The 144,179-nt window shown below is 39.5% G+C and overlaps 1 protein-coding gene across 1 annotated transcript; it reads left to right on the top strand.

The window, feature by feature from the left end:
- Positions 1-68,491: 68,491 nt before the first annotated feature.
- RPAC43 (RNA polymerase I subunit 43) lies at positions 68,492-130,516 on the top strand. The gene is made up of 9 exons (XM_089460673.1): positions 68,492-68,840; positions 69,060-69,245; positions 69,552-69,681; positions 69,844-69,933; positions 70,107-70,294; positions 129,445-129,540; positions 129,680-129,773; positions 129,919-130,035; positions 130,179-130,516. The coding sequence occupies exons 1-9, from the start codon at positions 68,727-68,729 to the stop codon at positions 130,280-130,282; spliced, it is 1,119 nt and encodes a 372-aa protein (XP_089316799.1). The 5' UTR covers positions 68,492-68,726; the 3' UTR covers positions 130,283-130,516.
- Positions 130,517-144,179: the final 13,663 nt, after the last annotated feature.

The raw sequence follows: 144,179 nt of genomic DNA, 5'->3' as shown, positions 1-144,179 counted from the left end.
AATCACGGGTTGAGGTTTGAGGTGGTTTGGCCTCTGGAAGCCCTAGATAGTTTTGATTGATGTGTTTTATGATATCCCACATTCATGCTTGGAATATGACATGAGGGTGATTGGCTAAAAGAAAGATTTGGTTCAGGCTAGTCTACAGTCGAGTGGTTCGTGGAAGTCCCATACCTGGTCGCCCTATGCAAACATCAATAAGAGCTCTCTTTCTCCTTGGTATGTTATGATTATTATACTGGTTTATATGTGGATTATATGGTTGTTGTTTCCTTGGTATTTTTGTTGTTATTATGTTTTTTATAAACATGTATTATGACAGTGGCCTTGTATGGATATCATCATGTTTTTACTTGTAAATTAATGAACAATGTATTTATGGCCTAACAGATGAAATTGTAGCTAATGTGTTGAGGCCTCAAGGCTTCTTATCGATTCTCAGATAAATATGAGACCCCTATGCTCAGCTTTGTTGTTAAGACCTGTAGCTTTCATGTCTGTGTCATGTTTGACGAAATGTCTGTCATGGATAGTAGGGGTCCGGTCTAGTGCTTGTTGATGTTTTTGCAAATATATCTTTGTTATGCTATGAAATTTCATTTCTGAAGGTGTCATTGAGTTCTGGGCAGTGACCTAGGCTAGAAAAAGTGACACAAATTTTGGAGTCGCAGGCAAAACACTAGGGAAAAAAATTCTCAGACACATGGATACCCATGTTGTGGGAGTACCTGGAGCCTCCTAGATGCACCCTTGTCCATATCAAGGGAGCGTCCAGGGGTTTGATGCACTAAAACATTAGTCGGTCTCAAGGGTTGGTTACCTGAGTGGTTGGGATGGCTCCTAGGAGTATTGTTGTTGATGTGGAAGGTCTGTGTGATGTGTTCCTCCGGTTCCACTTCCTTAAATTACATATAGGGATTTGAATCATATCATAGTAACTTCTCGTCACATGTTTACCCTGATTGGCCAGTTACTTGGGTAGATGTGAGCGGAGGGTGTTACAAATAACCTTCCAATAGATTTAGCCATTTATCTACAACTTCTACATCTATTTTACATTCGAATATAAGGATATTGAAGTTAACTGGTACCTTGAAGGGGGTGGTGCCTTCTGTTGAGAAATGGAAACAAGAAATTCCAGTTTAAATCGTCCTTGAATTAAATTGATAATTAAAATCGAATTCTATTTTCGTAGCAACTTGTAAATATTTAATTATGTTTAATTAACTTAATTAGCTTAGGAATTTTGAGTTGGAAGTCTTTCTGAAGTCATGTATATGCTCTCCCAAAGTTTTAGGTGTCCAGTATGAGTTTAAGTTGAGTTGGAAATTAGGTCACTCAGTTTACTAAGTTGAGTCCTATTAAACTAGTTCCAAACTATTTAACGAACTACTAGAGAGTTAACAGTCAATTGGTTCACTAGTGCATCCAAGCATTTTCGATAAGCATCGTCGTCACCATTTTCCTTGCAAGTGTCGCATGTTTTCCATTCACATTTTTCACAATTTCCATTCATAGAGACATTCAACTCGCTTACATGTTGATTTTTCCTTTTGCTTTACGTTTTCTTGTTTACCCTCTTGTTATTTTCCTTTCCATTAAATAAACCTTGATCCGCTGCAAAATTTTCCATCCATAGTCCTTCAAAAATCATTATTCCATACTCACGTTAGATGATGGGGGATTCATAATGCCTCCCTTCTAACAAGTCTTGGCCTATCGACATCAGCACATTATCTAGGTTCAAGGATAGAGTCTTTATTAGTACCTTGAGGCTTGTATGCATCAATGACAAGTTCTCTCACTGACAATCGTGGGAATACATCAATGTCCCTTGATCGTTAGATCTTGCAAGTGGCTCGACATCAACTCATCTATTCGCACTTTGCAAGATGTACTTAGGTACCTTGGCACTCGTTGAAATTAATGGAGAGTTTGCCTCGCATTGGTTAATGACATTCATCAATGGTCGATAATCCAATGACTTCTCTTCATGCTCGACAACAACACATTCATTTGCATGACTAGAATTGTACCATCGGGTTTTGTGGTAGGTGAAGACTATACAATTTCAACATTTTGTAGCAGATACAATAGATTTAGCAGCAAAAATAAAAAAAATCCACTTTCACCACCTCATGCACTATTTATTCAACCAAGAAGCAGATGAAATTCTACATTCTATTCCATGATCCAACAGCAACTATAACTTGTCTACATATCCACAGTTTTTCCACTTCCTAGGTAAGTAAAGGTATCTTCTTTTCTAGCTTTTAATCATAGAATTCCTTGAATACTGAAATTATAATTTTTGGAAAATTCTTCACCATATTTCCTTTCTCATTTGAAAAAAAATTGTAAACACCTTTAGTTGGGGGGGGGATGGACACCCATTTATTATCACATCCATATCATTTCATTCCATTTCACTTCATTTCATCTAACATACTTGTCCTAATCGTTATAATTGCATTATGGTTCAAAAGTTATATGCTTTGAAAATAATGCCTAAATGATGAGCATATTATATGGTTGATTCAAATATGCATTCTCAAATATGTTCAATGAATCTTACTGCAACAAGAAGGAACAAGGTATTGAAACACAAGAACCAATACCAATTAAAATTTGGTTATCACACAAGAACCAACCAAACATGTTGCAATTCAATTTATGATAAGAAATACTTTGCGAAAAGAAATGAAATTGTCAAATGCAAAGTTTAAGGACAATTGATATAAGCCAAGCTCATTTAAAAGCAAATCATGATTAAGAAATGCAGTAGATTCCATGAGGACATGCAATAACGTCAGTTGGGGGGTATGTAGAGCCTTCAAAATGTATTCAAAATATCATCCACTTTCACCTTTATCGCAACCATTTCACTCACATGTCACAACTCCATCACCATATAACCTTTCATTAGCATCCATTTTCATAATTATATGGGTTACCTTTGTGTTTTCCAAAAGCTAACAATTTCTAGTATTATAAGTGAATTAAATGGTTAAAACTGAGAAAAATGACATATATTTGCTAATACTTAAACGTGGCTTGACTTTCATGACATGTGTAGGTCATTTGGAAGCTTCCAAGGCACCCTTATGTGGCCTCCAGTGCTCAAATTCGAATTCCCTTGAAGATATGGAAGAAGATTTGGATAAAGGTCAAAGAGGATATGTGTCTCATCGTTACCTATTTGAGTTGTAACTCTATGAGATTTTCAAGGGATCTAGGGAGAAAATAATGGACCTCCATTAATGAGATAGCTTGTTATGTTTTTGTATAAATAGGAGAGCCTTCTCCTTTTAAAGGCATGTGTAAAGTTGGGGAAATAATCATGTTTTGAATATAGAATTTAGATTTGGCACCATGCTCATGAGTGATGTTCACTTTGATTTGGTTATGCTTGAATTTGGAACCTCTCAACTTTCCATCTCTCATGCTTTTGGATTGGCCACCTACAATGTGTGAGATTTATTGTTTTTTTTAGATTTATTGCTTTCATAGATTAAGATTTATTTCTTTCATATCTTTTCCTGTGTGAGAGGTTAAGAGTGATTGTTTTTATTTTCTTTCTACCTAGAGGTTAAGAGCGATTTTTTTAATTTTCTTTCCTATCTAGAAGTTAAGAGCAATTGTTTTTATTTGTTTTCATATCTTTTCCTGTGTGAGAGGTTAAGAGTGATTGTTTTTATTTGCTTTCTACCTAGAGGTTAAGAGCGATTGTTTTTATTTGCTTTCCTATCTAGAAGTTAAGAGCAATTGTTTTTATTTGCTTTCATATCTTTTCCTGTGTGAGAGGTTAAGAATGATTGTTTTTGTTTTCATTTCATTTCATGTGGTTTTGATTATTCATTTCATAGGATCTTGATTTGATAATGCTTACATGATCCCTTAGAGTAGATTTCATTTTGTCAGACCAGGCAGTAACTCCATAGGGCAAAAATGATTCGACTGATTTATTCCATCAGGTAGGTGTCTGTTATATACATGAGGGAGAGACTGTTCAGTTCATCTCCCGATGACTGTTCATATTTCTAATTTATTTATTTACATAAATTCACCCAATCACAAGGATTAGGTATCAACATTCCCCCCCCTTAATCTGAAGGGATGTTGGTGAGTCCAAGGATCATTCTGAATCGTTCAAGCTTTTCTCTTCCAAGCGCTTTGGTAAAGATGTATGCAATTTGCTCATTTGTGGAACAATGACGAAGATGGATTGTTTTGGCCCAACATGATGTCGAATTAGATGATATTTAGTATTGATGTGCTTCGTTCGATCATGGAATTTTGGGTTCTTGGCCAACTTTATTGCAGAGGTATTGTCAATCATGAGTGGAGTTGAGTGTACTTGTTTTACCTGCAAATCTTCAAGAATTTTCCTGAGCCACACAATTTCTTTTGTTGCTTCAGCTGCTGCCACGTATTCTGCTTCTGTTGTGGAATCTGCTGGTACTGATTGTTTGCATGATCTCCAAGAGACAACTCCTGATCCAAGACTCATAACATATCCTGAAGTTGATACCCCGGTTTCTTTGTCTCCATCGAAGTCTGAATCAGAGTATCCAATCAAGCTGAAGTCATCCACCTATGTATATTTGATTCCAAAGTCTTGAGTTCCCTTCAAGTACCTTAGAACTCTTTTTGCAGCAGACCAATTTCCCTCACAAAGCTTTTGCATAAGCCTGGAGAGGATTCTAACAACAAAAGAAATGTCTAGTCTGGTAGTAGTTAGGTAGTTGAGACTTCCTACAAGCTGTCTATACTTTGTTGCATCCTCAAATTCTTTTCCTTCAATAGATGTGAGCTTTAAGTTTTGTTCCATTGGAGTAGTAAGAGGATTGTACTCTGTCATGCCAAACCCGTTCAACAGATCTCCAATGTATTTCTTTTGAGAAAGAAATATGGACTTTGGATGTTGGGTTACTTCAATGCCAAGATAGTAATGAACATAGCCCAAATCAGTCATTTCAAGACTTTTCCCTAATTCCTTCTTTATGGGTGCAATGTAGCTTTCATTGTTCCCTGTCATCAAAAGATCATCTACATAAACCACAAGATATACAACTGTTTTGCCAACTTTCTTGACAAATAAAGTTGCATCATCAAGATCAAAATGTTTGAAATTGAGTTTCAAAAGATGCTCAGTCAGTTTTTCATACCAGGCTCGCGGTGCTTGTTTGAGGCCATACAAGGACTTCACAAGTTTGCATACTTTATGTTCATGTCCTTTCACAGCAAATCCTTCAGGCTGGGACATAAAAACATTCTCTTTTAGATCTCCATTCAAGAAAGCAGTTTTTATATCCATTTGATGGACTTTCCAACCGTTTTGGGCTGCTAGTGCAAAGAGTGTCCAAATGGTAGCCCATTTTGCTATGGGGACAAAAGTCTCCTCATAATCGACCCCTTCCTTTTGTGAAAAACCTTTTGCCACAAGCCTAGCTTTGTGCTTGTCAAGTGCGCCATCAACTTTATACTTTTTCTTGTAGACCCACTTGCAGCCACTTGGTTTGGTTCCTAATGGAGGATCAACCAGCTTCCAAGTGCCATTCTTTATGAGGGCATCATACTCCTTTTGCAACGCTTCTTTCCATTCATCATGAGAAGCAGCTTCTTTGAAGGAATTTGGTTCAAAATCTGTAGACAAGTTCAATTCACAATCATAAGAAACATCCATATCAACATGTGAATTAGAGTCATCTACATCACCTCCATTTTGCCAGTTTGAATTTCTGGTTCCTGTCTTTCCAACTTCATCAGGATGAACACTTTCAAGTGTCTTTGCCACCCACTTTGGGGGACCTTTCTGAGATGGTCCAGGCTGCTACGTTGATTGAGTTGGGACTGAATCAAGATTGAGTCTCCCAATTCTATCAATTACATCACTTAAAGCATCATCCGTTGTTGGAGTTTCATGTGGGGGAGAGTGTTCTTCAGAAGAAGATTCCACATGTTGATCTAGTATAGGAATCCCCTTCAAGATGTGGAATCCGATTATCAAATTCTTGAAATGATTTTGCTTTTGCAAATCTATCCAAGCGATCAAGTTGCTGCTCAACAACATTGTCAGTTTTGGATGATTCAAGAAAAATTACATCTCTAGATACAACAAACTTTTTATTTACTTCATCGTAGAGACGATATGCTTTGGAGGTGTTTGAATACCCCAGGAAGATACACTTGCGACTTCTAGCACCAAGTTTGTTTCTATGTACTTTTGGTATCAAGGCATAACAGGTGGAACCAAAGACCCTGAGATGCTTTACCGAAGGAACATGTCCATACCACATTTCATATGGAGTCTTGTTTCTTATAGCATTAGATGGACATCTATTCTTTATATATGCAGCACATAGAGCAGCATCAGCCCAAAACATTATCTTTACTTTTTTGAAGAAGAGCATGGATTGTACCATATTTAAGATTGTCCTATTCATTCTTTCAGCTACACCATTTTGTTGGGGATTATAAGGCACAATGGTTTGATGTTTGATCCCATGTTGGCGAAGATAGTTTTCAAATTCATTTGATGTGTATTCTTTTCCATTATCAGTGCGAATAGACCCAATATGAGATTGTGCATCATTTTCAATCCATTTATGAAAATTCTTGAATGTTTGAAAAGCATCAGATTTGTTCTTCAATAAATAAACCCAACACATTCTGGTGTAGTCATCAATAAATGTCATGATATATTTATTTCCATTTGCAGAAGGAACAGGCATTGGACCACATAAATCTGAATGAATGAGTTCAAGTTTTCTATGTGCTCTTGAATGTGAATCATGAAAAGACTGTTTTCTATGCTTTCCTAGAATGCAAGCATCACATTGCTTAAGTTTCCTAGGGATTGTAGGCAAACTAGCAACACCATTTTTCTTTAATAAGCGGAGACTGTCATAGTTCAAATGTCCAAATCTAGCATGCCATAATAAACTTGATGGAAGTGTACCTTCTTCATGATGAGAATTGTATGAGAAATGTTGTGCATGAGCAAAGGTTCCTTACAGCTTGATAAGCCTTTCTTCTTCTATTCCCCTCATGACAAGTGAGTGGTCAGATGCTTTTCTTACCTCAAGCTTGCCATCAAACATATGAATGGAGTGACCTTGCTAACGGATGTGGACCAAGGACAGCAAGTTTCTCTTGAGCTATGGGAGATATAGAACATGATGCAGAAGAAAGTCTGGAAGACCAGGCAATTTAAGCCTGATTGTACCAAGCCCTGATGGTTTGATTTTTGATTGATCTACAATGTATACTGCTCCATCAACATTGTCAGTGAAATCTTCAAAAAAATATTTTCTATGAGTCATGTGGCAAGTTGCTCCTGAATCAAGCAACCAATCATTTTTCCATGAAGCAAGTGAAGCATTAAACAAATCTTCATTTACTCCAATGTTACATTGTGCCACAACATAGTGAGCGGATTCAGGTGCTTTACCTTTGTCTGTATCATCAGTTTTACCTTTCTGTTGGTTTCTTTTCTGCTCAATTTTGTCCCATGGTAGCTTGCATGTAGAGGCATCATGTGATCCATTTCTTTTGCAGCGAATGCAGTGCAAACCTGCCATTTCTCCTTGAGAGTCTCTGCCCCCCCCCCCCCCCGCCTCTGAAATCTCTTCCACCTCTTCCTCTGGAAGAATCTTGAGCAAGATTATTTTCTCTGTGTGCAAGAAGAGTTGTCTTCTTTTCCAAACCCTTCACTTTTTCAACAAACTTCTCCATCATAAAAATTTGAACTGAGCCCAAAAATAATTACAATATTCGTAGCAAAAAAAAAAAAAAAATTTGCTATGACTTTCCAAAAAATGAAATCAACTGCAATCATGCCATATATATTTCACATAACTCAGACTGGGCAGCGTTCAAGATTGTAGTACACCAAGACTGTAATGCAGCTTAAATACAACAGACCTTTTAATATATATATAGCCAGCATCCAAAACAGTCAACACATGGAGCAGCGTACAGTTCATCGCATGTATTAAAATGATGTATATACCAGCAGCGTATCACAAAATCACGCAGCAGCGTACCAAATTAGGCAGAGACCAGCTTGAATATAATGCTAAAAACTTCAGTACATACACAAAGTGGGGCAGCGTTCAATATATGTAGAAATTTCTCATTTCCCACCCCGGTTTTCAGTTTCTCCTTATTTCTCCCATATAGTTAAATGCCCTTTCCCATAACCATACATTTAACAAGCTGAAAAAAATAAATTTGTTGAAAACACAAATTCTGGAAATTTTACAGAATGCTGGAAATTGCAGAAATAAAAATCAGCAGTAATAAACAGCCATTAAAACACATTTAAACACTGAAATTTTTGGTCAATGTGACCCTGGAAAAACCCCCTACAACTCTTGGGGAAAACCAGTTTGAGAACTCTTCTTTATTTCTGGAAAATGCCTTTTTACAATAAGAGAAATGTTCAACAAAAAATCAGCAAACAGAATTTTACAACTTATCTCAGCCTTGCTGAAACTCAGCCTTGCTGATACTCCGTCGCGGTTACTCCACTGCTGTTACACCGCTGCTGATACTCCGCTGCTGTTACACCGCTGTTGATACGCCGTTGTTGTTACACCGCTGCTGATACTCCGTTGCTGTTACACCGCTGCTGATACACAGCTGCTGATACTCCGCTGCCGATACACCGCTGCTAATACTCCACTGCTGTTACACTGCCGAGAAATCTCCCTTGCTCTCTTGCTCTCTTTCTCTCAATCTGCTCATGAAAGAATTGAATCGAATGTGATCTTTTCCTCCTTTTCCTCCCTTAATATAACTCCAAGTGACTTTTGGGTGATCCAATTGACTTTTGTGTGATCTCTAAATCCAATGGCTGAAATAGATTTAGATCAATGGCTAAGATTAAATGCTCATTTAAATCTCACTTTTTATTTTTTAATTCACCCCACTTTAATAAAGACCCACTTAGTCATTTATTTCCAAAGTCACTTTTCCTTTCTAATTTTTCATTGACTTTATAAAAGTCACTTTAAAATTAGACTTAGTAACTTTATCACTTAAAGTCACTTTTAAATTAGATTTAACTTTATAAAATTATAAAGTCACTTTAGGAGAAAAAATAAATTCTTTTGGACACTTTTCCCTAGGCCAAAGATCAAAGCATAAGGGAACCACCTGTCCTCTGGTACCAAATTTCAACACTCCCTCTTACCGAGGAAGGTGTTCCTCACCACACCCATCTTGTCTCTGAAGTAGACATGCTTGCCCCGTGGTAAGGCTTTGGTAAGAATATCTGCAACCTGCTCATCAGTGGAAATATACTCAAGCTTCACAGCTCCCTTCTGAACATAGTCTCTGATGAAATGATATCTGATCCCGATATGCTTTGACCTGTCATGAAATACTGGATTCTCCATGAGTTTAATGCAACTCTGATTATCACAGTAAATCACTGAAGGTCTCAACGGCTGACCAAATAAGCCAAACAACATCTTGCGAAGCCAGATAGCCTCACAACTAGCTAGACTGGCTGCCATATACTCTGCTTCCACTGAACTCAGTGCTACTGACTGCTGCTTCCGGCTGAACCATGACACTACTGCTGAGCCCAACCCAAAACAGCACCATGAAGTGCTCTTCCTATCAGAAGCACAACCTGCCCAATCAGAATCAGTGTATCCTGCCAATCTCACTCCATCTCCCTGCCTGTGTTCCAGACCATAATCCACTGTCCCCTGCAAGTACCGCAAAATGTGTTTTGCAGCCACCCAATGAACCTTCCTAGGCCCACACATAAACTGACTCATCGTGTTGACTGCAAAACAGATATCTGGTCTAGTGTTGACCAAATAATCAAGGAACCAATCAGCTGCCTGTACAATGTGGGATCCACCAACTCGGAATCCGAAGCATGAAGCTTCTTCCAGTTGGTGATCATCGATGTCGACATGGGTCTACAATCCTCCATGTGGAATCTGCTGAGGATGTCCACAATATACTTCCCCTGCCCCAGGAAGAAATGCCCCTCCTCCTGCCACACCTCCAAACCCAAAAAGTAATGCATCAAGCCGATGTCCTTCATCTCAAACTCCATCGCAAGATCTCCCTTGCAGTGCTCTATGAGTCTCTCTGCACCTGTAATGATCAAGTCATCCACATACAACACCAGAATGAGAGGCTCCTCACCAATCACAATAAAGTAAAGGTTCGGATCTGCGTCACTCTTTGTGAAACCCATCCCCTGCAAATATGTATCTATCCTGGAGTACCAAGCTCTAGGAGCTTGCTTCAGGCCATAAAGGGCCTTCTTCAGTCTGCACACATGGGACTCCTTCCCATGCACCTCAAAGCCCTGTGGCTGCTCAATGTACACCTCCTCCTGTATGAAGCCATTGAGAAATGCGGTCTTCACATCCGGTGGATCTTCCAACCCATCTCTACTGCTATCGATATAATGGAGCGGATCAAAGTATATCGAGCCACGGGAGCGAAGGTCTCCTCGTAATCAACTCCCTCTACTTGGGAGAACCCTCTAGCCACAAACCTCGCTTTGAATTTCTCAATGCTGCCATCTGCAGCATGCTTTACCTTGTAAAGCCATCTGGAAGTAACCACAGATTTGCCCTCAGGCCTCGGCACCACCTCCCAAACATCATTCTTCATGATAGAAGAATACTCCTCCTGCATGGCCTCTCTCCAGACCTACTGGCTAGCTGCCTCCTCATAGCTAGAAGGCTCATAGTCAAGGATGCTGGTAACCATCGCCATATAGCTACAAAACCTCTCAGGTGGTCTACTCTCTCTGACCGGCCTCTTCGGCTCAGCAACAGATGTGGCATCTCTCAAGGTGTCCTGAAGCCACTTGGGCTTTCTCTTCCCTGAGCATGCTTCTCCCATAGGAGAATGAAACTCCTCCTCCTCATCACCATCAGTAGCCTGAACTCCTGACTGTCTGTCTGTTGTCCTCCTCCCTGCACCTGAACCTGTAGAAGCTGAGGCACCGTGTGAACTGTCCATCAATGGACTCCCTAGTGAACTGCTCTGCATGCTGCCCGGAGCACCACCCCTCTGGCTCGGCGAGCCACTGCTCACTGATGGACCTGACATCCTCATAGATGTACCTCCGGATCCTCCTGATCCCTGCCCACTGGATCCCTGCGACTGACTCAACTGCTGCTAAGGGTCTGGCTGATCCAGATACTCTAACTCCCGTGACCTCCTAAAGGCCCTGTGCTCCTCGAACTTCACATCCCGTCTGACAATAACTCTCCTCTGTGCAGGAATGTAAATCCGAAAGGCCTTTGAGGTCTCACTGTAGCCCACAAAGATACCCTTCTCTACGGTGGGCTCTAGTTTGGTCCTCTTCCCCTTGAGTATATAGGAGTATGTAATGCATCCAAAGATATGAAGATGACCAATATCAGGCTTCTTCCCAGAGAAAGCCTCCTCCGGAGTCATGTGCCCCAAGGCACGATGCGGACTCATGTTCTGCAAGTAAACCGCTGTGTTGCAGGCCTCTGCCCACAAGAACAATGGCAACCCCTAATCATGTGACATGGCCTTGGCAGCCCCTATGATGGATCTGTTCTTCCTCTCCGCAACACCGTTCTGCTGGGGGTTGTAAGGAACAGTGAACTCCCTCTTAATGCCTGCCTCCGCACAATAGCCAACAAACTCTCCAAGGGTGTACTCTCCTCCATTGTCCGACCTCAAGGACTTGATCTTTAGACCTGTCTGAGTCTCCACAAGAGTTCTGAACTCCTGAAACCGCTTGAAGACCTCACTCTTGGTCTTCAAAAAGTAAATCCAGGTCCTCCTGGAGTGATCATCGATGAATAAAACATAGTACTCATATCCACTCAAGGAAACATGAGACATCCGACCGCTCACATCGGAATGAATCAAATCAAGTATCCTCGTCGCTCTGCTGTCACTGCTAGGAAAAAGGGATTTGGCAAACTTGCCCATCACACAACCTCTGCAAGTATCAAAGTGATCAGTACTGAAGTCTGGCACACCTGTAGTGATCTCCCGCAATGTCCTCAAGGCTCCATGATACATATGTCCCATCCTGCGGTGCCAAATCTCACACAGCTCAGAACTGCTAGCTCTGCTGTCGGTACTACTGCTCAATGCCAAAAGGGGCTGGAATGCAAACTTGTACACCTTTGCATGGCGTACACCTATCACTCTAGCTGAATCAGCTGGAGTGCCCCTGGGATACATCAATACCTGTCCTCCCCTGAACAGTACCTCATATCCTCTGTCCTCCAAAGCTGAGACGGATATGAGGTTCTTCCTCATCCCTGGCACATAAAGAACCTCTGACACCTTCAAGGGAGGTTTGGACTCCCTCTGAAATGTCACTGTCCCCACCCCGACTGCTCTAACAACTTTGTCATCACCGAGTACTACCTCAATATCAGTGCCACTCTCTGAAAGCTCTGAGAAGTACTCACGGACTCCTGTCATATAACGTGAAGCCCCACTGTCCACATACCAGATACCTGAAGATGCTCTGCTAATCGAGGGAAAAGCATGCTCCCTCTGAACCTGTGTGGCAGGTGATCCTGCACTAGAGGACTCACACGTAGTGAACGCAAACTCTCGGTCAAAATGACCAGCAAAGTCCTCAATCTCTGCTGAAGCTGCCACGTCCTGGTTCTTCCCCTTCTTCTTCTTCTTCTCCGGACACACAACTGCATAGTGTCCCATCTTTTGACAATTCCAACACTTCACCTTGGAATAGTCCTTCTGTGTGTTCCCCTGTTTACCTTTACCTTTGCCTTTGCCCCCACCGCTGCTTGTGGAAGCTTGCTTCTTCCCTTTGCCTTTCTTGCCTCCTACCACCAGTGCTACATCCTCATCCTGCTCAACTGGCTTGGCTGCCCCAAGCTGACCTTTCCTGATCTCTGTCTGAATGCAATCATCCCAAAACCTCTCCCATGTGGGAAGGGTCTCACGTGCACAAACCCCATCAGCAAAGTTCAACCATGAACGGGGGAGGCCATTCACTGCAATCCGCACCAACTCAGTGGGTGGAATGGCCTCTCCAATTGCTGCCAACTCATCTCTCACATTAGTAATCTTTGTGAGATATCCAGCTACACTATCATTACCCATCTTAATGTTCTTCAGCTTCTCCTTCAGGACCATCTTCCGGTTCTCATTGGTACTCTGGTAGAGATTGGACAATGCTGTCCACATCTCATGGGCATTGCTCTTTCCTCTCACATGAGGAATGCAATGGTCTTTGATTCCGTCTAGAATCAGCCTCTTACCCTTGTTGTTCTTTTTATTATAAGCTGTCAACTGAGTAGCATCAGTAGACACAACAACAGGGTTTTGTGTGGTATGCACCATGATATCCCAGACTTCTGCCTCCTCAAAGATACTCTGCATTCTCTCCTTCCAAACGCTGTAATTTATATGCCCATCCAGCCTATCCTCCACCCTCAATCCCAATGACATCCTGCTGTCCTAAAACTGAAAAATAGCACTGATATAGTAAAGGTAAAACTGTTGTTTATGAAAAAAATCAGCTTGCTGGAATTTTCTGAGTGAAAAATCAGCAATTGTAATTTTTCCTTTTGCTGTCCCAAACTGCCCTTCAGCACTCAAGCTCTAATACCATGTAGAAATTTCTCATTTCCCACCCCGGTTTTCAGTTTCTCCTTATTTCTCCCATAAAGTTAAATGCCCTTTCCCATAACCATACATTTAACAAGCTGAAAAAAATAAATTTGCTGAAAACACAAATTCTGGAAATTTTACAGAATGCTGGAAATTGCAGAAATAAAAATCAGCAGTAATAAACAGCCATTAAAACACATTTAAACACTGAGATTTTTGGTCAATGTGACCCTGGAAAAACCCCCTACAACTCTTGGGGAAAACCAGTTTGAGAGCTCTTCTTTAATTCTAGAAAATGTCTTTTTACAGTAAGAGAAATGTTCAGCAAAATATCAGCAAACAGACTTTTACAACTTATCTCAGCCTTGTTGAAACTCAGCCTTGTTGATACTCCGCTGCGGTTACTCTGCTGCTGTTACACCGCTACTGATACTCCACTGCTGTTACACCGCTGCTGATACTCCGCTGCTGTTACACCGCTGCTGATACTCCACTGCTGTTACACCGCTGCTGATACACCACTGCTGATACTCCGCTGCTGTTACACCGATGCTGATACACGCTGTTGATATTCTGTTGCTGTTACACCGCCCAGAAATCTCCATTGCTCTCCTTTTCTCAATCTGCTCATGAAAGAATTGAATGAAATGTGATCTTTTCCTCATTTTCCTCCCTTAATATAACTCCAAGTGACTTTTGGGTGATCCAAGCGACTTTTGGGTGATCTCTTAATCCAATGGCTGAAATAGATTTAGATCAATGGTTGAGATTAAATGCTCATTTAAATCTCACTTTTTATTTTTTAATTCACCCCACTTTAATAAAGACCCACTTAGTCATTTATTTCCAAAGTCACTTTTCCTTTCTAATTTTTCATTGACTTTATAAAAGTCACTTTAAAATTAGACTTAGTAACTTTATCACTTAAAGTCACATTTAAATTAGATTTAACTTTATAAAATTATAAAGTCACTTTAGGAGAAAAATTAAATTCTTTTGGACACTTTCCCTAGGCCAAAGATCGAAGCCTAAGGGAACCACCTGTCCTCCGGTACCAAATTTCAATAATATATATATGCAGCTTTCAAATGTATCAGTGTTGCTTTCAACTATTTGAAAGAATATTAGAACGGGCCAGCGTTTAAATGTCAGCTTTCAAATGTATCGGTGTTGCTTTCAACTATTTGAAAGAATATTAGAACAGGCCAGCGTTCAACTATTTGAAGGAATATACCATGTGACAGCGTTTAAATACACAAACGATTTCTAACAATGCATACTCCAGCAAAACAAACGCCCCGGGAGGCGCAAACGAGCCCAAGAAATAAGCAACCTGATAAATGCAGATTTGAGAATCACCGTCAGGATTTGCTCCGATACTATGAGACCATGGCTGTGCTGAGACCTGATGTCTCAGAAGAGGAGCACCTCGCCCTAACTCAGAGATACGAGGAGATAATTGTTGCTGGTGGTGGCATGGGTGTTGAGGTATTCAATCGAGGTATGATTCCACTAGCATATGCTATAAAGAAAAAATATGTCAGGTAAATCAAACACATATTTGGACGGGATCTACCTGCTATTCACATACTTCACCAAGCCAGAGTCCATACCAGAACTTGAAAAGAAGCTCAGAACAGATGACGACGTTATCCGTTCATAAACTTTCAAGGTGAACGAAAGGAAATATTAGTTTCTCTTTGTATATGTTTCATGCGGCTTCTATCGTGGCACCAATGAGGAGTGCAACAGTGTTAAGCTTTAACAGCGATGCTGTTAGAAGCTCATCACCTCGTCCTCAGCAGAAAAGGAGGCAACCGTTCGAATGCCAACTCTCACGGTAGGAACAACCGCTGGCAATGGTCATTGGAGCAATACGCATATTATCTCTGACCGAATAGAGCGCAGGTAAAGGAATATGGCAGACAGAGCGCAGGTAATGTCAGACAGAGAGCGCAGGTAAAGGAATATGGCAGGCAAAGCGCAGGCAATATCAAAGAGGCGTATAGGCACTCAGTCACTGAATTATATGGAGAGCAGAGGAGCAGACTAGGGAGTTATGGGTGTTGAGGTATTCAATTTTGCGCGCTGTAAGATAAATGTACTATAATTTCTTTGGAATTGAGTGTTGAATTAGAATAGGTGAATTTGGTTTGTCATTATTTGGTTTCGTAGCTAGATTGATCTAAATTGGAAGTTAATTTCTAGCATATACAGTGACCATGCCTTATAGATTAAGGCGAAGAAGGGGAAAGGGAAATCTTCCCATTCCAAATCAGATTCTTATCATGGAGATAAGAAGAAAGACATGAAAAAAGTTAAGTGCTTTCATTGTCATGAGCTGGACCATTTTGCTACAAATTGTCCATTCAAGGAGTCCAAGAAGAAGTCCTCAAGAGGAGCAGTGGGTGAGGCTTTGGCCTCTCAATTCGAATTGGGCTTTTCCCTCATTGTATGCTTGGTGTCATCAATGATGAGAAGTGTATGGTACTTAGACAGTGGAGCTTCATTCCACATGATTGGCGACAAATAGTTATTTAGTGACCCGGAGGAGAAATATCTCTAGATGCATATCGAGATGGGTGACGATAGGAAGTATAGTGTTACTGGATTGGGCACGATTACTTTTCAAAGGGAGCATGGCACTCCACTCACCTTGAAGAATGTTATAACTTATGTATGTGCCCGGGTTGAAGAAGAACTTGGTATCCATTGCCATGCTTGCGGATAGAGGCTATTATGTGATCTTCTCAAAAGGAAAGGCATTTCTTCAACACATAGCCACGGGTTAAGTAAAGAAGATAGGGATTCGAGTGAAGAATCTCTAGAAGCTAGAGGTAGAGGAGTGTGCTACTTTAAGCACGAAAGCAAAAAGGGTGCAGAGTTGAGACGTTGGCGAGTTGTGGCACTAGCGATTGGGCTACTTACATCATGGGGCTTTGAAGATATTGAAGCGTATCTCCACCGGTCTTCCCAAAGGTATGCTTTGTAGAAATTCTCACTGTAGATTAAACTAATTATGCAATGTACTAAAGCAAAATACTTAATCTACTTCTACAATCAAACTTGTGGAAGCTTAATCGATTTTGAGCAAGATCAAACAGAACACATATAACAGAGAAGAAGATTCAATCACACATGAAACACAGAAGAATACTCTAGGAAAGCCTCAGCTAAAAACCCCGATATCTGTATTATCATACAAGTGGAAATATCTCAGGATTACACAAAGCTTTAGCTCTCAAGCTATCCAGCTCTCAGTACAATCCCTCACTACTGCTCATAGATAGAATAGACAACACATATGCCTTCTCCTCTGTCCTCCAAGCCTCCTATTTCCTTGCGTTGTTTCTCCTGGGTGATCCAGTTGTAACCTGTGTGATTCTCACCTCACACACTGCTTTGACCTCTGTAGAAACTACACAATCCTCAAGGAATGAATTCGTTCTGCATGCAAGAGATTTCCTCATGGAAATATTCTTGCAACTGACAGTACATTGTCCCTACCTTTAATCTCAATTGGGTCTTTGTTTGAACTGACATGCATGAGTTATTTATGAGAGAATATTCAGTGATCTAGAGAACACTAGTTGCATGCATGCATGCATTAACTGACTAAACTCACAATTAGTTCCACAAACTATTTGGAACTAATTTAACTGGACTTAACTCAGTTAACTGAGCTAACTAATTACAACTCAAATACAACTCATCATTACCTCCTTAATTAAGGGATAACTTCCTCAATCAAAGGGATAATTGTTGCATGACTTCACAAAGACTTCATGTTTGAATTTCTTCAACTAATTAACTCAAGATGAATTAATTAATTATTTTTCAAACAACTGATGAGACTAAATTCGAATTTTAATTCAAAGACAAATTAAAATTGGAATATATCCTGAAATGTTGTAGTATACCTAGGGGGTAATATGGGGTACAAAGGGAGGTACCCAAGGGAATAATGTAATAATGGGATGGGCCATAGTAATAAATAAGGTGGTTAACCCATATCATGTAAGGGACCACAAGTAGTTAGCAATAATGTAATAAGTCCATGGTATTAGATAGATGGTATTGAGGGAACCATGGTAATGACCCATGGTATGTATGTATGAGGCCTATATAAAGGCTAGAGACTCCCCATTGAGAGATGTCAAGGAATATTGTATGAACAGGCATATGGCTTGTGGAGTGTTCTCCTTCCTTAAAGAGTGAATGTATGGTGTTGCCCTACCTTAAGGGTTTGATCAATAAAGAAGCATTTCTATCTATTTCTATCTTATTATTTCTGAGTATATTTGTATTATCATATATTTCTGGGTTAGATCTATAACAAGTGGTATCAAAGCTCCTTCCTTAAGGAGTGAATGTATGTTGTTGCCCTACCTTAAGGGTTTGATATCAATAAAAAAGCATTTCTATATATTTCTATCTTCTTAGTTCTGGGTATATTTATATTATCATATATTTTCATATCAGGTCTATAACAAATGGTAACAAAGCACTTTCTTGGGCAAAGTAGAGATTTTTTTTTTTTGCAGGAATTTTTTGGGCGGCGAGTTTACAAATCAGATCTATGTGTTTTGATGCAAAATCTGCAGATCTAAGTTTGGGCAAAAAAATCCCCAATTTGAAAAAAAAAATCAGCCGAATCGGAGTCCGGATGAGGGAGATATTGTTGATTTAAAAATCACTTAGGTTACAGACATTTTGCGGGGCGGCGAGTTTGTGGAGCAGATCTGTACGTTCTGGTGCAAAATCGGCAGAATCTAATTGCAGATCTGGATTTTTTGTGAGAAAGTACCCAAGTTCAAAAACAAAATCAGTCAAATTAGAGTTCGTATGAGGGAGATATCACTGATTTAAAATTAGCTCTTTTTTCAGGATTTTTTTATGACGGCGGGACAATTGCAGCACGGATCTGAAATTCCAGTGCCTAGATCGATATTTCTACCACATGGGAAGATGCAAAATGGTTGTTCCATTTCCGAAAATAGGTCATAATAGGGATTCTGAGCAATATTGATGGAATTGTGGCCATTTCAAATTTTCACCAAGTAAGCGCTTTGTTTTCAAAACCCTCTTCATGGCAGTTCTATGTTTTACAGGAAAAGATAATGGTCCTACTATTGAAGAATTCATAAAAAATCAAAAGTCAGTATGGGGAAAAAATTGGAAATTTTGGGTAGTGGACCAATTTAAAGATGAGGCGGCCACATGGTGGGAATTACTTAACAAAAAGAAGTTGTACAACCTTTCAGATGAAGAATTTGAAAAATTACTTTTAGACAGATGGTCTCATGCCAGAAAACAAGATAATGAGAAACATGTGGGGTTATTTCCTACTGGTATCTCCTTATTGCAGGTTCATGGATTGCTTTAGAAGGAGAAGATCATTGTGTCTATAAATCCTAGTTGCAAGCAGAATCTTATAAATGTCAATTTGGCAAAAAAATTACAAGTCCCAGCAAAACAAATGGAGCAACACAGGTTAATAATGAGGAGGTGCAAGTTTATAAAGATTTGAAGATTTCTATGGACAAGTATGTATTGCATTCTATTTTTTATGCTTCAGATATGGCTAATGTGGATGTTGTTTTGGGATACCCTTGGATGGAAGTGGTGGGTACTATCAATATTAATGTGCAGAAGAAATTCCTGAAGCTCTGGTATAAAAAGAAGAAAATTACATTACAGAATATTTCCATCAATAAACAGGTAGAGTCCACGGAGGCTGAAGCGGAAGATGTTCCAAGGACTGACATATCAAATGATGAGCCACTGATGGTCGACAACCAAACACAACGTCAAACCAGGTACCAGAAAAACAGGTAGATTCCAAGGAGGCTGAAGCAGAACATGTTACATCAGATGAGGAGTAAGTGGTTGAAGTAATATTGGAAGATAAGAAACAACAGCATGCACCACAACATGTACCAGATACCAATCAAGCTCCATTAGGTGGTAAATTAAAGAAAGATACGCTGTTGGTCAAAACTTCAGCATATCAGCACCCACATCACCTAGCAAGAAAACAACCCACAAGATGGCAACAAATTAACTACAAGGACAACAGCCCCCGCATGGCATATAGAGAGGGGCGATGATCCACCTACTATACATCAACACAGAAGAGCTACAAGGATCAACTTCCATCTCAAGCGAGCGAGGCACCAGTTAGATCGAGAGTTCACCTTTCTCTTGGATGGCTAGATGCATGTGCATGGTACCAGTGGACTACTCTTTTGAGTAGATCTTATTATTTGTGTTTTTCCCATGTTTTGGGGACGAAACATGTTAAGGGGGTGGAATGTAATATACCTAGGTGGGTAATATGGGGTACGAAGGGAGGTACCCAAGGGAATAATGTAATAATGGGATGGGCCATAGTAATAAATAGGGTGGTTAATCTGTATCATGTAAGGGACCACAAGTAGTTAGCAATAATGTAATAATCCCATGGTATTAGATAGATGGTATTGAGGGAACCATGATAATGACCCATGGTATTGTATGTATGAGGCCTATATAGAGGCTATAGACTCCCCATTGAGAGATGTCAAGCATTATTGTATGAACATGTGTATGGCTTGTGGAGTGTTCTCCTTCCTTAAGGAGTGAATATATGGTGTTGCCCTACCTTAAGGGTTTCATATCAATAAAGAAGCATTTCTATCTTCTTATTTCTGGGTATATTTCTATTATCATATATTTTCATATCAGATCTATAACAAATGCTATCTATAGCAATGCTATTTTTAGCATTTCTTGTTGCTATTTTCAACACGCTTGAGCAAGTTGATACATGCAAAGGGGTGTACTTTGGGAAAATACACCAAGCCTTCCTTTCACAACAGAGACATTAGAGTAGAGGCTATTCTAGAGTGATTCCATTCAAATATGTTTGGAGCATTCTCGACAGCATCCATGACTAAACATAGGTATTTTGTTATATTTGTTGATGACTATTCTCATAAATGCTGGATATTTTTCATGCAGAAAAAGGATCAAACTTTCACAATGTTTTGTGAGTTTAAAGCATTGGTGGAGAAAGATTCAGGCAAGAAGGTTAAAGCTCTACAGAGTGATAACGGTGGTGAATATGTCTCAAATGAGTTTAAGACCTTATGTGCAGCGGAAGGGATTAAACGAGAGTTGACGGCACCCCATAACCCTCAGCGGAATGGGATGGCCGAGAGGAAGAACAGAAGCATAGTAGAGGTAGCGAGGGAGATGTTGCATGATCAGGGCCTACCACTACACTTGTGGGCTGAGGCATGCACTACAACAGTTTATGTTTAGAACGATAGCCCACATAGGATACTTGAGATGACAACACCAGACGAGGCTTATTCCGATAAGAGGCCAGGTGTTGGGCACTTTAGGATTTTTGGGTCATTAGTATATTGCCATGTGACCAAAGATGCGTGGAAGAAGCTTGAGATGACAATAGAGTTGGGAATATTTGTGGGGTACACTGATACACCTCACAACTATCAAGTGTACTTGCCAACCATCAGGATGATAGTGGTTCGCAGAGACATCAAATTCGATGAGGAGAAGGCCATGTGAGTTTCCCTTAAGAGGGAGCTTGAGATACATGCAGATGAGCATATTTTAGCTCCTAAGGTTAAGAAGCCTCAGATTTATGTGGAGCAGCCACATGTAGAGCATTCGGGAGTGGAGACATCCACTTAGGCAAAGTCTTCCAGAGAAGGAAGAAAGCACACTAGAGAAGTTGACAAATTGTTGGGTGATGCATGGGAGAATGTGGGAGCACCCAGTTCTCAACGCAGGCAGAGGATGTCACGTGAGAGGTACACTAGATACATGGCTCTTATGTGCGAATGTGTTGTGACAGAGCCATTTTCCTTTAAGGAAGCAGTGCAGCAGATGATTTTGGTTGATGCCATGGTGGAGGAGAATGACACCATAGTTCATAACAGTGTTTGGGATGTGGTCCCAAGACCGGAGGAAAAATCAGTGGCGAGCTCCCGTTGGCTTTACAAAGTAAATAAAGTTGTAGATGATAGTGTGGAGAAGCATAAGGCTAGATTTGCGGCTCGTGGCTTTTCACAGGTAGAGGGGATTGATTATGATGAGACATTTTCTCTTGTTGCAAGGTACTCATCAATCGGATCTATATTGGCGCCATCAACACCGATGGGTTCAAAGATACATCAGATGGATGTAAAGACAACCATCCTTAATGGCATGATTGAGGAAGAGGTGTACATAAAGTAGCCTGAAGGTTTTGAAACCTTCGACCATGAGTCACATGTGCATCGTCTCAAGAGAGCGTTGTATGGGCTGAAGCAAGCACCTCGTGTTTGGTACACCATGATAGATAGCTACTTCACTAGGTTGGGCTTCACAAAGAGTGAAGCGAATGCAAACCTATACCGCATAATGGTGGAAGGTAAATTGTTGATCACTGTACTTTATGCTGATGATCTCATACTAAGTGGTGATGATCAACTGATCAAAACTTGCAAGGAGGACCTTGCAAGAGAGATTGAGATGAAGGACGTGGGGCTCATGCATTACTTTCTTGACATGGAGGAATGGCAGGGAGATGGGGAGTTGTCTGCGTCTCAGGGCAAGTATGCCAATGAGATACTCAAGAGATTTTGCGTGGAGAGCAGCAAACCCATGGAGACTTCCTCTAGTGGGTAACTGGAGGAAGGAGGATGCTACTTCAGGGGAAATAGTGGACACTACTATTTACATGCAGCTTGTGGGTTCACTCATGTACTTGGTGAACGCGTGACTGGATATGTGTTATGCAGTTAACCAGCTTAGTCAAGAGACGGTTAGGCCTACCAAGCTGTATTGGAAGGCGACAAAGCATGTGTTAAGATACCTCAAGGGCACTTCTCAGTATGGATTTTGGTACAGACAGATAGAGGGAGTGAAGCTTCAAGGCTTCATCGATGCAGATTGAGTAGGGAGTCCATCTAACCGGAAGAGCACATCAGGAGGGATCTTTAGTATTGGGTTAGCAGTAGTGTCTTGGTACAACAGGAAACAGATCGGTTGCACTCAGTTCGGTAGAGGCAGAGTACATGGATGTGAGTCAGGAAGCATGTGAGGCCATCTCGATGAGGAAGATCCTGGTTGGGTTGTTTGGTTAGCAGATGGATCCAATTTTGATTTACTTCGATAATGAGAGTTGTATCAAACTCTTTGAAAATTCAGTTTTTCATGATCGGTCCAAGCATATTGATATCTGATATCAACATTTCAGAGATTGTGTATTGAGGTAGATTATGTTGTTAGAGTACATGCTGACATTTTGACAAAGGCATTGTCAAGATGTAAATTCAAGTTTCATTAAGACATGATCGTGGTTGTTGATAATCCCTTTATTGTTGAGAGGGAGTGTTGAGAAATGGCAACAAGAAATTATAGTTTACTTTGTCCTTGAATTAAACTGAGAATTAAAATTGAATTATATTCTCATAGAAACTTATAAATAACTAATTAAGTTTAATTAGCTTAATTAGCGTAGGAATTTCGAGTTGGAAGTCTTTCTGAAGTCATGTATATGTTCTCCCTTAGTTTTAGGGGTCTAGTACAAGTTTAAATTGAGTTGGAGATTAGGTCACTCGGTTTACTGAGTTAATTTCAATTAAATTAGTTCCAAATGGTTTTAGGAACTAATAGAGAGTTAACAGTCAGATGGTGCACTAGTGCATCCACAAGTGTCACTCTAGTTAACTGAAGATTCCCTCATCAAAAACTCATGCATGTTAGTTCATAGAAAGACCTAGTTGAGACTAGAGTGCAAGGACATTGTACTATCAGTTGTATTATTTACTGGAGTGTAAATATCATGCATGCATCAGAGATTGATCCTATGTTTGGATTGCGCAGTTTTGGAAGCATGAATTCCCTTTAAATACAGGTTATTCATCCTAGGAATTACGCAAGAGATTAGGGGCTTGGAGAGCTACAGAATTGGCTAAGTGTTGGCCAAGAGCTAGCTTGTGAGCTGAGAGAGTTGAGCATACTTGTGCGGAATTGTTCTAGTGAGAACAAGCTTTGTATCTTCACTCATATTTCTAATATATGCAATACAGATAACAGGGTTTTGAGCAGTGGCTTTCCCCAGATACATCTTGTGTTATGTGCCATTGATTTATCTTCTTCTTGTTCTTATTGTTTTCATCGATCTATTGGCTTCCGCTAGTTGAAAGTAGAAGTAGATTCTTGTCCTGTGCTTTAGTACATTGCATGAGCTTGTGAATCTACAAGATTTTCTACACTTAAGTGACTGTTGGAGGAATATGCATCGTTGGTTGGCATCCACAGAAGGATCTGGACAAAGTTGTCCATTATTTCGTTCCTCTGACACTCGAGGGATTCTTCGAGCGACAGTTTGATAGGATTTCCTACTCCCTCATATTTATTTTCTTCTACCGTGGGAGGTCATTGGTGTTGGCGGGGCCAGTCTTGCAAGGGCACAACCGGTTCAAGTTCCAACTCCTTATACCCCAACCTCGTTGGGGACATGCATAAAAAACATAGAAAGAGCAGAATGCTCTGATACTACTAATCCAAACTTATGCAGGAACAAAACAAAATACATATATAAACATAAACACAGAGATGCAACAAAAATAAATCTTCATTTCATTAATATCAAGGAACTGAAGATGCTTACATATAGAATGGAAATAAAATAGCTTGAGCGATGGTAGCTTATCTTTGAGAAGAGATGTGGTGGCTATGTGCCTCTAAACTGTGTTACAATGAGGCTCAAGGGTTTTTTTATTATTTAACAACAAAGCAAAATCCCAAACAACCAAAACCCTGACCCCAGGAGATGGAACACCGAGAGTTTGTTGGCCCCGTTGGGGTTAGTTGGACAACCAACTTTTCTGGGTCATAACTTGGTCATATGATCTCTGTTTGACACATACTACCTTGTTAGAAAGATCTCTCCAAGTACTACAATATTTGTAACAAGCTCTAGAAATAGGCCCACTACAGACCTAAAAAAAAAACGTCATTTAGGGGGTCAAAAGAACTTTGAAATTTCAAAACCTGAAAAATGGAAAAATTAGTAAATTGTGTTATAATCAAATAAACTAATGAACCAGTTAGAGATCCATGTGAAATAGGAGGGTGGCCACCAATATACGCCTGGAACAAAAATTGAATGTTCAGATTGGTTCTAATCACAGTTGCGCACACTAGTAATCCGTCAAGACTTGCAATTTAGATCACTACTTTTTAAGTTCATTTCAGTTATGCTTTTTAGTTAGATTTTCTTATGCGTTCTTAGAATAGAATTAATTTCAAAGTATTTAGAATAATTTATTTTTCAATCAAAGTAAAATAGATTTATTTTGATTCAATTAGCATAGACTTTCAATTCAATTTAATAGAATAAGTTTTCAATTTTGTCAAATAGAATAATCTTTCAATTCAGTTTGATAGCATAATCTTTTCATTATGCTCAATAGAATAAATTTCCAATTCTTCCTCTTATAATAGATTTTAATTCATTCTAGCATAAATTGCTTTCAAGTTTATTTCAATTTGAATAAGTCTTATAGAAAGAACATGTGTGTACACTTGATGAGAAGTAGTTTTGAAAAATTAGTTTTACTATATGCATATTTTTTTGTAAGTTTGGCAGGACTACATCTTCATCATGTCCAATATATCACCCCAATCGGAGAGGAGAATTGAACCGATGACTTCACATTAAGGAGTGCCTTAACAAAGCACCCGGTCACCGTCTATCCAAGACCCCGTGGACTTCATATTATACATTTGAATTCAATCTTTTGATCATAAATAAATCTCCTAACACATATTGTGCACATACACTTCATAAGTACACCAACCTTGGTCGATAATTTAATGAGGTAATTTCACTAACAATTAAATTAACGAACAACTTTCACAAGTGATTTCCAAGGCAACAAGACTTTTTCTTGGGAAACATTTTTCGAACCAATCTTCAGTTTGAAATTTTTTAAACTTCTTAAAGATTAATCCTCATTTCTTTTTTCTTCTTGCAGGTTCAAAACACCCCCTCATTTGATGTTGTTGTCACCCAACCAAATCAAGGAGGCAATGACGCTAAATGTTGTAAGCCTAACTTACATGCACATACAAGAACATGCTAGATCATAACAACACCAAGAACACACGTAATATACACAAGGAAGAACGATTTTGGGGAAGTAATTCCAATCGTCTTCTTATTCCAACTTTATGCATATTTATACATTGTAGATGCGGTTGGAGCGATTGTACCCACGCCAACCAATTACTCATACATTTACCTTTTACCCTTTATTACATTCATTTACTCATATTATTATGATGACTTACATATTCCTAGGAGGCCCCTCCAACATCTCTCCCACCCTCAATGCTTTGTTCATCCCAAGTAAGGATGGATTAATGTCTTGGACCTTTACTTTTGTAGAAGTATCCTTACTATACATCAACTATGTGTATCGGTCTACATAGATAACTCATCGACAACAATTGCCAACTCGGTAAGAAGATGCACATATACAAGGTTCACTGTGACGTCTACTTACTAGGTGGCTACATATTGCAAATCTCAACCCTCAATAATTATCTATAGTTTTTCTACCCTACATATTGCTACTCCAACCAAGAACCGTTAGGCAACTCCTCTCCACTCCATGGGCCTCTCTTTCCTCTCTTCAAATGAATCTAGTGCATGATTGTTGCTCTAGGAGTTCTTCATTCACACATAAACTTAGTGAAAGTCTACACATTAGCCATCCTACTCTTTTCCACTATCACAACCCATGTAATCATTCTCGAATTTTCTGGACGGGGGTCTCAATTAATATAGTCTCATCTTGTGATAATCTTATCGCTTCAACTCTTTCTATGTGTTATGCTTATCTAACTTCCTATTCTTGAATGTTTTCTCTGTTGGAAGTACTTCTGTGAAAAGTTTTATGTTGTTTGGAGACTCTATTAGTTATGCTACAAAATTCTATATGTGTTAGAAAAAATTAGTGAGTCTGGTTGTTAAAGTATTCCTTCATGAGAATTATTTATAAACGCCAAGAAACATTAATGCAGCTAGCATTAAGCAACAATAACTCATCCTCGCATCCATAAAAAGAAATCTATTAATAAGAAGACCAAACATAGCCATAAAGAATAACAGAGCATCCATTATAGCCAAGAAGAAAATTAAATGTACAACATATAGAATTTTGCAACAGAATAGTCAAAGCATCCAAGCAATATTTTTTTTTTAAAGATGCACTTGCAACATATAAAACATTCAAGAACAAGAAGTTAGATACATATCAAGGAGCTGAAGTGACAAGATGATGACAACATAAGAAGTCGACAAGCATGAATTTGCAAAATTGTTACTTGGGTTGTGGTAGTGGCAAACAATAGCTGGGTTAATGTTGCAAACCTTCAATGATTTTATAAAAAATAACTTATTGGAATGACAATCATGCATTGGACTCATCTATAAATGGGCAAGGGATCCTCATATTGGAAAGGAGCTACTCAATAATTCCTAGTTAGAGTAGCAGTTTGTATAATAGAGGCAACTAAGTGCCCTAACACTGCAAAGAATGATCGAGGAGTCAAGATCTACAATAAGTAGCCACCTAGCGAGTTGTTATCACAATAAACTTTTCGCATTTTTTAATATTTTTTGGAAAATGTTGACATTTTAGTGTTAGTATTTAAATTTGTAATAAACAGAGAACATCTCTTAATAGTAGGCCTATCAAACATTTCTTTGGAAACCTGAGTAAATAAATACGGAATTTTGAGGTCATTTTTCAAGCATCAGAATGACTTATATCTTCATTGGACCCTCTCCATTGGAAAGTGCTCTGAAGGAGCTTTCCAACGGTATATATAACTCCCCAAACGGACCCCAAAATCAATAGATGAGCATATTAAAGTTCTCCTTTCAAAGCCAGAAAATAAAGAGAAATTGCCTAAGTGTTGATCATGGATCCTGCATATCGAAGGTTTGGAAAGGCAACCAATGGAGGTCAGAGCAACATCAGCGATCACCGATATCAGCAATTGGAGGTCCAAGCCACATTATTTATTACATATCGAAGCACATAAGCAATTAGCGATAATCCATATTGACAATCAGTTATCGAAGGTTCAAGGCACATCGTGCATTGTCGAGGCATATCAACGATATTAGCAGGTCATGACACATAGCCTATTGGTGATCGGCAATTTGCAAATGAGGTCAAGTGACAACATGTTAAGAGTTGCGATATGCGAGATTGTGATACAAATATGTTTCTAGTGATAAAGTCATGGGAAACGCCAAAAGGAATTAACAAAGGATTTTCATTGCAAAACAAAGCATAGTTGGGCCTTTTATCTCTCCTCCAAAGAGACACGTAGCAAACAGAGACTGGATCCAATAAAGCACGTGTAGCACAATCTGATTGGTTTCGATAAGGACCACATGGCAGTTGATGTCATCATGACATGGCAGGCAGTTTCAGCATTTTCAAGGGTCATATGAGGCCAAAAGAGGGTGACATGTGTCACCACCCACAATGTGACACGTGGTAGTGATGACGCCATGTATCAGAGATTGGCGATCAGAGGATGAGGCGTGTTGTGCATCAAAGTGAAACCTCCGATTAAAAACCTCTGATATGAGGGTTGGCCTATGGTCATGGGAAGAGTTGAAGAACCAATAGCTAAGCATAAAAGGTGATTGACATTCGGTGATCGGCAAAGTGAAGTGTTATGTACCAAATTTAAATCACCGATAGAAGGGCTCTGATGTGGGGGCTGGCCCATGGTTGCGAAAAGCACAAGGAACCAAAGGTCGGGGCTAATAACCAAGGGTTATCCCATATCAATGTTCGCAAGTTTTGGAGGGTGCAAGCAAATGCAGTGTTATGGAATCATCGATTGCAATATTCTAATATTGTAAAGGCCTAGGTGCATATATTTTGGTCCCATGTGGGGATTTTTTATAACATGATATTCCAAAGAATTAGCCCTCGTCCCAACTATGCACACCCCGCACAGTATAAAGTGGCATATATAGAAAGTTTTGTAGAAAGAAAATAACCCCCTATATATAGGCATATATAGGCCTAAAAACATTTAACAAAGGAAATAACCCCCCAAAACTGAATGAAAAGCCTTATCACTTCAAGGCTAAGCCGATGGTCATAGCCCTTGGTCATAAGTCAAAGAAATACAGGAAAGGGCTAAAGCGCAAGGAGCTGAGAAATATCAGTAAAACAATAAAGTGAAGACTTCTCTGATAGGAATATACATAAGGTTAAAGATAGATGGGTCAACAACTATTGAAATGCAGTAAAGGAAGGATCGTATGAAAAAACATAAATTGTTGCAAAAACAACTACAACCACTCCAGTTTTCAAGCAAGAAGATCAACATTAAAAAACCAATTTCTAGTTTTGAATGCCAAAGATTTTCTAACATAATTGAAAAAGAACGAAGGAGCAGTTGCAGAGGGACCTGTTGTGATAACAGAGATGCTAAATTATAGTTGGGGACCTGTTCTACTTTCAAGGAAAGCAGTTGATCAAATATTTCTTTTGCCTAAAAGCAAGCATGTTTTCCTATAGTTTTTCTAGGACATTCAAATTATTTTAGAGTTTATCTTTTGCATACATGAACTTGAGAGATATTTAAAATATCTTTGTTTCTATAATAATGTAAGGACTATTATTTTGTAAAATTGTTATATAGAGCACTATATAAATAGTTTGTGAATATGTAATAAGGGTTGGGAATTATTGAATAAACACTTGTAATCCAGATATATTTGAGCAATCTTGAATGTATTCACAGTGTTTTATGAGCAGTTAGTAGGAAATTCATGTGTTGCTTCTCCCTGTCAGTATTTTCTCTATTATATAATTGTCTTCTTCCATGCCTAAGAATGTTAGTTTATGAGATTGGATTTCATTGATGCTCCTCTCTTAAATTATCAGTCATTAATATTTGTTGCTCCAACCTTCTATAAACTATGTTTCCTTTAGTCTCTCTTTCTTCTAATTTTCCAAATAGTCAAAGGACTTGTGACTTTTCATGCTTTGTACAACCTGCTCATTAGAGTTGTGATCTCAATTGTTTAAGTAGCTGGACTCCATGCCCAATGGTTTTCAATATCACCCAACGAATTCATCCATAGATATAAATCTAGCTACCCGAGCTCAATTACACAAAACCTTCTACTATAGTGACCATAGGGTAGTTGAGTTTTACGGAGAGAGCCCTCTCCGAGTTGAAGGGCCAGCTTCAACCTACAAGATTGGTTTGAGGTTACCTTAGTTATTTCCTCCCACAGCCAGGGAAATTTATGAGTGATAACATTTTGGCATCGTTGTCGGGGAAAGAAAAGCATATTTTCTCCTAACGATTTTATTATTGAAGATCAAATCTCTGAGAGCAAACAAAGATTTGTATTCCAAATTGGCTGAGAGATGTTTGTTATGGCGACTACACACTATGATCTGAAGGGTTCTTATTGACGAAGTTCTGGATCATACAGGTGTTCACACTCAGAGGAACCCAGATCCAAATCCACCTCAGATCTTGTCAAGCCCAGAAAAGTTGTTCAGGAAAAAGACTCCCAAGGAGACATGTACGATTGATTTAGAAAGATCTTTTTCTCTACCTCCAAAGCTTGAAACTTTTGAAGACTTAGTGTTAGATGTTAAATTTGAGAGTAGCTTACTCAGATCTAAGTCTGAAAGCAATTTGTCAGAAATTGTTTTAGATCCAATAGGTCTTAAGACCTTTACCCCTGGGCCCTCTATCCCTGAAGTAGTTCTATCACCCCAAGATTTAGAGCTCTGGTCCCACTTTCGGAAATTGGAACAAAAGGTCTAAGAACTTCAAGAAGCAGTTGATAAGTCTCTGACTCATTCTTATATTATCCCATCTTTTTTTACCCCGACTACTCAGTCATCCTCTGGGGGTTCTCAACAGTTCATTCCATCAACTATTATTCCATCAGTCTCAGTACCTGTAACTTTTGTTGTCTTTACCTCTGCTATCAGTACAAGTTTACATCATAAACCTATGGCTGGTCGATATGCCCCTTTGAATCTTCCAGCACAGGTCCATGCTCTCCCACAAAATTATGGACAACATCTTATTTAGTTTGATGGAACTGGATATTATACTGCTCAACAACATCTAGACAAACTCAATGATTTCATATATTTGGAAGAAGTTGATCATGATGATGTAAAATTGAAGCTATTTGCACAGAGTCTGTTTGGTGAGGTAAAGAAATGGTTCAGAGCTTTGCCTGCAGCGAGTATTAATAACTTCCAAGATTTTGGATGGTTGTTTCTCGCCAGATGGGAGGTGAAGAAAAACCCATTGCAGATTTTAGCTGAGTATAATGCACTCAAAAGAAACCCGAGAGAATCTGTACAAGAATTCATAGTCAGATTTAACAAGATTTATAATTTTATTCCAACTAAAATTAAACCCCCTCTTGGTTTAGCTTTGATACATTATCCTAATTGTTTTGATGTCAAGTTGGCTTATCAACTCCGTGAGAGAAACCCTACTACTTTGGAGCAAATGCAGAGTAATTCAATTGGAGTGGAGGCCAATTTATTGGCAAAGAAAGCAAAGATGAAGGTTGAAAGAAGAGTAGGTTTCAAAGAAGAGTCATCTTCATCCCCTGATTTGAAGTTTGATGTAATGTTGAAGACTATGGATAAGCTAGTAGATAAATTGACCCCTCCTCGTGAGAATCAACCTCAAGTCAAAAATACAAATTTCAGGAGGCCCGAGGCTGCTCAGAATTGTCCCAGAGAGCAGAAGGCTCCTGAAGAACAACAACCCATTGTTAGACATCCTTTTCAAGAATCATTTGTAGATGAGGATACTAATGAAGAAGAAGATCATCAAATTGGGTGCTTCGATGATGAAGAGACCCAATTTTTTGCCACCAAAGAAGAACATGACCTTTCTGTTGGATGCTCGGGAGAAAAAGATAGTGTTTATCTCTGTGATTCAGTTCTTTATCAGCAAGGGTACAATAATGCAGTGGCAGATTTTCAAAGACAATACAACCTCAAAAACCAGAATGTCCCTATCAAAGCTCCACCACAAAAGACAACAATTGAACAACCAGCTGAACCCAGAAAGGAGATACTAAAGAGGCCAGAGGAGCCAAAGAAGGACAATCTTAAGGAGACCAAAGATGCAGAAAAAGTACAGTCAATTTTCAACCTAGAGTATGAAATCAGTAAGTTAAAAGTGTCCATTCCTTTTGCTGAACTTTTAAGAAATGAGCAATATAGGAAGAGAATTTCTATTTTGATTAAAAATTCAGAGATTGATCAAGTCAACATAGTTTCACAAGATTATTTGAACCTGGATGATGATGCCCCCAAATTTGTATTTGGCCCACATGTCACAAGTGCAAAGGATGACGTGCCTCCTTTTTACGTAAGTCTAAATGTACATGATATGATTATTCATAACGCAATGTTATACTCTGGAGCCTCATATAATCTCATGCCCAAATCATTCATGGACCATCTAGGACTTCAAATTACTAGACCCTATAAAGCTTTGTTCTCCTTCAATTCCAGAAAGGTCAAATGCTTAGGGCCGATTAAAGATTTAGTTCTCACCCTAGGTCAAATTCCTGCTAAAAGCATTTTGATGGATATAGTAGTAGCAAAAATTCCTGCTAGATTTGGTATGTTGTTATCCCGATCTTGGGTAGCAAGATTGGGAGGAACTTTGTAGATGGACATGACTTATGCTTCTATACCATTGTTTGGTGAAATGAAAAGACTATACTGAGAAGTTCAAATGGCCTATATGGTGAGCAGAAAAATGCAGTCGGATAATCATCCAATATATGTAGTAGACACAGAGTTGGGGTCACAAATATTCTTCAATAATTGTTGTGTTAAGGGAGAAACATTAGCAGCAAATGAAACTGATATTCAACAAGAATAGATTCATAACTCTTCAGAGGAAGTCTGGAAATTATACTTTGATGGATCTACATGTGAAAAGGGTTCAGGAGCAGGTATGTGGATTTATCCACCAGATTGTATAAGTCAATTTCATTCTTATAAATTGTTGTTTGAATGTACAAATAACATAGCGGAGTATGAAGCTCTTGTTATTGGTTTAAATCTGTTACGAGAGCAAAAGGCACAAAAAGTTCACATTTTTGGAGATTCGAAGCTAGTTGTGAACCAAGTTAAGTCTGTCTATCAAACTAAGCATCCGAGAATGAGAGCCTACATGAATGAAATTTGGGATTTGTTTGATAACTTCTTTATTGCATATGATATTTCATTAATACCAAGAGAGAAGAACGGAATTGTAGATGCTCTGGCAAAGGCTACTAGTACATTCATAGCTCTGTTATTTTCAAATGAAAAATATGAGATAAATGTTAGACATCGGCCTTCAATTCCATATAATACAAACCATTGGCAGGTTTTGAAGATGACCAACAAATCAAAAGATTTCTAGAGAGAATAAATGAATTTTCTAGCACTCCGATAGAAGACATGAAGATGAAATTGTAGATGAAAATTATGAAACAACATACTTTTTGAATGTTGTAGCAGGAAAGGAAATTATTCAGCTCAGTAATAATTTGATTCCTAGAGGCTTAATACCTTTAGAAATATTATTCAAATGATGTAGCATTGAAGACAAGAATTTTTCCATTTTAGGGGGAAATGGAGGATTACAATTTGGGAAATGAAAGTGACCCAAGAGTTGTCAAACTCTCCAACACCTTGAAGAAAGAGAAGAAAACTTAGTATACAGAATTATTGAAGGAATTCATTGATATATTCGCCTCGAGGTATGAAGATTTGAAAATTTATGGTCAATCCATTATCCAACCTACCATACCACTTAAGGAAAATGAGAAACCATTCAAACAAAAGTTGAGGAGGATCGATCCAAAACTACTCCCAACTAATTGAGAAAGAATTGAAAAGGCTGTTGGCTGCAAAAATTATCGTTCCACTCAGATTTTCTAATTGGGTAGCAAACTTGGTGCCAGTAAGAAAGAAAAGTGGGGAAATTTGTTGGTGTGTGGATTTCAAAAATTTAAATAAAGTCTCAATGAAGGATTATTATTATTTACCAAAAATGGATCACATTCTCTAGAAGGTGGTTGGTTCAGAAAGGATTTCCATGCTAGATGGGTTTTCAAGATACAATCAAATCTTGGTTGACCCAAAAGATCAGGAGAAGATTGCCTTCACCACAACATGGGGTACATTCATGTATTCTAAGATGTCATTCAGACTCATGAACGCAGGCGCCACTTTTTAGTGCGCAATGGACATCAACTTTGCTAATGAAAGAGAAAAGTTTGTGGTGATTTATCTATATGATATTAATGTTTTATCAAAGTCTGAATCTGCTCATCTGAAACATCTTAGAATAGTTTTTAGTAAGTGCAGGAAATTCAGAATTTCTCTTAATCCGAAGAAATCCCATTTTGCAATGAGAGAAGGCAAGTTGTTGAGGCATATAGTATCCAAGAACAACATCAAGATAGATCCCAACAGAGTGACAAAAATCCAAAAGATTGAGCAACCAAGAAGTAAAAAGGAAGTGCAATCTTTCTTAGGTAAAGTAAACTTTATGAGGTGTTTTATTCCAAATTTTGCAAAAATCCTGAAAGTAATAATGGGAACGCTTAAGAAAGGGAGTGAAAATAAGTGGACTGAACAAGCGAAGAAATATTTCAATGATATGAAGAGAGTCGTAGGCTAGGTGCCTCTACTCATTAGTCCCGATTTTTCAAAGGATTTTATAATTATTTTATTTTGCTTTCAAACACACTATTTCTGGTGTGTTGCTTCAAAAGAGTGATGCAGGACAAGAACATCCCATCTCCTTTTTCAGCAAGGTATTGAGGGCTGTTGAACTAAAGTATAGTAGTCTAGACAAATAGGCATATGAATTGATCAAATCACTACATGATTTTAGAGTGTTTATTTTACATTCTCATGTGATTGCATATGTACCAGATGCTGCAATAAAGAGTATTTTAGTACAACTAGACAGTGATGGCAGAAGAGGGACATGGATTGCTAAAATGTTGGAGTATGACATGGAAATAAAACCTACCAAGTTGATTAAAGGACAAGGTCTATCCAGACTCATGTCTAAGTCAAATCTTGATGTTGTTGGTATAAATTCTGTTTTTGAATTATCAGATCTACTAGATGAAGAATCAGTGGTGGAAGCTGAAGATTTCTTTAAACAATGTCCATGGTATGCTGATATTGTTTACATTCTACAAAATTTACAAGTGCCACTAGGAATAGATAAGACTTAGGATAGATTTTTGAGACTAAAATCTGTTAAGTATTGTCTTTTGAATGGTTATCTATACTGGAAGGATCCTCAAGGTATTTTGTTGAACTGCCTGCTAGAAGATGAAGCTAAGAAAATGAGTAAAGAGTTTCATGAAGGAGCATGTGGGGGGCATCATTACTGTAAAGCCACTTCAGATAAGATCTTGAGAGTTGGTTTTTACTGGCCTGCTTTATTTTATGATGTTAGAAAAGAAGTAGCAACTTATCACAAATGTCAATTGTTTGAGGGTAAGTCAAAGCTAATGTCTTTACCTTTGAAACCTATCTCTGTAGAAGCACCTTTCTAGCAATGGGGCCTTGACTTTATAGGTGAAATTCACCCAACATCATCAGCACAACATCGATGGATCTTAACAAGGACAAATTACTTTACTAAATGGATTGAGGTACTTCCAAGCAGGCAAGCTACTCATATTGTAGTTATTCAATTCTTAGAAAATATTCTTTCTAGATTTGGTTGCCCAAAGAGGATGATTACTGATAATGACCAGTGTTTCAAGTCTACGAAGTTAGTAAAATTCTGTGAAGACTATCATATTATACTCAACCATTCCATAGCATATTACCCTCATTGTAACAGACTTGCAGAATCCTCCAATAAGAGTTTAGTCAGAATCATTAAAAAGTTGTTAGAAGATAACAAAAAGGCTTGGCACACAAAGCTTAAATTTGCCTTATGGGCAGATAGAGTTAGCACTAAAAGGTCAATTAGTACTTCTCCTTTCTAGTTAGTATATGGTGTTGATGCATTATTTCATGTTTCAATTGGAATGCCTGTTATGAAATATTTGCAAGAGTTGGGAGAAGAACCAAATCAACTACAGAGGAGGATAATCAGCTAATTGAAGTACAGGAAACCAGAGAAAGGGTGTATGAAAAACCTCAAGAAATACAAGATCAGATCAAAAAGTTTTTTGACCAAAAAACCAAAGAGGATGATTTCAAATGCCAAGACCTGGTTCTAAAATGGGATGCTCGCATTGAGGATAAAGGTAAACACGGGAAGTTTGAAAATGTGTGGAAAGGGACATACAAAATTGTAGCTTTCCGAGGAAAGAACAATTTCATCTTGGAAGGTTCACATGGAGAATCTTTACCAGGAGGTCCAATTAATGGACGTTTCCTGAAGCACTATATTTCTTGAGCACATGATATTTTTCAAGTTTCATTGTACATATCCATATATTTTGAAATTATCTTGGAGGTGTGGATGAATTTTCTAAAGGACTTGAAGCCCAAAGTGAAGGCCCTAAGGTTCTGCTGATATTCATTAAAAAAAAAAAAGTTTTTCAGAAATAGTTGTGTTTTTTACTTTCAAGTTCGGAGTATGTAAAATCATCTTTTAAAAGATGAAGCTATATTTCCTAGTCAGTTTTGCTTTAGCTAAATTTTGTAATGGATGAGGCAACTAGTCTATGGGAGGTTCTTGCTACCATCATTGATCGACAACATCCCCATGGTGCCATCTGTTATCATAATAAACTTTTCACATTTTTAAATATTTTTTTGGAAAATGCTGACAATTTTAGTGTTAGTATTTAAATTGTAATAAATAGGGAACATTGCTTAATAGCAGGCCTATCAAACATTTTCTTTAGAAATACGAGGAAATATACGAGGAAGTTTGAGGTCATTTTTCAAGCATCGGAAGGACTCAAAGCTTCATCACACCCTCTCCATTGGAAAGTGCTCTGAAGCAGCATTCCAACGATATATAGAACTCCCCAATGGGCCCCAGAATCAAAAGTTAGAGTAGATTAAAGTTCTCCTTTCAAAGCCAGAAAATAAAGAGAAATTGCCTAAGCATTGATCATGGATCCTACATATCAGAGGTTTGGAAAGGCAAGTAGCAGAGGTTGGAGCAACATCAGCGATCAACAATTGTTGATATTGACAATCAAACATTGAAGGTCCAAGGCACATTGTTTATCACATATCAAAGCATATCAACAATTAGCGCTCACCGATATTGGCGATTGGAGGTTCAAGGCACATCACATATCGCATTATTTGGGCATATCAGCGATATCGGCGATCGATGGGTCATGACACATAGCCTATCCATGATCAATGATCTACAAATGAGGCCAAGTGACAACATGTTAAGAGTTGCGATATGCGGGATTGTAATATAAATACGCCGCTAGTGTTAAAGTCCCAGAAAACTCCAAAAATAATTAACAAAGGATTTTCATTGCAAAACAGAGCATAGCCAGGCCTTTTCTCTATCCTCCAAAGCAACACAGGCAAACAGAAACTAGATTCAATATAGTACGCGTGGAGAAATATGATTGGTTTTGATAAGGACCACGTGGCGGCTGATGTCATCATGACGTGGCAGTACTTTGGACATGTGGAAGGAAGTTTCGACATTTTCAAGGGTCATATGAGGCCAAAAAAGATGACACGTGTCAACACTCACAATGTGACACATGGCAGTGATGATGCCACGTATCGGAGATCGACGATCGAAGGATGATGTGTGTTGTGCATCAAAGTGAAACCTCCAATTGGGGGGCTCCGATATGAGGTTTGGCCTATGGTCATGGGAAGAGCCGAAGAACGAAGAGCTAAGAAGAAAAGGTTTTGGACACCTAATCCTCAATGGGTTAGTGTGGAAGCCAAATAGACAAAAGGAAGTCCAAGAGACCTTGGGATGTGAAACCCAACGGTCAAACCATGTACTATAAATGTATATGATTTGTTAATAAAATGGTACTTTCATGTTTTATCTTTCCTATTTGTCTTTGCCATGTGCGTGTTTAACATGGTATCAGAGCAGGCATATTCCTGCCCTGCATAATTACTTTGAGCCATTTGTTTTATGGTCTTTATGTGCAGGTCATTTCTGCCATCACTTATGAATATTTTCTCAGCTAAATTCTAGCTGCAACCTCTGTCATTTCTCCAGCCCTATTTTTAGCATTCCTGTCTTTGTAACTCCCTTTTCTGCCTATTTTCCTATTCTGCCTATGTTCTGCCCATATTGCAGAAACTGACATCACTGACAGCTAGAGTGCAAGTTTCAAATTTAGGTTTTTGCATCGTAACTCCACTGCCATTATTCTCTGTCCTCTACCTCTTTCCCTTGATAGAAAATCTGTCTTGATTCTTTGTCTGCCATTTTGTTTCAGACTCATCCTTCCTCTCTACTGTTGCCTGCGGTTAATCGATCTCATACCCTGATGAAACTCGGAGCAGCGAAGAAGAAACAAGCTTCTACCAAGAAGAATGAATGTGTTCCTTGATCTCTATGATTTTCATTTTGATTTTAGTTTATATTTGATTCCAGGAGAAAGCATCAAGACTGATTTTGCAACAATGCTCCGAGCATCTGCCACGGGAGTGGCTGAGTTGAGCCTCAATTAGGCAGCAACATCAACCAGAGAAATTCGGGAATAAGAAATGTTGATATTCTGAAGTCCATTTCTTATCACACTGTGTCGTAACCCTATAATCAAATTATGTGTTCTATATGCATTGAATGCCTTTGAATATTTATCTCAGTTCTCGTGCTCACATTTGATTTGATCGCAGAACTAGTTTCGTCAAGGGCTATGCCTTAATTGAGTATGAAACATTTAAGGAGGCTCAGGCTGCAATAACGAATCTTAATGGAGCAGAATTATTGACTCAAAACATATCTGTTGATTGGGCCTTCAGCAATGGTCCATTTCGATGCAAAATTGTTCGTTGGAGGTCACCGCGTGGGGGTCATCGCTCAAGGAGTCCTGTTAGGAGAAGACACTGAAGTATACATTATTAGATGGTGAGATCTATAACAGCTGGTAGTTGATTTGAGTTATTACTAGTCTGCGCGTGACTGATTGAGTTGGTTTGATATTTTGGTATCTGGTATGTATTATTTCATAATGCATATTATCGACCTGTCAATCTGTACTAAAGGATGATGTAATTGAAGCACTAGAATGCGGAAGTGCAGTGGAAGTTATTTGCAATTATTCATGAACTTCCTAGTAATCTTCAAAGCTTCAGGAGGCATGGTAGCCGAGAAAACACCGACTTGGAGATTTGAAGGTAGCAATTGAAAGATATCATATATCTGGTCCTTAAACCCACGTGAGAGCATTTCATCTCCTTCATCGAGCACAAACATTGTGATTGAATCAGGACGCAAGGCATGATGCCGCAGCATGTCATAGACTCTACCTGGTGTCCCCACAACAACATGAACACCTGCGGATTGGGAGCAAATTGTCCCATCCTCTGAACCTGTGATAACTTGGTTTTGTGATGAGCGTGCAACAATACAATGCAAGTAATCTGAATGTGTTGAATGGTTAAGGGTTTTGAGAGTGAGCACTTCATCATATACATTGTATGCCTATATTTTATATTGTTGAATCAAGTACTCCAGAGTCTTGTGAGAGGTTACAAATAAGCAAATATCCAGACAGTAAATGCAAGACTGTGGCAATAGATTTATCTAGTTTTGCATTGTATTCTCTATTCTGAAGCTCCGGGTCTATCTGTAGGCTTTCTGAATTGAACAAAGCAAAGGATCTCTCAATTGTGGAGAGTTCATCAAGCCCTCTGAGAGCAATATCATAAACGCTTTCCAAACTAACGTTTGTTGCTTCAGTGGGATCAAAAAGAATTGATGGCCGCATGAAAGGCCTCTTTTTCAAATCCTCAACTTGCACATGGGTGGAGGCAACAGCTTTAAGTTGTGATTCCAGAGAAGTTGCTGCGAAAAGAATAGCACCCAGATTGTCTCCTAAAGGGGCGAGTTCAACTCTAATGCGGGGACAATTCTTCATGAAGATAATTCTCAGATGAATGGGCTGCTGATTGCTATTATTAAACCTTCAAATCAGTGGGACGAAATTTATCAAGTTCTGGTGTAGACTTAACAGTGGACAATTTTATGAAGTTTACTATCATTCCCTTGGCATAGCAGGCAATCCTAGGGCTGTAGCAGACTCTCTAGAAGTTGAATTTGTTATACAAGTGGTTGGGTCAGGTTCCTTTTCAATTTGCGCACTGTATTTCTTGAATAGATGACTGTGTAAAGCTTGCATCCTTGTTGATATATATTTCTGAGTATTCATAACGGAGAAACAAGTATTTTATTTGTTGTAGCCTTTGAGTCTCATTGTTTGGGAATGCACAATATACTTTCCTTGTATATGAATGCAACCAACCATCATTGTGTATGGATTTGGAGAATAATTGTAGAGTTAAAATCTTGCTTTTGGTTCATTCCTCAAGGAATAATCTCATTTGATTGTTGTAGTTTTCTGGGAGAACAAACTTTGAGAATACCTTGTAGTGACATTGGTTCATAGTTGGTTTAAAGTGTAAGTTTAACATTGGAGAAAATGGCCAGAACCAGTGAAGTATTAGAGTTCCTCAAAACTCTGATATTGTCTACTACTCATGATACATTAAAAGTCAACAAAGTTTCTCTCACAGACATTCAAGTCTGTCTACAAAATGCACAAGAGAAAATTGATTTTTTGCAGCTCAAATCTCAGCTACAGCAAGAAGAATTAAAACAGAGAAGTCATTCTGAACCTGTTTCTGTTCAGAAGATTGAAACAGACTCCCATAAAGCAGCAAGGTTACATGCAGATGCAGAAGTTCAGCTTGCACTTCCCAAGCCCATCATCAGACCTTGGGAAGAGCTTGTCCACAACAAACACAGAACTGGTCTCGGATATGAGAAGGACTTGTCCTTTCATATTCCAGACTACTCAAAGCCCATTCAGTTTCAGAGTGTTGGATTCCTTCATGACAGTTCACCTCCAGTTGTTCCAAATTCTACTCCTCTTCCATAACAACAACAACAGATTGTGAAATTCCAACACTGTGGCCGAGTTGGCCATTTGAAAAATCACCGTTTTGATCTTCATCCATGTAAGCACTGTCATAAAACCACCCATTCTTCACACAGATGCTTCAAAAACAAACGTCTTGCAAGAACAAATATTCATATTGGATGGATCACTTCTTGACAATGGGCATCAACAGCCAAGAAGATATTCCAATCACATGCCAGAACTTGTTCCAGAGTATTGAATAGTCTTGTAGTTGAGTTTTCTCCATCATCTCACCTTGTATCTGACAGGGGAGAAAATGATGGTTATCTACAAGCTTCAAAGTCACATCAAGCGAGCTTGAGCCACAACCTGTCACACCAGTTTCAGAGTTATAGCCAGAGACAAAGATGCCCCTCAGCATGCCTTCACTTGGTAATGTGGGACACTTCCTCTAGCAGAAGACTTCAGATTCTTGCCAGTTTCGGAAGAGTTCCAGGAATAGAATTGGGGACACTTCCTCTAGCAGAATACTTCAGCTTCTTTCCAGTTTTGGAAGAGTTCCAGGAATTGCATTAAGCATTCCAAAGTTGTTGGTCATCCTTAAACCATCACAGGTTGAGACTTCCTTTTTCGGGATGAAGTTCTCCCTTTTATGCGGGGTGAGACCTCCCTTTCATGGTTGAAGGTTTCCCTCTTCAAAACAATAGGAGCACTTCCTCTAGCAGAAGACTTCAGCTTCTTGCCAGTTTTGGAAGAGTTTCGGGAACTGCACTAAGCGTTCCAGTGTTGGTGGTCATCCTTAAACCACCACCCTTTATACCAACATTTCAGAGAGCACATCCAGCCTAGTGCTGCCATGCATTTTTGCACATTTTGTATTACAGCTCTCTTCTTGGACTCATACATAACGCTTCGGATTAAGGAGGGGAATGTTGGACACCTAATCCTCAATAGGTTAGTGTGGAAGCCGAATAGACAAAAGGAAGTCCAAGAGACCTTGGGATGTGAAACCCAACGGTCAAACCATGTACTATAAATGTATATGATTTGTTAATAAAATTGTACTTTCATGTTTTATCTTTCCTATTTGTCTTTGCCATGTGCGAGTTTAACAAAAGGTGATCGACGTTCGACGATCGGAGAAAGTGAAGCGTTATGTACCAAAGTTAAATCATCGATTGAAAATCATCGATAAAAGGGCTCTGATGTGGGGGCTGGGCCACAGTTGTGAAAACCACAAGGAACCAAAGGCCAAGGTTGATAACCAGGGGCTATCGCATATCGGTGTTCACAAGTTTTGGAGGGTGCAATCAAATGCAATGTTATGAAATTGCCGATTGTGATATTCCGATATTATAAATGCTTAGGTGCATATGTTTTGGTCCCGTGTGGGGATTGTTTATAAAATGATGTTCCAAAGAATCGGCCCTCATTCCAACTATTCACACCCCGCATAGTATAAAGTGGCATATATAAAAAGTTTCGATAGAGGGGAGCTCCGATATCGGCATTAGCACGTGGTTTTTATAGTAAAAAGAACTTTAGACCTAAAAACATTTAACAAAGGAAATGGCCCCCTCACAATGAATGAAAAACCTTAGCACTTCAAGGCTAAGCCGATGGTCATAGCCCTTGGTCATAGGGCAAAGAAATATAGGAAAGGGCTAAAGTGCAAGGGGCCGAGAAATATCAGTGAAACAATCGAGCGAATACTTCTCTGATAGGAATATACATAAGGTTAAATATAGATGGGTCAACAGCTATTGAAACACAACAAATGAAGGATCATATGAAAAATCATAAATTGTTGTGAAAACAGCTACAACCACTCCTACCAATTTCCAGTTTTGACTGCCAAAGATTTTCTAACATAATTGAAAAGGTACGAAGGAGCAGTTACAGAGGGACCTATTGTGATAGCAGAGATGCTAAATTACAGTCTACTTTCAAGGAAAGCAATTGATCAGATATTTATTTTACTCGAAAGCAAGCATGTTTTCCTATAGTTTTTCTAGGACATTCATATTATTTTAGAGTTTATCTTTTGCATACATGAACTCGAGAGATATTTAAAATATCTCTATTTTTGTAAAATGTAAGGACTATTATTTTGTAAAAGTGTTATAAAGAGCACTATATAAACAATTTGTGAATATGTAATAAGGGTTGGGAATGATTGAATAAAAACTTGTATTCCAGATATATTTGAGAAATCTTAAATGTATTCACAGTGTTTTATGAGCAGTTAGTAGGAAATTAATGTGTTGCTTCTCTCTGTCAGTGTTTCTCTGTTATATAATTATCTTCTTCCATGCCCGAGAATGTTAGTTTATGAGATCATATTTCATTGATCTTCCTCTCTTAAATTACCAGCCATTAATATTTGTTGCTCCATCCTTCTATAAACTTTGTTTCCTTAAGTCTCTCTTTGTTCTAATTTTCCAAACAATCAAAGGGCCTGTGACTTTTCATGCTTTGTACAACCTACTCATTGAAGCCGTGATCTCAATTGTTTAAGTAGTTGAACTCCATGCGCAATGGTTTTGAAGATCACCCAACAAATTCATCCATATATCTAAATTTGGCCACCTGAGCTCAAATACACAAAACCTTCTACTAGAGTGACCATAGGGTAGTTGAGTTTTATGGAGAGAGCCCTCTTCGGGTTGAAGGGCCAGCTTCAACCTACAAGATTGATTTGAGGTTACGTTAGTTATTTCCTCCCACAGTCAGGGGAATTTTTGAGTGATAACACGAGTAGAAGTCACAATACACCTAGTATTGATCAGGTGCTCAGTATTTAGCTCAAAAATAAAAGTTCTCAAATTGGCTTGAAAACTGTACGACTGCGTCCGATGCATCAAGATGATCGCAACACATTTCGTTTCATCGAAAACGAAGTCCGGATGAAGGAGAAAAGGCTTGTTGTTCATTTTCCTAAACAACTAAAAAAATTGCAGAATGGGACAAAATGATGACATGGCAGTCCAATCAGCAGTCCAGTCGGTAAGGGGAATCTTCTTCAGTTTTCTCCCAATGGGGTTGTGACAAGTGTCACCTCCGCATTCGCTAGTGTGGTTGTGTGAAAGGGAAATTGCCTAATTGGCTCCAAGGTGGAATTCAAATTTTTTTTTATTTAAATATTATTATATATTGTATATAGTTATTATTTATATTATATAGTTTTTTAACTATATATATGTGTGTGTCTGTGTGTGTGTAAATATTAAACATTATTTATTAAATCCGAATATTACAAAGTTCGCATATAACCAAAGTTAGAATTTCATATGGCATAAATATAGGTTGGGCAGAGGCGGGTTTGAACCCATAACCTCCCCTACCTTAATTTCATGCCATACCATTGAACCATATGCATAGATTTGAAAATGAAGACCACGAACTTATATTTAACACTGCATTAATTGCCAACAGCGGGGGTGGTGGGAGTCAACCCCCACCCCATGGGACCGCGCACTAGAAAACCAAGGGCCAACAGATAGGTGCTTAGCATGCTAATCACACTTAATTTAATTAATTCCGTTTAGCATTTAATTAAACCGTTGATTAAGTTGGCGGTGCACCAAATTATGCAGAAACTACCAATTTTAGTGGACTTTACTGGAGTCTCTCCAGATTTAGCATGGATTCCTAGGAAAAAAATGAATGCAACATAACTTAAGCAATTTTCCACCAAATTGAGATCAGAAAGAAGTGTTCTTGGCTAATTTGGACCTTCTAAACACATTGGTGCAAGTATCAGGAGCCATAGAGATTTGTAAACAACATTTTTTCCACATTGAGCTAATACAGAGGCCCAAGCCATGGAAGCTGGACCAAGGAGATGTAGCCCAGGAGGGGTGAACTCCTTCATTAAAACATTGTGTTAATGTGTCTCTTTGATGGTTTTTTGCACTGTACATGTTTGTTGTTCATTATTCATTTTTGAAGCTATTTTTCTCATGAATGTCTTGTTTAACTTAAGGAAATTTACTTGTTTGTAAGCACCAATAACTAAGGAAACCTTAGCACAAAAAGCAAGAAGCAAGCACATGTTTATAAACCTGTAATTATTATTAGCACATCAAAACTAATCATACAAAAACAGATCAAGTTGGTATCAGAGCCCAAGGTTGAATTTCTTGATTGCTTGAATTTGTGCAATCAAGATTTTAATGGTTGCAAAATTGTGATGCTTACAAGGAAGGGAAGCTATTGGTTGCAACTCTTGAGGTAATGCCCAGAAGAAGGAAAGCCACAAGGCCACAATCTCCACCACCCAAAGTTCCAATTCCAGTTGCACTTGAAACTCCTCAAGTTTTGCCTTCAATTGAGATTAAAGAGGTACAATTAGTACAAATTTCTGAGCCTGAATCCATAGCCATTATGTTTGGAGAAAGAGAGCCTAAAGGTGCCTTTTCAGAAGAGGAAGAATTTTAGAAAGCTTTCTATAATTTGACTAAGATGGTTAAAGTCCTATATGAAGAGAGGAACACCAGAATGGTTGAAGAGAGTTCTAAACCTCAAAGGACAAAAAAGACAAAAAAGATGAGAAGAAGGATTCCAAAGGAAATGGTGGAAAGCCACCTCCATCTCCACCATCCTCATCATCTTCATCATCTCACACAACATCATCTTCTACTACCACCACTGAAACTGCCCATACTCATTCCAAAACCCCAAAAGGAAAAACTCCATTACTGAAATTCGACATAAAATTTGAACTTCCCATGTACAATGGAGAGGTGAATGTAGAAAAGTTTGGCAATTGGATTCGACGATTGGAGGTATACTACAGAATTCAGAACTTTCAAGAAGACGACATAAAGATCCAGTTGGCTTCATTGAGGCTAGAAGGAGTTGCACTAGTTTGGTGGGAAGCAAAGACTCAAGAGGAAATGGGAATCCATGGTAAGATGTCCATCACTTGGGTTGAATTTGTTTCTGAAACTAAAAGATAGATTTTTCCTTTAGCCTATATGCAAAAAGCCATTATGAGGTGGCAGAATTTTAGGCAGTTTAAAGGCCAAACAGTCCAAGATTATACATGGGAGTTTAGAAAAAGAGCTTTGTTATTAGGAGTGAATTTGAATTCCCAAGATACACTGTTGAAATATATTAGGGGTTTACATTCCTATTTGAAACATATTATCCTTATGTTTAATCCAAACAATTTAGATGAGGTATGTGTGCAAGCCACGCACCTTGAATCTAGAGGAAAGAACATTCAGGAAGAGGGTAGTAAGAGGAAGCCATTCAAGGGTAAGGAGAAAGAAAAGGGTGGAAAATGGAAGGGAAAGAAGAATGCAAGTGTGAAGAAAGAAGGGGAGAAAATCACATGCAAACACTGTTCCAAAGAGGGGCATGATGAAGCCCACTGTTAGAAACTCCATCCCAAATTAAGGCCTAAGAAACAAAACAATAAGGGAAAATGAAAGATGACAACTACCACACAACATGACCTTGGTTCAAATTCTGGTGATGAGACAAAGATTTCAGCCATGGTTACAAAAGGAAAAGAAACTGTTGTAAGTACTAGTTCATCACATAGTTAAAACAACACTCCAAATGAAAAGTCAAGAATAGAGTTATTTCATGTTAGAGTGATTTCAAATCATACAAAGATTGATGCATTATTTGATAGTGGGTCACAATCAAACTTGATTTCAGAAGACTTGGTTAAAAAACTAAACCTTGAAACTATACCTCATCACAAGCCATATCCATTGGGTTGGATAGTAAACAATGCAAACTTACAGGTTACAAGGAAGTGTTTATTCAAATTCGCCATTAATGAAAAGTTCATTGATGAAGTCGAGTTAGATGCAGTTCCACTTGACATCTCAGGAATCATTTTGATAGTCCTTATTTGTATGATAGAAAAGCAATATTTTATCGCCATAACAACAAATACATATTTCTCAAGAATGGGGTGGAGTACATAGTGAGAACCCATCACAAAAAGCCGAACATTTCTTTGGTTATTGCAGGGTAGATGAAGATACTAGTAAATGCAAGTTAAAATTTTATGCTTCTTATGATTATGAATCTTTTGAAGGTTGTGATGATAAATTGAAATCTGATTTGTTTGATGTGGTAAGCAAGCATAGCAAAATGTTTCAGGAACCAAAGGGGTTACCTCCCAAGAGGGGAATTTAGCATGAGATTCAGTTGCAACAGGATGTTCCACTTCCGAACATTGGCATGTATCGCATGTCTATTATAGAGAGTTTGGAAAAAAAAAAAAGCAAATCCAAGAATTGCTAATCAAAGGTATCATACGCCCATCTACTTCGCCATGCAGTTCACCCACTGTCTTGGTGCCAAAGAAGGATGGCACTTGGCGCATGTGTGTGGATTTTCGTGCACTGAATAAAATCATGGTAAAGAATCATTATCCACTCCCAAGAATTGATGATTTTCTTGATCAGTTGAGGTATGCAAAGTATTTTAGTAAGTTAGAATTACGAAGTGGTTATCATCAAGTTAGGATAGTTGAAGAAGACATTTGGAAAACTGCATTTAAAACTAAACAAGGATTGTTTGAGTGGCTTGTTATGCCTTTTGGTCTTACAAATGCTCCAACTACTTTCATGAGAGTAATGAATGATGTATTGAGACCATTTCTAGATGATTTTGTCATTGTCTACTTAGATGATATCCTCATATTCAGCAAGTCAAGAGATGAACATGTCATGCATGTAAACAAAGTACTTGATGTCTTGAGAAAAGAACAGTTGTTTTTAAAGATGTCGAAGTGTGAATTTGGTAAGACTTCTTTGGTGTATTTGGGACACATTGTTGGAGGAGGTGAATTGAAGATAGACCCCTCTAAGGTTGAGGTCATTTTGAATTGGCCCAAGCCCAATATAGTTACAGAGATAAGAAGTTTTTTGGGGGAAGCACAATATTGGAGAAAGTTTATTGCAAATTTTTCTTCCATTGCAGCTCCGTTACATGCATTGACAAGTGTCAAGAAAGCCTTCCATTGGGGAGATGTACAACAGAAAGCATTTGATGCTTTGAAGCAAAAGATAAGTTCAACACCAGTATTAGCACTTCCGGATCTTAGACAACCATTCGAGATTTAGACAAATGCAAGCGATTATGCCATGGGAGCAGTTCTATTGCTGCATGGTAAGCCCATTTCATTTCATTCAGAAATTTTTAATGGAGCTGTAACTAACTATCCCACATATGACAAAGAACTTTATGCATTGGCACAAAGTGTTAAGAAATGGAAGTACTACTTGATGGGGAAGGAGACCATCAACCATTGCAGTATTTACAGTCACGATCAAAGTTGCAGCAATCACGCAATTTCAGATGGATGGGTTTTCTACAAAAATTTCATTTGGTTACCAGGTATAAAAAGGGAATCTACAATAAGGTAGCTGATATGCTTTCAAGACCTATTGTAAAATCATCTTTTATACTGAAGCATAATTATGTTTTGCATGAAAGTTACATAGAACAATATGCAAATGATAATGACTTTCAAGAAGTATACACAAGCTTGAGTCAAGGAAACCAAATAGAAGAGTTGGATTATCATGTACATAACAGTTTGTTGTATCACTTGGGCAAGTTGTGTATTCCACAAGGAAAAAGAAATAATATCATAAGAGAGGCGCACACTTCATTGATTGTTGGACACTTTGGTGTAGGAAAGACAATAGTGAATCTTCAAAGGTATTGTTATTGGCCACGCATGTTGGATAATGTTTCTCATTTCATAAGAGGATGTTCTTTATGTGCTACAAGTAAGCCTAGTAATAGGGAACTTGGTTTATACACTCCACTTACAGTACCTTCATGTCCATGGGAGAGTATCTCAATGGATTTTGTAGGAGGTCTTCCATTGTCAAGGAAAGGTCATGATTACTTGTATGTAATTGTAGATAGGTTCAGCAAGATGTGCATAATAACACCATGTAAAAAGCAAATTACAACTAAACAAACAACTCATCTTTTATTTCAAAACATTTGGGTTCATTTTGGTCTTCCTACTTCTATTGTAAGTGATCGAGATTCTCGATTTGTTGGGAGATTTTGATCAAATTTATGGTACATGATGGAAACAAAGTTGAAGAAGAGTACAACCTTTCATCCACAAACAGATGGACAAACCAAGGTGGTCAATAGAACAATTATTCATCTTCTTAGAGGATATTGCAGCAAACATCCCAAGTTGTGGGATGAACAGTTGCATTACATACAACATGCATACAATAGGGAAAAGCATTCTTCCACAAACACATTGCCATTTGAGGCATGTTATGGATACTTGCCAAGATCGCCATTGGACTTCATCTTTGAGAAAGATGTTGCTATCGAAGGTCACAGTGACATCAATAAGGCAAGGAAGTTCATAGAGAAAATTCAGTTGATACATCATACAGTGCAAGAACAGCTTGAGAAAAGTCAAAGAAGCTACAAGGCAAGGCATGACAAACACCGGATTGATCACAAATTTCAAGTTGGCGACGAAGTTTGGTTATATATTAGCAAAGAGAGACTTCAAGGGGAAGGTAAAAAGTTGAAACCAATCCGTTATGGTCCTTTTAAAATTCTAGAAAAGACTGGTAATAATGCATTCAAGCTTGATTTACCTCCTTACATGCAAATATGCTATGTTGTTAATGTTGATAATTTGAGATTGTTTGAGCCTCCTTTGATTGGTGATCAAGGAGAGCATATTCAGCTACCATCAATAGATGATTTCTCGTCAGAATATCTAGATGAGCTTCAACAAGATCTCATACTTGACAAAAGAACCAAAACTTCAAAGAGAGGGGATGTCGAATACCTTAGATTGAGACTCAAGGGACAAAAGTCTTCTCAAGCCAAATGGTTGCAAACTGAAAAGGTGAGGGAGTTTTACCCTCACTTGCTGAACAATTGATAGTATCTTTTGGGTTCCAAAAGGCTTCTAGTGGGGAGGAATGATCAGGTGCTTAGTATTTAGCTCAAAAATCAAAGTTCTCATATTGACTCGAAAACTATACGACTACGTCCATCTCATCAGGACGATTGCAATGCAATTCGTTTCATTGAAAACGAAGTTCGGAGGAAGGAGAAAAGGCATGCTATTCATTTTCCTAAATGAACAGAATGGGACAGAATGATGACATGGCAGTCCAGTCAGCAAGGGGAATCTTATTTAGTTTTCGCCCAATGGGGCTGTGACAAGTGTCACCTCCGGATTTGCGAGTGTGGTTGTGTGAAAGGGAAATTACCTAGTTGGCTCTAAGGTGGAATTCAAATTTGTTTTTATTTAAATATTATATATAGCTATTATTTATAGTATATATATATATCTATATATATATTAAACAAATTGGTAAAAATATATGGGTTGGGCAAAGGCAGGTTTGAACTCGTAACCTCCCCACCCAAATTCCATAACTTACCATTGAAGCATATGTGCGGATTTGAAAATGGAGACCACGAACTTGTATTTAAAGCTGCATTAATTACCGAAAATGGAGGTGGTGGGAGCCAACTCTGTGGGCCAGCCCCCACCCCATGTGACCGCACACTAGAAAACCAAGGACCAGCGGATAAGCGCTTAGTGCGCTAATCACACTTAATTTAATTAATTATGTTTGGCATTCTATTAAACCGTTGATTAAGTTGGCCAAATTAGGCGGACTCTGCTGGTTTTGGTGGACTTAACTGGAGTCTCTCCAGATCTAGCGAGGATTCCTAGGAAAAAATCAAATGCAACATAACTTGAGCAATTTTCGACCAAATTGTTTTGGGAAAATTTAGTGTTCTTGGACAAACGCCTAACCCTCTAGACTAGTAGCTCAATCTAGAAACAACAGTACAAAGCATTCTCTACCTTTTCTATAAACAATAGATAAAATAAGAGAACAAAGAACCTACTTGTAGCTTCCGCTTGTTCCTTATCTCCCTTGACCGATTCTATTGCTCCTTCCCGTACTTAAGCCGCTTGAGAAGTACCTGCACACAGACAAAAACAAGAACCCATCAAAGCATATGATAATGATCTATTGATTAAAAATAGCATGGAATTAGATACATGATAAGCATATGAAAGCATCAAAAGACAATACAAGCATATGGAAAAAACTTTGAATACTTTATTAGTAAAAGGAAGAATTACAACCCAATTCGCCTGATTCAACATCATTCTTCCAGTTCAATCCCATCCTCTCCTTACAACAAGCAAGACACTTTGATATCATTACAATACTTGCAATCAGCTCAAAACTCATACCAACAGCATCTCTCTATAATTATCAGCCCCCTGATCACTTAGATGAGTGGTATTTTTATAGGTGAATGAAGGATGTTATGCCATAAATGGTGATAATAAATGTCTTTCTAAATTTAGAAATCAGTTCAATGGAAGAAGGGATAGGGGATTGATGTTCCTTAACTCCCTTCTTCATCCAAATGTGAACTCAAAGGAATGGGTGGCATTGAGAAACTTCTAGAGGCTTCCAATGGATAAGGAATCTTTCAACCCTCACAGAAATTCGCTCAAATTCGCCAAGCGCAGGCCAAAGAGGGACCAAGTGCGCTGCATAGCACCCTGACAATGTATGGTTTGTATTGCAGTGCACCCTAATGAAGGCCTACCTGCTGATCTTCTTAGAGGCAATTTTTCGATGTTTTCAATGATGGAACTTCTTGGGAAATGAGGCATTCTGATGTTCAACTTCTTTAGGGCATTGAACTACTGCATTAGGAGTTGATGGGCCCTAATGGTATCGATCTATAAGTTGGGGTTGATGTGCCCAAATGGATCTGTAATAGTTGCCCCCTAAAGCATGAAGTCGAAAATATATATGTTGAGTGAAATGCTTTATCATGAGGAGGGGAGGTTTCGAAACGGAAGGTGACGTCCATCAATTACAATACATATATCATGATAATTCAATTTTTCTCATGAACTAGCTGAGGGAAGGCATCCCCATGCTCAACTTATAAACTTTCATTACATGTACAAATATAGTCATCTACAGATATAGACCCATGAATGGATGACCATGAATGTAAGGCCATTGTATATTTGATTTGGTACTTCTGAAAATTTCGCAGCCCGGATGGATGAAACTAGATTTAGGGTTTTCAATCTCATTCAATCTTTCACTCAAGTACAAGTCTAACCATGTGAATAGATGATCTAAAGTCGAACATGGGAAGACACCGTCTGATTACCAACCAATGATGTAAACCGTTAACAGACGCGAGATGAATCACCGATAATGATAATGACCCTCAAGATACTATAATACATTTCGCACGGTGTGAATAAATGATTTGATGTTGAACACCATACAAAGTCTTTCGGTCGAAGGCCAGTGATGTCAACCTATCGCCGGAAGCGAGAAACTTGCCATTGATGTATGCAAGCCTCAAGGTACTGAAGGGGTGTTTCTAAGTCAACTTCTTGGATGATGTGTTGATGTCGACAAGAAGCGACTTGTTGCAGGAGAGCCTTGATGTATCCCACATCTACGATACGAAACGAGGTAAATGATTTTGGAGATGAAAAAATGACTGACGACAAAAGGTTCAGGAATGGTGGTCATGAAAATGAAGGTTTATGGTATTGCAAAGGATGAAGTTTGAACTGAATGACTTCTCTTGAACATGTTGGCGACACTAAGATGAATTGGTAGCATTGACCCAAAACAAAGTAATGGATGGTATGATAGACCAACGGTGTGATAACCATCAAGCTGAATGACCCAACCCACATAGTCATGATGATGAAGTGAAAGTGTCATGTTCAAGAGCAACTTGCTACCATAAAGTTTTCTTCGCTTTTTCCTTTTTCCCCAGTCATTGCTGACCAATACCTCTTTATTTTTTATCAAGCTTGAGGAGGATAACATATGCTTGTTGTATAATTTCACCCTTCGGGCGAATCCATTGCTATTTGATGCTTTAACGAGTCTAGCGAAGGTGAAACTCAGCCTTGTCTTGATGTACAAGTTTGTCACTATTTGATGTTTTTAACGAGTTTAACAACAAAGACAACTCGGTCCTTTTCATGTTTAGAGAGTTTGAAAAGGGACAAAAAGGAAACTCCACAAGTTCTTTTTCATAAGTTAATCTCTCAAGTCCAAAAAAGCGTAAAATAATACAAGAGAGATATCATTTCCAATCCTTTAACAAGCTGGAATGAACAAGCACTAGGAAACCTTTTCATATTTAGAGAGTCTGAAAAGAGCTTAAAGAGGACTCCACTTTGAGGAATGAGTGGTGTCTAGGATAGAAACTAGTTCCGGTGATGTTGGAACTTCTCAAAACATGTTGATGTATGTGAAGCGGTTGGCTAATAAGACCACTCATTTCAATTGTTCCTCAAAAAGGGTAAAACAACCAAGTGAAAGCGTATGATCGGCCAAAGGGATGGTGGTGGTGGGATGAAAACAACCAAGGCTCATCTGACGAAAAGGCTGATAGAATGGCAATCATGAGGGTTAAAAATGGAAATGGGTTCATTTTTACACAAGCTTGAACCATAGGGAACTATGCTTGGGTTCAGATTCATTTTTACACAAGCTTAAAACAAAAAACTATGCTTGGAACTAGTTTCATTTTTACACAAGCTTGAAACAAGAAAAAACTTTGCTTGAAACTGGTTTCATTTTTACACAAGCTTGAAACGAGGAAAAACTATGCTTGAAATTGGTTTACATGCCCCCAGCATGATGAAAAGGAGAGTCTCCTGTAACCAGATGGAAGTCGCTGCGGTGAAGTAGGATGGTTATCCAACACCTTTTTGGCTTCATCCAGATAGGGAAAAAGGTGAATGGGGTGATTCCCTTCACATAACCTACAGGGAAACTTAACTTTACCACTAGGTGCATGCCCACTAAGCTTCATTACATTCACCTAAGTAGACTACTCATGGCTATCAAGTGGATGGAATGAAGGTTCTTTTACGAGTTCAAATGAAATACTTGACTAGGATTTTACGAGATCTACTCAAAGACTCGACTTGGAACTTGGGACCTTGTTTCATTTTTTAATGAGCTTGACACAAGATAAGGAACTCCGCTCAGATTCCTTGTTTCATTTTTTAACGAGCTTGACACAAGACAAGGAATTATGCTCATAGAACCTGTCTCATTTTTTAACGAGGTTGACACAAGACAACGAACTCTCCTCATATCCTTAGTTTCATTTTTTAATGAGGTTGACACAAGACTAGGAACTATCCTCGTGGACCTGTTTCATTTTTTAACGAGGTTGACACAGTAAAAGAACTATCCTCATATTCCTTGTTTCATTTTTTAACAAGGTTGACACAAGACAACGAACTATCCTCATGGGAACTGTTTCATTTTTTAACGAGGTTGACACAGTAAAATAACCATCCTCGTATTCCTTGTTTCATTTTTTAACGAGGTTGACACAAGACCAGGAACTATCCTCATGGACCTGTTTCATTTTTTAATGAGGTTGACACAGTAAAAGAACCATCCTCATATACCCTTCAATCACAACTCATAAGAGGTCATGAAGGAGAGATCTGGTTCCAATGCCCCCAGTACATGATGTACAACATCACTGAATTGATCGTCAGTTGATGTAGGTATGGAACAGGTTGCCACATAATTAACTTGTGGCGGGGATGATACCATTGGTACAAAAGGACCATTTAGGGAAGATGGTTGACTAGGAGCCATATTTGGACCGGGAAATGAAAGCTGGTCAATGGTGACAATTCTGCCTTCATGCAGGAAACAAATCACTCGAAAGAGTGTTGAAACAATAGCTCCCATGTCATAAACATAGTCGTGCCCTAAAATTAAATTGTAATCTAAAGGGCCTCGGACTACCATCACGTTCAAATTAACGATTTTTCCTCCCAAAGTAATAGGTAACTGTGGAAGGATCCCTAATGGTTTACTCGTTCCTTTGTTAAAAGCCAACAGATTCTGGGTAACTGGCACAAGCGGCAGCGAATCGAGAGCTTGCCAAGCAGTTGAGGAAAGGATACTCACTGATGCACCTTCATCTATAATAGTGCTGGGTACAATCATATTACAAACTTGTACTATGATCTGGAAGGGCACATAAGAAGGAAGATGAAATCCTGCCAATCGATTCCAATCAAAGGAAGTGACTAGACTACTTGGAGGGGGTACCGTAGAAACGGGAGGATTAACCCCTTGAGTTACGAGAGTGGGAGGATTTTCCTCTTGTCTTGATGGAACAGGAGGACTGCCCCCAGGCTCATCAGAATATGAAGAAACAAAAAGAACTTGAGTGGTATCATTTTCACTCTCTTCGGGAAAGGTACGATTAGCTAAAGGTGAAATTGGGTCAACTGATACCTTGACCTGTTGATTTGGGTCGGCTATAGACTCATAGGATTCACTTTCAGAGAGAGTGGGTTTGACCGACGGTTGATTTTGGTCAGTCAATTCATCAACTAATGAAGGATTAAGGGAAAGTTTCCTGTAACCAGATGGAAATCGTTGCGGTGAAGCAGGACAGTTATCCAACACTTTTTTGGCTTCGTCCATATAGGGACAAAGGTGAACGGGGTGATTCCCTTCACATAACCTACAAGAAAACTTGACTTTTCCCTTCTCTCCATGAACTTTACTGCCACTACTTGATGGTGTGTCACCAGCATGATCCCCAAAAGTTGATGACATAGGATGATGTGAACGGGAAGACCATTCTTCTAAGATTTGAGGAATATCAAGACAATTTCGAAGAAGATGGTCTCCCGCACAAAGTTTGCATGGATATCGAACTTTGTGAGGCTTGATGGATGGTTTCTTATCAGATGTTGCATTCAAAGCAATGGTTGCTTGGTTGCCCCTTTGCTAAATTTGCTTCTCTTCTTCTTCTTAGCCACCTGGTTACTAGTACCAATACTTTCACCAGGCGAAGAGGAAGAAGGGGAGGAAGAAACAAACGAGGAAGAAGGCAAAGGGTCAACTTTAGGATCAACTGGAGGTTGATTTTGTCCAGTTGGAGGTGTACTTGATTGCGGAGAAATCATGACATTTTGAACCAAGGAGGTTGAAAACAACCATACTAGCAAGCCAATGGTAAATCTCGGAAGGGACAATGTAGCCATATAAGGAGCACCAATATTTCCGAAAGGAGGAAAAGGACTAGGATTCCCATCAAAAGGAATTCCTTGATCGGTGGACTCTGGATTTGTTGCCATATGTCTCAACCTAAGATCAACTAAGGAGCGAGCGTGGAGGATGTTATCCACGGTCAATTAATTTAATTTTAATCAAAGTAACAAAACAAAACAAAAGAGGGATAATCTAGGCAAAAGGTTTACCAAGCAACTGTGAACTGCAGAATACCTCCTGGCGAACCAAGAAGTACGGGCAGGCAATCTCCCCGAATGCTGTGTTCGGTGTATCACAGTGTACAAGGTGGCCGACTCGGTTACTTAAGGATGGATAGCAACCTAGTGTTTTCCTCCCATATATACCTGAAAGTACGTGGAGGCCCAATCTGTATAAGCGTTGTCTAATGCAAAACCGCACAGTGAGAGCATTCCCATACGTATTGTAACATCGCCCTATATACCTGAAGGTACGTGGACGAGCTATGATATACTCACGTACGTGGAATGAGGTATCACACTCGGGATGTATTGCAAACAAGTTAGCAACAACTGCTTTGTTTTACGACGCTAGAACATGTCTCTAGCCTAGACCTCTAAATGTTTTTCGTTAGGTGACAATGCTCCATTAGGTAAATTCAGATAAATTTTAAGTTGATCTTCTTTAGAATTTGCCTTTCAAGGTTCACCACGTGATGTATGTTTGCAATTCCTAAAATGCAACTAATATGATAAGCATTCTTTCCATTCAATTTAACAATGAAAATCCTAGCTACTAGGGATAGAGCAAACAAGTACTTTTTGATCAATCAACAAAGAGCACAAACTAGATGCAATTCCCTAAACCATTCCTTTCAAGCATTCACAAACTTTAATATGCACAATGCATGTTTTTCTTTTCAAATCCCTTAATGTTATGATGAACAAAAAGGAAATATGCACAATCGATCAAAAATCTCTTTTCATAAAAATGACGATTTTGCGACAATTTCTTTTCAGGGAAAGGAAGAATTTACGACACTTTCGATTTCAAAGAAATGAGGAATTACAACACTTTCAACGAAAAGACAAACCATATGCACATATAAATCAATCGATCTTTTATGAATGAAGACTTTACGACAATTCAGTTTTCGAAGGAAAAGATGACTTTATGACACTTTCTTTCGAACAAAGATTAATCATATGCACACATCAATCAATCAATCCTTTATGAATGAAGAATTTTCGACAATTCAATTTTCGAAGGAAAAGACGACTTTACGACATTTTCTTTCAAACAAATATTAATCGACCAAAAACTAACTTTGACTATACACTGATAACGATAAAGAAAACATTAAAGAAAAATTAATCAATCCAATCGAAGTAGGGCTGGCTAAGGAGATGAAAACCTATTTTATGAGATGTGACATAATTGATATTCAGCAAGCAAGAAATCAGAAGAATTTTGGCAAAAACTCAATCCAAAGGTGGGAATTTAACCTAAGGTTGATCAGCGCAGGTCAAAGAGGGGCTAACTGCGCTGCAGAGCACTGTCTCTCACTAAAGCCTACACTGATTTCAATGATTTCAAGATTGATCAGCACAAGTCAAAGAGGGCCTATCTGCACTGATCAGCGCAGGCCAAAGAGGGGCTAACTACGCTGATTAAAATATTCCAAGGTTAATCAGCGCAGGTCAAAGAAGGCCTAACTGCGCTGCATAGCACTGTCTCTAAGGCTAGCCTACGCTGATTCCTGTGAGGCCACTCAAGAGTCATCTAACCTCAAATTTTGACCAAAATTCAATGCAAAAGGCTGAATTACAACAAGTAAAGTATGTCAAGGTGTCTAAGGAGGTGGATTAGCTACTAGGATGGATAATCAATCCCCAGTGGAGTCACCAATTTGTTTTGGGAAAATTTAGCGTTCTTGGACAAACGCCTAACCCTTTAGACTAGTAGCTCAATCTGGAAACAACAGTACAAAGCATTCTCTACCTTTTCTATAAACAATAGATAAAATAAGAGAACAGATAACCTACTTGTAGCTTTCGCTTGTTCCTTATCTCCCTTGACCAATTCTGTTGCTCCTTCCCGTACTTAAGCCGCTTGAGAAGTACTTGCATGTAGGTTTTAACCCCGTACAGAAATTACCTGCATATGAATTCTAAAACACAAAAAATAAACAATGCGAGAGCATAACACATAAAACATATACACAAATATTTTCCTCTGGATCCCAAAATCGGGACTACCAGCTTGATTTTTCATTATGTTCCTTTCAATGTTATAATACATATTTATACATGACGAAGCATCCAATACCATGGACCAAAAACCATCGCGTCCAAAAACATGTGCGAAAATCATGCACGGAACCACATGTGGGTTCGCCCATCCTAACATAGGGTCCAAAACCAAAATTTTCTAGGGCGTTGCCCTGGACCCCATAAAGTGGGGTTACGGGTATGCCTTAAACCCCCTGTGACACACCCCTGGTTACACAATCAGCGTAATGAAGGGGGGCTCTGCCCCCCCTCTAACACCCCAGTTAACTACGTGGGTTGGTCGTGGAAAGAATATAACACAACCCAACATTCTCCCACTTGTTGTTTTCTTTCCACAGGGGGCCACAAGAGAGCTTAGTCATTTTTCCAGCCCTGAAACGCCCATTGTCTCTCTACACCAAGAGAACTTCTTAGAGCTCACAAATTTTGTCAATGCATCTGTAGTATTCTTCAAAGTGTCCACCTTTACCAACAACACCTTTTTGTCTTTTATCATATCCCTCACAAAGTGATACTGAACATCAATGTGCTTTGTCTTTGAATGATATGCGGGGTTCTTTGCCAAGAAAATTGCACTTTGGCTGTCATAGTCTATCCTTATAGCTCCCTGTACTAACCCCATACTTGAACACAATCTCTGCAACCAAACTGCTTCCTTGCTTGCATAAGTGGCTGCCATGTATTCTGCCTCTGTAGTTGATAGTGCCACTATAGATTGCTTCTTACTCATCCAACTAACTGCATCTCCAAATAGTTTAAACATATACCCACTTGTAGATCTTCTCTGATCCAGATCTCCAGCCCAGTCTGCATCAACAAAGCCACGAATACCCAACATTATGTCTGTTAGGATATTCCGACACATAGGAAATAGTTAAGTACAACTTGGTCTAGTTTAGAGTTAGGTTTAGAGTTAGGTAAAGTGTGTTTCTTTACCGTTGTACATATTGTAACTTACAATCTGACGGTCATGATATGTAGTGATCCGACGGTTCATTCTCTCCTCGGTATTACCGACACTTGATCCGTGGCTTGACACCCGATTGGTCCATGAGTTCTATTTAAAGCGCATGGAGGGTCATTGTTCGGGTAATCCGTGCATGAGAGAAGCTTATGTAAATTTTCATTCTTTGATTAATAAATTGCCTGTAGTAGCCACATTGGCGCAGGCCGTGGAATCCTGATCTTCCTTGGTAGCACAAACCATAATCACTAGTGCCACGCAAATACCTGAAAACCCGCTTCACTGTTGTCCAGTGCTCCTTCCCTGGTTTTGACATAAACGTGCTCAATATTCCCACTGCATGTGCAATGTCTGGTATAGTACAGACCATTGCATATATCAGGCTACTGACTGCACTTGCATTTGGAACACGGGACATGTCCTCTTCCTCTTCTTGTGTCTTGGGACACTGTTCAGCAGATAACCTTACACCTACAGGAATAGGAACCTTCACTGGTTTACTATCCTGCATATTAAACCTCTGTAGTTTGTCTCGACATACTTCCTCTGGTTTAACCAGAGCTTCCTCTTTGCCCGATCTCTTTTAATTTCCATGCCCAAAATATAGTTTGCAGCACCAAGATCTTTCATGTTGAATTTGGAGGACAATTGGGTCTTCAAATCCTGGATAATTTCTTTGTCATTTCCAACCAGCAATATATCATCCACATACAAGACCAGATAAATAACACAGTCACCAATTAATTTAAAATACACACAGTGATCTGCTTTGCTTCTGGTGAAGCCAAGTCCCCGTATAAATGTATCAAGTTTCTGATACCACATCCTTGGTGACTGTTTTAACCCATACAGAGACTTCTTTAACTTGGATACCAGTTCTTTCTTACCCTTCACCGCAAAGCCTTCAAGTTGCTTCATGTATATTTCCTCTTCTAGATCCCCGCAAAGAAATGTTGTCTTCACATCCATCTGTTCTACCTCAAAATCAAAAGTAGCAGCAACAGATAAAAGTAATCTAATAGAAGTTACCTTGGCAATAGGAGAAAAAATATCACAAAAATCAATTCTCGGCACTTGGGAATAACCTTTTACTACCAATCGAGCTTTGTATTTTTCCACCTTTCCTTCTGCATTTGTCTTCTTCTTGAACACCCATTTGCTACTAATGGGTTTCCTTCCAGCCGGCAACTGCACCAGATCCCAAGCCTCATTTTTGTACAAAGATGCCATTTCATCAACCATGGCCTCTTTCCAGAGTTTGCATCCTCTAAATCTACTGCCTCCTTCACAGTTCTGGGATCATCGTCAGTAATAGATAAAACAAAATTTGAACAGAAAGCAGATGGAATTTACCTTTCAGGCTACCTTCTTTCTCGAACTGATCTTCTCACACCCGGAGCTTGTGGCTCTTCATCTTCTGATTCCTCCTCTGCTGTAGAGTCTGATTCTTCCTCAAGCTCAAACTCTATCTTCTCAGGTTCCTTTGGTTGGACTTCATGTTTAATAACATCATTTACCTCTTTGAACACCATATCTCGGCTATACAAAACCTTTCATGTGACTGGGTTCCAAAGCTTATAACCTGTTAAACCATCCTTATACCCAATAAAGATGCACTTTTCAGATTTACTATCCGACTTGGTTAGTTTCTCCTTTGGAACATGTACATATGCATCACATCCAAATATCCTCAGATGTGAAAGCGAGGGTTTCTTACCAGTCCATACCTCTTGTGGAGTCTTATTCTCCAACGCTGATGAAGTTGACTTGTTGACCAAGTAACATGCAATATCCACCGCCTCTGCCCAGAATTCCTGTCCTAACGCAACACCACTGAGCATGCTTCTTGCCCTTTCCATCAACGTCTTATTCATTCTTTCTGCAACTCCATTTTGCCGAGGTGTATATGGAGTAGTCTTCTGTCGTACTATACCACACTTCTTACAAAATTCTTCAAATTCCTTGTTGTAAAACTCTCCACCATTATCTGTCCTCAGCACCTTTATCTTCTTCTCTGTCTGATTTTCCACATGAGCCTTAAATTCTTTAAACCCGTCAAAGGCTTCAGATTTCTTCTTAAGGAAATATATCCATGTATTCCTTGAGAAGTCATCTATAAATGATACATAGTACACATACTTACCTAGCGATGCAACCTTCACAGGTCCAAACACATCACTGTGCACAAGTTCTAATATCTGTTTCGACCTCTTACTACCAAAGGGGAAACTCACCCGATTCTGCTTCCCATATACACAATTTTCACAGAAATCAAAATCCAGAGAGCTATTACTCATACCTTCTACCATACCTTTACCATGAAGTATTCGAAGGCCCTTCTCTCCAATATGTCCAAGCCTTTGATGCCACAACATGGTCTTCTCTCCAAAGACCACTAGATTTTCTGCTCCACTTTCAGGAACCACAGAACTGTTGCACCCATCAATAACAGTGCTACCTTGCAGCTTGTACAGAGTTCCAATTCGAACTCCCCGCATCAATACCAATGCTCCCCGAACCATTTTGCAGGTATCCTTCTCGAACATTGTTTTTACACCTGCATCATCCAGCTTGCTTACATAAATCAGATTTCTGGCCAATGCAGGAATATGCAGAACACCCAGAAGTGTTCTAACCCTTCCACCTTGCAACTTCAACTTTACTTTTCCGTGACCAATGATTCTAACCTTCCTATCATCCCCTAAGAAGACATCGCCACCATCGTATTTCTCATACTCGCAGAACCACTCTCTATGGGGAGTGAAGTGAAAGGATGCACCTGAGTCAATCAACCATGACTCATGATCTACATGTGTACTTGAAGAAGCCAAGTACACATCGCCACCTTCATCTGAGGTGGTTTTTGCCTCTGCAGAAGGAGCATCATCAGATCCTTTCCTTTATCAGGAGCTTTAGATTTACAGTCCCTTTTGTAGTGCCCTTCCTTTCCGCATTTCTAGCACACCACCTTTATAGGTTTTCCTAGAGATTTAGATCTCCCACTCGATGACTTATTTTTGTTTTTGTTCTGGGACCGTCCTCGTACAGACACAGCATCACCATTCTGGCTCTCCATATTTTTCTGTCTCATCTCCTTTGTCAGCAAGGATGAAACTATTTCATCAAACTGCAAGGGAGTTGCATTGCTACCTATTATCTGGTAGAGAACACAACAAACTGGTGCACTTATCTTCATCTGAAATTTTAATATCAACAGATGCTAACTGACTTACCACAGTATTAAATGCATTCAGATTCTCTATCACCGAGTCTCCATCTTTCATCCTTAGGTTATACAGCTTTTTCCACAGGAACAATTTATTCACCAGAGACTTAGATTGATACAAAGTCCCTAACTTGTCCCACAAAGCCTTCGCCGTAGCTTCCCCTGATACATTCAGCAATACTGAATCTGAGACACACAATCGTATTGTGCTCTTTGCCTTCCGATCCAACTTCTTCCATTCTTCATCGGATACTCCCGTTAGTTTAGTACCCGGATCTACTGCGATCCACTGATCTTTATCCACCAACAGATCCTTCATCTTGAGTTTCCACAACTCAAAACTCTGACCATTAAATTTCTCGATCTCAATCTTTCCACTGCTCGCCATCTTCTTTCACCACCAGAATCGATCTCACAGATCTCCCACTGAACAGGGTCTACCACAGGCCCGAGTGAAACCCCCAGCAACAAAGGCGTCCCCTTGAAGCCAAAACTGCTCTGATACCAAATGTAGGTTTTAACCCCGTACAAAAATTACCTGCATACGAATTCTAATTCACAAAAAATAAACAATGCGAGAGCATAACACATAAAACATATATACATAAAGATTTTCCCCTGGATCCCAAAACCGAGACTACCAGCTTGGTTTTTCATTATGTTCCTTTCAATGTTATAATACATATTTATACATGCCGAAGCGTCCAATATCATGGACCGAAAACCATCGCGTCCAATACCATGGATCGAAAACCATCGTGTCCAAAAACATGTGCGAAAATCATGCACACAACCATAGGTGGGTCCGCCCATCCTAACATAGGGTCCAAAACCAAAATTTTCCAGGGCACTGCCCCGGACCCCATAAAGTGGGGTTACGAGTATGCCTCAAATCCCCTGTGACCCCCCCTGTTACACAAACGACGCAATGGAGGGGGGCTCCGCCCCCCCTCTAACCCCTAGTCATGGAAATAATATAACACAACCCAACACTGCACACAGACAGAAACAAGAACCCATCAAAGCATATGATAATGATCTATTGATTAAAAATAGCATGAAATCAGATACATGATAAGCATATGAAAGCATCAAAAGACAATACAAGCATATGGAAAAAGCTTTGAATACTTTATTACTAAAAGGAAGAATTACAACCCAATTCACCTGATTCAACATCATTCTTCCAGTTCAATCCCGTCCTCTCCTCACAACAAGCAAGACATTTTGACATCATTACAATACTTGCAATCAACTCAAAACTCATACCAACAAGATCTCTCTACAATTATCAGCCCCCTGATCACTTAGATGAGTGGTCTTTTTATAGGCGAATGAAGGAGGTTATGCCATCAATGGTGATAATGAATGCCTTTCTAAATTTAGAAATCAGTTCCATGGAAGAAGGGATAGGGGATTGATGTTCCTTAACTCCCTTCTTCATCCAAATGCGAACTCAAAGGAGTAGGTGGCATTGAGAAACTTCTAGAGGCTTCCAATGGATAAGGAATCTTTTAACCCTCACAAAAATTCACTCAAATTTGCCCAACGCAGGCCACAGAGGGACCAAGTGCGCTGCATAGCACCCTGACAGTGTATGGTTTGTATTGTAGCGCACCCTAATGAAGGCCTACCTACGCTGATCTTCTTAGAGGCAGTTTTTGGATGTTTTCAGTGATGGAACTTCTTGGGAAATGAGGCATTCTGATGTTCAACTTCTTTAGGGCATGTAACAACTGCATTAGGGGTTGATGGGCCCTAATGGTATCGATCTATAAGTTGGGGTTGATGTGCCCAAATGGATCTGTGACACAAATTGAGATCAGAAAGAAGTGTTCTTGGCTAATTTGGACCTTCTGAACACATTGGTGTAGGTATCAAGAGCCATAGAGCTTTCTAAACATCAATTTTTCCACATTGAGCTAATATAGAGGCCCAAGTCATGAAAGCTGGACCAAGGAGATGTAGCCCAGGAGGGGTGAATTCCTTCATCAAAACACTACGTTAATGTGTCTCTTTGCTAGTTTGCTGCACTGTACATGTTTGTTGTTCATTATTCATTTTTGAAGCTATTCTTCTCATGAGTGTCTTGTTTAACTTAAGGAAATTTACCTGTTTGTAAGCACCAATAACTAAGGAAACCTTAGCACAAAAAGCAAGAAGCAAGCAAATGTTTATAACTCTGTAATTGTTATTAGCACAACAAAACTAATCATACAAAAACATATCAAGTATACATGCATCTTCCGACCTAGCTGGTGACTATTGCAACAAAGTTACCTATGCAAGCTGATATGCATTGTTGATGTACAATAAGGATACTTTAGCAAGAGTAGAGGTCTAATACATTGTTTCACCCTTGCTTAGGACAAGCAAGGCACCGAGGATAAGGGAGGTATTATAAGGGCCCCTTAGGCCTATGTAAGTCATCATACATAATAGACTAAGTAAATGTGAGTAACAAACAATAATTGTACGAGGTAAAGGGAATGATTGGTTGGAGCGAGTACAAGCCCTCCAACCACATCTCTTATGTATAAATACATATCAAGACTGATATAAACTCGGTTGGAAGTTCTTCCCGAAATTCCTTTATTCTTTGTGTATTTACGTATGTTCCTATTGTTGCTACGATATAACCCGTTCTTGTATGCATGTATAAGCTAGGATTACAATAAGGGGAGGGGCATGTTAAGTCCCATATAAGCCCCAAAACTCCTTATGAAGCCCCAAATATTAAGTGATTACATTCCTATTAGCATATTGTTATGTAGGCATGAACCCCTCATGGTACCATTTTAATATAATTGTACCCTTTGTCTCCCATGTATACAATAAAGAGACCTATTTTTTGGATCATCAAATATTGTATATGCATTGTATTCTTTGTAAAAGGAGGTTCCCCCTTGAAGACGACTGTAATATTGGTTCCTTATCATATTTAAGAAGTAAGGATCATAACGCTAAACTAAGTTCTTATAGATAACATTTACAACTTAAGTGAATGTTATGTTTCTAATAATAATAAAATAAATGCCAAAAAATGTCAAAAACATAAATTTTAATAAAATAAACCAATATAAGTCCATCTTAATCAAACACCAATATATATCCATTTTTTATTGGCACAACCTAACTATTATACTTTTTTTCCCCACATAAATCTTGGAAACAAGTTTTGGCAAGATCATGTTTTTTAAAATGCTTTTTTTTATGCATAAATATATTTTGTGCCCTGAAAAACCCATAAATAGATTTTGTGCCCTGAAAAACCTTTGAGACACTTGAATTTTATAAATTACATAGTTGAAACTTACAATTCTAAGAAATCCCTACCAGATTTTAAATATTTTTTTTTTATAAGTTAAATTTCTAATACCTGCAATTTTTAAAATTACGTCCCCGATATATCGATATTTACATTATGTCCACGAAACTGGGACATTGGCCATAGGCCAAATTTCAGGCCAGAGTACCCACTTATCCACATACTAGTTATACAAAATTCCACAAAGGACAACAACTATTCCTACCAAAACCTTTACAAAAAATAACAGTTGGAGGATAAGAGTAGACATGAGATGAGACTAGGAGTCTCGTGATGTCACTGATTTTAGATCTTATGCACTGGTTCCAACAAGGCTTGATAACTTGCCCTTGCATTGGAGATGGCTCTCCAAATGAGCAAGACGAACATCCATTCATTCCAGACAATATTTCTGGTGCCTCTAAATCCTTTGAATATCATTGAGAAAAGATATAATGTCATTCCATTCCTCTCTTTTTCTTCAACAACCTTCCAAGGAAAGTTTTCATCTCCCAATGCAAAGTGATATAGTTTTGGTACTGGTTCCTTTGTCCCCTAGTTTTTCTAGGGTCGAGAAGCTAATTGGGTACTTCAACAACTAGGTCAGAATCCAAGTGAGAGTGAGGTTCTTGAGCCACTTTGGATTCTAACTACAAAATGTCTGCTCTGGTGTTAGGGTAGGTTGATGCATGACAACAAGAGGTTGCCTCTTACGCCTGAGATTGCTCATCAATTCTTCCTATATAATTTTGACTATCTTGCGTAGTTAGACTCCATCGACACTACATACTCTACCTGTTCATGACAAAAGGAATAAACGGGAGTTAGTCCCCCCACACCCACATGATGACCAAAGGAAGCCTCACACATAACATAGTCTTGATCCAAATACCAATAGAGGACCACAACCAAGAGGGAGGAGGGAGGTTTCAATACCACATAACATTGACCAAAACCTAGAGCCCCCCATGATACCAACCAGACTAGGGAGTACTTGCCTTTGAATTCTGCAAACTTTCCTGAAATATCCTCTCCGAATCCAAATGATGACAAATTTTCAACAAGAAATGGCATGCTTCTTTTAAACAACAAACACAAACATAAGAGGAGACACAGAGAGGGCTTATAGTTAAAAGGATGCCACCGAATCTCCAAACAACCATAAAGAGTTTTAGAGAGGGACCACCACCAAAAATTAAGGGAAATACCCCTGTCACTCAACACCACAACCTGAATAAGAACCAACACACTAAACAGACCAACCAGATGCCAAAAGCCACATGAACATGTATGGCAAATCTATAAATCTCTTGGAAGGACCATGAAAACCATAGTTGTTGGAGGTTGGTCAATAAGACTCGACAAGGGAGTAACAAGACTCATTAAGAAAACATACAGACAACCAAGAGACCAAATAAACTCTAGGCGACTCCACAAATGCAGGAATACCTAGTTTCAACAAAGAGGACTTATAGATAACATAAATTACTCAAATGAACATGACCCAACACCAAGCCAGAAAATACCTTACAAAAGCCACACCAGATGCTCCTTAGATTCACTGAAGGTTAGAAATGCCACTGATGCGTATGACAAATCCAACTCCCATAATTGAGAAGCCCCTCTAATAAGCTAAACTGCTCCACCCAACTGCCGACAAATATGTCTACCTCTCAAGAACCATCATGAACTCCAAAAAAAACCTTTAGTGAAATTACACTGTCAACAATAAAGAAGCAAGTTTTATCCTAGCGACGACACTTTCCTGGTTCAGTGATTGTGTGACCAAGCTAGCAAAAGAGAGGAGAAGTCCCACCTTCATTCGATCGATGCAGTCTTGAAGTCTTAAATATAACCCCCCCCAACCATCACGAACAAGGGAGTGTTAATACATTGGGTAACAAGTGTGTGGGCATAAGTGTCAAACATGAAATTGTCCTAAGGGGTAGGCTACACCATCCCCTTCTATTAATATCCTCGGGAGATGGTGAGTGATGACCGCCTCTTCCAATACCTCATGATCAGAGAAAATTTTAAACAAAACTAAAAAAAAAAAGAAAAAAGGAAAAAAAGGCAAAAAAAGAAAAAAAGAAAAAAAGAAAAAGAGATTAAATTATACTTTTTAAATTCTTATAAATACTAAATAAACAATTCTAAATTTTAAGATATATCTTTAATAATTGGTGCCAAACTTCCCATACATTTTATAATTTAATGTATAAAGCTTTTTAAATACTACATAAATAAATAAATCCAAAATTTTATAATGTATCTATAACTTCCCATACATTTTATAATTTAATGTATAAAGCTTTTTAAATACTACATAAATAAATAAATCCAAAATTTTATAATGTATCTATAATTTTTTTTGGTAAATAGGCTGAGTTTAAGTTGACACCAACCTGCTTATTGATTGGAAGATAAAAGATCAATCCATGATGAAAAGTTTACTATCAAAATTGTTTATGAGATGAGACCCCATTGGAAAATTTAATTCCCAAAATAACTTTTATTCCTTATCCCTCCCCATAAAATTAAGTTTGAATATATAACCTTATAAGGACTAAACCCATACAAACTAACTTATATTCCTCGTCCCCTCCCAATAAAGTTTGAATATAAAACCTTGTAAGGACTAAACCCATACAAACTAAAGTTTGAATATAAAACCTTGTAAGGACTAAACCCATACAAACTAACTAATGTAAGCCTCATAAGTTTAATAAATTTGATGTATCTATAATCATAGGTGCCAAAGATCCGATATACATTAATGCAGGAATGCAAATAAATAAGGAAAATTATTCTTTATTGAGCGTACGGTCGTTTTTGGGTGGGTATGCATCACTCTATGATCAACATCGACCTCAGAAGAACTTGTATTTTCGCCAAAAACTCGCTAGCCCAAAAGAGTTGAGAAGGGCAACCGGGGGAGCGGGGTTTTAGACAGGTTTTATGACGTTGGGGTTTTAGCTGCAAAACCATTAACTGCTTACGCACACGACTCGTTTTTGGACAGCCAACATTTGAGTAGGCTCGGCAATTATTTTGCTATCATCAACAACAATGGCCAAGAAAGTTTCAGCGCTGGACATGCCGGATATCCCAAAGGGGCAGCTTCCCCCACACTTAGAACTGCAGAGAAGCAGAGTCGTTTGTGCTGGCGACGCTCCTTCTCATGTAGGTTCTATGAATGATTCTCTCTAATATTTTATTTCTTTTTTGGTTTCTATCTTTTCAATACAACAATCTGAAAACCCTACTTCAATTAGATTTTCTATTTTCTTATATTAGAGTGAGAAAAAATGGAGTGCAAATCCTGGTTAGAAACAGAAAAGTGAGGTTTTTTATTAGTATTGAAAAATGACTTGTACGTACTAAAGTTCAATTTTTTTGTAGACAGAGGGCATCCAATACTCCGGAACATACGTCTCCTATGGAGTTGACAATAGTTTACGCTTGAATGATTTCTGCAAAAACTTTGCAGTTGAAGTTACCACCTTGAATGAGGAGGAGATTGAATTTGATATGATTGGCATTGATGCATCCCTTGCAAACGCCTTTCGACGCATTCTTATTGCAGAGGTTTGTATTAGTTGTTAATTATTTTTGGATAGGTGTTTTAATTTTTAGGTTGTATGATGGAATGATTTTCTGTAGCTGGTTCGCTTGATATAGTGGGTTTGTCCATGGTTGATTGCTGGTGTCTGTTGTCTATCAATGATCATCATTTTGATTACTAGGAAATTGTTTATTGCACATGTCATGTAGGCCTTAGCTTTGTGGACAGATGTGCATTACAGCAGAAACTTAGAGACATCATTTTTTTTGATGCTCAAGTTTGTGACCGATCCCATACTTCAATTCTTACATTATTGGATATTATTCCAGGTTCCAACTATGGCTATAGAAAAGGTTCTTATTGCAAACAACACATCTGTTATCCAGGATGAAGTTCTAGCTCACAGGTTAGGTCTGATACCGATTAAGGTGGATCCAAGACTATTTGAGTACAAATCAGGTAAGCAAGCAAAAGAATATTCTCAGAGCACCAGATGTAATTTGTGTTCGATAATACTTTGTTTGTTGGCTTGGAAAGATCAATTATATCTGCTGGCAATAGGTTGTTTTGGATGAAAGTTTGTTAGTCTAAGGTTTTTGTTTGTTATTATTCTCCCTACAGAAAGTGATCCAGCAAATGAGAAGAATACTATTGTGTTCAAGCTAGATGTTACCTGTAAGAAGGATGGTCGTAATGTGATCAACTCAGTGGGTAAGGCCTTGTGATTCATCGGGCAGCAGTTATTATTTCTTTTGTAGTGGTTTATTGACGGATTAGAGGGCCTGATGATTAAATTGATCCCCCAATCCATTGTAAAAAGACTCCTTTTATGTGATGGTGGTCGTGTAATTTATCGTAATCTTGTGTTCTTTCATACATTTCAGTAAAGTCAGATAAACTCACGTGGCTACCTAATGGAAGTGAGTATGAAAAGCCATCTACAGATCAATCTTCCAAATCAAAAACTTTCACTTCTTTCAACTGTAGTCAAGATTCCCTTCCAGAATTTTCCAGTGATCCTATTTGTCCAACATATCCGGATATAATCATTTCCAAACTTAGGCCGGGTCAGGTAAGCTTTTTCCGATTTTAAATATTTTTCAAAATTTCGAGTTTATTAAATATTTTGTTAAGTCTAGCATTGAGACAATTCTTTCTTCTGTGCAAGAAGTGTAAAAAAGGGCCCGCAGAAAGTTTTGTATATGCATGTTTATTGAAAGTTATCGGAAGACAGGTGTTAGCATTTTGTCTATATTTAGTGGTACTATTTTTTAACTATTTGAAGTACTGCATGGCCCGATTAAAAATAATTCAATCAACTTAATTCTTGTTTATATTTACCACTTACGGATCTGGTACTAGATCTACAAGGCTACAAACAATATTAAGGATGTAACTTATGGATCTGGTACTAGACCTACAACCAATATTAAGGATGTCCAAGGATAGCAGTGTAAAACCATTATTAGAAGCTGTCATTTGACAGGTTTTAGTGGTAGGAGAATGGTGGTGCTTATCCCTAAAATTCCACATTCAAGGGTATTAACAACTCTTTATTATGATCCAAAAACAATTTCATATAATCAAATATGCGTAGCTGCGAGAAGCCTTCTAGAATAATACATAGCTAAAAAATGCTGTAAGAATATTCTGTTTTTTTTCTGTTCTGCATAATCAAAACTAGACAAGTAGCGGCTCTGGAATGTTATTGAACTTTCTCCCTTAAAAAATGTCCTATACACTTACAAATTCAAAACTTAAATTGCTTCCCAAAAAGGCTTTAAATTTTAAAATGTAAATTGCTTCCCAAAAAGCCAATTAGGAGCCAATGAAAGATATGCAAAGCCTGGAATAGACAATCCAGCATTGTTTATAGTAGAAAACTACTTGTTAATATAATTCAATGAATCAGGAAATGTTTGATAAAAAGTTAAAAACCTTTCTGGTAACAGACTGACTAGCAAGTAGATTTGAGTTAGAGATTGAATTTAATAAAATATTTAAATTCATACGAACAATGGATATGTAAACAAAAATGCCAAAGGTGGGGACGTTGCTGAAGACTCTTTAAAAATCTTTGGTGTGAACTTTTATGTTTTGATGGATTCCCAACAATACTGTTTCAGGTTACATCCCCTTCAACTGGAGGCATAGTCCCCAGTGGATGATTAATTGGAGAAGATTCCTAGATGCAGAAATGTTTGATAGGGGAAGTAGACAAAAATACATTCTTAACTGCCACATGAAGCCCTGCGAGAAGTCCTTTATCATAACATATAGCTTAGAAACACAGCAACAACTTTTATCACCTGCGTTCCTGTGTTGCTTATGTTCTGCTCTCCATTTTCTAAGCTCATCCTCAATAGCCAGCATTCCTGCCTTTGCTTCACTTGCCTTTTTTTGAAGACATCTTGCAATGCCTCCTTCCTTGCATCTATTTTTTTTTTGTTTCCTCCAAGTTTTTCATATCCTTGGGCTTCTGAGTTTTGTTCTGGGCAGCGAGGTTTGAGGGAATAATCTTGTGTGATTGTGGGCCTCTTCTGAAGGCCACTTCAGGACAATGGCTCCCCTTTAAGACCATATCCGGGGCAGTGAAGTAAATCTGGGCAGCGAGGGTTTATCTGGGATAACAGAGACCTAGTTTTGTGACAACGAAGTTTATCTGGGTGGCGTAGGTCTGCTACAAGGCCTTAATCTGTGGCAGCAAGATCCTAAGGCATCTATGGGCGGCGGATCTCTGGGTGGCGGATCACATTTGTGACAGTATCAGAGATCGATTGAGGCGGCAGATCCCTTCTGAGGGTCAATTGTGACAGAATAAACCCTCTCTGAAGCCTGGTGAGCAGTGAGATCTATTAAGGCAGCAGCAAGGGTCGGTTCAAGCCAAATCTGTGGGATGTAATTTGAGCGGAAAAGGATTTGTGAGACAGAAGAGAAACTAAGGACTTGTAAGTTGGTTGTATATGTATCAAACGAGTATTCAGTATTGCTGATAGGACTAATTAATGTATATTGCTATAAAGTTTGCTACTGTTTGTAAATTGATGAATGCTGTATAGCAAAATTTTCTGGTGTAATAGCAGGAGTGCGATTGAGAATTTTGCAATCTGCTATATACTGTTGGCATTGTTGGTAAAATCAACGACTTGATTGACTGCTGTGCATTCAATTAGAAGAGTTACTGTGATACTGGTGCAATTTGTCATATGCTTCTTATAACCGTAAGGGTAATTTTCTAGCAATTTGAGCACTATTGCTTCATTACATCAAAGAAAGGAACCCTTGCATGTCCCAACCCCAATGAGCAATAAACTGACTCATCTTGAAGGGGTAATACAACTGCTACATCATACATATTACAAAGCAAGCTCCAAGCCTTGAGCTATAGGCAGTAATACAAAGAAAAATCAAGAAGTATAAGGTGCACAAGAGGGGTGGAAAAACAAAAGCCGAGCTGTAATTCATGCCTCCACGAATGCTCCCTCCTCACATCTATACACTTAGGATGTGGACACACCCATTAGCTGGTCCCTTTGGCCATGTCACTTGGCCATGAAGTCTTAACCCTCCGTTACCATCATTACTATTCACTAATACCTATCAATTGAAGGGTGGACTAGGGAAATGTTACTTCCCCTTAGGGGCTAGATGGACCTAATAGGGTTGACCTTTAGCCACCCCTACCAAGGGAGAAAACATCTTTGTGAGATCAAGGTCCTGATTCTGGAAGGGGATCCTTGTTTGAAGTATTAAATTGCCCATGACATTCAAGTTTGGTTTACTTAGATGCATTGATGGTCTTTGTCCCTGAGGACTAGTTGCTTTCATTGGAACCCTTGTTGTTCATGTCAGGTGGTTCAGCAGCCCAGGTCTTGGGCACCTTCTCCACAGGTACCCAAGCCCTTTAGAGAAGCATATTGGCACAAATAGGTGAAGTGTTGTTAATTTTAGTTCACAATGGTATGTTCTATGCTTAGCACAATTACTTCAATGTTGCTTAAGCAGCCCAATAGCAATTTCAATTTAGATTTCGAGTAGCAATCACATTAACCATTAATCACATTAACTGCAAAAATAGATAGAACATGAAACAAAATGCAGAAGACAAGCCAAGACAAGAGGACACCAGATTTGGCAGATGCCAGGGAAAAACCCCAATGCGGGGAAAACCCTTTGATCAATTCTTCTTATAATTATATCAAAAATTTCAGCAGAGAGAGAGAGAGAGAGTACAATAGTCAAAATTGACTTGTCAAATTCAAGTCAAAACAGGCCTGTCAAAATCTGCGATTTTTTGCAGCAGTCAACAACCCTAACTAGAAAGTCAACGTTGGTCAAAACAACAATAGAATGTCCTCCAAATAGTTTGGTCTTCCCCAATCAAACTCAGCGTGATCAGAAGGTCAAAGTCAGCCCAAAACAGTCCAGTCAACCTCGGTCAAAGGAGAGAGAAAACTACTGTGATTTTCTGTGGTCAACCTGCAATTCGGTCTGCGATCAAAGTGCTCAGAAAACCTCGGTTTCTGTGCCAAAAACTGTGGCCTGCTGAGACAGAAATATTCCCAAAAGGTCGAAGTCAAATGATGCCCAGAAGGTGCTGGTCAACGCTGGTCAAACTGCAGTCAATTCTTGTAATTTCGGCCCTGTAATTCAGCTTCATCCTTCTTGATCCACACATGTGAGAGAGAAGAATGCCCAATGTAGTACAAACCAATGAGAGAAGGAGAGAGAATGTGTGAGTGATAAAGATGCCAAATGAGGTGAGAGGTCAATTGTATTTATGCAATTCGTTGTGGGTGAAGAGACACGCCCATTGGGCTTCTTGAGCCTACATGATGATGTGGCCGACCTGAACAATTTGCACATATGTGGGCATAAATTCAAAATCACGCTTCTACTTGTCCAAACGAGATGATCTTTATATCAATTTTGGCCCTCTCGAAAAGAGGAATTTAATGCAATTGTCATCTCCATCAAATGAGCTGTCCCAAGGTGGAATTTGGCCCTAGTTGCCAATTTTAACAAGTGTTGAGACTCTTGGGCCTCCTAGCAGCAACATTGAATGACACGTCCCAAATCATCTCAAGCACCCAAGATGTTGGATGACTTTGCTCCATATTTGATGATTCTTCAGGATGACATAGTTGGACCCAACATGCCCCCAGGCCAACCTTGACATAGATTGATGGGTGGTAGATGATTTAGAGCCTAGAGGAGGATGGTCTCACATTGAGAGACCAGGGAGGGCTTGTTGCACCTAAGAAACCCTCAATGTTGGAGTAGAGGAGGCCGCTTTTGTTAATTTTGGCAGCTAGTGGGGAATTTCCTAGTCTACATTTGATTATGAAATATTATTTTGAAGTGATTAAATAAAGGAATTTGATTTTGGTCATCACGTTGACTTCAATCTATTTGGAGGGAAAAATATTAATTTGAAAAAATTGAAATTGGTTAAGGTCAGCGTCAAGTTGTCTCACTCTTCCAATCGACGCGTCCCTTCGATCTCACAATCAACTATAAATAACCAATCGTGTTAGTCACTTTGGCATGATGATTCATATCTCTCTCTGCAATTTCGCTTTCAGATGCATCTCCCCTTTGGATTTTGCAAAGGTTTTTGTTTGACGTGCTAAAGGTCTCTCGCTTTGCTACAAGACTCTTGCATATGCTATAGGACTCTTACTCTATCTATAGGACTCTCTCACTCAACCACGGGTCTAGACTCTCTCGCTCAGCCACATGTCTATACTCTCTCGTTTAGCCATAGGTCTATACTCTTGCTTAGCCACAAAACTATACTCTCTCACTCTTATGATTGTACTCTTGCAAGACTATGCTATTGCACCTTGCTGGTCTATGATTTCTCATTGATTAGTCTCGCATCTTTGCTCTGGATATGATCTCGCATTGTCAGAATTGGTCTCACATCTCTGTAATAGATATGGTCTCACATTAGTATGATTCACATCACTGTATGGGCATCAATTTATTACTTCATTCCTCTGTGATATAGTTGGCATCGATACATAGTATGTATGGCATCAAAACTCTGTCTTGAATATATATATATATAATATATATACTCTATGGTCTGTCCAGTGGCATTCACTCAGTGGCATCAACTTATATGGCTCACATTATTTCTGAGATACATGTTGAGATCTTGTCACCAGTGACCTTGAAGAGAAACCCTAATAAGGATTGTAATCTTGATTCAAATATATAAGCAAAGACCCTGTTGACTGACACGACTTTGGTTCTGAACCGTGATCTATGGCGGGGTCCTTGAAGAAGACTTGGCAATATATTATTTATGATGACAATTGATAGTAATGATATGAATATAGCTTCTTGAGATAGTGACATGTCAACTGCTCTCTAGAGATTAGATCATTCAGTCATAGGAGGCCAGATGTAATGATGTATCTCACTATGGATGCACTTTGTATCTCAGCTGAACAATTGGTGAATATCTAATAGAAGAAGAATTTGGATGGGTTTTCCCCCTTGTGGGGTTTTGCTCTGGTCACTGACCTAAAGCGTGGTGTCCTGCTTTTCTTTTGATATTCCTTTTATTGTTTTGCTGCATTGTTGATGATATTGTTCTTTCTACATAATTGCTAATGATGTTAAGATGTATGTGGGTTGAATGCAATATATGTAAAAGTTAAAAAATGTAATTATCTAAAGCAAAGAATAATATGCCCTATGAAATTAACAACTTTTAGTCACTGGAGACCCATGGAGACCACTTTCTGGTGCCCTAGCTGGATCTTGTGACCCCACAAGAGGCAATGAGGTGAATTTGAGGGTCAACCCTCAAATCATGGACTTGACATACTTCACCACCTTGGACACCTCATCACCCTTGGACATGGCATTTGGAGCGCCTGCATTGGATGACATCAGCCCTAGAGAGCTTACAACTCACCCGTGTGGGCTAATTAGGGCTTATTTCATAAAGTTAATGGGTTGGCTTGTAAGCCAAACATGTTTTAGCATCAAACTTGTTATAGGGGCTTTCATTAGGCTAATTATTAGTCCTACTCATATAAATAAAGGAGTGGCTCGTTGTGTTAGATTATTATCACTTGTGACATAATTGGCCCTCTTAGAGTTTTTGGCCTTCTTCGATTCTTGTGGAGATGTGATTCTATGGTGTATTTTGCTACTTGGAGCTATTTCTTTGGCATTGGAGATTTTAACTTTGGGTTAATAAAGGATTGTTCATGCATTTTATCTTGTAAGTAAGCCTTGGATTTGATAAATTATTATTCTATGTCTAATGTATGGAATGATTTGTTATCTAGGGTTTCCATTGTGCTAGTTTTTATTGAAGATCAATGTATGGAATCTAGATAATGATATTGTGTGCATTACTCATATATAGAATGTGAATGGCAATCCATTTGGTGTATCTTTAAACTAGCTCTCCCAAGTGACCTTGGTCCCTCACAAAAATAATAGGTAGGGTTTTGAGCTAGGGCTTCAAATTTCATTTACTCCTTACTAAGATTTAGCGATTTTCACCCCCATAGACTCCATCATCTCAAGGATTAGGCTCTGGCCTTGTCATTGGTCAATTACACACAAATCTTACCCTAAAACTCATTTTCCTTCTCTTTATCGTTTTTTCGGCCCTCTTAAGGTCAACCCGCTAGTTAGGGAATTTTGGTGTGTGGAAGGATTCAACATTGGAAGGAGCCTTGATTGCCTCAAAATCAACTCCCTTTAATGGCCAATCCATCCATTTTAAGGCTAAATTTTTCCCTAGTTAGATTTTGCCCTAGGAAACCTTAGCTTGCCCTAGGCTTCAACATGGGGCCTTGTTGTAGGTTTCTTGTTCCATTTGGTTGCTAACATTCATCATTAGGAAACCTTTGGTTTGCCCATTGATTCTAAGTTGATCCATTTGGATTGCTATCTCTTAATCCCTAAATAGGCCTTATTAGAGGATGCAAATTGTCTTTCTCGCTTATAGAGCCTTGTCCTTAAGAAGAATTGTCCTATATAAGCCTCTCTTGTCACCTTGATCCTTGAATTTGATATATCCTTAGGTGACCTAATTAAAGGGAAGCCTCCTAGTGTTGAAAGTCCACAAAGGGCAGGAGGTAGTGGGTGTGGTGACAGTGGGTCACACCTCATTGTTGCCCCTTTATCTAGTTTTTGACTTGTAGGTTACCTGTTAATTCTAGATAACAATGGTATGTTCTATGCTTAGCACAATTTACTTCAATGTTCCTTTTGCAGCCCAATAACAATTTCCAATTATTTCTAGTAGCAATCACATTAACCATTAATCACATTGACGACTAAGTCACCAGGTTCGTGTTTGTGTTCGAGTTTGGCGACCTTGAAATTCGAATAAAGTTCGAAACCTAAAATTTTTCCGATAAAGTTCGACATAAAATTCGACATATAGAAATTTGAAAAAAATATGTATATATATATATAAAAAAAATCAATTTAAAGTCAAATTCAAAGTCCACAATGCACATTGCAAACACATAAGCTTATTGCTCAAACATTTAAATCATTTCCACATAATTTTATAAACCATGAAAGCGAGTGCCAATAAAGAACCAACTTCCATACATGTAACATAGTAAACAAGGTGAGAAATCCATCATAGACATTCGCACCCATATCAAATTCAACAAAACCATGGGCCATATCAGATTTCATATATTGAAAAACAATCTGATAAAAAAGTAATCAAAATATATAAACTCAAAAGTTTAAAGTAGCTTGGCAGTTTTAGAAAATTGTTCATGCAAAAAGTAAACTAGAAATTTAAAACAAGAACATAAGTTTTATTCATGATGTTCCTGTGGCCCACTTGTTATATCAAAAAGTTCTATATCATCAAGAGTAGTAGAAGTTGTGAATCCACTAGATGCTTCAGCATCAGATTCATCACTCAATTTCCTGTCAATGTCACTATCAATGTACAAATCAACTTCATCCATTGATGCATTTGGAACAGGATTGATCCATGGAGTAGAGGAATTGGATGACTCTTTAGCCACATTTTTCAAAGCCAACTGCAAGTTACTACGAACATAAACAAGAACTTCAAATCTTCCAGATAACAATCTATTTCTTTTCTTGGAATGAATGTGGTCAAAGGAACTCCAATTCCTTTCACATGCTGATGCACTTGATCCTTGACTTAAGATACGAATTGCAAAATTTTGCAATTTTGGTGCCCCTGAACCTGAAAATTCCCACCATACTGCTGGATCACTTTTGCTCCTGTCATACTTTGCTGATTGTTTTCCAAATAACCCTTTTTCTAACCTGTATGCCCTCAACTGACTTCTGACCAAACCTGCAATTTTTGGATCTGGATTTAGCTTCTCAATAGCTTGGATAAGTCCATTCATGACTTCTTCATCCCTATGTCTTGGTAACCCAAACAATCTAGGGTCCAAATAGCATGCTGCTGCATGTAATGGACTATGCATCATCTTCCATCTTTGATCAATTAAATCCCATATATCCTGGTAATCAGCGTCCACATTATTAAAAGCACTTACAATGGTCTCATTGCAATGATCAATGCTTTCATAAACAAAACCCACACAAGGTTTGTCACCATCAACCATGCGGAGCACATTAACAATTGGGCCACATATTTTTAAAACCTTGTTTGCATTTTCCCAAAAGCCATTATTGAGCACTATTTGTTCAACATTTTTCCCCTTAGTTTCTTTTGAAAGGGTAGATCTCTCCCACTCAATATTGCAAAAAACAACTCTTAGGCTCTCTTTTTCCTCAACAACTCTTTGTAGAGTAATATAAAAAGTGGCAAACCTTGTATATCAAGGCCTCAACAACTCTTTTGATGCATTCTTCCTATATATGCTCAAAGTGAGATGATGGTTGATGATGAAGTTTGCAATTGTTTTGGCTCTTCAGATTGTCTCATTGACCCAAGGAAATTTGGCTAAGTCATGCAACATTAAATCCAAGCAGTGAGCTGTGCAAGGGGTCTAATAAATGTGATTATACTTTTCCATAATCAACTTCCCTGCACCAACATAATTTGATGCATTATCTGTAATAACATGGACTACATTTTCCTCCCCAACCTCTTGAATTGCTTCTTCCAAAATTCCAAAAATAAATTCTGATGTCTTCACTTGATCCATTGCATTTAGTGCTTTCAAGAAAAGTACCCCTTGAGGACTATAAACAAGGACATTGATCAATGGGCGATGACACAAATCTTTCCAACCATCACTCAAAATTGTGCATCTTGTAAGCTTCCAAGACTCTTTAATCTGAACCAACTTTCCCGTCACTCTGTCTTTTGTTTTCTTTAGCAAAGTTGTCCTTAAAGCTTCAGATCAGGGAGGAACATAGACTTTCCCAAAATCAATGTCCTTTTTAATTACATTTTTGAAATATGGACTCCTCGCCACATTAAAGGGAATTGCACATGCATAAAAGAATTTTGCAACAACATCATCAACTTCTTGTTTCTCAACAGGTTTCCATAATTGATTTAATGTTTTGGTTCCACTTGTTTTTACTTGAGTAGAACTTGATCCACCAATGGTTGAGATTGAATTAATGGTGTTGGAGGAAGACATGGCAATCTCCCTCTCAATTCGCTGCCTCTTATTTTCCCTTTTCTCCTTTTCCATCTTTGAAGTGAAATAGTCTTTCTCCACTGTGGTTTTTTGTTCATCAGAGATCTTAGTGCAACCTTCAACACCACCTCCACTTCCATTGCTAATACTGAGAAGGTGATCCACTGCTCTAGTTAAAGAGCCAATGAATTGATGTCCACACAACTGACACAAAAGAGTTTTCCTCTCTTTTTTGACAAAATTCCATGCAACAACAATTGATTTTGGGGGTGCCATTGAAATTTGAAGGTTCTGAACTTCTGATTGTTGAAGACTAAGGTGAAGGCTTGAAGCCTGAAATGTCTGCATTTTTTTTTAATTTACATACTAATTAGTTTCATATTTTTTTTGCAAAACGAAATTATGAAAGTTTGAAACTATAATTTATAAAATAAATTAAGGAGTCTGAATCTCTCACGCTGAAGCCTGAGAGTCTAGACACTATATTAAAAAAACTAGTAAATTGTAATTTGTGACTTACTGATAAATTGTATTTAATTGATAAAAACTAGTAAATTGTATTGAACTGATAAAAAAATGTGTATTTAAATTTTTGACTTACCTGGAGGCTGGAGTCTGGAGTCTGGACAGTGCGGCTTGCTGGAGGTTGCTTGAAGGCGGCGCACTGCTCTGTCAGAACTGCAACCCTCAACATAACTGTGTATGCGTGCAGTGTGCCATTGTGCAGGAGGCCGAGCTATGTGGCGGCTGGTCGAGCTGTGTATGTCGGTGCGCTGCACTAGTCACTTGTAGGCTGTGTATGCCGGCGTCGAGACTCGGAAACCCGTCGAAAACCCTTTGAAAACCCGCAGAGAGCTGTGTATGCTGTGGATTGGTCATGGTTCTGTTTTCACATTTATGGTCACGGTTCTGTTTATAAAACAAAACACAAAACTTGCGGGCCGCAAGTTGGAACAAAACCAAACCCACGGGCCTGCAAACAATGAAACCTATTTTTTCCTTTTTTTTTTGGTTTTCTTAATTTTTAAACAGCGAAAAGGCCCGCATAAAATTCATTTTTTTTAAAACGGAGAAAAAATGAACCCAAACGAATACAAACGAATTTAATGGCATTTTTTTTATTGAAGTTCGGCATTTTGTTCGTCATTTTGTTCGTGTTCGACATTTTATTCGAGTTCGGGATCTTGTTCGGCGAACTTGAACGAATAAATTCGAATTCTGTTGAAGTTCGGCGAATTTCGAATTTATTCTATTAAGTTCGCTGAACCCGGTGACTAAGATTGACGGTAAATGCAGATAGAACATAAAACAAATAGCAAAAGACAAACCAAGACAAGAGAACACCGGATTTGGCGGATGCCAGGGAAAAACCCCAATGTGGGGAAACCCTTTGATCAAATCTTCTTCTTATTATTCAATAGTTCAATAGAGAGAAAAAGTACAAAAGTCAAATAGACTAGCCCAATACAAAGTCAAATCAACCTTGTCAAATTTGGTCAAAGGAGAGAGAAGACTGCTTTAATTTTCTGTTGTCAAACAACGGTCAAACCTGAAGTACATGCAGGTTAACCAACCCAGAATTTCTCGATTCTTGTGCCCATCAATGCAACTTGAGAAAATCGAATGTTTGACCCAAAAACCGAAGTCAAACTCAGTCAAATGCACCTTGGTCAACGCTGGTCAAACCTATTCTTGAAGTCTGAAATTTGGCCTGTAATTCTGCCTAGAAAATTTGTCCTCCTAGCCACTGTGTGAGAGAGAACGCGACTTCCCAAGAGCTATACGAACTAGTCTGATGAAGAGTGAGGTCTCTTCTATTTATAAACCTTGTTGGGTGAAGAGACATATCCATTGGGCTTCTTGAGCCTACATTAAGTTGATGCGGACCTGAACAATTTGCACATGTGTGGCCATAAATTCAAAATCACACTTTTGCTTATCCGAATGAGATGATCTTTATATCAATCTTGGACCCCTCGAAAAGAGGAATCCAATGTAATCATCATCTCCATCAAATGAGCTGTCCCAAGGTATTTTAACACCTGCTCTCAACTAGGGAGAATTCCACCTACCAATCCATCTGTCATCATCATGCCATCTTGTCATCATGTACCATCTCTGTCATCTCTACTATGCTCTGTTGAACCATGAAGTAATAATGAAGAAGAATTGATCGAGAGTGAGTCACAAGACCTTACCACTCCACTGACAAAAGTCAGTCCAGAGGTAGAACCTCAAATGATCCTAGATCAAGTTGTTGAACACCATGCGTCCTAGTCATAGGGAGTACGACAGTACACGATGCGCCCATCGGTAGTGCTATGGTCCCTATCCACGTTTCCCAACTCATTGGCTAGATGAGAGATACTTCCCATGAGTCTCGGACTCCATGGGTAGGATATATGCTAGGGCATCAATAGGAGAAGGTGAACCGCTCATCTTGCTCATATGCCATAGGAGAAGGTGAACGACTCATCCTATGCATATGTCAATCGTAGGGAAAGGTGAACCACGCACCCTACATACATGTGTTCGCAATCGTAGGGGAAGGTGAACCACTCACCCTACACACATGTCAACCATCATGGGGTATCACAGGGGAAGGTGAACCACTCACCCTATGGTCTCTTATAGCTCCAAGAAGTACCCCAAGCCCCCAGGAGCTCCCAGAGCTCAGTGTCCAACTCATGCGGGAACCTCATAGGAGGGTCTTTCCACGACTCCAAGTCGCTCACGGAAGGCTAAGAATTTTACCTTCCTTAAGGTCTTCGTGAGAATGTTTGCGACCTGCTCATCTGTCCTGATGTGATGGAATCTTATTGCACCTCGTTGTACCATATCCCGGATAAAGTGGTACCTAATATTAATGTGCTTGGAGCGGTCGTGGAACACGGGATTCTCTGAAAGGAAAATCCCACTTTGTTTGTCGCAGAAGATCACAATGGTATCCAACACGTGCTCAAATAGCTCACTGAAGAGCTTCCTCAACCAAACAACTTCACAACAGGCCATACTAGCAACAATGTATTCGACCTCGATAGTGCTTAAAGCAACCGATTTCTGCTTCCTACTCATCCAAGATATTGAAGCAGATCCCAATGAGAAGCAACATCCAGACGTGCTCTTACGATCCACCACACTGCTAGCCCAATCAACCTCAGTATATCCATTTGGCCTCAAATTTCTGGCAGTGTATCTCAAATCATAGTTGATTGTGCCACAAAGATATCTCAAGAGATTCTTAGCAGCAATCCAATGTATGTGATGAGGCTTGACCATAAATTGACTCAATGTATTCACGATGAAGTATATGTCTGGACGGGAGTCTACCAAGAACATCAAGGCCCCTACAAGTTGTCAATGTTGAAATTTGGTACCGGAGGACAGGTGGTTCCCTTAGGCTTTGATCTTTGGCCTAGGGAAAAGTGTCCAAAAGAATTTAATTTTTCTCCTAAAGTGACTTTATAATTTTATAAAGTTAAATCTAATTTAAAAGTGACTTTAAGTGATAAAGTTACTAAGTCTAATTTTAAAGTAATTTTTATAAAGTAAATGAAAAATTAGAAAGGAAAAGTGACTTTGGAAATAAATGACTAAGTGGGTCTTTATTAAAGTGGGGTGAATTAAAAAATAGAAAGTGAGATTTAAATGAGCATTTTAATCTCAGCCATTGATCTAAATCTATTTCAGCTATTGGATTTAGAGATCACCCAAAAGTCACTTGGATCACCCAAAAGTCACTTGGAGTTATATTAAAGGAGGAAAATGAGGAAAAGGTCATTCATTCTTTCATGAGCAGATTGGGAGAAGGAGAGCAAGAGAGCAAGAGAGATTTCTGAGCAGGGAGGAGAAGGAGACAACAGCTTGGCACACATTCCAAGGCAGCAATTGAGCAGATTTGTACAGCTGATTCAACACATAGTGAAAGGCAGATTTTTGCACAAAAATCGAGGAGCAATTTGCTGATTTTTCTGCACACAAAATGGAGGCCGTATAGCATTTATTGCTGTCCTGTTTGCTGTAATTTCCAGATTGCTGTGAGGCACAGGAAAGGAGATAAGTTGTAAATTTGCTTGCTGATTTTTTGCTGAATAATTCTCACTATAAAAAGGCAATTTTCAGAAATAAAGAAGAGCTCTCAAACTGGTTTTCCCCAAGAGTTGTAGGGGGTTTTTCCAGGGTCAAGTTGACAAAAAATATCAGTGTTTTAATGTGTTTTAATGGCTGTTTTTGATTTCTGATTTTTAATTCTGCAATTTCCAGCATTCTGAAAAATTTCCAGAATTTGTGTTTTCAGCAATATTTATTTTTTCAGTCTGTTAAATGTATGGTTATGGGAATGGGCATTTAACTACATGGGAGAAATAAGGAGAAACTGAAAACCGGGGTGGGAAAACAGAAATTTTTACATAGTATCAGAGCTTGAGTGCTGAAGGGCAGTTTGGGACAGCAAAAGGAAAAATTACAGTTGCTGATTTTTCACTCAGAAAATTCCAGCAAGCTGATTTTTTCATAAACAGCAGTTTTATCTTTACTACAGCAGTGCTAGTTTTCAGTTTTAGGACAGCAGGATGTCATTGGGATTGAGGGTGGAGGATAGGCTAGATGGGCATATAAATTACAGCGTTTGGAAGGAGAGAATGCAGAGTATATTTGAGGAGGCAAAAGTCTGGGATATCATGGTGCATACCGCACAGAACCCTGTTGTTGTGCCCATTGATGTTACTCAGTTGGCTGAGTATAAAAAGAAGAACAATAAGGGTAAGAGGCTGATTCTAGACGGAATCAAAGACCATTGCATTCCTCATGTGAGAGGAAAGAGCAATGCCCATGAGATGTGGACAGCATTGTCCAATCTCTACCAGAGTACCAATGAGAACCGGAAGATGGTCCTGAAGGAGAAGCTGAAGAACATTAAGATGGGGAATGATAGTGCAGCTGGATATCTCACAAAGATTACCAATGTGAGAGATGAGTTGGCAGCGATTGGAGAGGCCATTCCATCCACTGAGTTGGTGCGGATTGTAGTGAATGGCCTCCCCCGTTCATGGTTGAACATTGCTGATGGGGTTCGTGCACGTGAGACCCTTCCCACATGGGAGAGGTTTTGGGATGATTGCATTCAGACAGAGATCAGGAAAGGACAGCTTGGGGCAGCCAAGCCAGTTGAGTAGGATGAGGACGTAGCACTGGTGGCAGGAGGCAAGAAAGGCAAAGGGAAGAAGCAGGCTTCCACAAGCGGTGGTGGAGGCAAAGACAAAGGTAAAGGTAAACAGAGTAACTCACAGAAGGACTATTCCAAAGTGAAGTGTTGGAATTGTCAAAAGATGGGACACTATGCAGTTGTGTGTCCGGAGAAGAAGAAGAAGAAGGGGAAGAACCAGGATGTGGCAGCTTCAGCTGAGATTGAGGACTTTGCAGGTCGTTTTGATCGGGAGTTTGCGTTCACTACATGTGAGTCCTTTAGTGCAGTATCACCTGCCACACAGGTTCAGAGGGAGCATGCTTTTCCCTCGATTAGCGGAGCATCTACAGGTATCTGGTATGTGGACAGTGGGGCTTCACGTCACATGACAGGAGTCCGTGAGTACTTCTCAGAGCTTTCAGAGAGTGGCACTGATATTGAGGTAGTACTCGGTGATGACAAAGTTGTTAGAGCAGTCGGGGTGGGGACAGTGACATTTCAGAGGGAGTCCAAACCTCCCTTGAAGGTGTCAGAGGTTCTTTATGTGCCAGGGATGAGGAAGAACCTCATATCCGTCTCAGCTTTGGAGGACAGAGGATATGAGGTACTGTTCAGGGGAGGACAGGTGTTGATGTATCCTAGGGGCACTCCAGCTGATTCAGCTAGAGTGATAGGTGTACGCCATGCAAAGGTGTACAAGTTTGCATTCCAACCCCTTTTGGCATTGAGTAGTAGTACCGACAGCAGAGCTAGCAGTTCTGAGCTGTGTGAGATTTGGCACCGCAGGATGGGACATATGTATCATGGAGCCTTGAGGACATTGCGGGAGATCACTACAGGTGTGCCAGATTTCAGTACTGATCACTTTGATACTTGCAGAGGTTGTGCGATGGGCAAATTTGCCAAATCCCCTTTTCCCAGCAGTGACAGCAGAGCGACGGGGATACTTGATTTGATTCATTTCGATGTGAGCAGTCGGATGTCTCATGTTTCCTTGAGTGGATATGAGTACTATGTTTTATTCATTGATGATCACTCCAGGAGGACCTGGATTTATTTTTTGAAGACCAAGAGTGAGGTCTTCAAGTGGTTTCAGGAGTTCAGAGCTCTTGTGGAGACTCAGACAGGTCGAAAGATCAAGTCCTTGAGGTCGGACAATGGAGGAGAGTACACCCTTGGAGAGTTTGTTGACTATTGTGTGGAGGCAGGCATTAGGAGGGAGTTCACTGTTCCTTACAACCCCCAGCAGAACGGGGTTGCAGAGAGGAAGAACAGATCCATCATAGGGGCTGCCAAAGCCATGTTACATGATCAGGGGTTGCCATTGTTCTTGTGGGCAGAGGCCTGCAACACAGCTGTTTACTTGCAGAACAGGAGTCCGCATCGTGCCTTGGGGCACATGACTCCGGAGGAGGCTTTCTCTGGGAAGAAGCCTGATATTGGTCATCTTCATATCTTTGGATGCATTACATACTCCTATATACCCAAGGAGAAGAGGACCAAACTAGAGCCCACTGCAGAGAAGGGTATCTTTGTGGGCTACAGTGAGACCTCAAAGGCCTTTCGGATTTACATTCCTGCACAGAGGAGAGTTGTTGTCAGACGGGATGTGAAGTTCGAGGAGGACAGGGCCTTTAGGAGGTCATGGGAGTTAGAGTATCTGGATCAGCCAGACCCTCAGCAGCAGTTGAGTCAGTCGCAGGGATCCAGTGGGCAGGGATCAGGAGGATCAGGAGGTACATCTATGAGGATGTCAGGTCCGTCAGTGAGCAGTGGCTCATCGAGCCAGAGGGGTGGTGCTCCGGGCAGCATTCAGAGCAGTTCACAGAGCAGTTCACTAGGGAGTCCACTGATGGACAGTTCACACGGTACCTCAGCTTCTACAGGTTCAGGAACAGGCAGGAGGACAACAGACAGACAGTCAGGAGTTCAGGCTACTGATGATGATGAGGAGGAGGAGTTTCATTCTCCGGTGGGAGAAGTGCGCTCAGGGAAGAGGAAGCCCAAGTGGCTTCAGGACACCTTGAGAGATGCCACATCTGTTGCTGAGCCGAAGAGGCCGGTCAGAGAGAGTAGACCACCTGAGAGGTTTTGTAGCTATATGGCGATGGTTACCAACATCCTTGACTCTGAGCCTTCTAGCTATGAGGAGGCAGCTAGCCAGCAGGTCTGGAGAGAGGCCATGCAGGAGGAGTATTCTTTTATCATGAAGAATGATGTTTGGGAGGTGGTGCCGAGGCCTGAGGGCAAATCCGTGGTTACTTCCAGATGGCTTTACAAGGTAAAGCATGTTGCAGATAGCGACATTGAGAAATTCAAAGCGAGGTTTGTGGCTAGAGGGTTTTCCCAGGTAGAGGGAGTTGATTATGAGGAGACCTTCGCTCCCGTGGCTCGATATACTTCGATCCGCTCCATTATATCGATAGCAGCAGAGATGGGTTGGAAGATCCACCAGATGGATGTGAAGACCGCATTTCTCAATGGCTTCATACAGGAGGAGGTGTACATTGAGCAGCCACAGGGCTTTGAGGTGCATGGGAAGGAGTCCCATGTGTGCAGACTGAAGAAGGCCCTTTATGGCCTGAAGCAAGCTCCCAGAGCTTGGTACTCCAGGATAGATACATACTTGCAGGGGATGGGTTTCACAAAGAGTGAGGCAGATCCGAACCTTTACTTTATTGTGATTGGTGAGGAGCCTCTCATTCTGGTGCTGTATGTGGATGACTTGATCATTACAAGTGCAGAGAGACTCATAGAGCACTGCAAGAGAGATCTTGCGGCGGAGTTTGAGATGAAGGACATCGACCTGATGCATTACTTTTTGGGTTTGGAGGTGTGGCAGGAGGAGGGGCATTTCTTCCTGGGGCAGAGGAAGTATATTGTGGACATCCTTAGCAGATTCCACATGGAGGATTGTAGACCCATGTCGACACCGATGATCACCAACTGGAAGAAGCTTCATGCTTCGGATTCCGAGTTGGTGGATCCCACATTGTACAGGCAACTGATTGGTTCCTTGATGTATTTGGTCAACACTAGACCAGATATCTGTTTTGCAGTCAACACGATGAGTCAGTTTATGTGTGAGCCTAGGAAGGTTCACTGGGTGGCTGCAAAACACATTTTGCGGTACTTGCAGGGGACAGTGGATTATGGTCTGGACTACAGGCAGGGAGATGGAGTGAGATTGGCAGGATACACTGATTCTGATTGGGCAGGTTGTGCTTCTGATAGGAAGAGCACTTCAGGGTGTTGTTTTGGGTTGGGTTCAGCAGTAGTGTCATGGTTCAGCCGGAAGCAGCAGTCAGTAGCACTGAGTTCAGCGGAAGCAGAGTATATGGCAGCCAGTCTAGCTAGTTGTGAGGCCATCTGGCTTCGCAAGATGTTGTTTGGCTTATTTGGTCAGCCGTTGAGACCTTCAGTGATTTACTGTGATAATCAGAGTTGCATTAAACTCATGGAGAATCCAGTATTTCATGACAGGTCAAAGCATATCGGGATCAGATATCATTTCATCAGAGACTATGTTCAGAAGGGAGCTGTGAAGCTTGAGTATATTTCCACTGATGAGCAGGTTGCAGATATCCTTACCAAAGCCTTACCACGGGGCAAGCATGTCTACTTCAGAGACAAGATGGGTGTGGTGAGGAACACCTTCCTCGGTAAGAGGGAGTGTTGAAATTTGGTACCAGAGAACAGGTGGTTCCCTTAGGCTTTGATCTTTGGCCTAGGGAAAAGTGTCCAAAAGAATTTAATTTTTCTCCTAAAGTGACTATAATTTTATGAAGTTAAATCTAATTTAAAAGTGACTTTAAGTGATAAAGTTACTAAGTCTAATTTTAAAGTAACTTTTATAAAGTAAATGAAAAATTAAAAAGGAAAAGTGACTTTGGAAATAAATGACTAAGTGGGTCTTTATTAAAGTGGGGTGAATTAAAAAATAGAAAGTGAGATTTAAATGAGCATTTAATCTCAGCCATTGATCTAAATCTATTTCAGCCATTGGATTTAGAGATCACCCAAAAGTCACTTGGAGTTATATTAAAGGAGGAAAAGGAGGAAAATGTCATTTATTCTTTCATGAGCAGATTGGGAGAAGGAGAGCAAGAGAGCAAGAGAGATTTCTGAGCAGGGAGGAGAAGGAGATAACAGCTTGGCACACATTCCAAGGCAGCAGTTGAGCAGATTTGTACCGCTGATTCAGCACATAGTGAAAGGCAGATTTTTGCACAAAAATCGAGGAGCAGTTTGCTGATTTTTCTGCACACAAAACGGAGGCAGTACAACATTTATTGCTGTCCTGTTTGCTGAAATTTTCAGATTGCTGTGAGGCACGGGAAATGAGATAAGTTGTAAATTTGCTTGTTGATTTTTTTGCTGAATAATTCTCACTGTAAAAAGGCAATTTTCAGAAATAAAGAAGAGCTCTCAAACTGGTTTTCCCCAAGAGTTGTAGGGGGTTTTTCCAGGGTCAAGTTGACCAAAAATATCAGTGTTTTAATGTGTTTTAATGGCTGTTTTTGATTGCTAATTTTTAATTCTGCAATTTCCAGCATTCTGAAAAATTTCCAGAATTTGTGTTTTCAGCAATATTTATTTTTTCAGTCTGTTAAATGTATGGTTATGGGAATGGGCATTTAACTACATGGGAGAAATAAGGAGAAACTGAAAACCGGGGTGGGAAAACAGAAATTTTTACATGGTATCAGAGCTTGAGTGCTGAAGGGCAGTTTGGGACAGCAAAAGGAAAAATTACAGTTGTTGATTTTTCACTCAGAAAATTCCAGCAAGCTGATTTTTTCATAAACAACAGTTTTATCTTTACTACAGCAGTGCTATTTTTCAGTTTTAGGACAGCAGGATGTCATTGGGATTGAGGGTGGAGGATAGGCTGGATGGGCATATAAATTACAGCGTTTGGAAGGAGAGAATGCAGAGTATCTTTGAGGAGGCAGAAGTCTGGGATATCATGGTGCATACTGCGCAGAACCCTGTTGTTGTGCCCACTGATGTTACTCAGTTGGCTGAGTATAAAAAGAAGAACAATAAGGGTAAGAGGCTGATTCTAGACGGAATCAAAGACCATTGCATTCCTCATGTGAGAGGAAAGAGCAATGCCCATGAGATGTGGACAGCATTGTCCAATCTCTACCAGAGTACCAATGAGAACCGGAAGATGGTCCTGAAGGAGAAGCTGAAGAACATTAAGATGGGGAATGATAGTGCAGCTGGATATCTCACAAAGATTACCAATGTGAGAGATGAGTTGGCAGCGATTGGAGAGGCCATTCCATCCACTGAGTTGGTGCGGATTGTAGTGAATGGCCTCCCCCGTTCATGGTTGAACTTTGCTGATGGGGTTCGTGCACGTGAGACCCTTCCCACATGGGAGAGGTTTTGGGATGATTGCATTCAGACAGAGATCAGGAAAGGACAGCTTGGGGCAGCCAAGCCAGTTGAGCAGGATGAGGACGTAGCACTGGCGGCATGAGGCAAGAAAGGCAAAGGGAAGAAGCAGGCTTCCACAAGCGGTGGTGGAGGCAAAGGCAAAGGTAAAGGTAAACAGAGTAACTCACAGAAGGACTATTCCAAAGTGAAGTGTTGGAATTGTCAAAAGATGGGACACTATGCAGTTGTGTGTCCGGAGAAGAAGAAGAAGAAGGGGAAGAACCAGGATGTGGCAGCTTCAGCTGAGATTGAGGACTTTGCAGGTCGTTTTGACCGGGAGTTTGCGTTCACTACATGTGAGTCCTCTAGTGCAGGATCACCTGCCACACAGGTTCAGAGGGAGCATGCTTTTCCCTCGATTAGCGGAGCATCTACAGGTATCTGGTATGTGGACAGTGGGGCTTCACGTCACATGACAGGAGTCCGTGAGTACTTCTCAGAGCTTTCAGAGAGTGGCACTGATATTGAGGTAGTACTCGGTGATGACAAATTTGTTAGAGCAGTCGGGGTGGGGACAGTGACATTTCAGAGGGAGTCCAAACCTCCCTTGAAGGTGTCAGAGGTTCTTTATGTGCCAGGGATGAGGAAGAACCTCATATCCGTCTCAGCTTTGGAGGACAGAGGATATGAGGTACTGTTCAGGGGAGGACAGGTGTTGATGTATCCTAGGGGCACTCCAGCTGATTCAGCTAGAGTGATAGGTGTACGCCATGCAAAGGTGTACAAGTTTGCATTCCAACCCCTTTTGGCATTGAGTAGTAGTACCGACAGCAGAGCTAGCAGTTCTGAGCTGTGTGAGATTTGGCACCGCAGGATGGGACATATGTATCATGGAGCCTTGAGGACATTGCGGGAGATCACTACAGGTGTGCCAGATTTCAGTACTGATCACTTTGATACTTGCAGAGGTTGTGCGATGGGCAAATTTGCCAAATCCCCTTTTCCCAGCAGTGACAGCAGAGCGACATCCATTTGGTCTAGGCTTCATCCTCGAGAGGTAGCAAGAGCAATGATGGATTAGATAGTGGTGTATCGGGCAACCGGTGCAAATATCTCGTCATAGTCCACTCCTTCCTTTTGAGAGAAGCCTCAAGCAACGAACCTGGCCTTGAACTTTTCAGCACTCCCATCAACTCCATGTTTGATTTTGTAAAGCCATTTTGAAGTGACTACGGACTTGTCGTTGGTTCTACGAACCACACCCCAAACATCATTCTTCATGATCGATTCATATTCCTCATTCATCACATCCTTCCAAACTTGGTGCTTCACAACCTCTTCGAATGTACATGGCTCAGATTGAACAATGGTACTCATAGCAGCTAAGTACCCTTGGTACTTGTTTGACTTCTTGCTTTCATGAAATGTCCCCCTTGTTGCAACATGTCTTTTAGCATCTTCAAGAGTATCTTTGAGCCACAAAGGACTTTTCCTTGAGGTAGAGGGCTCACCAGGAGGTGGATCAGTGGGATCCATTGGGCCTTCAACATTGGGCATCAGATCATCTGCGAGAGATTCATCCTCTTTCTTGCATCTTCATCATTGTCTTTCCTAAGGATAGGAAGATCTCTGACTTTCCGAAGGGAAAATCTTCATCGAAGGTGACATCATGACTTATTTCTACTTCTTTTTTACCAGACACAGATTCTATATGCCTTCAAAGTTTCACTGTAGCCCACAAAAGTTCCTCTCTTCCCAGATGCATCTAGCATGTTTCTTTTCTCTTTCGGCACATGAAATTATACGGGACAACCAAAAGTTCTAAAATGAGAAACATCAGGTTTCATATCGACGAAAACTTCTTTGGGTGTCTTGAAGTCCAATGCTTGATGCGGGCACCTATTTTGTACATATACAACAGTGTTGGCAGCTTCTCCCCTTAAGAACTTTGGTAGGCCTTGGTCATGAAGCATAGCACAGGTAGGTTCTATGATGGTTTGATTCTTCCTTTCGACAACTCCATTTTGCTCAAGAGTATATGCAATAATGGTCTCCCTCTTAATGCCAACTTCTCTACAATAGTCATTGAATTCAATTTACCCATATTCAGTTCCATTATCAATCCTCAATATTTTGATCTTCTTCCCTACTTGATTTCGGCCAAGGCTTTGAAAGATCGAGACCATTTGAACACTTCGTCCTTCTTCTTTAAGAAATATATCCATGTTTTGCCAGGGACGTCATCCACAAAAATTGAATAGTATAAGTATCCTCCGAAAGATGTTATAGGCAACATACCTAATAGATTAGAATGGACCAATTGAAGAATATTGGTAGTTTGAGTTTCACTTGAAAGGAATGGCCCCCTTGTATGTTTTCCAGCTGCACAACCCTGACAAACTCCTTCATGATCTATGTTGAATTTGCGCATTCCTGTGATCATCTTCCTTACATCAGGTAAGGCTTTGTAATGAAGGTGAGCAAATCTTCGGTGTCATAATTCGGGTTGAAGAGAAGTATCGCAAGTCATAGCTCCCAAAGGATTCCCTCCAACCTGATAGAGACCTTCAACCCTAAATCCAATTATGAATGCATCTTTCGGGTTCCTCTGCCAAACACGTACCTTCCCCTCAAACAATGTTACCTTGAAGCCTTTATCTTCCATTGCAGAAAGATATACCAGGTTCTTTTTCAAATCAGGTACATACAATACTTCTTGTAGATGAAGGATTTGACCTTGATTCAAGTGAAGAGTGATAGTCCCAATCCCCTTCACGGGGTAGGTGGCATTGTCCCCAAGTATGATCTCCAAATTTGTCTTCTTTTCAACCAAATTTGAGAGGGCCTCCTTGTACCTAGTGAAGTGCCTTGAGGCACCACTATCAATCAACCAATGATCCAATGTATTCGGAGGAGAGGCAGTGGTGAGGGCAGAAATAAGATAAAATTATTTTTTCTTATCTACAACATTAGTTTCCTCATACCTGGAGTTTCTCGATCTTTTGGGAGGACGACCATTTCCATATCGAGCAGCGGGAGCATTCCTCTTTCCTTTGTTGTTGAACTTGTTGTTCCTTTGATTGCCATTGCCTTTGTAGTTGTTGTTGTCATCATCCCTTGGAGTATCCTTCTTGTGAGGACACTCTCTAGCATAGTGGCCAAACCTGTTGCAATTGAAGCATCTTCCTTTTCTTCGTTCTTTGAATCCCGACTTAAACCCTTGACCTTGTCTTCTTGGACCAACATTGTTCTTTATTTAGCAAGAGCGGTGAAAGCGGTAGGATTATCTCTTTCCATCATCCTTATTTATTCGTGAGTGCATCTAGCCAATAATTCATCAAACCCAGAATCCTATCATTGTTGAGGATGGTGGTGTTAAACACATCCCATTCTCTTGTAAAACCTCCAAGTGTAATAAGAGTGGGCTCCCTGTCACCAACAACTTTTCCAATAGATAGGAGATTTTTCTTGATTTCGGTAATCGTCATGAAGTAGGATTGAATGGACTCTCCTCTCTCCTTCTTGATGTCTTTCAACTTGTTTTGAGAAAGAGGACTTGATTTGCGTTGTTTACTTTGAACATCCCAACCAGCTTGTCATATATCTCCTTAGATGTTTCCAAATCATAAATATAGGCAACCAAAGGCTTGTGAATGGAATCTACAATAATTTTCTTAGCTTTGACTTCACCTTTCTTGTACTTTGTTTTTGCAGTAGCGGGTGCATTTGAAGGAGGCTCCACCACTCTTCCTTTTACGTAGTCCATAACATCATTCTCTTCCAAAGTCAAATCCAGAGACATCTTCCATGCATGATAGTCAGATTTGTCCTTGTGCTTGTCCTTGGATTTGAAGTATGATGTAGTCGTCAGTGAAGCTAGCTCCCAACAAATTCCCTTAGTGATTGCTTTTCTCACTCTTGCTTGGGCTTTGTCTTCACCTGGGCTCCTATACCATGTTAATTTTACATAACAATGGTATGTTCTATGCTTATCACAATTTACTTCAATGTTCTTTTAGCATCTTGATAACAATTTCGAATTATTTCCAGTAGCAATCACATTAACCATTAATCGTATTGACGGTAAATGCAGATAGAACATAAAACAGAATTGCAAAAGACAAGCCAAGACAAGAGAACACCGAATTTGGCGGATGCCAAGGAAAAACCCCAATGTAGGGAAAACCCTTTGACCAAATCTTCTTATTATTATTCAAGAGTTCAGCACAGAGAGAGAGAGAGATTACAAAAGTAAAATAGACTAGCCCAATACAAAGTCAAAACAACCCTGTCAAATTTGGTCAAAGGAGAGAGAAGACTACTATAATTTTATGTGGTCAAACAATAGTCAAACTTGAAGTCAATGTAGGTCAACCAGCCCAAAATTCCTTGATTTTTGTGCCCAGCAATGCGGCTTGAGAAAATTGAATCTTTGACCCAAAAACCGAAGTCAAACTCAGTCAAATGCACCTTGGTCAACGCTGGTCAAACCTGTTCCCGAAGTCTGAAATTTGGCCTGTAATTTTGCCCAGAAAATTTGTCCTCCTAGCCGCACGTGTGAGAGAGAAAGAGGCTTCCCAAGAGTTGTACGAACCAATCTGATGAAGAGAGAGAGAAGAATGTGTGAGTGATGGATGTCCAAATGAGGTGTGAGGTCTCTTCTATTTATACAATTTGTTGTGGGTGAAGAGACACATCCATTGGGCTTCTTGAGCCTACATTAAGCTGAGGTCGACCTGAACAATTTGCACCTGTGGTCATAAATTCAAATCACGCTTCTGCTTGTCTGAATGAGATGATCTTTATATCAATCTTGGACCTCTTGAAAAGAGGAATCCAATGCAATCATCATCTCTATCAAATGTGCTGTCCCAACATGGAATTTGACTCTAGTTGCCAATTTTAACATTACCCCTTACAAGTCCTACTAGATTTTGAGGCAACAAACCCACAACCAAGAACCTTTCCGAGTTATGGGGATTCTTTGGGATTTGCAGCTATTACAGACAATGCGTCAAATGATTCTCTCAATTAGGCACACCCTTGATAGATTTGTCAAAGAAAGGGGTGTTCATGTGGGCAAAAGAGTCTGATAGAGCATTTAACAATCTCAAGGAGGTGATGAGCTCATACTCGATATTGGCACTTCTTGATTTCAACAAGCTTTTTGTATTGGAGTGTGATGCTTTGGGTGAAGGGATAGGAGTTGTGCTGATGCAAAATAAACACCCGATTGCATTCGAGAGTCAGAAACCCAGGGATCCAAAGAGACTCTACTTCATATATGACAAAGAAATGCTTGCCATTATGCATGCTTTGATGAAATTTGGGCAAGACTTGGTAGGGGTCAATTTTGTGGTCAAAACATATACGATAGCTTACGACACTTCCTTGAGCAAAAGGGACATCAATGAAAGACAATAGAAGTGGGTATGTAAGATCCAAACCTAACATTTTGACATTGAGTACATGAAAGGCAAAAAGGACATTGTGGCCAATGCTATTTCCAGGAAACCAACAACATGTTCACTCATGGAGATCACAAAAGATTGGAAGGTGCACCTCTTGGTGGAATATTCCAAAAGCAAGTGTGCTTGTGAATTGATGGACAACCTCATCTAGGATGACAAGTACAAAATAGTAGATGACATCATTTTCTATAAAGACAGGATATATTTAGTCCCTGAATCCGCACTCAAGGAGAAGATCTTGAAGGCCTCACATACATGCCATTAGCAGGACACCAAGAGTTCTTCACAACTTACAGACAGTTCAGGGAAAGGTTTTCTTGGAAGGGCCTCAAGGATGATGTGTTGAGGCAGACAAGGAAGTGCATTACTTGTCAACAGAACAAGCCTGAGCATACTCATTCTCCAGGACCGCGGCGACCCTTGCTGATTTTGGAACAAAATTGGGAGAGCATCTCGATGGATTTCATCATAGGTTTACCCAAGACACAAGGCAAGGATTGCATTTACGCAGTGTTTGACAAGTTGACCAAGTTTGTGCATTTCTTTGCGATTCCAACTGACTATAAGGCCACACAGGTAGCATCATTGTTCTTCAAGGAGGTATTTAGACTCCATGGATTACCTAAAAATAATTAGTGATCGAGATGGCAGATTTATAAGTGCATTTTTGGAGGAGCTTTTCCTACTAGTGGTAACATAATTGACCCGTATTACTAGCTATGATCCTCAAACAGATGGTCGGGTAGAGAATGTGAATAAGTGTATTGAGGGGTATCTGCATAACTATGTGATAGGGCAACAAAAAGCATGGATCAAATAGTTACATCTTGGGGAGCACCATTAGAACACCACTTATCATCTATTTATAGGGATGATCCCATTCAGGGCACTATATGGGTATGATGCTCCATCTTTTGTCGATTTGGCATTTGGGGATAATAGGGCTCCAAAAGCTAAAGATTGGATATAGGAGAGCTAGGACATCTTTAAGGTCCTTAAGGAGAATCTGCAGACTGTGCAATACCAACAAAAGTTGTATGCGCACTGACACATAACAGAGCGCATACAATCCCACACTTGTCACACTCACACCAGCTATCTAGCAAACTCACAAACACTAACAGCACTGCTCAACTAGCCAACTATCAGAAACTAGCAATGCATAGCAATGGTGAGAGTTTAAATAGGAGAAGGAGTCTCCATGAAAGGTGGAAGAGTGAGCTTATCCCAAAGGAAGGTAGCACAATTGATGGAACTGCCATGCCAGAGAAAGGAGGGCGATACAAACTATGCCAACAACCAGGTCTGGAGTCATCTGGAAGGTTGACTGTTGGAACAAACTCGCCCAATCTGGATCATCGCGGGGGCATAACTGATCCTTAGCGCTGACATCGCTAGTGAGCAATGTAGCTAGTCAGATCATCGCTAAAGATTATAAGTAACCCCGCGCTGGGACATGAAATCGGACCATCGCGGGAATCAGATGTACTTCCGCGCTGGCAGCGCATCTGGACTGTTTATGAGCGCCCTTCAGCGCATATATTTAGTCCATAGTCGCGATGAGGCAGATAACTTAGGAAAAATGGGTTTTTTGGCAGCACAAGGGAGCATTTATTCAATATGAGCATGTTTGACTTGGACACATGACACAGTAGAAGGACTGGAGTGAAGACAGTGACAAATTACTGTGTAACAGATGCCCCCTAAAGTATGAAGCCCAAGAGAGTGGGAGGGGTGAAATGCTTTACGAAACTGACTGAGCTGGAACACCATCTAGAAGAATTTGCAAGTACAACTGATATCTCTGATAATGAAGTACATGTAGTCTAGGCATGGGCGCAGCCATCCAAAAGACATACGAAACAGGTCTGTGGTATGGACGCAACCATCCAGCTAATGAGACCATGATAATGATAAAGGTATGGTCGTAGCCATCCATGAAGACTCAGGTATGGTCGCAGTGATCCATCAATGAGTCATGCAGCCCAAACATGTGTAATCTGAGTTCGGGGTCTTGAACCCAACCGATCATAAAACAAATTCTAGCATGCGAATAGATGCGCTGAGGTCGAGCATGATAGAAAATCGCTTGATTACCGGTCAATGATGAAAACCGTTAACAAGCGCGAGAGAAACCACCAATAATGCCAATGGTTCTCAAGGTACTGTCTAGCACAATCCACAAAGTGTGAAAAAGGAGCTGAAGTCGAACACTCGTGGAATCACCCAATCGACGACCAATGATGAAAGTCGACCGTCAGGTGCGAAGAACTTGCCATTGAGGCATGCAAGCTCTAAGGTACCAAAGGGGATCTCTAGATCAATCTCCTGGATAATGAGCTGATGTCGACAGGAGACGACCCGTTGCAGGAGAGCCATAGTGTTTCCCCCATCAACGACACGAGATAAGGAACAAGCGGTAGGTGCCGAAACAGAGTATCAGAGGAAAAGGTAAGGATGTAAACTGCAGAAGGATTATACTCTTGAACATGTCGGCGACACGACTCCGGAGGGTGGCAGCATTCAGGTACCAAGGGATCAGAGGCTCGATGGAAACGGCGTGAATCAGATGGAATGAGGCTAAATGACAACCCAAACCCGCAGAAGGCCAAATGACGATGTATGGATGTCCCAACCCGACAAGAAGCAAAAGTGTCGATGTTCAAGAGTGACTAGCTGCCAATGATGAATTCCAAATTTTCCCCATCATTACTGGCGAGTATCCCTATTATTTTTGAAAACAAGCTTGAAGGGGATAACATATGTTTGTAATGTAAGTTTGACCGTTGGTCGAATCCAACATAGTAATGGTTTAATGAGCCCTAGGGAGGAGAAGCTCAAGTCTCGTCATGGTGACGAGTCTAATGTTGTCAAGGTTTAACGAGTCCGACATAGGTAAAACTCGGAGTCTTTTTCATGTTTAGAGAGTTTGAAAAAGACACGGAAAAGAAAACTCCAGGGGGGTCCTTTTTCGTAGATTTGTGTCTCTCGAGCCCGAAAAAGTATAAAACGATACTCGAAAGAACCGCTTGACCATTACAATCAAGGAGTACTTTTCGTGATTAGTGACCTCGACCCAAAAAAGTAGAAAAGCGATCGAAACCACGTCGTTTCGTAACCAATAACGAACCCAAAATGACAAAAGCCCGACAATCTTTTCGCGTTTATAGGTTAGAAAAGAGCTTAAAGTAGACCACCTCTTATTTCGTTTAATGAGTCAAAAGGATAACTCAACAATCTTTTCATCTTTAAACGGTCGGAAAAGAGCTGAAAGCAGACCTCCATTTTTATCTTCTTTAACGAGTCAAAAAGGGAAAAATACTCGGCAATATTTTCATCTTTTACGAGTCAGAAAAGAGCTTAAAGTAGACTCGTCCTAGAGGAACGAGTGGTATAAAGGGTAGCAACTGGTTCCAGCAATGGTGGAATTGCTCAAAACATGTAATGGTCGAGAGGCTGGGTAATAAAACCACTCATCGCTGCGGTTCCTCAGGAAAGGAAAAACAACCAAGTGAAAGCATATGATCGGCCAAAGAGATGGCGACGATGGAATGAAACAACCAAGGCTCATCTAGCAGAATTTAGCGGATAAAAACGGCAATCACGAGATGTAAATCGGGTATGGGTTCATTTTTACACAAGCTTGAACCATGGAGAACTCTGCTTGGATTCGGTTTCATGTTTACACAAACTTGAAACGAAAAACTATGCTTGTTATAAGTTCGCATGCCCCCAGCATAATGATGCAAATCGAGGTACATGCCCCCCAAGCTTCATTGCATTCAACAAGGTGGATGGAATGAAGGTTCACATTCGAGATCTCGGAAAGACTTGACTTGGATTTTACGAGATCTTAATCAAAGACTCGATTTGGAGAGGGTAGTTGTTTCATTTTTTAATGAGGTCGACACAGTGAAAAAGAACTGTCCTCATAACCCTTGTTTCATTTTTTAACGAGGTTGACACAAGATCGAACTATCCTTGTGACACTTTGTTTCATTTTTTAACGAGGTTGACACAAGATCAAAACTATCCTCGGACTCCTGCTCATGGGCCATACGAGAACATGGCTCCCAAGAGGTCTTCATGGGATGGAAGAAATGCAGTCTGGGAGGAATACATGTCATGATGCACCAATGACAGATCGGGTTCCAATGCCCCCAGTACATGATGGACGAGACCATCTGTGTAATCATCAGCAAAGGCGGAGACGGAACGGGTAGCCACATAATTGACCTATGGCAAAGAAGGTACTGCTTGCAAGCAAGAACCGATAGGGGACAACGGCTGCATAGGAGGCACCGGGGGACTAAAGAACGATAATTGATCTACGGTCACCATTCTTCCGTCGTGTGGAAAACAAACCACACGAAAAAGTGAAGAGACGAGGGCCCCCATGGCATAAACATAGTCACGGCCAAGGAGAAGACTGAAATCTAAAGCACCTTGGACAACCATGATGTCTATATAGACGGTTTTGCCCCCCAAAGTAATAGGAAGCTTCGGGAGGATCCCTAAAGGTTGATTGGTTCCTCCGTCAAACGCCAACAGATTCTGTGTGACTGGCACAAGCTGTGGGGAGCCCAAAGCTTGCCAAGTAGTGGAAGGCATAAGACTGACAGACGCACCCTCATCCAAGATAGTGCCAGGTACTGCCTTATCATAGGCATGTACTGTAATCTGGAAAGGCACATAGGATGGAAGGCGGAAAGCAGTCAAGTGACTCCAGTCGAAGGAAACAACTGAACTACTTGGTGGGGGAATCGTATGATTGCCCCCCTGCTCTACAAGAACCGAAGAAGGACTCTCTTGATCAGCGGGGATAGGAGGGTCGTTTTCAGACTCTGGAGAATCTGATGAGACGAGAAGAACATGAGCATGATGCTCTTCCGAAACAGAGTGATCAACAGGTGGTGAACCCAAGTCGACACTCTCTCTGACCAATGGTTGGTTTGGAATAGGCTTAGCACAGCCAGGCTCGGAAAGAGGAGGATGGACAAGAGAAGAATCTAATTCAATCTCTTTGCCAACGGGGAGAGGGTCTGAAGAGAGCCTCTGATAACCAACGGGAAGTTGGGGTGAAGAAGCTGTAAGACTTTCCAAAACGGCGGAAGCTTTATCCATGAGCGAACAAAGGTGAAGGGGATGGTGGCCTTCACATAGCCTACAGGGGAATCGAATCTTCCCTTTCTTCTTACCACTGCCAGTTGATAGGGTAGCATTGTCATGAGCTTCAGAGGACGACGAGGGACGAGCCAGATCGTGAGACCATACTTCTAAGATCCTAGGAATACCAGGACAATCACGAAGAAGATGGTCACCCTTGCACAATTTACAAGGAAACTTAACCTTCCACGGAGGAGCAGAGGGTGGTCCGACCTGAGATGTACTCGAAGCAATAACTGCATAGGTGGCCTTGCATTTATCGGACTTCTTCTTCTTCTTCTTCTTAGTCTCTTGGTTACTAGATGTGAAACTTTCACCAGGCGAAGGAGGAGATGAAGGTGAAGAAACAGGGGAAGAAGGCACAGGCTCAACCTTGGAATCATCGTGTCGTGGTTCAGATGAAGGAGACGGTGGAACAGGAGTTATGACACTCGGGACCATTGAGGTTAAAAACAACCAAATGGGTAAACTAATGGTTAACCCAGGCAAGGACAGTGTTGCCATATACGGAGCACCGACATTTCCAAAAGGTGGAAACGGACCAGGATTTCCTTCTGGGGGAAAACCTTGGCCGGTAGACTCGGGGAATGTTGCCATCGAGAACGAGCTTGAAAACACTCTTCTCACAACCAAGAACTCGAACTATTACCAGGAATATTTTGTGGGCAGTAAATTTTATGACACAGGAACAAAATTTGACCTTTTCATCTTTAAAGAGTCGAGAAAAGGAGAAAAGATGACTTTAGTCGCCTTCAAATTTTTAATGAGTCTGAAATGACAAGTGCTCAGATGGACCTTTTCTTTTAGGGAGTCCGAAAAGAAACGAAAGTGACTACTTTGGAGAACTAGGCAAAAGGTTTACCAGACAACCCGTAAAACTGCATATACACCTTGGCAGTTGTATGAAAACCAAGGACTTTTCGTACGACAGTCATTCTTTCCAAATGCTGTGTTTGGTGCGTTACGGTTTGTAAGGTGGCAGACACGGCTTCCTAGGGATAAAGGATGATAACCTAGTGGGGTCTCCCAACATATATTGGACGGTACATGGGAGCACAATTCCGTACCAGACCACTATTGAGTCACAGAAGGAGGAATCACCAACTTTGAGCGGAAACAAAAGTGACTAGGTTTAACGATGCCGGAGCACGTCTCTAGCCTAGACCTCTAAATAGTGTGCGTTATGTTCCAATGCGTTGTTAGGTTTATTCAATTCATTTTAGAGTTGATCTTGAATTATGTTTCAATTTTCAGGCCTTACCGTGTGTATATAACAAATCCTAGGATGCAGCTAGAATGAATGAAAAATCCTTTTTCTTCAATGAACACCTACCTACAGGAGGGTAGAGAGATCATTCCCAAACCAAGAAAACCAAGACAACAAAGGCAGTCACTCAATGCATACAGACATCAATTCCTAAAGTGCACGGATACTACTAATGAGAGATCTTATCATTCGCTTTCCAATATGCAAACTTGAAATGCAAATTCACTTTCACTTTCGTACACTAAATGAATGCAATCCTTTTGATTTTGATGTCTTTAAATCTAGAAGAAACAAATAAGCAACAAGCAAGTGTGGAAAAAACCGGTTGATCCAAACAATTGTGATCTATGTTTGGTAGTGAAAAGAAATCGAATCAATGCCAAAGATTGGTTCAATAACAGTCACTAAACAATCAACCAAAAACAAGCAAAGGGGAAGGCTCAATCAAACCAACAAAAAGCTGCAAACGAACCTTGAGCAAACAAGCAACCAAGCCAACTGATTCAAGGAACTTGAAATAATGAACTAGGTCACATAAGCAAAAAAGCAAGATTCATTCAACAAAGCTCACAAAAGAGTGCCTTACCCATAAACAGTGAAAAACAAGCTACCAAGCAAGCGAGAAAAGCAAGGGACCAGCAGGACTGATGGACTCAGGAGGTAGAATTGAGAAAATCAATTCTACAACGATCAGTGCGGGTAATACACAAGTAACAAGTGCTGATAAAGAACTAACCGCAGCAACAAAGCGATGTCAGCGCGGAAGTACACGACTTTTCCGCTAAGATCGGATTTACAGAACCGTCACGACTGTGTGATGTAATTACGCGATGCACAGGATGTTACAAAAGGGTGAGCGCGATGACAGCGCGTCTGTTAAATTTAAATCCGTGATGATGTTCAAAACAATGACAGGCAGACCAAAACTCCCAAATCCAAAGCAGTCAATCCTTCAATCAAATAGAGGTACTTCCCAGATCGACCCAGGAAACTCAAAGGACTGAAAACTAATCCCCAAACTTCAAAAGGGACCAAATCAAAAATCAAGACAAGAGTAAACAAGAAAAGAACAAAGGCCAAATCTCCCTAGCGGAGTCGCCAATTTGTGATGCAGGAAAGTGTTCCCTTTGCAGATAGAGGCAACCCCTCTAGCCCTAGAGTGGGTCTAGTCACAAACAAGGACAGATCAACAATAGCTTTCCTTAAACAGTCATAGTTGGAGGCCTACTTCAACCGGTGGTCGATGGAGTTCCGTTGCGCTGCTCTAGCTTCCGCTTCCTTCTCCTAATGAGTGATCAACTTGAAACAATGCAAAGGAAATACAACAAAGAATGCAACCAGAAAACAACAATGATCTATTTACTCACAAAGTCAAGAAGTCATGAGCTATCAAGTACATTGCATACAAGACATAGGAAAACATCATTGATTGTATTAATAATGAAATAAGAGTAAGCTTACAACCAAAGTCTTGACATCACAAGCCTTCTCAGAGGGATCCAGCCAGCATGTTCCTCAAGCATTCACTTTTTGAAGATGGATCTCCCAACATACAAGAGCTCTCTCACTCAAAAGTTTTACACAAGATTAAGGGCACTTTACAACCTTCTACAAACTATCAACAATCCCACACTTGTCACACTCACACCAGCTATCTAGCAAACTCACAAACACTAACAACACTGCTCAACTAGCCAACTATCAGAAACTAGCAATGCATAGCAATGGTGAGAGTTTAAATAGGAGAAGGAGTCTCCATGAAAGGTGGAAGAATGAGCTTATCCCAAAGGAAGGTAGCACAATTGATGGAATTGCATGCCCGAGAAAGGAGGGCAATACAAACTATGCCAACAACCAGGTCTGGAGTCATCTGGAAGGCCGACTGTTGGAACAAACTCACCCAATCTGGATCATCGTGGGGGCATAACTGATCCTTAGCGCTGACATCGCTAGCGAGCAATGTAGCTAGTCAGATCATCGCTAAAGATTATAAGTAACCCCGCGCTGGGACATGAAATCAGACCATCGCGGAAATCAGATGTACTTCTGCGCTGGCAGCGCAGCTGGACTGTTTACGAGCACCCTTCAACGCGTATATTTAGTCCATAGTCGCGATGAGGCAGATAACTTAGGACAAATGGGTTTTTTGGCAGCACAAGGGAGCATTTATTCAATATGAGCATGTTTGAATTGGACACATGACATAGTAGAAGGACTGGAGTGAAGACAGTGACAAATTACTGTGTAACATTGGGGAGGCGATTAACAAGCACATCAAGGAAAGGGAGTTCCCAGCTGAAATGTTGGATGGATCACATATATTACATAGTGCCCTTCCAGAAATCTATAACAATATGAATCACTGTGGAAATCTCCAATCACTCAAAAAAGAATATATTAAGCATTTTTTATGTTTGTCAATATTTATGATATTTTGTCGATATTTTCGCCAATATTGCCGAAAAGATGTTTTTAGGACCCTCGTCGATATTTTCAACACTGCTCTCAAGTGAATTTTGATCCCTCACAAAGGTAATAGTTAGGGTTTTGCTGCTAGGTCATCAAAATATCCTTACTCCTTTGCAAATTTTAGTCATTCTTAAGAATCTATAGACTCCATCAACCCTAGGATTAGGCACTAGCCATGCCTTGTTGGTGATAAAGTCATATTTTATCCACAAATTGAATTTTTCTTTCTTTCTTCTAATTCAACCCTCTTAAGGACAAGCTGCCCAATTAGGGATTAGTGTGAGTTAGTTGGGAAGGGGAAGTTTTGGTCTTGGAAAGTTTCAACATCAAGGGTTGTAGTGGTTGCCTCAAAATCATTCCTCTTGGTGGCCATTCTTTCAATTCTCATCCATAATATTTGTTGCCCTAGTTATTTGGCCTAGGATAAAACCCCAGTTTGGTTAAAGCTTCAACTTGAGGGCTTGTTGAAGGTTTCACATGCCTTTACCTTGCTAATATTCATTGTTGGAAACCTTTTCTTTGCACCTTGACCTTGGGTCGTTCCATTTTCCACATTATTTATCAAACCCTATGCTTAGCGTGCCCTAGTTTGGCCTCTCTAAGGGAAGAGAATTGCCTCTTTTTCATTGCTTGAGCCTTGTACTTAAGTTGTTCCTTTCCCTTAGAGGCCTATTGTGTCACCTTATACCTTTAAGCCTTGAACATCTCTTAGGTGACCTATATATCAAGACTCCTCCTTTGGTGAAAATCCAAGAGCAGGGGGTAGTAGCTGTGGTGATTATGGACTACTACCTTATTGTTGTCACTCGATCCAGTGATTGCCTTGTAGGGTACCCCTCTACATGACCCTTGCGGCAACAATTTTGGCGCCATTATCGGGAAGGAAGTGAGTCTACCTCCTTGTAGTCTGAAGCACTAAGTTTCATTCCTTTGAAGGGAAGATCTCAAACGACAAGATAGATCCTCGTTTGGCGACTCCATTTGGAAGAACAAAGCCCTTGTTCTTCACTGAACTTCAAAGTTTCAATGCTTGTGTGGTAAAGGCAATTTTTGAATTCACCCTGGTGACTCTAATGTCATTGATATGTGAGATTCAACAAATGAATTAGCCAAAGTTACATGAGGTATTCCTGGCTTTGGATATCACAAGCATTCCTGGATACCCAAATGGTGTGGATGGGAAGGTTATGGAAAATAACCAATATTTGTTGGTGATCCTTCTTTAGCAATTGATCACAAAGCAAAATTCCATCAAGCATGCTTCAAAGGTCAATGTGGTTCATCTAGATGTTCTCATCGAGTTGTTTATCATCTCTATCGAATATAAGCACATGTATTGGCTGGATTCATGTGAACCTAAGAGCCTTCCCTCTTTCACTGTGTTAATTGGAAGATTTTTTAGTTGTTTCAAACTAATGAAGATGCTTGCCAAAGTTTAGAGGCAGCTCTTAAGAGAGAACCTGAGCCCTTTGAATATATTGATGCTAAAGAGAATTTTGAACACCAAGATGGAGAAATAAGTCGGGTGTGATGAAAATGAATACCATGAAGAGCCTTCTTTTATGGATCGTCAAGATGAAGACATAGAATGTGAGGTTGAAGATGGCCTAGGAAAGGTGCATGGTGAGAAATTCATTAAAGAATTTTGGGCTGTAGATTGGGGAGTTGACTATGATAGCCAAGAAGAGAGTACCATGGAGTTTCCGAGTAGTAATGGGAATGTTGACCAACATGAGGTATCCCTATGTGAACCAAATCATGAACATTGTCAAAATGAATTAAAGGGCCTCTTTTACATGTTTCATAATGATGATTTTTAACGTAGTAATCAAGGTGTTAATAATACCCAAGAAGAGTTTGATGCATATCTAGAGGAATCGTTTGACAACCATGATATAGTGAAAAGTGAAGAGCGTCCTCCTCCCTTTGAAAAGGGGTTGTTCTTTATGTTCGATCAAGATCTCTCTAGATGTAGAATGAAGGATAGTGATGGGGAAGGGGTGGCATGTGCTGCTAGCCATCAACATGATTTAAAGGAAAGACCATCTTCCCCACTAGAAGGCAAAGGACTATGGTTCTTCTCAAAGTATGAAGATTCGACCTCGCCTTGTGCTTGACTTTATTGTCAGTGTCTTTTTTTCCATCCATTTTCGTCATCATACAACTCGTAGCATGTCCCTAAGGACATCACTGATCAGTAAAATTTGTATCCTGGATATAGCTCTTTAGCAAAAATTCCTGACCTTGATCATTGAGTACTCCATTTTTAGGTTGCAAGAAAGGATTTGATGGTGCCGACCTAATTCCTCTTTTTCCATTTTCATCCGTGATTTCTTTTTCATGATATATGGTCGTCTTATTTTTCCACCTCCCACCCTTGTGATTCAATATGCAAGTGTTTATGGTTCTATCTTGTGATTGATCATATGAGTAAGGGGTGTTATTTTGATATAATGATATCTTGGTTGCAATTGGTTATATGACTATATTAGGTCATGTATTGCATGCTAGCATTGATTAGAGTGGTTGCATTGCATATTGTGTGAGCATTCTAACATCATCCATATCATGTTTCATGCTAGAATAGATTGCATTTAGACTAGATTTTATTTTCTGTATCGATTTATCATTTTCATATAAAACATGGGTGATACCCTCCGCCCAGTGCATATGCTCCCAAACAAGTTGATCGCAATGTGCAAGTTACGGGTTTGCGAGCCCAGGGATTTTTGGAGTTCTCATGAACTTCTCGTTCGAACATATGGATCATGTGCTCTATGGTGAGATCATGTCCTCAAGTTGGAGCGAGATGTTACCCACCAAAATGGGTAACACTATAGGATAAAACTTTTCTCCTATTCTTCAATTCCAGTTGGCCAACCATGCAAACCTTGATAGTCAACACTAACTCATGACGTGCCATTACATCTCTGCCACCTGCATCAGCACATGCATGAAGGTGGGCTTTCAAATAAAAGGTATTTTATTCATTTTGCAATCAGGGGCTTATGTTTGTTTGTATTTGGGCATTTGATATGGATTATAGGGTGACCTAGAAGAGAGAGGGGTTTTGATTGCGATCTTGTTCCCTCTCCTTAATTGGGGGGTTAATCCTCGATCCTAGTCTAGTGGGATCTCCCCCAATGGCCCAATGGGTATAGGAGAGGCACTACTCGAGAAGCCGTGATTGAGATAACGTAGCTCCATTTGTCCCTATTCCATACTTACCACTTTCCATCATGCATTATAATCCCTTGTTTCACATCCATCCTTCTGGTCAAACTGACCATTGGTTCTCCAAGATTTGGCACCCATGCATCCTCATACTTGGTCAGGGCCTAAAACTTTGCCCTGGGAGGTTGATGCAACTAAAAGAAAAAAAAGAGCATACCTTGGCCACAAAATAAAATCAAAAGAAAGAATATTGCAATGCAATAGATGGTCATGACATATAAATTAGCACATGGGCAAAAGCCTAGCATGAACTCTTCCTCACTCCTTATGGGCATCACATGTTGCTCCATTACTTCATAAAAGGAACACTTACATGTCCCAACCTCAATGAGAAATGAAATAACTCATCCTTAAGGGGTAGTACAAGTGCAATACCATTTAAAGCAATTTTTAACCCTTTGAGCTACCAACAGTAATACAAAGAAAAGTCAAGCAAAAGTAAAAGACGCACATGAGAGGTGGAAAAACAAAGGCCGAGTTGCTAACTCATGCATCCATGATTACTCAATATCATTTAAAGCAAGTTTTAACCCTTTGAGCTACCAACAGTAATACAAAGAAAAATCAAGCAAAAGTAAAAACGCACATGAGGGGTGGAAAAACAAAGGTTGAGTTGCTAAGTCATGCATCCATGATTACTCCCTCCTCACATTTAGACACTTAGGATGTGGGTCCCCATCATGCTGTTCCATTTGACCATGGCACCTGGCCATGGAGTTTTCTCCCCTTCATACCATCACTATTATTCACTAACACCTATCAATTGAAGGGTGAATTGAGGAAATGTTACTTCCCCTTAGAGGCTGGAAACACCTAATAGGGTTATTCTTTTACCACTCCTATCTAGGGAGGAAACACCATTGCAAGCTCAAGGCCCCGATGTTGGAAGGGAATCCCAATTTGAAGTGTTGAATAACCCATTACATTCAAGCTTGGTTCACTTAGATGAAATAATGATTATTGTCCATGATGACTGGTTAATTTCACTAGAATTTATGTTGTGATTGTTAGGTGGTTTAGCAACCCATGTCCTGGGCACCTTACCCATAGGCACCTCGGCCATTAGAGAAGTATATTGGCACCCATAGGTGAAGCGTTGAGAGCATTGGGTCTCCGAGCAACAGTAGCACATCACATATGACCCTGGGTACCTCCTGCACCCATGACGTTTTGCCATCTTGCATTACATTTGATGATTCTGCAGGATGATACACCTAAACCTAGCATGACCCTAGGCTTACCTTAACACCATATGAGAGATGGCAACTGATTCAGGGCCCAGATGAGGATGGTTTCACTTTCAAAATCTTGGGAGGGCTAGTAGCACTTAGCAAGCTTTCAACGTTCGAGCTGAGTTGGACAATTTTTCACAATTGGAGACCCAGGAGACCACTTTGTGGTGCCCCAGATGGATTTTTGGAACCATAGAGAGCCATTGATGGAAATTTGAGGGCCAACCCTCAAATGATGATCACACTTGGCACCTTGTATCATCAACGATTGGCATTTGGAGCTTCCTTCATGGATGACGTTAGCTTTAGAAGCCTCATGGCTGACACGTGTGGGTTTTTCTTTGGATTTTTGTCAATAGCTAATGAGTTGGCTTGTAACCCAAGGGATTATTGTGATTTAACTTGTCATTTTGGGGCATTTAGGCTTAAATATAACTCATCCTCCTCATGTAAATAAAGGAGAGGGCTTTTCATTTTCATCATCATCACTTGTGACAATTCGACCTCTCTGGGAGAATTTCGGCCTTCTTGTACCTTTGGAGAGATGTGATCTATGGAGCAATTATGGTATTGAACCTATATTCTTGTCTTTCAAGAAGATGCCTTGGATTAATGATTGGATTATACAATCATATTGTCTTGTAAGTGCTTTATTATTGAAAATTTCTGATTTTATGTCTAATATATGGAATAAACTGATGATCTATGGTTTTTCTATTGTGCCTTAATTTATTGAATATAAATTATATGTAAGCTATGCCTCATTATTGCATGCATTACTCATTGTATGATATGTGAATGACAATCCCCTTGGTGAATCTTACATTAACTCTCCCAAGTGAATTTTGATCCCTCACAAAGGTAATAGTTAGTGTTTTGCTACTAGGGCATCAAAATATCCTTACTCCTTTGCAAGTTTTAGCCATTCATAAGAATCCCTAGACTCCATCAGTCATAGAACTAGGCATTGGCCATGTCTTGTTGGTGATCAAGTCATCTTTTATTCGCAAATTGAATTTATCTCTCTTTCTTCTAATTCGACCTTCTTAAGGCCAAGCGGCCCAATTAGGGCTTAGTATGAATTAGCTAGGAAGGGGAAGTTTTGGTCTTGGAAAGTTTCAACATCAAGGTTTGTAATGGTTAACTCTAAATCATTCCTCTTGCTGTCCATTCTTTCAATTTTCATTCAAAATTATTGTTGCCCTAGTTATTTGGCTTAGGATAAAACCCTAGTCTGGTCAAAGCTTCAACTTGAGGGCTTGTTGAAGGTTTCACGTGCCTTTGCCTTGGTGATATTGATTGTTGAAACCTTTTCATTGCACCTTGACCTTGGGTCGTTCCATTTTGCATGCTATTTATCAAACCCTAGGCCTCGAGTGCCTTAGTTTGGTCTCTCAAGGGAAGTGAATTGCGTCTTCTTCATTGCTTGAGCCTTGACCTAAGTTGTTCCTTTCCCTTAGAAGCCTATTGTGTGACCTTCTAGCTTTAAGCGTAGAAGATCTCTTAGGTGACCTATATATCAGGAGTCAGGACTCCTCCCATTGGTGAAAATCCATAAAGAGCAAGGTGTAGTAGATGTGGTGACAATGCGATACTATCTTATTGTTGTCACTTGGTCTAGTGATCGCCTTATGGGGTACTCCTCTATAAGGTTGCAAAATCGAGTAGGCCTAGTTGAGGGGTACCCTTACAAGGCAATTACTAGATTTTGTGGCAATAGGTGGCCACACTCATTTGCAAAAGCTATTATAGGATGTTGAAGGAATGATTTTTTAACAAAAAGAAAGAACCCTAATGGTCCAAAGCCCGAACCTTAGAACTTGAAGCACCAAAAGATTTGTGAGCCCCAAGGTGGTTAGTTGACATGCCAACTTCTCAAGGTGCAACTTTTGCATACAATCTTTGTTTGGGGCATACAATAGCTCATTGGAAAGAATTACGTGAAGATCAAAACTTTTGGTTTGGGCTAGGGTATGTCTTGGCAACTCTTGGCTCGTCAAATGGCTAAACAACACTATTCATGGTCTCAAAATGACCTCAGAGGTTTAGGACCAAAAATCGTAGAAATATTGCCAAGATAGAGTACCGTTGAGTCAGTGGAAGAGATGGGTGGCCACCGATATCCACCCAGATCAATAATTTAAGGTGTAAGTTCAGTGTGAGGTTTTCCATCTCTCCTTTTTTTTCATGGGTGATTAAGGTTTTTGCTAGGATTTCCATTGATTTTGCTGTTGAAATAATATTTGGAAAAGGGCAAGTTTGTCAGATAAGAAAAGTTTATGGTAGGTGTTGTAAACCCTCCTACTACTTGATGTTAGGATATTTTGACACATAGGAAATAATTAAGTACAACTTGGTCTAGTGTATAGTTAGGTAAAATGTGTTTCTTTTGTATGTACTTTTTGTAACTTACAGTCCGATGGTCATATGTTCTGGACATGAAGTGATCCCACGGTTCATTCTCTCCTCAGTACCGACACTTAATCTGTGGCTTAACATCCAATCCATGATCTATATTTAAAGAGCATGGAGGGTCATTTGTTAGGTGACCGTGCATGAGAGAAGCTTATGTAAATTTTCTTTCTTTTACATTAATAAATTGCCTGAAGTGGCCGCGTTGGCTCAAGCCGTGGACTGTTTTCCTCTTTGAGGGTTTTAACCACGTCAAGAATACTGGTGTACTGATCTATGACCTGTTTGTGAGCAATGTCCTTTGGTGTTCTATCTAAGGAACTTACCCTGTAAATTCCTACATTGTATCAGAGCTATTCAAGGGCCGCATCCTTTGGTGATCCAAATCCGAAGTCAATACAACTGCATCTGACTGTCGTTTCCTAGATCTATTGTTTCTGATTGCTTTCGGGCCGAGATGATTCCTTTATTGTGTTAGGAGCATATGTTCCAGTGAGGAACCCATTTCGTTTCACTCGAAAAGGTTTCCGGTAGCCCTAGCTATGTCATTTTTAAGATCTGGAGGTATACAGTATTTATTTGCAATTATAGTTATTTATCTCTTTGTTTATTTCGGTTTATAGTCCTCTATAATTGTTTTATTACTGGATCTATACCTTACATTTTTGCGTATGCTCTTTGCCCCGTGACTCTGTGCGATCTAGGTAAACCAGAAACATAAAGAAATGATTTTTCTCATGCGTATGCTCTTTTCTGTTGCGCCTTAGTGTGATCTCGGAAAATCAGAAACATTGAGGAAAATATATAGTTTCCGGCCAAATCTAACATTAAGCCGTAAGGTTGAGATTATTTTTGCTTGTTTGTTTTCGGTTGTGTGGTTGTTTTTTTGTTTTGTAAGCAAAAAAATGGGTTTTCAAGTAAGTACTCACTCCAAAGCTTAAGTGAAAAAAAAACCCCTTCCTCATTTCCAAAATTACTAACCTTTGAAATGAGTTCACTTGGTCCAAAGTTACTTTATGAGAATAGAGGTATTGGGTTCAAATCTTTCTTTTTGTTGAGTTACTTTTTCAAAAAGCACATGTAACTTATGTTTTAAGGTTACTTTATGTAAAAAGTTTTCTCACCCATTATAAAAAGTGAGTCACTTATAATTCTAAAGTCATTTTATCTTTTATGTAAGTTACAATTTGGTGGATAGTTCATAAAGTACCATTGTAAACGTGGCTTTCACTTATAAAAGTGGCTTTCACTTATAAAAGTGGATCACATAAAGTAATATTTTTTTAAAAGTGAGCTAATTAGATTAAGTTTGGAAATGGGGGATTTTTTTCTAAATATAACATTATCATTCATTGATTTATTTTATAATTAATTCATGTTAATATATATTTATAAATATATGTCCCTTTAACTTATTATTTGATTAAAATATATTTAACTATTTATAGATTATCTAATTTACTTTTATAACTAACTAATAATTATATATAATAACTTTATAACTAACAATTTTAGATTAATTAATTAAATTTATTTTAATATATATTAATTTAAAATTAATTTATTTTCAATATATATTTATAAATACATGCCCTTTTAACTTATATTTTGATTAAAATATAATTTAACTAATTTTGGATTACTCTATAACTAACTAATATTTATAATAACTTTGATAACTAACAACTTTAGATTAATTTATTTTATGATTTACGGATTCAAATTTTACTTATTCTAATATATTTTTATAATTATAAAATGATCTATTTCGTATTTTAATAAGAATATTGACTTATTTAATAAAGTTTTTAACCCTTATCTAAGTCAACTAGCCGTTTCCCGGTCGAATCTAGCCGTTGTCATTTTAGCCATTACCTGGTCTAGAATGTTCTGCCATCTATTTAATATGCAAAAGCGAGATCTGTTCATTCAACTTGTCCTGACGATGAACCACACTAGTTGGTTCGAAACGCGTCGACAAATGAAACATCATGTGATTTACGCCGAAAGAATCTCTATTAAATTCACGTGGTTTGTCGACATCTTCAACAACTTTTCTTCAAAAAGCCATAACTTCTTCATCCAGAAGTCATTTTTCAGAGTCGGTTTCTTTTAATCGACCTAATTTTTCGAGATCTTTCCAATGGAACACTTAGTTTCAACATCTTCAGCTTCAATTTTTTTTAAAATGGAAAGTCCATGCCTAGTTATTCTTGACATCAACAACTACTTCCAATTGCTATCTTACATTGTGGATTTACTTAGAAGTAAAGGTCTTTATAGAATAGCCTCAGGCCAAGAGTCTAAACCTAAAGATGAAGATAAACAAACAAAATGGGAAAATAAGCAAGATCAAGCACGTGGGTTGATAGGGATGTCTATTTTTCTAGACCTTAGATTCCATATCACAGAAATTGATACCCTGATGAAGCAATGAAACAACTCAATAAAGTTTTTGGAATTAAAAATGAAATTAGAGCCTATCAACTTGAAACTGAGTTGCTTACATTGGACCCCAATAATTTTTCTTCCATTGAAGATTTTTTGTCCAAGTTCAAGACCTTCAAACTTCTTGTAAGGTGTTAAGGTTAAGAAAGAAGATGGTAGCCTTATCTATTCCATTCTTACTAAGTTAGGACCAACCTACTCTGTGTTTGTTTCCACCTTTCATTCTACTAGAGAAACCTTTATTTCTCAAGGACAAGACTACAAGTCCCCCTCTTTTGATGCTTTTTTTTATTCTTTAATAAGAGAACAATAAAAACTCTTGCATCTTGGTCTTCTTAATATTGGAAACTCTTCTAAGAAAGCCTTAGCAACCCAACAGTGACCAAGTTCAAAGAATCCTAAGAAGCAACATCCTAAAAAGAATGGTCCTAGACCAAACAAGGGTCCCAAGCCATTTCAGTCTCAAAATGAAAATTCAACTCAACAAAATGATAAGGCAACTAAAAACAAAGGGAAGAAGACTGATAGACATTGCAACTTTTGTAATCGTGATGGCCATTTAGAATCCAAATGCTTTAAGAAGATGGAAGCCTTGGAAGCAACAATGAAGAAGCATAACATCCATTTAGAGCACTCTTCAACTTCAACTTCAACTTCAGGAATACCACTTTCTGCATGTTGTTGTCAAGCATCTCGGTTTGGTTATGCACTAAATGTATCTTCTTCTTCTCATTCTCATGAGTGACTCATTGATTTTGGAGCTTCTTATCACATGGCTAAAACCAAAGCCATTTTTTCTTCTTTAAATGACTGTAACACCAAAAATATTTATGTTGGTGGTGATGATCTCTTAGTGTTGTAGGGATTGGAACTATTCATCTAGACAATGGTCAATTTAATGATGTATTATGTGTTCCTACCTTATCTTGCAACTTTCTATCTGTATATCAGATAACTCATTCAGGTGAAGGTAAAACCGTTGAATTTTCACCTCATGATGTTATACTTAAGGACCTAAGAGATCCTAGACAAATTTTGGCTACTGGCATTGCTGATGATTCTACAAGGTTGTATAAGTTTAACAACTTTGGGTCATCAACTCTTCATTCGGTATTTGTTGCTCATAATGATGAAGTGAGCAAACTTTGGCATGAATGATTTGGCCACTTAAACTATCGCTCCCTTCAAAATATATGTAAAGAAAATATGGTGACAGGGCTTCCTATGGTATCTTGTAGAGACGGTGTTTGTTCTGGATGTGTACTCAGAAAACATCATCAGGATAGTTTTGAAAAACGTGCCTCTTGGCACGCCTCAGCCCCTTTACAGCTTGTGCATTGTGATTTATGTGGTCCACTTCTAGTTGTTTCATTCTCTGGCTACAAGTATTTCTTAACTTTCATTGATGATTTCTCTAGACACACTTGGGTATACTTCTTAAATCTCAAGAGTGAAGTCTTTAACATGTTCCTGGCCTTTAAGGCCTTTGTTGAGAAACAATCTGGACATCAAATTCTTAAGCTAAGATATGATAATGGCGGAGAATATGTTAACAACAAATTCATCAACTTTTGCACTGAGCATGGAACTCAATTGCAACATACTATTCCATATACTCCATAACAAAATGGTGTAGCTGAAAGGAAGAATTGAACCTTAAAGGAAATGGCTAATTTTATGCTTCAATGTAAAGGACTTAGTCTTAATTTTTGGGCAGAAGCAATTAACTGTGCAAATTACATAGTAAATCACACTCCTAAGGTTTTAAAGAATATCACTCCAGAAGAAGCATGGAGCTCAATTAAACTAGATGTAAGTCACTTGTGTTTTTGGAAGTGAAGCATGGACCCATATTCCAGATGAGAAACATAAAGCCTTAGAACCTAAGAGTGAAAAATATATTTTTGTTGGATATTCTGAAGATGTCAAAGGATATAGACTTCTTCAACCTAAATCCAAAAATGTTATCATTAGAAGAGATGTAAAGTTTGCTGAAAATATATCGGTCCACGAGCCTAGTTCGACAGATGTGCCACCTCTCTTTATCCCTTCTACTTCTGAAAATATTTCTTCTTCAGATGATGACAACGAAGATGACAATCCTTTGCACCTTCTTGGGATCCTCCTTCAGCTCCTCAGCTTCCAAAATGGGTTCGTGTTGTTAGGGTCCTATAATTTTGATAGGATTGCTTGATTATCGCTGATCATTATTATGTTTGAGATGTTGTAAATAATATTTCCTCCTACAAATTATTTCCAAAGAGACACCAAGTACCAAGATTTAAGGAGATTTTTGCATGTAAATGTTTGGATCAGATTAGATTGCAAGTATTTTTATCAAAAAGAGCTCAAAATCAGCTTTCCAACAATATATCATGCACTCAAATCCAATTCCTGGGTCAAAAGCAAGAGAAAGTTGAAGTCTGCACCACAAAACAAAGAAGGCGACATAAGTGAGAAATCATTTATTTTGAAGTATTAAAATTAATTCAAAAAAATAAATGAATAAATCTAAACTCTAGAAAACATGAAAATTCCTTTATTCCAAAAGTCAAGGCCTATGGCCCACCCCGCACTCATGCATTAATTCCCCCCAACGTTAAAAACATCGAGATGTGTGCATATTATAATCTATGGTTATGTATAGATAAAGAATATTCCTTGCCAACCACATTTATTTGATTACTTGTCCCAAACATCCCACTATCCATGATTTTCTTAACAGTGGGGCAAGTATCTTCTTCATGAAGAACATCATAGGCCCTAGCATAAGGAGGAGTTTCATCCACAAGATTAGCAAAATCAAGAGGATTTGGCGGTCTATGCTCATTAGATGGGCTTTTCTTCTGCCAAGCATTGTTATTCCAATTATTATTATTATTTCTAGGTTGGAAGTTCTGTGCTTGAGACCTTTCCATTTGGACCCCGACCAACCTAGATTGCAAGGCACTTATTTCCTTAGCATGATTAGATATTAACTTAGCTTGATTTAGCTCCATGCTTTTATGTTTTTGCATCGTCTTTTGCATAGGATCATCATCAGATTCTTTAATCTCCTTTCCTTTAGGCTCTTTCAATTTGGTTGAAGCCGTATCAAAACCTGGGATTTCAGACTTTCCAGATGCTTTCTTATCCTTTTCAAGCTCTTCAGCTAAAGTCTGAGAAACTTTATAATCACAATTCTTAGCACGTCTTAATTCATAAGAAGTATCAGCATTAAAGGCATCAATATATAAATCCAAAAGAGACTTGTTAGGAGGTTTATAATCTTGAGGTATCTCTTCCACGATACCATTAAACCTTTTATTGAATTCCTCCACAGTTTCATTTTCATTCTTTTTTTATGACGCTGATAGCTTTAACCAACTGTCTTTCTTCTCTATTATCTCCAAACTTGTCATCAAAGGCATTAATAATTGACTGCAATGAATCAAAAGAATGATCGGTTCTCTTAGTGAACCATTCCAAAACATCTTCTTCCAAAGAGAGCACAAAAAGCTTCATCTTTACATCCTCATGATTAGCGTTAGCATCACCCCATTTATTAATGAAATACCTAAAATTATTAAGATGAGCTTTAACAATTATTGCATTGTTGTCTTGTAAAGAAGGCAATTTATCCAAACCTTTATCAGGGAGGTCATGTGGATAACCTTGAATGTTAGCGGAATTACAAGGAAGATACAAGTCATCCATTAAGTTTTGCTGAACAGGATCAGGAAAAAGAGAATGGATATCAGAGAGAGCTCCTTGCCTGAGACTAACAAGAAGTGTACGAGAAGATAGCTTGTGTAACGAACTTTGAGAACCTTTTTAGGATCTGGAGTAGGATTAACCAAGCTACTTGGGTTCCTTCTAGTACACGCCCCTGTAGAAGATGAAGGAACTTGAGTCGCCACTCGGAAAAAAATCTAACTTCAGGTAATCAAGATGCAAGGAAGGAAGTTAGTAAAAGAAACCAAGGACAAGGAACTTATCCCGGTGAGAGATGAAAGGATGAGAAATGAGGAGATGAAAATGACTAGGATAAATGTTGCAAAGCCAAAGTCCAAAAATTTGGTCCCCAACAACAACGCCAAAAAATGTTGTTGCTCAAAATGTGTAGGCATTGCGATAATGCTTCAGGTCGAGCGTTGTCACCCTGATCCCCAACCTTGTTGTTTAAGCTATCTCCCAACAATAGGCTATGGGGGGTAGACCCTATGAAAATGGAACGAAGAAGGACAAGTTGGGAACGAACGAGTGCGGGAGACACAACTGAGTGGCCAAGTACTTGTTTAGATTTAACAAGATATTAAGGATTCAATTAGATTTATATAATTGAAACCAATGCCTTATGGAGTCAACACTCTTGCTTTACAAATTTAAGGTCAACTACAAGATGGACAACTGGTGCTTAGATGAGTAACTATCCTATATGCAATGCAATTCCTATGACTTATGTGAAATGCAGGAATCTTAGTTGATTTTATTTAAATCCCTAGTCTAAGTATGACCATTTGATCTTTATCTATATTGAGCCTAAACTTTAGAGTAAATGGTAGAGAGAAGTCAAGGTGAAGCACAAGAGGGTGTGATTAACGATCCCTCTCCTTGAAATCTAACGTACCTGGTGCCTCCGGCGTTGTAGAGGCTGTGGATCTGATCACTGTAAGGTCACTGTTATAGATACTAAAAAGAGTAGACTTCTCAAGAGAAGATGCAGAGGTGTACCTATCTCTCTACCAACCAAGCTTATGCTTGGAGGCAAATTTTAATGTGCAAGACTAACTTAGGACGCAAATGCAAGGTGAAATTAATGGATGATTACTGAAGCGAGAATGCTTAAGTTTAAGTACTTAGTAAAAATAGATCTTGAGTTAAGGAAGCAAGTACTTAATAATGATGTTCAAAAGATAATCTTAACATTAAGGATAAGTGCCAATATGATGTCAGAGTGTGCCCAACAAGATAAATGATTTATCAATATGCCCAAGATGGCAATAACAAATGAACCCAAAGCAATGATTACAACATTTATTTATTTAGAACTTTTAGCCAATGATCAGTTAGACACTAAAACTAGTGTTCTTTTAATAAATTAGGAAATGACCATTTAAATTGAAAGATGCACCAATTGAAACAAGAAATCTTGAAGATCTTAAGACTTTAGAATGCTAATGTAAAGCTATCATTCACAAATAGTTAGTAAAGCTGAACCATAAACTGTAACCAATTAGAGTGCTTGCTTAGGACAACAGTAAGCCACTTATTTTCCAATGATAAAGGAGCAACAAAATAAGTTTATGACACAGTGAGCAATTTAGATTCATTTCTTAATCAATCTTATTGGAACATGAAAATAAAATGAAATTCAAAGTAAACTTAGGGCAACAACAAATAAGATAACACTAAACAGTTTGCAATAACTACTTATGAATTTTCCTTATGCCAAGTGTGTCAAATAGTCATAAAACTTTCACTTCTTCTTGACCTAGACTAAAGCACTTGAGATAGAGAACAAACAGTGACAAAATATGCTATTACCACTGATATATCAGACTTGATTATGCTTATTATGCAGATGTGATAGTCATTAAAATCACCAGATCTTTACCAGATGAACAATGCTAAATTTACCTAAGTGACTTGCCAATGTATTTAGCAATGTATGAGCAATTTTTGTGTTAATTAGATGAAGTAAATGTCATTGTTTCTATCAGACTTTAGTAAGCATTCAAAAATGGATTTTGCAGTTCTATGCCAAACAGAGAATGCTCCACTAATGCAATTAATTCCTTGGATTATTAGACAATTTGTGATTTATTTTTAGGGCGCTTTCATCACTGTCACGAGATAATTTCTTAGCTGTAGATGAACAGTGAAGAAACAAAGGGTTTGAGGGTGCAAACCAGTGAGCCCTTTGGGCTTGGAGACACTTGCAGAAATTGTCAACAAACCCCTTCAATAGATGGTCCACCTTAAAAATTTATCAACCTCGCCTTTCACTGAATAATTTGGAATTCTTTGGCCCTGCAAGCAAAGATTTGAGACTAGATCTTGCCCTCCAGGGCCTAGATCTGTCTCAAATTCCAAAGATCTCCTTGAATAATCTCAGATCTACATATGCACAAGATAAAATCTAAATACTCAAGATCCAATATATACAAAAATAAAACTAAAACCCAAAACCCAGGTGTTAGGAATTAAAAATTATTTTACAAAGGCTTCAGATCTATACAAATAAAAATACAAATCTACTAGATTTGAGGAGTATGAGTTCGACTCCACTCCCAGATATGTAGATTCAATCTCTTCCTAGCCAGATCTATCAATAAAACTCAGTCTATGAAAGATAAATAATTTTAAATGAGGCACTAGCCAAGAAACCCTGCAAGAGAAACTTCATTAGATAGATCTTGAGGTTTCAATTAGGAAGGCTCTTCAGATCTTATGCCTTTGGAGTTGGCTGGTCCAATTGAGGACTTGTCCTAATACCTAAGTTTTTCGAACACAGAGGATTTCTGCACACTCAAGATCAAGCTATAGAGATATAAAATAACAATGTAATCTTAAAGAATTAGAGATATTTGCTAATTAAATTAAGTTAAAATGCTATCTTAGGTCCAATAACCTATGCAAGATACCTGTACAATAAGTTATTTCACGAGGGCTAGTAATCAACAACTTATAAAAACATTATTCAACAGAATATTAAGAACAATTATACCATAAGAAACAAAAAAGGAACACCACCATCAATGAAAACCGGGGAGACTTTGTGTTATTATTATTCTGGAAAAGATTACAAGAGAGCTTCAAGAGCAAGTGCATGATTCAATGATCGGATCATTGTGAGACAAATGACCTCTAATTTATAGATAAATTCTACAAATGTCTAGATGGTTTGATCCCCGTTAAAGTAATATAGACTATTGATAAAGATTTGATTATCTTTTAATCTCTATTGTCGAAAATTTTTATTTTTTAAGGAATTTTCGAATTTCTTTTTTAATTCATTTTTAATTAACTCAAAATTAATTATTTTGAAGAGCCCTGCCCGTGAAGAAAACTCTGCGAGTAACCGGGCTAGGGCTTTTGAGCTATCGCACGCCCCTTGGGCCGCCGCGTCTTTGTCTCTGTTCTGCTACTGCTGCGCGTAGCCATGGAGCCCTCTGGGGGCTCGGATCTGCCTCCCCCCCGGAGGTTTCTGCCTTCAAAGAAATGATCGCACAATGCAATAAGCGCCCTCCCTCTGTGAGCCAGCAAAAATTTGTGAAGAAGATGGACACCATCCCCTCTGTCGCCCTCCCCGAGGAAGAAACCTGTAAAGCTGCTCTAAACCTGGCTGAGCGCGGCCTCATTGGCCAGTTCACGGGCCTCTGGCCCTCTCCCAAATCGGTGGAGGAGTGGACTCAAAGGAACTGGAAGCCGCTTATCAAAGAGGGAGTTAAAAGCTATTTCGTTGGCAAAGGTTTCTTCGTCTTTGTCTTCGAAAGTGCAGAGGACAGAAGCTTGATTTTCAGGAATGGCCCTTACTTCATGGGGCCGCAAGGTCTATACCTCAATAAATGGTCGCCTGATTTTGATCCAGCTCAGGACGTTCCTACGGCCGTTCCGGTCTGGGTACGCCTCCCCCATCTTCCTCTTCATTGCTGGAATCCTAAGTCCCTCCAGATCATAGGCAACGCCTTAGGCAATTATATCGATCAAGCCCCAAGGAAAGATCAATACTCCTGTGCCCGCATTTGCGTCGAAGTAGACCTAGAGGAGGGCTTACCGGAAGCCATCAATCTCACAGTCGCAGGATGGACCCATGTCCAAGAGCTGGACTACGAACAGATCCCATTCAAATGCAGACACTGCCATGGTTACGGGCATTTTGCCAAACACTGCAAGAAAAAGGCAGAAGATCTTCCAGAGAACCAAAAAGGAGAGCAGTGGACTCTAGCCCAAAAACCCAATAGGAAGGGCACCGGGAAAGGCCCCCTGAAAGAGGCTCCAAGCAGTTCCAATCACACCCAAGGCAAAAATCCAAATGGCAAAGAAAACAGTCAGAAAACGACAGCTACAACAAACCAGGAAACCCTGGAACAACCTGGATCTCCCACCAATATTCAATATGGAGGGGAAAAGACACTTCCTGAGGCCACCCAAGGAAGCCCTTCAAACCCCTCATATGCAGACGTCACAAGGAAAAAGCCTATTGACAGTTCAGGGTCATCGGAGGATGAGACCTTCGAGCAACCCATCAAAAAAGTTGGCAGGAAATCTCGCAGAGAAGAAAGGGAAGAGGAGGCCGAAAGGCTAAAAACTCAAGGAAGCCAGCCTACTATTGAGATGTCTATCGGAAGAAATACAAGGACCAGGCCTCCTAAGGGAGGCTCCCTCCACTTCCCAGGTAAATAATGTGTCTCGTCTCTTGGAACTGCAGAGGACTGGGTAATCCCTCGAAAGCTGAAGCGATTAAAGATCTTCTCAAGATGGAGCCCTCAGACATCCTCTTGCTCCAAGAGACAAAGATAGAGGGGAAAGCCCTCTTGGATATCAGTCAAAAGAAATGGAAGAAAAATGTAGGAAAAGCAGTCAGCTCAAGAGGCTCTTCCGGAGGTCTCGCAACTCTCTGGTCAGAGGATCTCTTCCAGCTGAAAAATTCTCAAGAAACTCAACACTGGATCTTCACGGAGTTAATGCACAATCCAAGTAAGTTATCCTTCTCCCTTTTCAATCTTTATGTCCCTGTTTTATACTCAGAAAAAAGAGATTGCTGGACCTCCCTCATAGCCTTCCTTGAGCAACACTCCCCCAAAAATATCATTTTGGCCGGGGACTTAAATATTGTTTTAAAATACAAGGAAAAAAGGGGAGGCACACACAGCAGAGATCCCTTCCTTCCTATGGTCGAAGGACTCATTCAGGATTGGGACCTCACTGATTTCATACCAGCGAAAGGGCTCTTCACTTGGACCAATAACAGGGTGGGAGGGGAACATATCTCTGCTCGACTGGATCGATTCTTGGTTCAGGGTGCTCTGATGACAACCAAGAAGATCATTACCACCAAAATCCTTCCCAAACTCACTTCAGATCATAAGCCCATCCAGCTCTCTCTAGAAGACGAAGAAGATTTGGGCCCCATCCCTTTTCGCTTCAGCCCTCTATGGACAGAAAGAGAAGGTTTTTTTGACACAGTAAAAGCAGCTTGGAGCAAATCCTTCTCAGGGTCCCCCAGCTATGTGTGGGAGCAAAAACTCAAAGCCACAAAGCACGCTCTGAAGGAGTGGATCAAAAAACCTGCTCCAAATCCAACTAGTCTCCGAAAAGAAATTGTGCAGACCCTTGAGGAGCTGCAAACAGATATGGAAAACAGAGATGTCACTCCAGCACTGCTGGATAAAGAAGTCAAAATCCAATGTTCGACCTTTCAATCCTTTCGGTTAGAGGAGGAGTACTGGAGAATCAAATCTAGAAGTCTGTGGTTGAAGGCGGGTGATAGGAATACCACCTTCTCCATCGTCAATATCGGGCAAGACTCTGCAGAAATCACATCTCTGAAATAACAACAGCAGAAGGGCAGACCTGCAAAGGGTTCAGTCAGATCAAAGAGGCAGCTGTAAATCACTATAGTCAGCTTTTCACTGCTGGAATCCAAGGTAATGAGGAGGACATGGCAGACTTCCTTTCCAATATTCCCCCTCTGGTCAGAGCTGAAGACAACTTCGAACTCAACAGACCCTTTACGGAAGAAGAAGTCATAAAAGTGATCTGGTCTATGGACTCAGATAAGGCTCCTGGGCCCGATGGTTTTACCATCCATTTCTACAAAATGTGCTGGGACATTATTAAAACAGATCTCCTAAAGATGATCAAAGGATTCAGGAATAAAGCCAAGGTAGGGGGAGGAACCAACTCCACATACCTGGCCCTCATTCCAAAAGATTCAAATCCTGAAACCTTTGCCAGATTCAGGCCAATATCGTTGTGCAACGCCTCTTACAAAATCCTAGCAAAGCTCCTTGCAAACAGGATCAAGCCTCTCCTAAACAGACTTATCTCCAGCAATCAAGGCGGTTTCATTGAAGGCAGGCACATCCTGGACAATGTCATTCAAGTTCAGGAGATCATTCATTCAAGCCAGAAACGAAAAGAAAAAGGGATGCTGATCAAACTTGACATGGCCAACGCCTTTGACCGAGTCAACCGGGCCTTCCTTTACAAAGTTCTCCTCGCCTTTGGTTTCTCCCCTCACTTTGTTGCTCTTATCAAAGCCTGCACTGACACCCCTTGGATTGCCCCCCTCGTCAATGGCCGCCCCACCTCCTTTTTCCATGCCCAGAGAGGTCTTAGGCAGGGATGCCCCCTCTCTCCCTTCCTTTACATTTTGATGGCGGACACTCTCAGCAGAAAAAGCGGCAGGCACTCTTCCAGGCCTTAAACCTTCCATTCACTCTCCTGCCCAGAATCATGCTCTTTTTGCAGACGACTCTCTCCTACTCGGAGGAGCTTCTCCTAGAATTGCCAAAGCTTTTGATGAAGTCCTAAAAAGTTACTGCAGGGCCACGGGAGCCTCCATAAATGAAAGGAAAAGTGAAGTCTATGGATGGAATATCGATCAACAGGAGCTCACAAACATCTCTGCTCTCCTAGGTTTCAATAGCCAAGCCCAATGGGAGACGATAAAATACCTTGGACTCCCTATCATTAATGGCTGCAATAAGAGAGCTCTGTGGTCTGAAGTCATCAGCAAAATCAAGACAAAGATCACAAGCTGGGGAGGGTATTGGCTCACTTCCGGTGGTAAGGTCATCTTGATCAAGTCTGTTCTCTCAGCATTACCAATTTACCAAGCTGCCTTCCTACTAGCACCAAAGCAGGTGACAGACCACATCTCCAAACTGATTCGTGACTTCCTCTGGCAAGGTGGGAAAGGGAACACCCATAAAATGCATCTTGTGAAATGGGAACAGGTGAAACGCCCTTTTGCAGAAGGAGGTCTGCAAATCAGGGATCCAGCCATGGTTAATCTGGCGTTGGGGGGAAAAATACTCTGGAATTTATATGAGAATCCAAAGCACCCTGTCAGCGAAACTTTGAAAGCAAAGTATGCCCATAAGGTATCGCTTCGAAATCTACAGGCTTCCCAAACAATTAACGCCTCCCAGGTATGGAAACTCTATAATAAAAGTTTGAATTTCTTCAAAGACAGAGTTTATAAAATCCCCGGCAACGGTAAACATACAAAACTGTGGCATGATCGTATTATGGACAGCGCCCCTCTTTCAGAAAACGAGGAAATCGACGAAATAAGACAATGGTTGGAGCGCGCTGGAATCAACAGTGTTTATGATCTTTCCAAGTGGGACAGTCGTGGCGCATGGATCGGTTGGGATTTCCATGGCATCCCAGGCCGCCTAAACCATCAGATGATTGTGCTCGATGAGTTGCTGGAGGAAGCAGCTCCAGTGAGCAGATGGTCGAAGGACAGATGGGGTTGGGGGCGCTCCGGGACTTATACATCAGCGGCAGCCTTCAACGCTCTCCAACCCACAAAGAACAGCAGCAGAAACCCGGAATTCTGGAAGAAAGTATGGGAGCCCCTCGCTCTACCAAAAGTCAACTTCTTTTTTTGGACGCTGGCTCATAATAAATTGCTAACCGGAGACAATCTGATGAAAAGAGGCATTACTGGGCCTCACAGATGCGAGTTGTGCAGAAATAGTGAAGAAACAGCTAAGCACCTCTTCATGGACTGCAAGTTTGTCAAAGAGGTGTGGCGTCTTATCCTTTATGAGTTCCAAATCACTGTTCCCTCGTACAACTCTGTAGCCGATCTCTTCGATGCCTGGAATCATTGCTACCCCCACAAAATCCCCAGCAAATCTTTTTGGAGAAAAATCTGGATTGCCATCCCCAAATTCACTTGCTGGCAGACTTGGCTGGCCCGGAACGACCTGATCTTCAACGGAAAAGAACAAACTCCTCTAGCTGTAGCTGCAAAAGCGAAATCCCTCCTCCTGGAAGCTGCCCAACAACAGTACTTTTCTGCAGACCCATTGCTGCTTCCCGAAGAAGAAAGGTGGCTGAATTCTCTCTCCCCCTACCCCCGGAGGTTGCTTTCTGCCCCTCAATCAATGAATCCAATCTGGAGAATAAGAGAAACTGAAGAGAACTTTCAAGAATGGTGGAAAAAACAAAAAATATCCACGATCTTCTTTGATGGCGCCTCCAAAGGCAACCCCGGGGCTGCTGGGGCAGGTGGGGTCATCTATGACCCGGCTGGAGTCAAAAGGGACATCTTCTCCTGGGGCATTGGGCAGAAATCTAACAATCAAGCCGAGATATTAAGCCTTCTTAAAGCCTGCCAAATTGCTAGAGACAGAGGGGACAAAGAAATCCAAGTTTTCGGAGATTCCGAGCTCATAATTAAAAAGATAAATTCGGAGAACTTGTTCATCAATGTAAGCCTTAACAAAACTCTGAGCAGATTGAAGGAAGTCCTACTCGATTTTGAATCCTACAAATGCTTCCACATACTCAGAAATCTGAATAGCGAAGCTGATCTGTTGGCAAATAAGGGCTGTACACTTGGGAAAGGTCAAATCCTCATAAACGGGGATAGTTCTATCCACCTATGTAATCCATGAGGATTCTGCAGCATGCATTATGGAACAGAATTAGATGCAATGTAATGATGGCAGCATTGGCGTAAGTCCAAATTTCTTCCAATTCAAATAAAGATACACCCGTTTCAGTTAAAAAAAAAATTAATTATTTTGAGCTAATTTCCACCAAAAATTGACTTTGACTTAACCACTAAGGCCCAATGGTCCAAATTTCTTGAAGTTTTCAATATTCCCTTGGCGGGAAACCTCCAAAAATTAATTTAGACCCATGAATTTTTTATTGGGAGAATTTATTTTTCCTAAGATTTAATTTTGACTATAATTAATTAAATTTCTGGTTTATGATTTTTAATTTATTTTTGCTAGAAATTTTAATTAATTGACATATGAGGGGATTAATAATTTTTGCAACTCTCTAATATTTTAGCACCATGGTTAAAATATTATTTACATAAGATAATTACATCTAACCCATGAAGGAGAAACATCCGTTTGTTATAGACTCAAAGACCAGATTCTATGACAACATCTAACCCGGGAAGTTTACAGAATTTCTAAGACCAAATTCTATGAAAACATAAAGATTTCTGGGAGGTTCCATCTCCATATTGCCAAAACCAGAAACTACAACATTTTTATTGACCTGTTTACAACTATATATCTTGCAAAATTGACTGCAGAGGAACACACTTTTACAGTGTTTTTTCATTCAATGGAAGGGAAATTTCTTGACACTGCGACCTCCAATTCATAGTTTACAATCCCTTCTAATGGATGCAGTCTTGTTGTTGAGCTTGGCCTCGTCATGTTCTCCACCTGGCGTCAAAGAGTGTCAATTTCATCATTCTGACTATCCATCAGCTGCTGCATGGCAATCAACTTATCTGCTTGATCTGCTACCTGGAGGGAGAGCTTCTGGATAAAATCTGCAAAAGGTGACAGTCTATATTGCTGGCTACAGGCGGGTGAGGGAAGTGAGGAGTCAGGACATTCTGGGGGATCTTCCCCATCATCTTTATGTCTGTGAGGTTCCATTAAATCCCAACTGTTGTTCCTTCTATTCTCGAGCTTGTTCCTTTGCAACACAAGTTCAAAGCCCACCTAGAAATTCCAACAAAAATGCAGAGATACAACTCCTTCTAAGAAGTTTGCAGATCGAATTGGAAGGTTGAACCAAGATTGGAAGAAACGTATTACCAAATTCGAAGCCAATCGTGAGAAGGAATCTTGTGAGCCCTCTGAACTAGTACTTCCTGTTTGCTTGGACTGCTGGGTGTGTGGTCTGGCCTTGCTTTTGTCCAATACTGCCTGCATAGACAATTCGATTTTTGTTGGAGATGGCTTCGGCACATTCTAGGACCAAGTGTTGTTGAAGGCCTAAAATCACCCATCCTAGACGAGCCAAACCTCAGTCTTTAATTCTCCTTTCAATGGAAAAGACTCCAGGGAGGGAGAAGAAGGAGCTTGGCTTCCTTACTCTGCGAGTGACAATCCATTCTTGGCAGATAAACACTGAGCTTGATGGACCTGGTTCCCTCCTCCATGAATGCTTGATTGGATCTCAGATCTCTCCACATGAACTCAATCCCTCTCGCTGGAGCTATTGCGGAAAACAAGGCCAGGAGGATGTGAGACTCACACTTGGGTTTTAATGGCCATGACCGGTCGAGCAGCCTTACCAATACCTGAGTACAAGACAGTGCGTGGCTATCACGCTGGCCTGATGCCCCATCCCATATAACAACTTCTCCAATTAAGGTACTCACATCCAATAACATTGAATGCACCCAAATTGTAATAATGCCCTTGAGTTTGTTAATTGAACTATGTTTGCACCGGTTAGCTCTGTAGTATTTGAGATCTGGAGACAGAGAAATATATGATGAACATTTGCCAAGTCATGGGATGTTTTTCCAGGGCCTTTTCCCATTAATTTCTATTTGACCTTTCACCAGACCCAAGGCTTAATTAGCTCGCTGGTCTGCCATTTTATTCTGGCTTATTAGGATGTGATAAAACATTTATGATGAAATGATTCGAACATGCTCTTGATCCTTTGCAAAAGTAGCTTTAGCTTGTTGGTTTTGAAGGGCGTGTCTTTTTGCAAAAGATGAGTGAGAGAGTCTCCTATAATGGTAATCCTGGAGATTCCGAGGTCCTTGGCTAAGGACAGTGTTGGGAATCACTATTTCTGTTAGACCGAAAACCGCAGGTGTTAGTCAATGATCCCATCGCTAGAGATAAGGATCCACGAGAGGCGGTTAGTCCATGTCACGAAACACACGGGGAGCGTTGGTTTATCCAATGTCCAACAGTCTTCCCCCCAACGCGCGCTGGGTGTGTGTCGAACTTGTGACCTACGCTCTGATACCACTTGTTGGGAATCATGATTGCCGTTAGACCAAAACCCGCAGGTGTTAGTCAATGATCTCATCGCCAGAGATAAGGATCAACGAGAGGTGGTTAGTCCATGTCACGAAACACACGGGGAGCGTTGGTTTATCCATTGTCCAACAGACAGTCCTAGGAGAAGACCATACAATTCTGCCTTGTTGGTTTCTTTGCCCAGCTCCCATGCAAACCTAATTTCTTGATGCTCAACAGGGTCCCATAGGATCCTGCCCCCTCCTGCCACCCCTTAGTTGTATTGTGTCTTTACTCTTTACTATAATCTCAGTGGTTCATAAAAAGGGGAATTAGTTTGTAATTATTGAAACATTTTACTGACCAGTTCTTTTTGCTACTATTAGGTTATTGAACTTGAAGCTCATGCTGTGAAAGGACAGGGAAAAACACATGCCAAGTGGTCCCCTGTTGCAACTGCACGGTATAGAATGCTTCCCGAGGTAATAACTGTTATAATGTAATTGTGTAACACCTATAGTGTATATATTATAAGAAAAGTCTGTTAAAAACTTTGTGAATAAATATGTTCTAATTCAAAAAATTACCATTTCATATTGTGCCCATAAATCTATTTTTCAGGTTGTTTTGCTGGAAGATGTTCGTGATGATATTGCAGAAGAGCTTGTTCAGAAGTGTCCTATGAAAGTCTTTGACATTGAAGACCTTGGTGGAGGTGGGCTTTTTATTAAATGAAATTTATACATCTAATCTCATCTTTTGTGGTGGTACAATACACAATATGTTGCCGCTTTATGTTAGAAGTTGTTTTGAGTGCTTCCGATTTCCATTAACATAAAATTGGCTTTTATGTTTAACAGGGAAAAAGAAGGCAAAGGTTGTTCGTCCAAGAGAGTGTACATTATGTCGTGAATGTATTCGTGGGGATGGGTGGGATAAGCGAGTACAATTACGTCGTGTGAAGGAGCACTTCATATGTAAGTATTGTTACATGGGATTGTGTAGATATTAGTAATATTATGGCTTAGATTATTTCATTGGCTGCATCTCAACCTTTAAAGTTTTAAACTTTTAAAATAATTTAAGCTTTCAGAATACAGACTGAAATTTTGTTTTCCAGTTACCATTGAGTCAACAGGGGCATTGCCACCTGAGGTGCTTTTCACTGAAGCTGTGAAGATTCTCGAAGAGAAATGTGAACGGATATTGGCTGAACTCTCATGAACTGAAAATGTGTGCCAGCATATTCATTAATTCAACCTCATCTTTGTGCTTGTAGATCAGCAAAACCAATTTTGATTGCAAAGTAATAGGTGTGCTTGTAACAGAGATCTCTGATTACATAATATGTAATAGGTGATCTTTGATTTTTCAGTCATTCATTGTTGAATAGGTTTGAGAGCCTTCTTTCCTCTATATTTTAATATTAGTTCTTGTCATAGAAAATTTCATGTTCTTCATGGTGAGTTTGAGTGATTAACTGAACTGCATGAGGCCAATATTTTGAGAGCTCTCTTTGAAATATTGGATTGGAAATGCTTTTTGCTTCATATTTCAAAATGGTTTTGTTATAGACGTTATTTAATCAGCAAGCTCTCTTTTAGTGCATAATTTACACACCAAGGGATTTTCTTTGAACTTGTTCTGGGCTTTTGCACAAAAGAAAGATTGCATGAATGATCTATTGGGATCATGCAGTGAACTTGTAATCAACTGGGACATCTGCAATCAAATGGGACATCTACTGCAATAGAATGGGAAATGAACAATAATAATAGAAATTAATAAATATACAACGGGGCACCTGTAAACCCAGGGGTGGATTACATTTGCAAAACCTAGTAATGGAGGAAGACGTCTCCAGTAAACACTAGAACCTGGTTGATTATATTGATAAAATGATAGAGATATACACGAGAGAGGGCAAACCCTTGTTATTTCCATTCATAGGTAAATACCCTAGTAAAGTCCTAACTAAAACTTCATCACTAAATATGTCATTATGGCCTCATTATACTAGAGTGGTATTTTTACATATGTAACAGTTCTAGAAATCACAAGTTTTTATACGCAAAATTATATAATCTGGAAATTTTGGTCAGGCAATTACTGCAAATTCAAAAATCCCCCCCATGGAGGTTTCCTAGATCTAATCCCTGTGAACTTTCAGCATTAGGGTCTATCTAAAATATTAATTTAGTGCAGCAAACAATGGGCAGTTTTTGACTTCACTTCAACTTAATGTGCTAGGCAGCTCAAGAGAAAATATAGCAATGTATGGTAACAGGCTTCAGTGCTGAGGACATACATTTCAAGCATATACCAGATCCAAGAAGCACTTGATTACAACAGTTTTTTTGGCTGAAGTATCTGGTCTCTCATCTTCCAATTGTATGTTAAATCACTTAACAACTTCAGCACTATGTTATTGCAAATCTGTATGAACATGTACTGAAAATTATTCAATCAAAAAGACAATGCAAGCTGAAATTCAATTCTGCAATTACAAAGTTTTGGACCACTAGGAACTTCATCTATCTATCTATATATATATATAAGAATGAAGTACATGTACATACCACAGTTTTATCACAAAACTGGTACAATCTCTAATCTCCTGTCCCGGGTTAGTAGCTTAAGTGGTTGGGAGCAGCGTTTGTTCTCCTATTCACCCAGGTTCAACTCCAAGGGACATGTTTGACCCATTGCGACAAGGCTTGAAGAGTCGGTGACCCTTGGGATACATTCCACGCCAGTGGGGTCAAGGCGTCTCGGCTCTTGCTAAGTCATAAGTGCTTGGTATAGCTAGCTCGCAAGCTGTTGGATATTCTTGGTGTTATAGTGGCAGCCGGAAGGTTTGATCTTGGGCATTGCCCTAATTACTCTAATGAGTTACCGTTTCACCATGGTCTAAAAATGGAAAAAAATCCCCAAACCCTAGATAGTGAAAATCATAAAAGTCTTAGCCACCACCAAAGATCCACAACAAGCTAGCATCAATAGAGACAACGTCCCTTGGTTTCAAGAAGCTTGTATCACACAAGCTCTCCACACTTGCATTGTTTTCTACCTTGGGGTTTGAAAATCTTATCCATGTTGCATCACATAAAACATGGCAAGGTAACTTAAGTGCTAGCCTCCAAGTCGACATGTCTATACTAGGGTGGAATCCTCATAACGTTAGTCTTCAACTTTTGCATCATCAAAGCGCCAATACCTCCATTGATCATCAAGAATATGATAACCGAGGCTTTATGCAGGAAAATCATCTCACCAAGCTCAAGACTCATCAAGCTTATGTCTCCATGGCCTTGTGTTAGCATCACATTCCATAAGAGCAAGTCTCCAAAATTGTGCAAGTTATTAGCTCTACTCTCCATGTCTTCATGAATCCAAATGTCTCTAAGACAAGTACAAAGAGGAGTACAATGATGATAGTGAATAGAAGAGCTCTCTCTTACATTTTATGTACAATAGATGAGGGATGCTAACATAAAATAAGAACAAAAGTCCATACAACCAACAAGGAAAAACCACATAGTGAGCTTTATAATACAAGGATGTACATGTGTCAAATTAGGGTTTATCTAACCTGTCCTCTAAGACAATTCCTTCTCCAATACTTTAGTTCGACATCCCCTCTTCCTTGGTTTGCTATCCAAGTCTCCTTAGGCAAGGTGCTCCTTAACTAATTGCGTGCCACAGGTACTCTCATGTGCTTAGTGTTACCTTCATGTGCCAATGTGGCCGCTAAACTCCAATGCTCTTCCTCAACGTAAGTGTCAAGTGTTGAATAAAGTTGTCATTGATGGCATCATAATTGAATTGTTGAAACAAACCCTAGATATTGTGCAAACCTAAGGAGACCGAAGCCCTAACTACTTGACTAGACCCTAGGTGCATGTGTATATTAATGCAATTCTAGATGCACTTGCCATAATGAAGCGCTAGCAATGATGTCATTATGATATCATGATTTCATTGTTGAAGCTAGCCATGTCGTTTATTAATGATAGCAAGCCAATAACTTTACCTTATATGCATTGCCCAAGCTTTGTTGGAGATGCCCTAAGAAAGAAGTTACCTTGTTGAAGATGCCCATGAAGACATTGAAAATGCACCCTAGCCTTGTCGAATGCTGCGCATAATTCCCATGTGATGAAGCCCTAATCTAGTAACCCTAGATGTATGAATATGTCAAAGAAACCCAAGTCCTTGTATGCAATCCTAATGCATGAATATCACATGCACTAGCATGTTAAAATAGTGAAAAAATTCTAATCCACTTGATGCTCTAATTGCATAAAAGAAATTCTTTAATAGGGTTGTTATGAAAAAATATGCATATGATGAAAGAAAAAATAAATTTCCATCATTAGAGGTCATATCTTGAAGGCAATACTATATCAACTTATAGAGGAGATCATAAGCTTTCCATTGAGTACTCACTTGCCTCCTAATTCCTTACCGTTGAAGAGAAATCAATTTTTGAAATTAGCATATGTCAAAATTTTCAAACTGTCCAAGCCGACTTGAGTAGGCTCATAACCCTTGGCAAAGAGACGTGTCTCTCCAGAATATGGAAAAACCACTATAAATATAAACCTAAATTCGTCCATTCAAGCATAGATTTTCGGTGGAGACAAGACAAGAGGTAGAGAAGCAGTCACAACCTAGAAAAGCAAGGAAGACAAGTTTGTGGAATTATTCTTGGGTTAAATAGTCTCCCACAGGTTCGAGCTAGGAGCCGAGGATTTTCCATAGTTTCCATGGTCAAAGTTGCCGTGGTCGAAGTTTCCGTAGTTGTCGTGGTCGAAGCTGCCATAGTTGCCGTGGTTGAAGCTGTTGTAGTTGCTGTGGTCACAACTGCCATAGTTGAAGCTGTTGTAGTTGCCGTGGTTGAAGCTACCGTGGTCGAAGTTGCTATAGTTGCCATGGTCGAAGCTATCACAATTGCTGTAGTTGTCATGGTTGAAGCTACCATGGTTGAAGTTGCTGTAGTTGCTATGGTCGACGCTGCCTTAGTTGCTGTGGTCGAAGCTGCCATAGTCGCCGTGGTCGAAGCTGCCATGGTTGCCATTGTTGAAGCTGTCGTGGTCGAAGTTGTCATAGTTGTCATGGCCGAAGTGTTGATTTATTGAGATTGGACAAATAGAGCTTGTTGAAGTCTTCTCTTGAGAACATAATAGGGCAAATTTGGAGAACTTTGTGAAGCAGCATATTAAAGATTTGTGGAGATCATTAAAGACCATGATGCATTGAAGCCATCATGAGGCGACCTTAAAGAAGCTTTGTTTGGGTAACATGAAGAGTTATGGAGACACCTTTTGAGAAGACAAAGTTGTCATTGATGAGCTAAGTGCTTTGGAGATCAAGGGCATTGTTGAAGGTGAAGATTATTGTCAGGGCTGGTTGCAGAAGATATTGGGAGCCTTGAAGAACTATTAAACTTATCTTTACGAATTGAAGTTGTGGGTTGGAGCCCTAGAGGATCAGAGTCCTCAAGAAACCAGGTCGGAGCCTGAACCAGATATAGGGTTGGAGCTTTTGAGGTTGGTGCCTCAAAATTAACAAGGTTGGAGCCTGGGAGATTGAAGAATGGTGTCTTCATCTAGGGTTGGAGCCCTACATATATTGTACTTGATTTATTATAAAGAAGAAATTAATAAAAACATTTATTCTCATTGTTCATTTTGTGTTCTAAATTTAAGTGATCTAATTGGTAAAAATAACAATTGAAAAAAAAACCTGATTCACCCCCCCCTAGTGTTTCCAACAATTGGTATTAGAGCTAGTACCTTCACTCAAAGTCTAATAGCTTGAAGGTTGATTCTTATAACACAAATGGCAAACCCAAGGAAGAAAGCCTGCAATCCTCCTAAATATGTCTCTTCCTCAATCATGAAAACTGAAGACAACCAAATTGGGAAGGTTCCATTGTTCAATGGAAAATTTGATGTATGGAAGGTAAGAATGAGAAATTTCTTAATGGCTCAAGGCGTTAAAGTATGGGAATCAATGATTACTGATAACATGATGAACAAAGAATCCAAAGAGTACAATGCAAAAGCGATGAAGGCAATCTTGAATGGGCTACTAGATTCTATAAGGGCCAATTTGGAAAAATGTTCGTCAGCAAAAGGTATATGGGATAAACTTTATGACCTTCACTCAAAAGGAATAAATATGTAACAATCAAAGTCAGTTATTTCAAGTTGTTTTTAGTTAAACTAGTTCTAACTATTAGAGGAACTAGTGGAAGGTCAGTTGTGTAGTGAAACTCTGTGATCATCTAGTTAACTGATAAATCAACCCCAAATAGCTAGTGCATGTAGAGAATTTGAGTTCCCCAGCTATGTTGGAGATTCCAAGGTAGTGTAACATTAGTTGTAGACTAGTCTTGAGTGTATAGGTGTTGCATGTAGTTAGATGATCAACCGTGGGAATTGTGAAATCATTTCAAAGGAATTTGCTAAATAATAGAGGCTTAATTTCTCAGGATTTGCGAAAGGAAATAGGGGCTCAAGTAGAGGCATAAAATGACCAAGTCTGGGTCATATCTCCTTAGTGAGAAGAGAGATAGGTTATTCACTTGTAGCTTGTGCTCATTTGAGTAAAGAAATTGTAATAAATCTTTGTTCATCATATTAATGAAAGTATGCAAAGGGGTTTTTAGCAGATTGCTTTCCCCTGGAAAAATATAGGTGCATGTGTGTTATTTATCATTGCATGTTTTTGATTGAGTAGGTTTGTTTCGTGATTTTGATTAAAAGTTCATGAGACGTTGCAAAGCTAATCATAATTTCTACATGGTACCAGAGAAGGATTCACATTAGAGCAGGAATTTCGAAGTTGTTTCTTAGGAGGATTGATTTTGTAGTTCAATGTAGTAGGATCTCTCAGAGTAGGGAATATGACCTTCAATAGGTTGAGGGTAGAGTATTCCTTGGAACGAAGCTCTAATTTCATTGCATGGAAGGATCACACGGAGGAAATATTGGAGGACAATGGATTGCTAGAATACATCAAGGGAAATGTTGCAAAAATACAGACATCTGATGTCCAGAACCTTGCTCAGTGGAAGAAATATGTAGCCAAGGCGAGGAGAATAATATTGGTGGGAGTACGAGATCACATTGTCTTAAATCCCCACGGCGAAAAAAAATCTATTCGCAATGTGGAAAGCGCTGACATACTTGTTCGAGAATAGTAGTGTACACAGGAAGTTGGCAATTCTAAATATCAAATGCAGAAGAATGACATTGTTCCGTAGTATCTGAGCAGGTTCACACAAGTTTTTGATGAACTTGGTGGGGTTGGTGTAAATGTTGCAGAATAACAATTGGTAAGCCTAGCTCTTCTAAGCCTTCCCAAAAGATGGCATAACTACCAAGACTTGGTGAACAAGAGGGAGAAATTACTGAATTGGGAACACTTATGGTTCGATTTGGTACAAGAGGAGATAAGGCAGAACACCATAGATGGGACTTCATCCAAGGGAGAGGATGAAGAAAAAATTACATTGATTGGAAAGGGAAAGAAGGGAAAAGGGAAGAATTCTCAAACCAAACCAGAATCCAACGAAGGGGGAAAGAAGAAAAAATTAAATGCTTCAATTATCATGAATTCAGGAACTATGCCACAAAGTGTCCACACAAAAAGTCAAGCAAGAAGACCTTAGGATGAGTAGTAAGGGAAGCCTTGGCTTCACAGTTTGAGCTTGACTTCATCCTTATCATATGCATGGCTAACACAATGATGGGGAGCATGTGGTACTTGGATTTAGGGGCATCATTCCACATGACAGAGTGTAGATATTTTTTCAGTGGCATGGAGGAGAAACATCTCCAGATGCACATTGATATGGGGAATGAAAAAGGGTACAACATGACCGATATTGGTACAATCACCTTTCAGAGGGAGTCATGATCCCCTCTCTGACTCAAGGATGTCATGTTCGTTCCAGGCCTAAAGAAAAATATCATCTTTGTTTTAGTTTTGGAAGACTTTGGTTATGATGTGATATTTACAAAGGGAAAGAATTCCCAAGACACAACACCACTGGATAGGTGAAGTAGAGCGAGGTTTCTATGAAGAACTTGTATAAGCTAGATATGGAAGGCTTTTTTGCATTAAGCACAAAGTCGGAGAAAGAGCAAAGCCGCGAAGTCGGTGAATTTTGGCACAAAAGACTTGGCCATTTACATCATGGCACCTTGAATATTATGTAGCAAATAATCACTCGCTTCCCTAAAGGAGCACCTCGACATCAAGATGTTTTCAAAGGATGTACTTTGAGGAAGTATGCAAAATCCACATTCCATGGTCGGGACTACAAAGCACATGCAATCTTGGAAAGGATCCACTTTGATGTCTTTGGACCTTTCTCGACAGCCTCCACTACCAGACATAATATTTTGTCATTTTTATTGATGAATTCTCAAGGAAGTACTGGATCTTCTTGATGCAGAAGAAATATGAGACATTCTCCAAGTTTGTAGAATTCAAGGCACTGGTTGACAAAGAAACCGACAAGAAGGTGAAGGCTCTCAAGAGCGATAATGGAGGTGATTATGTTTCAAATGGATTCAAAATTTATGTTCGAAAGAAGGCATTTGAAGAGCGCTGACGACACCCCACAACTCACAACATAATGGGGTGGATGAGAGAAAGAAACATAACATTGTGGGATCTGTGAGGGCTATGTTGCATGACCAAGGCCTATAATTGAATTTGTGGGCAGAGGCATGTAACACAATAGTCTACTTGTAGAACATAAGTCTTCATTGGATTCTTGGTATGATTACACTGGAGGAGGCTTTCTCGGGAAGAAAGGCAGATGTGTCACACTTCAGGATTTTTGGAGCCTTTGTTTACTACCATCTCTCCAAAGAATCAAGGAAGAATCTTGAGACGACAATGACGTTGGGGGTATTTTTGAGTTATTCAGAAACTCCTCAGAACTACCATGTGTACTTACATTCCATTAGAATGACGGTTATGTGAAGGGATGTAAAGTTTGATGAGGATAAAGAAATGCAGTGCTCTCTTGAGGGGAGCTTCATGTCCCACCAGAATAGGAGATATTATCTCCAAAGGAGGAGCCTCAGGAAGTTGTGGAGCAACCACAAATTGAGGAGCAGTGAGTGGAGACATCCATTTAAGCAGAACCATCTAGATAAGGTAGAAAAATAACAAGGGAAGCTGATAAACTTATGCAGGATGTGTGGGAGAATGTGTCAGCTACTTCAAATTTGCGCAGGCTAGGGAGGTCACCTAAAAAGTACACTGGCTACTTGGATCTAATGACTGAGCTTGTAGAGATTGAGCCATCCTCTTTCGAGGAAGAAGTAGAGAAACTTGTATGGGTTGATGCAATGGTGGAAGAGTATGAATCCATTGTAAAGAACAATGTTTGGGAAGTGGTCTCAAGATCAACAAATAAATCAGTAGTGGGATTGAGATGGATCTTCAAGGTTAAGGATGCAACAGACAGAAGCATAGAGAAGTATAAGGCCAAATTTGTGGCCAAGGGATTCTATCAAGTTTAGGGAATTGACTATGAGGAAACCTTTTCTCCCATAGCAAGGTACTCATCCATTAGATCTATTCTTGCACTGACTACACAGATTTGGCCGAAGATCCACTAGATGGATGTGAAAACAAAATTTATCAATGGGGTTATTGAGGAGGAGGTGTACATCGAGAAACCATAAATTTTTGAGACATTTGATTGGGAGCCTCATGTGTGCAGACTCAAGCGAGCATTGTACAATGTCAAATGAGAACCCTGTGCTTGGTACACCAAGATTGACAATTATCTCACTGGTTTGGGCTTCACCAAAAGCGAAGTGGACGCAAACCTATATCACATTTTGGTAGAAGGAAAATTTATTATTATTGTCTTATATGTTGATGATTATATTTTAACTGGTGATGAGTAGCAGACCAAATTTTGTAATGAGGACCTTGCAAGAGAATCTGAAATGAAGGACATGGGTCTCATACACTACTTCCTCAGGTTGGAACTATGGCAAGATGATGGGGAATTGTTTGTATCTCAAGGCAAGTATTCCAAAGAGATACTACAGAGATTCCACATGGAGAATTGTAAGCCCATGGAGACACCTCTAACGACCAATAAGAGGAAGGAGGATGCCACTTTAGGTGAAGAAGTGGATGCTACAATTTATCAAGAACTAGTGGGTTCTCTGATGTATCTTGTGAACACATGACCAAATATGTGCTATGCCGTCAACCAACTGAGCCAAGATATGGTTAGGCCAACCAAATTATTTTGGAAGTCAGTTAAGCATGTTTTACGGTACCTCTAAGGAACTACCTAGTTTGAACTATGGTATAAACAGACAAAGGGAGTGAAGATGTGTGGCTTCATAAATGCAGATTGGGCTAGGAGTCTATTAGACTGAAAGACTACATTAGGTGGAATTTTCAGTATTGGGTCTGCAACTATTTCTTGGTACAACAGGAAGCAAAGATCCATGGGGCTCATCTCGGAATAAGTAGAGTACATGGTTGCAAGTCAAGCAACATGTGTGGCGATCTAGATGAGAAATATACTTGTGGGACCGTTTAGTTAGATGATCGATCCATTTGTGATCTAGTATGATAATTAGAGTTGCATCAAGCTCTATGAGAATCTTGTATTTCACGATTGATCCAAGCACATATAAATCCAATATCACCATTTACGATACTATGTGCAGAGGAGAATAATGTTGCTACAACACATTCTAACAGAGGAACAAGATGTTGACATTTTGACAAAGGCCTTGTTAAGAGGGAAGTTTGAGTTCCGCAAGTGCAGGATAGGGGTGGTTGATAATCCCTTTCTTGCTGAGAGGGAGTGTTGAAAATTCAACAAGAAATTCTCAATTTGATTTTGCCTTGGTTAAATTGGGAAAATTCGAATTTCCACATCAACAAGAAACTTGGATGCAATTAAATTGTGTGATATGGATTTTTTCACCCAATTAGCTCAATAAATTTGAGTTGGAGTTAGAGTTAAATTAAGAATGTGTGATTAAAAATTTGTGTAATCAACAAAGTTCGTATGCTCAGAGGAATGCTATGATATTGCTGTAATGGACAAAGTTTATATACACAACGGAGTAATCTTCAAAATAATTTGAAGACAAAGACATCCATTGTAGGACAAGTAATTTTATATTTAATAATGCACATAAAAGAATTGATATGAGATGATTTGATTACAAATAAGGGTCCTATATATATATACACTAAGCTGACACCCTTTCATGAATGGCTATGTCTTTAGAGATACACGTTTTCATTTACTAATCTATAGCTAATCAATCTTTAATTATGATTGTTATTGTTTACAATATTTTTGATTATTTTTCTATTAATTATATTCATAACAATTTGTAGCAATCAAGGTTAGTTATTTCAAGTTGTTTTCAGTTAAACTAGTTTTAATTATTGGAGGAACTAGTGGAAGGTCAATTGTGCAGTGGGACTTTAGTCAAACTCAGTGATCATCTAGTTAACTGATCAATCAACCCAAAATAGCTAGTGCATGCAGAGAATTCAAGTTCCCCAATTGTGTTGGAGATTCCAAGGTAGTGTAACATCAATTGTAGACTAGTCTTGAGTGTACATATGTTGCATGCAGTCATATGATCAAACTTGGGAATTACGTAATCATTTCAGAGGAATTTCCTAAATAATAGGGGCCTAATTTATCAGGATTTGCGAAAGGAAATAGGGGCTCAAGCAAAGGTAGAAATTGATGAAGTGTAGGTCATATCTTCTTAGTTAAAAGAGATATAGGTTATTCACTTGCAGGTTGTGCTCAGTTGAGCATATAAATTGTAATACATCTCTATTCATTAGATTAAATGCAATTCAGAAAAGGGGTTTTTAGTAGATTACTTCTCCCAGGAAAAATACTGTGTGCATGTGTGTTATTTCTCATTTCATGTTTGTGATCGATGTTATAAATTGTGAATTGAATTCCGCAGAGTAGTAGAGTAGGTTTGTGTCTTGTGATTTTGATGAAAATTTCATGAGCAATTGCAAATCTACATCATAATTTCTATAGAAGCACCCTTTCCTCCTAGAGCTATGCATTTCATAGTCACTGCCTTCAAGGACTATGCATTGCACAATCATAGTGCACAATCTCTGCCTCTTGCCCCTCAAAAGTGTGCAATTCTCTCTCCTAGTGAGTCTTTCACTGCGCACTGCACAATCTCAATCAACAGTGAGGCCTCACTATCTCCCTAAATTGTGCAATGACCTGGCTTAGTCTTCCTTGAACTTTGCATTGCAGAATCAAAGTGAAAAAGCATCCCTCACTAAATTAATATTTCCCTCAACTTCACATTTCTGTCTTCCAGTCCCCCAACCACTCTGCATTGCGCAATAACAATGAGCAAGCCTTCCTCACTGTCTCACTGAGTTGCTGAACTATGTAGTCCTCTATCTCTTGCCTTTTAGAACTACGCAATCACAATGACCAAGCCTTCTCCCTCGCCTCACCGATTCTCTCAACTGTGAAATTTTTCTTCCCTGTCCCTCAGTCACTGTGCACTGCATAGTCACAATGACTAGATCCTCACCAATGCCTCTTTATATTGCACAATGTGAATTTCTTGAACCTCCTCCTCAATCTTTCACTTAGTCCCAGTTTCAATTAGTGAATTTCATGAAGAAGTTAGACTAGGATATTTCTGAACTGGTTTCATCTTGTCATGAGTGAATTTCATTTGCAGGTACTATATCTTGACATGGCAAGATGATTCTTGAGGAGGATGCCAGGGAAATCGCGTAAAACACACTTGTGAAGTTGAAAAGACAAAGGGACTATTAATAAAGAATATGAAGGGACACAAGATCACGATGGAAGGGTGAATATCAAAATCACAATGAGGACTCCATATCATCCACGCTCTGGGAGGATGAAGATGAAACATATACAAGATTTATCATGAAGATACAAGGGATGCAATCAAGAAGAGGCTACAAGAGAGCACTTGCGAGAAGAAGCATCAAAATAACCATCATGAAGACATGAAGAAATCCTAGACCATGATAGAATGGAGACACCTCAAGTCGACTTGGAAGGTTCCGAAACTCATCTAGACCCTTTGGAGCGTGAAGATAAAGAACAAGTAAAGATCCATCTTGAAGAAGTCAAATTCATGGTAACAAGGAGAGATACTTGGCATTGTCACTTTACAATGAAGTCCATGTCATCATTATCAAGTCATGGCTCGTCCAATTGTCATTGCAAAAGTCATATAAGTCAATTTTTTCTCCACATCACATGTGGAATGTAATTATGTAATTTCCAAAAATAAGAGAATGTAAAATGTGTGGAAGCCAAGGGTTCCACATGGAATATGAAGAATCACTATAAAGCTATAAAGTCATATATAAGCTCAAAGGTCATATAGGATTTCAAAAAGTCATAGTAGAAGATCAAGAGCCATGAGGAATGTCAAGAGTCTCATGGAAGGTGGAGAGTCACCTCATTTGTTATAAATACACCCTCATATCTCAAGAGAAGGGGCTTCAGACTTTGGAATTTTCATCTTGGCTTCTCTAGCTTGACATAGGAGAGACTATTTTTTTTTTGAACAACAAGTGCTGACTCAATGTTCCACTATTGGGGCTAGTGTGGCAGCATTGTAATTGTATACCTTGGTACTTTCACTTAATATATGAAGCTATTAGAGTCAACACACTTTCATGCGTATGTCGTGAATGATTGTGAGACTACTCTTTCATTGTTTGCAATGCATGTTTATGTTAACATACTAATGAAAGTTAACTATTCCGTTGGCTTTAGTATGCATATTATTGAATGTGCATTATATTTGATTTTACAATAGTTTTATCTTGTGAACTACCTTGCAGGTTAATCAATGATTCTCCTTTTATGCTCTTGTGTGTCTCTTTTAGGATAGTACTATTAATTTTCTTCTAGAGGCTCACTCTCTCTTTCCTTGTTGTGAAAGCACCCTATATACATTGCGATTGTATGCTTCATAGTGTCAACTTAATTGGTTGTTTCAAAGATTGTTTATATGATCTCTTATGTTGATTTTGGCAACCAAGGAAAATTCCTAAGTATAATGACAACCAACCTTATTTCTGGTTGGGGCTTCTGTTCCAAACAATGTGAGGTCTAATTAAGATTTCATACTGGGGAGACCCCCTTGGTTGACAAATTTCCAGCATCACCAACAAAACCATAGGGGAACCAAGGGTTAATCATCACTCTAGGTTATTACAAGATCTCCCACCGTTCAGGAGGAGTGCTTGGTCTCTCATCATTATTACGCAAACGATAGGACCAAGCCACCCTGTTTGGCACATCCATTCTTGGAGCAATCTTATTGGGATCTAATTCCTCTCAAGGCACCCCCACCACCAACCCTCAGGACAATACAAATTCTAGGTCCTACAAGTTACTCCATCCAACCCCACCCCATAGGGTATTCCAACCAATACTACCCTGCCGGTTACCAATACCAATATCGACACCAAGACACATGGTCATTACATCATGAATAACACACAAAAGATACCATTTGTCACTTCCTCAAATATCCTAGATTTGACAAAACTCACAAATGATCCCATTGCCCATAATTAGAAATTCCCCCCAATGCTAACCAAGTTGCCATCATATATACCTAAATTCAAAGGAAAATAGGGGGAATAACCTACCAATCATATCATGACCTTCCACCTATGGTGATTTCTTAAATAAACATGTATATCTATTATTAAATACTTATGATTCACTCACTTTTATATTTTGTATTCCACTATGCAGGGATGGAAATTGATCAACCATATGAGGAATAATATGTTCCCTATCAAGCTGATCAACCACTAGAGGAACAAGATGTTTCCTATCAAATTGATCAACCGCCAGAAGAATAGGTTTTTCCCTCTCAAGTTGATAGGATAACAGGGAGCTATAATGGTTTGGAAAGGAGTGGAAGGTTTGCAGAAATTTTGGATGAAAGCACAAGAGAGGACCTTGGGGAGCCTATGCCCGATCACTGTTAGAGAGCATGTTAGTAACATAATTTGACAATATTTTGAGAAACATTCAGTTGTT

Source organism: Pinus tabuliformis, chromosome 7 (genome assembly GCF_031772625.1).
Source record: "Pinus tabuliformis cultivar Carrire ecotype Pingquan chromosome 7, CPIR1, whole genome shotgun sequence".
NCBI classification, from domain to species: Eukaryota; Viridiplantae; Streptophyta; class Pinopsida; order Pinales; family Pinaceae; genus Pinus; species Pinus tabuliformis.
The sequence above is the reverse complement of the archived record's forward strand: the minus strand, read 5'-3'. Positions and strand labels throughout refer to the sequence as shown.

Bases quoted from the DNA above. Each gene is read 5' to 3' on its own strand.
- RPAC43 (XM_089460673.1), top strand. From the start codon at position 68,727: ATGGCCAAGAAAGTTTCAGCGCTGGACATGCCGGATATCCCAAAGGGG. The intron at 68,841-69,059 runs GTAGGTTCTATG...ATTTTTTTGTAG, and splicing joins CTGGCGACGCTCCTTCTCAT to ACAGAGGGCATCCAATACTC. The intron at 130,036-130,178 runs GTAAGTATTGTT...TTTGTTTTCCAG, and splicing joins TGTGAAGGAGCACTTCATAT to TTACCATTGAGTCAACAGGG.